Source organism: Panthera leo, chromosome B1 (assembly GCF_018350215.1).
Source record: "Panthera leo isolate Ple1 chromosome B1, P.leo_Ple1_pat1.1, whole genome shotgun sequence".
Classification (NCBI taxonomy): domain Eukaryota; kingdom Metazoa; phylum Chordata; class Mammalia; order Carnivora; family Felidae; genus Panthera; species Panthera leo.
The window spans coordinates 136645425-136786250 of record NC_056682.1 but is presented as its reverse complement, the minus strand read 5'-3'; the positions used below and the strand labels follow the sequence as shown (position 1 = coordinate 136786250).

The following is a 140826-nucleotide window of genomic DNA, read 5'->3' as shown; positions in this document are numbered from 1 at the left end:
CCTGGAGGGGGAGCGCCCGCGGACCGGCGCTGGGCATCCCGAACCCCGGAGCGCAAGGTCGTGGCCTGCGTGCCCCACTTCCAGGCGTCATCGGGGTGGCGCCGGGTCTTCTGACCCTCAGCTAAAACCTCCCGTTGAGCCTTGGCCATTCCCCCTCGCATCTGGCTCAGCAACACTTGCTTGTCACTTGATTAACCGTGTGTCCTCTGACCAGAGAGCTGTTTCCCAGGCGTGTTACTTTTACGTGAAAAAATCTGACCTGGGCGTCGGTTCACCTACAGCTAGAAAGAGATCAACCCTGAAAAATTCCTTACCAATTTAACCATGGAAACAGTACTGGGCAGAGCCTTAACGTGTCAGGTGCTCCAGCACCTGAAACTCAGGCCGTGAAGCCTCCAGACAAGTCCGGGGTAGTGACTGTCTCTTGAATTTGGAGCCAATGCCAAATTCCCCCTCTGTACATTTATCTTTAGCTGTTGGGCAAACTCTTTCAGTTTTCCCCTGATGCCTTACACTGATAAATAAGGGTGACTAGCACCTCGCACTTAGGGCTTACTCTAGGCCAGATGCCCTAAGAAGTGCTTTACTTGTATTCTCTTCATTCCCACAACTCTGCCAAGTGCACTTTATGCCCCGTTTACACATGAGGGCCCGGACTCTGTCCAAGTGTCAAATTGGGATGTGAAGAAAGTTACACAAACCCCTAGCAAATGGCATCCTGTCTCAGCTGAAACATAACTTCCTCAAAGAAGCTATGCCTGAACCTCCAGGCAGCTGAAAGTCCCCATGACATACTCTCACCGCACCCCGAATTGGCTAGAACTTACCACATTTGCTTGTATTGTGACTATTGCTCCCATATTGGGCTCATCTGCTACATTACAGACTCCATGAAAGCAGAGATGGGGTTTGTCTTGTCCATTGCACTCACTAAACCTCATGACTTTGTGCTTGGCACTTAGCGGGCTTCCAATAAATATTTGTTGAGTTAACAAGTGACACCAAAACCCTTAGAATTTTCTAATGAGATTGCACCACCTATAAAGCAATAAATAAAAATGGATTGGGGGCACCTGCTTGGCTCATTCGGTAGAGCATGCAACTGTTTCTTGATCTCAAGATTACGAGTTCAAACCCCATGCTGGGTGAAAAGCTTACTTTAAAAAATAGGTAAATAAAAACGGATTCTTTTAAAACGTGTATCTAATTTGCATAGATGTGTATATTAGGGAACTTAAATTTAACCTATATAGTTAGTTGAGGAAGGTGACGGTTTCAGAATTGTGTGTATCAGTTACTACTTTACAACTTGAATGAAATTTATATCCTGCAACTATACATAAGAAAAAAATTCATACATAAACCAAGTTACCAGGACATTACATGCAAGTGGAAAAGCAGATACCTTGGCTCTTTCTCTGCCTTGCCACGACATTGACCCTACATGCCATCCCAAAGGGCAAAAGTCACAACAGTTTCTTTGGAATATTTGGGTGATTTGAAAAGTGGATCATTGCCAGTTTTCTAAACAGTGAGTCCTCGTGACATCCTGAGATGTGGACCAATGCAGTTGACATACAAGTTACTAATATAGAAACTGAGAAAACATAAATGAGGAAGCAAAGGAGAGCAACTTGCACGCGTGATGGTCTGTGTTGTAGATGACATGAGTTTCTGGCTCCTGGATCTAAGTTAGTTTGATCCATTATGCCAGAGGAAGGGACTACATAGGTGCATAGCAGGGAGGGAATATGCAGTGAAATTAATAGAAATTATCATTTCAGAGACACTTTGTAATTGGATACCTTTCATTTTTATGGCAAGTTCCAGCTTATATACATCCTAGCTAGAGCCCTTCTACATGCATCCTAGACCTGCAGCTTGAAAGGCTGGGTCACTTTTTCAACCTCCCAGAGCCTCAATTTCCTCATCGGTAAAGTGGGAATAATAATGCATATTTCACAATGCTTTTTTTTGAGAATTTACTTAATATATGTAACACTTCTAGCTCTGTATACAATATGAAGTAGGTGTTGGACAGATATGTTTTTATTATTACTTCATGTAATCTTTTTTTTAATGTTGATTTATTTTTGAGAGAGAGAGCACAAGCAGGGGAGGGGCAGAGAGAGGGAGACAGAATCTGAAGGAGGATTCAGGCTCTGAGCTGTCAGCACGTGGGGCTCAAACTCACGAACCACGAAATCATGACCGGAGCTGAAGTCGGATGCTTAACCGACTGAGCCACCCAGGTGCCCCACTTCATTTGATCTTGACAATAAACTTGTGAAGTAGATTTAGACCCAGGTTTCTGATTCCAAGTCCAGAGTTTTTCCACTAAGTCGCACAGATTTGGTGACTCACAAATTATGTGATGATAATGATTTAGAAATAAAAATCTCAGGGGCGGCTGGGTGGCTCAAGTGTCTTCAAGGACACTTGAAGTCAGTCAAGTGTCTGACTTCAGCTCAGGTCATGATCTCATGGTTCGTGGGTTCAAGCCCTGTGTCGGGTTCTGTGCTGACAGCTCAGAGCCTAGAGCCTGCTTCGGATTCCGTGTCTCCCTCTTTGTCTGCCCCTCATCTGCTCATGCTCTATCTCTCTCTCAAAAATAAATAAATATTAAAAAAAAGAAATAAAAATCTTCAAATGAACTAGGACAGTTCATATGGATTATTTAATAATTATAAAGTGGTATCATTTCCATGTGGTCTTTGGACTGACTTTCTCTAGTGGCATTGGGTTTTTAGGGACTCACACAAGGTTTACATGGTCAATAACTATAAACACTCATAAGACAATAGACTGATTTCAGGGCATCTTCAGAAAAGAATAATCTCTTCACTTGTCTATCTAGAAAACTAAGATTTTTCTAACGTAGAAATCCCTGAGTAGGGGCAATTTCTGAAGCATATTTTGTTCTCTCTAGGCTGTGTAAATTGTTCACATAAGCTATATTGTTTTGAGTTATTGGGTTAGACTTACTAAATTTAAGTTTTTGTTTAAATTTTCTGGTTATTGAACTGTACTCTGAAACAAGGAGAAACTCCAAGCAAATGTGTGGTAGGGTCTGGAAAGAAGGACATTAACATGTATTCGGTGCACGCTGTTTGTTCTTCAAGGTGCTTTCACGTATTTGTCTATTCACCTAATCAAATATCTGTTGGGTGCCTACCATGTGCCAAGCACTCAGCTAAGTAGCAGTAAGCTTACATTCTCTTCTATTAAGTTAATGTCCATATGTATACCCTATAGATATATATTTCTCTGTAGGAAAGTGGCTACTTGGAGCCAGTAAGTAAGCCAGAGTGTGCCAGAGAAAGCAGGAATGTCCCTAGAATAAGGACTCCTAAGTTCCAGGGGTCACACACACACACAATAGCCAGGTGGGTTATTATGGTGTAGGCTGAAAGATTATTCAAAAGTCCCCAGAGAAGAGCTGACTGCCCAATTCTGGTCACCTGTCTCTGGGATGATGAAGGCCCTGGAGACCCTATTAATTAGACTCATGCCAAAAAGGCACAATAACGTGAATTAAGCGGGATGTTATTTGTTGTTACTCCCAGGCTTGGTAAATGGTGTAAAAAATATAAACATGCGGAAGAGAAGGGAGAGTTCCAGGAAATGCATTGGAAATAGGGAAGTGGTTGGGGTGGGGACATAGGGAGGAGATGTCCTATCCTAGTATATGTAGGCAAGACTCTCTATTCTGTTCTTCACTTTTGACCAGGCAGCTAGGTAGTTTTGGGCTCCCTCAAGAAATGACTGCTATGCTACTGGGTATTTACCCAAAGACTACACAAACACTAGTGCAAAAGGATATATGCACCCTTATGTTTATTGCAACATCATTTAAAATAGCCAAATTATAAAAGTAGCCCAAGTGTCCATTGATAACTGAATGGATAAAGAAGACGTGGTACATATATACAATGGAATATTATTCAGCCATAAAAAAGAATGAAATCTTGTCATTTGCAACAACACAAATGGAGTTAGTATAATGCTAAGCAAAATAAGTCAGTCACAGAAAGACAAATACCATATGATTTCATTCATATGTGAAATTTAAGAAACAGAACAAACAAACAACAGCAACAACAACGAAAAAGAGCGAGAGAGACACAAACCAAGAAACAGACACTTAACTATTGAGAATAAACTGATGGTTACCAGAGGGGAAGGTGGGTGGGCAGATGGGTGAAATAGATGATGGGGATTAAGAGTACACTTATCATGATGAACCCTGAGTAATGATGTACAGAATTGTTGAATCACTATATTGTACACCTGAAACTAATATAATACCGTATGTTAACTATACTAGAATTAAAATGTTAAAAATTTAAAAAACAAAAAGAAAGGAGTGCTATGAAGAGAGCTGAAAGTATTTCCTGCTTTGTTGGCTCCAGTTAATCAGGAAGATGAGGCGTATAGGAAATAGTCCTTGCAGTGGAAGCAATTTAGCGGGAGTGACTGAAGCCTTATAAGAGCTACTGTTTACATCCAGCAGAAGTGCATGTTGATTGGTCAATGAGTTGGGCAGACAATTGCTTCTACAACTTTTATTGAACAGTTGGTTCAGGCATGATTCTGCAATTACTTGAATATTGCACAAGGCTTTGTCCTTAGTTAATAAAATGAAAAGAAAATGGAAAATACTATGCATGAGAAACATGGTCTCATTCACTTCCTTCTTTGAAACAGGTGGGAAATCATTAGGTGTGCTGATGGAGACAAATCTCTATCCTTGATCTGATGTTCTTCAGATGTAAGCTGACCAAACGTGCATTTACTTCTGAAGGAAAAACTCATATTAAAGTACTTACTCAAAAATGCTAGAGGGGCACCTGGGTGGCTCAGTTGGTTAAGCCTCTGACTTCGGCTCAGGTCATGATCTCATGGTTTGTGAGTTCAAGCCCCACATCGGGCTCTGTGCTGACAGCTCAGAGCCCGGAGCCTGCTTTGGATTCTGTGTGTCCCTTTCTCTCTGCTCCTTCCCTGCTCACACCGTCTCTCTCTTTCTTTCAAAAATGAATAAACATCTAAAAAATTTTTTTAATGCTAGAAATCACCTTATTATAATTTCAACTTAGACAAATAAACTTTATTTAAAAATTTATGAGGCAATTGGGGAAACATGGACTGGATAGTTAATGACATCAAACAAGTTATTGTTAATTTTCTTAAGGTGGGATAATGGCATTGTGGCTATTTTTCAAGATTCCTTATCTTTTAGAGATGTAGGCTGAAGTGTTTGTGGGTACACTGATGTGGTGTTTGGGATTTGCTTCAACATTAGCTCAGCAGGAGAAGGGAAGTGGGTACAGGTTTGGGTGAAAGAAGACTGACTGTGGGCAAACAATTATTGCAGCAGGGCAATAGGTATGTAATGCTTGCGGCATCTCGGATACCTGTGCGTTAGGAGGAAGTATGTGTTGTCTTTTCCCCAAATGGAAATGGCTTTGTTTTGGTTTCTGTTTATGAAGTGAATCTGTGTTCTTTTTTAAAAATTAGTATACCTAGAAGCAACTCAAATGTCCACCAATGGGTGAATATGATATAAACAAATGTCGTATATACTTACAATGGAACATTACTGAGTCTTAAAGAGGAAGGAAATCCTGTCATGTGTTACAACATAGATGAGCCTTGCAAGATAAGTGAAATAAGTTGTATGATTCCACTTATATGAGGTTCCTACATTAGTCGAATTCATAGAGACGGGAAGTAAAATGGCGGTTGCCAGGGGCTGGGGTGAGTGGAGAATTGGGAGTTGTTTAATGGGTACAGAGTTTCAGACTTGCAAGATGAAAAAGTTCTGGAAATCTGGTTCACGGCAACATGGATATCCATATCACTACTGGACTGTACACTTGAAGACGGTTGAAATGGTGAATTTTATGTGATTTTTTTTTACCACAATAAAAAAAAATTTAGCTAGTACTTTTAGAAAAGGAATAAAGAAGAAATTAAGTATCTCCCTAATCTTGCAGCCTAGAAATAATTAGCATTAATGGGTATGTATCCTTCCATACATTTTTCCTGTGGATACACACACACATACATATACACACACAAACACTATTTTAATTAAATATGGGATCATACCCACTTAACAATAAAGAAGATACCTTTTCATTCTGTAAATAGGTTTCCATGCTCTATTTCAATGGTTGCAGAGTTTTCCACCAAATTAGATGTATGGCAGAATAAAACTTTGGCAGTTGTTTCCAAAATTTTTGTTCTCAGGACTCCTTTATGCTATTAAAAATTATTGAGATCCCAAAGAATTTTTTGTAGGTTATATCTGTGATATTTAATGTACTATATATTAAAACTGATCAAGTAAAAAGACTTATTAATTAATTTAAAAATAACTATAATAAATACATTTCATATTAATATAACTAACATTTTTAGGATAAATAGCTATCTTTTCTAAAACAAGAACATTAGTGTGAAGGGTGGCATTGTTTTACATTTCTACAAATCTCTTACCTAGCTTAGTAGAAGACAGCTAGATTCTCATATCAACATCCGTAGTCAGTTATGACATTACATATGCAGCTTCTAGAAAATTGCACTGTACTCTTATGAGAGAATGAAAATGAAAAGATCAAATAACATCTTGATATTATTATGGAAAGAGTTTTGACCTTGCAAGAGTGTCTGGGACCTTTCATGGACTGTGGATCACATTTTAAGAACCATTGTTTTTTAGATACTACTCTATGTCCTTAATTTTTTTTTTAATTTCAGCTTTATTAAAGTATAGTGACAAATAAAACTGTAAGATATTTATGGTGTACTATGTGGTTTTTTGATATATGTACACATTGTGAAAAAATCCCCCCATCTAGTTAATTAACATATCCATCACTGTACACATTTACCTTTGTGTTGGTGGGGGGGCATTTAAGGTCTACTTTCTAAGCAAATTTCAATTATACAATATAGCATTATTGACTATAGTCACCATGTTTCACATCAGATCCTCAGACCTTATTCATCTTATAGCTGAAAATTTGCATCCTTTCACCAACCTTTCCATGTCCTTTTTTTCTTTCTAGCCTTCTCTTTTGAACAAGTAGCCAGCCAGGCTCATTGTGGGGGCTGCGGGTTGGGGGTGAAAAGGCAGGAGAGAGGAAAGAAAGCTTTCATTTCCAAAAGTCTAAACCTAAACCCATGAAGGAGATCGTATGAGGGGCATCAGAGGTGACATTTCACTATAGTGCAGTCTTCCGACCTTGTACGCATCTTGACATACATAGACAATTACAGCATTTGCAGGGCATTCTGGGGAAAGTGAATGCCCTGGAGGAAATCTATATATACACTTGGTGAAAAATGCATTCTATTTTGGATGTTATATAATTACGGTAAGAAAAATAAGTACAGAGCATATGTTTGCTAAATATCTGATTTATATACAACTTGCAAATACTGTCTCTTCCATTTTTTTAACAAAAGACTGGAGTTTGATTTCATGGACAAAACTTTTGAATATGCACGTTTGTGTTTCAAATAGCTTCTCCCCATCTTGATCAAAAATTTTAAATGATAATCTCTTCAAGTTATTTAAAAATTTTTTTTTAATGTTTATTTATTTTTGAGAGAGAGAGAGAGAGACAGAGTGTGAGCTGGGGAGGGGCAATGAGAGAGACACAGAATCCAAAGCAGGTTCCAGGCTCTGAGCTGTGAGCACAGAGCCCAATGTGGGACTTGTACTCATGAAGCGTGAGATCATGACCTGAGCTGAAGTCAGTCGCTTAACGGACTGAACCACCCAGGCGTCCCAATTCAAATTCTATTTTTATTGAAATATAGTTGACACACAATGTTACATTAGTTTCAGGTGCACAATGCAGTGATCTGACAAGTCTATATGTTATGTTGTGCTCACCGCAACTGTGACTACCACCTGTCACCATACAACGCTATTAGAGCACCACTGACTATGCTCCCCAGGCTGAACCTTTTATCCCTGTGACTTATTCATTCCATAATTGAAAGCCCGTACCTCCCACTCCCCTTCACCCGTTTTGCCCATCCCTCTACCTCCAAATTCTTGATAAAAATTTTTGCTAACACAAGTAGATAAGAAGCAATTTTCATTTTTTTTTTAATTTTTAATGTTTATTTATTTTTGAGACAGAGAGAGACAGAGAATGAGCAGGGAAGGGGCAGAGAGAGAGGGAGACACAGAATCTGAAGCAGGCTCCAGGCTCTGAGCTGTCAGCACAGAGCCCAACGCGGGGCTCGAACTCACGAACTGCGAGATCATGACCTGAGCCGAAGTCGGATGCTTAACCTACTGAGCCACCCAGGTGCCCCGCAATTTTCATTTTAAAAACAGTTGTAATTATATTTAAAGAATCTCACAGCAATTCCTTCTCTTTCATGGCAAAGATAATGTTGGAATTTTCCGATAAAGAGAGTGGACTTTTAGATACAAAGAACTTTTTCACAGGAAGCATTTCAAAATCTGATAAAGAGAGTGGACTTTTAGATACAAAGAACTTTTTCACAGGAAGCATTTCAAAATAATGATGAAGCTGCAATTGGCAGAAAGAGCTTGCGGATGACCAGGCAGCGATGGCCCAATAGATGTTCCAGCTGACATCAGGGTGGGCGGATGCCTGGAGGACACGTCTTGCCCATCCCCTGTCTGCTCCCTACATGCACCGCACCTTGGCATTGCCTACAAACACCCAGCACTCAGATATTACCCACAGAAGAGGGAAAAGTCTTAATTGACAAGGATTGCATTTACCCACCTCCTATGCAATGGGTTCAAAATAAAAGTTGTTACAGAAAATGTTCTGAAGTTTTATATTTAGTGCACACCTCAGTTTGTGCTCTGAGACTCATTTCTGCCACAGTGTTTATTTAGCTGGTTTCCGAACATCTTGTTATGATAAACAACACTTTGGGAAACTTCTTTCCACATACTTTTTTTTCAGCTACATTATGATTATTTCCTTAGATTCAGTTGCTGAAGCAGATTTGCTGGATCAAAGTTTTGTGGCCTCTATCTATCATCTATCTATCTGTCACCTATCATCTCTTTACATTTTGCTTTTTTTTTTTAAAGGTCTTTGTTACATGTTGGTCGAATAATCTTAAAAGTCAACTACTGGGTCACCTGGGTGGCTCAGTCAGTTGGGCATTTGACTCTTGATTTTGGCTCAGATTATGATCCCAGGGTCGTGGATTAGAGCCCTGAATTGGGCTCCTTACTGAGCATGGAGCCTACTTAAGATTCTCTCTCTCTTTCCCCCTGCCCTTCTCCCCCATGTGTGCTCTCTCTCTCCTAAAAAAAAAAAAAAGTTGTTAACTGCTTAAAAAAATAAAAATAAAAATTTAAGGAGCGCCTAGAGGGCTCAGGTGGTTGAGCACCCAACTCTTGATTTTGGCTCAGGTCATGATTCCAGGGTTGTGGGATTGAGCCCTGAAATGGGCTCCTTGCTGAGCAGAAAGGCTGCTTAAGATTCTCCCTCTCTCCCTTTCTCTATCTCTATCTCCCTCTGCCCCTCTCCCCAACTTGTGCTCTCTCTCTCTCTAAAGTAATAAGAAAAAAATGTTTTAAGTTGTTAACTACTCATATTTTTTTCTATCATTTTATTGAAAATTTGCAGATACATAGAAAATTTGAAAGACTTATATAGTAAACATACATGTAACCACCACCTCAGTTCTGCAATTAACATTTTGCTTTTTGTTCTATCATGTCTATCTGCCTAACCATCCTTCCAACAGTCCATCTTATTTTTCAATTGGGATACAATTCTCATATCATAAATTCACCCTTCTAAAATGCACAATTCAGAGGTTTTTCATATAGTCACATAATTGTGTGGCCATCACCACTAATTGCAGAATATTCTCATTACCCCATTAAGCAGTTGCTCTAAATCTCCATCTGCTTTCTGTCTCTCTGGATTTACCTATTTTGGAGATTTCATACAAAATAAATCATACAATATGTGACCCTTTGTGTCTGGCTTTTTTCACTTAGCACAGTGTTTTCAAGGTTCATCGGTGTTGTAGCATGAATCAGTACTTTACTCCTTTTCACGACTGAACAATATTCCATTGTATGGATATACCACTGGTACTTGTCCTTTTATCAGTTGACAGACATTTGCATTGTTTCAACTTTTTGGCCATTATGTATGATGTTCCTATGAACACTTATGCAAATTTTTGTGTACTTATATGTTTTCAATTCCCCTGTGTATATACCTTGGGAGTAGAATAGATGAGTCGTACAATAACTCTATGTTTAACGTTTTGAAGAATTGCCAAACGGTTTTCCACAGTGACTATATTACATTCGCATTAGCAGTAAATGAAGGTTCCAATGTTTCCACATCCTTTCAAACACTTGTTATTTTCTGTCTTTTTGATTATAGTCTTATGGAAGTGAAGTGATATTTTCTCGTGGTTTTGATTTGTATTTCCCTAATGACAAATGATGCTGAACATCTTTTCATGTTCTTATTGGCCATTTGTATATTTTCTTCGGAGAAATATCTATTTAAGTTCTTTGCCCATAATCTTGTTCTTTTTTTTTTTTTGATATTACAATGTAAATTGCAGAATCCAACATGCATTATAATCATTACCTAGAGTTCAGTATTTGTTTATGGTTCTTTTTCTTTTTAGGTAGAATTTACAAACAGCATGTTAAAAACAAGACAATAGGCCTCAAATGGAGTCACTTATACTAAATCCCATATCACCAAATCCAGACTTAATTGCAGTTTCAGCTTCCCCAGAGACGGAATCTTAAACCAATTAATCAGGAATCACATGATTGGCACTAGTTAGGTAACCTGCCTGAGAGACCCCTAGTATCCCCTAAAGAAGAATGACCTTGGGGCGCCTGGGTGGCTCAGTCGGTTAAGCATCTATCTGACTTCGACTCAGGTCATGATCTCACAGTCTGTGAGTTTGAGCCCCACGTCAGGCTCTGTGCTGACAGTTCAGAGCATGGAGCCTGTTTCAGATTCTGTGTCTCCCTCTGTCTTACCCTCCCCCATTCATGCTCTCTCTCTGTCTCAAAAATAAATAAACGTTAAAAAAAAAAAAAAAGAAGAGTGACCTTGCAATAACTAATGCACTTTTTTTTTTTTTAACCTGGTGTATGTTCCTTGTTCCCACTCTTTCTGCCTATAAAAGTCTTTCATTTTGGGGACACCTGGATGGTTCAGTTGGTTAAGCATCCAACTCTTGATTTTGGCTCAGGTCATGATCTTGCAGTTCTGGGTTTGAGCCCTGCCTGGGCTCCATGCTGAACAATGAACTCTGCTTGGGATTCTCTCACTCCCTCTCTCTCTCTGCCCCTCCCTTGCTTGCACTTTCTCTCTTTCTCAAAATAAATAAATAAACTTAAAAAAACAAAAAAAGGTCTTTAGGGTTGCCTGGGTGGCTCAGTTGGTTAAGTGTCCAGCTTCGGCTCAGGTCAAGATCTCACGGTTTGTGGGTTCGAGCCCCACATCCGGCTATGTGCTAAACTCAGAGCCTGGCACTTGCTTCAGCTTCTGTGTCTCCCTCTCTCTCTCTGCCCCTCCCCTGCTCGTTCTCTGTCTCTCTCTGTCTCTCAAAAATAAATAAACGTTAAAAAAAAAAGTCTTTCATTTTGTACTGCACCTCGGGATCCTTTCTATCTGCTAGATTGGATGTTACCCAATTCATGAATCATCGAATACAGACATTAAGATCTTTAAAATGGACTCAACTGAATTTTTTTTCCACAAATGCACAAACCCTAAGTGTAACATTGGATGAGTTTTGACAAATCTGTGAACCCAAACCTCTATCACTTCAGAAATTTCTTCAAAGCCTTTCTGGACAAACCCCTGCTCCCATCCCCAGAGGTAATCACTCTTCTGCTTTTATTCATCTTATATTAGTTTGGCCTGCTCTATAAGCACATATTACATAGTCCTGTGTAATGCTCCTCTCGCTCAGAATACTATCTTTGAAATTAGGCTGTCACATGTATCAGAGTTCAGTCTCTCTCTCTCTCTCTCTTTTTTTTTTCCTAAGCAACCTCCATTATATGAATCTATCCCAGATTGTTTATCCATTTTCCAATGGATGGGCATTTGAGGTTGTTGCCCATTTGGGGCTATTATGAATAAAGCTGCTAAGAACATCCTTATCCCAGTCTTGTTGTGGACATATATTTTCATTTCTCTAGGGAAAATAGTTGGGAGTGAAATTGGGTCATAGAGTCTTGAGGGAAACTGCCAAAAGTTCTTCCCAGTGATTGTACCATTTCACACTCCCACAAACAATGTATCAGGATTCTGGTTCATTCTATGTCCCCACCAACACTGAGCATTGTCAGTTTTAAACACTGTAGCCTTTATATGCCTGGACAAGACAGAAGTATAGTCCTATCTCATTGTGGTTTTAATTTTCATTTCTGTGATGACTAATGTTTTTATGTGCTTGTTTGCTATTTGAATAGCTTCCTTTGTGAAATGACTGTCCAAACTTTAGTTAATTGCATAGCATTTTAACATATGTTGGGTTGTATGCCCTTCCAGATAGTAAAAATTAAAAAAAGAATACATGGTGCTATGAATTCACATTTTTAAATGTCTGAAGAGCCAAAGAAATGCAAAATGTATTGGCAAGATGGGCCCGCCTAGGTGGCATGTCAGAGTTCTGTAAATTAATGTTAAGAATTAGGGCCTGATAGAACTCACACCCAAGGATGTGGACTGTGACTAGAGTTACATTAGGACTTTCAGAGAATCTGGGGCACTTTTGCCTTTGTGAGAAAAAACATTAGAAATTGTATTCTACTATTGTATTGGTGTAAAGATGACTACAATCCAAGCTTGATTTGGTATTACATATTCACTATTATTACATAAATATTTTTCTTCTTATTTTAAAAGAAATTCCAATTAAAGTATATTTGTGGGCACTCAAAAGTATTGTAGGCCTTAGACCCCGTGCCACTCTCAAAAATGAATGTCATTCTTGTTATTGACCACCTCTTTCTCAAATAATGGCAGAGAAAACTATGGTAATTATAAAAGGGAACTCACCTTAGGTCTGGGTTGTCAATATATATATATATATATGTATATATATATATATATATACATATATATATATATATGCGTATACATATATACACACACACACACATATTGGCCTAGAGGTCTGTAGTTCAGGCTCACTGTCCAGGCTGAATCTTCTGGTTGTTCTGCAACCTTTCAAGCATCTAAGAAGGTAATTGCCTAAAGGGTGGGACAATGTAATCTTTTCCTCGGTGGGGAAGCATCAGTATCAGAAAGCATCACGTACAGGAATGTTTAGGAAAATCACACCTATACATGAATATTTTGGAGTGAGAAAACTGTACATATTTGTTACTTAAGGGTTTAAGTGATTTTGGCCTGTTGGAGTAATACTTTCAGCTTTGTAATTCCCAGTTAAATGTATCATCCAGCAACTGATTTAACTCATGATTTTAGTTTCAGATGTTGTACGGTTAATCTATTAGATTTTAACTTGCCTAAGAACATAAGTTTGTTGGTTTAAGTAGTACTTGAAAGAAAAATCAACTACATCAAATGTATAAATATAGTTGGAGATACTTAAGGGGATCTACTCACTCTAAAAGTCCTTCTTTAAGGTGAGGGTTAAAATTGTCTAGATTTATCAAGAGAATTATACATTTTTTAAAACTGTGACCTCTTAAAAGCTTAAGAAATCGATTTTGAATAATTTGGATACTAACTTTTAAAATGAGAATAACTCTCTGTGCACAAAAACCACCCATGAGGACATTTAAAAAATGGCGCTGACCATGTGCATTGTGACAATGAAGGAAACTTGCTATAGATAAGTGGTGAGGACAGGCTGAGTAAAGCAGGGATACCAGGAACCAAATGCAAATAAGAGCCTGTTCCTCCTCTTACCCAGGCCTCATATGTGCCATTTTTGAACCTTAGTCCCAAGCTCAAACACATGTATCTATGAAGTCATATGGCATATGCCCTAGATACTCATACCCCAATGTCAAAGCCCTGTGTCAATTTGCTATGGTCACCTTCCTACAAAATATATTTAAATCTTTCCATCAGTACCTGGTCTCTCAAATATGGCTTCCTTCTTGGCCCAGACTCTCTGCTTTTGTATTATTTATCTGGCTATTTATTCCACCCAAATTCTTCTTTTTACTCCCTGGGTGCAAATTAGAGCTTTTTGAAGCAACCTCAAATTTTTGAGTCACTAGAGTCCTATTTACCCTCATTTAACAGAATAATGATTCCTTAAATGATGCCCTAGTGGCCTGAATAAATAGATGCCCCCTTCGAATTGCCTAATTTGCATCCTGAGCATGAGTTAGCCACCCAGCAACATCTAGAATTCTATTTTTATTTATCACATTAGTTAACTTTCTAGTTACTTCGAGAACTATTCTCAGAGTAGCCATATCATGTTGCTTGGATAAGGGAAATACTAAAGCCCCTGAGCCAATGTAGGTTAGTTTAAGTTGCTATATGCGGTAAATGTATATGTATAATACATACATATTCATATGCAAAAAGTATCATTTTTTAAATGTGCTGGTCATGATATTCCAATATGCAGGTACGTTAAGATATATTAATTTCACATTAAAGTTACCAAGTTTTTGTTCCCTGGGATATTGTCATGTGCACATAGTCTTCATGCCTCTGAGAACTCCTCCTCCCACCTGTCCACAGAGTTGATTCTGTGCAGAAAATTTGCACCACGTGATGGCCACTGTTTCTTGCCATAGTTGATTAACCAAGGATAAGAATGCAATCTCAACTTGGTCATTCCTTCTTGGGAAGTTTAGAGACACAGGAGAATGTTCTCTGGTATGCACGTGGAAGACCCCATGAACCGAGTTTGGAAGCTGCAACTGGAGGACAGCCAGCCTGTACCCCATCCATAGAGCCCAAGGAGCCCATTTACAGAGAGTGGGGAGAGAGAGAGAGAGAGAGAGAGAGAGAGAGAGAAAAGCAGATGTGTGGAGCAAAGTAAAGGTAGATAAGGTCAAGGCAGCAAGGGAAAGAGAGCAGCTAATTGCTGATGGTTTCATGGTTCACAATCCCTTGTGAACCTGAGTGCACATCCTGTCCTTGGAATCTATGAAATGACCCTGCATTTTATAATAAATTCTCCTGTTCATCCTAGGTTACTTTGTTTGGGTTTCTTTTACTTATAACCCAAATAATCTTGACACAGAAATAAAGGCCACTTACTACATAGTAGGTACAAAATCTGAATCATTTTTTAAAGTTTTTTATTTTGAGACAGAGAGAGAGAGAGAGTGCACGCATGCATGCAAGTGGGGGAAGGGCAGAAAGAGAGGGAGAGAGAGAGAGAGAGAAAGAGAGAGAGAGAGTCCCAAGCAAGCTCTACGCTCATCGCCGAGCCCAACATAGGGCTCTATCCCACAACCCTAGGATCATGATCTGAGCTGAAATCAGGAGTCGGATGCTTTAACCCACGGAGCCACCCAGGTGCTCCAGAATCTGAATCTTTTTAAAAAAAAATTAACTTATTTAGGAGAAGACTAATGCAATCTCTTTCTGGTGTTCTGTAGGCTTTTGGTTTGTTTGCTTTGTTTTGTTTTTATTACATTTTTAATTTTAATTCCAGTACAGTTAGCATGCAGTGTTACATTAGTTTCAGGTGTACAATACAGTGATTCAACACTTCCATACAACACCCAGTGCTCACCACAAGTGCCCTCCTTAATCCCCATCACCTATTTCACCCATCCCCCACACCCTCCCCTCTGGTAACCATCAGTTTGTTCTCTATACTTAAGAGTCTGTTTATGAGCAGTGCAATTTGAAATGAAAGAAAGATCATGATCTAAATGGTTTTATTAGGTTCAACTGTTGTTAGGATTTCCCTTCCTATCTTAAAGTAAATAAACTGCACAGTAAGTTCAACCTAAAATACTAGCGTGAACATTGCATAAATATAAGCACATTGTCATTTTCCCTCGGTTTCCTCAGAAGCTTTTCCTTTTCAGTGGAGATTTATGAATTCTGTAATATACCCTGTTCAACAGCAAAGTTCAGATCTTTTAGCAGACGCTTAATAAGCAGATAAGAGATTGTGCTGATATTGGGGATACAAGATGAATAAGACTGGTTCTTGCCTCTATAGGAGCACCCAACACATGAAGAAAGAACACCAATGCTTGTAAGGTCCCTTTCTCCCCTTTCTCTGCTGTTGGGGCTCTATGGAAGATGGGGTGTGGCCACCAATGTCAGCTAGCTGGTCTAAACAAGCCACCTTCCTTGGAGTCTGATCTAGCAGAAAAGCACTGAATTAAAAACCTGCTTAAAAAGCTGGGCTTTGCCAATACTAACACAGCTCTGTGAATCCTTTTCCTAAGCCAGTTTCCCTGTTTATTTTCACAACTCTAACTGGGGCAAAGGGAAATTGAGAAAGGGGCTCACAGGGTTCGGTTGTAGGAAACAAATGACTCCATGTATATTTTGCAGAAAGGGATTTTTAAAACGGCAAGTAAGCACTTACAGAATTGCTGCTGGGGCCGTAAGAGAGGGCTCTTGGCTGGACCTCTGGGATGATTCTCAAGGACATCTTGCAGAACTGGCTCACCAGGGAATCAGAGGCTGAAGCGGGACTTGTTGATTTCATGGACACACTTTTCTAGCCTGGGTCCAGGACTAAGTGCCTCTGGACACCCATGAAGCCAATGATGGACATAAAAATGCCGCTACGGAAAACCCCAGGACAGTACTTGCCAAAGGAAGAAGCTAGAGAGCAGGAAGATGGCCTGTACCTCACTTCCACCTTAAGAATAACGATTATAATAAAGCTAACACTTACTGATAACTATGCACCAGGCTAAGCAATTTGTAGGATTTAACTCAGTCCTCTTAACAACGCTATGAGGTAAATGCTTTCATTATCCACATTTTACAGACAAGGAACCTGAGGTAAAGAGTGAGTAAACATATTCGGGTCACACAGGTAGTAAGTAACAGTAGAGGTGTGCATGCATCCCATTGGTGCAATTGATTTCATGTCTGGATCCTAGCTGCAAGGAAGTCTGGGAAGCAGAGAATGACTTTTGTTTTTCCCACCCCTGCAGCTTTCGAGGGAGTCCGGAAGGCAGCAACAGGGTTCTTCACCACATCTATCCCCACAAGGCAGCTGCAGACCCAGGGCAAAAATGCCACAGCAACAGTGATTCAGCACAAGTAGATTCAATGTGTTGAATCTGTCATCTGTTACCCAAAGATTAGCTCCCCACAAAACCCTATCAAAGTGATACCAGCAGCTTCTAGATTGTTACCTGATGCAACTCCTGTTTGAACAAGGCTTCCTGTAGTTTGCTGTGTTTATTTCATTCATACAAAGTTACGAACTAAAATTTAGTGTTTCAAATTTACTCATTCTTGGCAAAATATGAAGCGTTTTTCTTTAAAAACAAGCAAGCCAACTCTGAAAAACGATCACAAACTCATTGGATGTCAACGACTCCCCTTCATTTCTCAGAACCAAACTCAAAAGTTGTCTCTTTTGTGACGATTTCCTTCTAGCGTTGAGTACTTTTGTGCATTAATTATATTATCTTCTATGAAAATATAATGTCGGCATGAGTTTTCTAGGGCTGCCATAAAGTATTACCACAGACAGAATGGCTTAAAAACAGAAATTTGTTTTCTCACTGTTCTAGAGGCTGAAGTCTGAGATCAAGGTGTTGACTGTGTTGGTTTCTATTGAGGCCTCTCTTTGTGGCTCATAGACAGTTGTGGCTTATAGACAGTTGTGTCTTCAGGCAGCCTTCGCTCTGCGTTTCTCTGTCCTAATCTCCTCTTCTAGAACCAGCCATATTGGATTAGGGCTCACCCTAATGACCCCATTTTAACTTAATTACCTCTTGAAATTCCCTCTCTCCAAATATAGTCATATTCTGAGGTACTGGGAGTTAGGGCTTTAGCATATGAATTTAGGGGGCACAACAGCCCATAACATGCAGCCCATAACAACGTCCTTTGCCGGGGCACCTGGCTGGTTCAGTTGGAGAAGCATGCGATTCTTGATCTCAGGGTTGTGAGTTCGAGCCCCACGTTGGGTGTAGAGATTACTTAAAAATAAAATCTTTAAAAAACAAACAAGAACAACAACAAAAAAAACCAGTGTCCTTTGCCAATTAAACTATTGTACTCTCAGCATTTTTCATTCCAAATGCATTTTTTCCAAATCTAATTTTATTTTTACATACAGGAGTTAAAATGTTTTATGTAGACAAACATGCCCATCTTTCCTTCAATTATAGTTTCTTGATTTTTTATTCTATCTATTTATATAACTAAAGTCTCTCGAGCTTGTTTTGGTATTATTCAAGTGAGAGCCTAGATGGTTTTTATTTCTCTAAAATTTTAACTAATTATTCCAACATCACCTTTTGAACATGCCTTCCTTTTTTCATTTGGTAGGTGATGATGTCTTCTTTATAATGTCATAAAGTTATTCGTATGTAACTCTGTTGCTTGGCATCCAAGACCTACATATAGGTTTAGACTCGCACCAGAAAAGGGAGAGAGTTCTTCCATGTTTTCAGTTGGGGCACCCCTCAGCCTGTGAGGGGACAGCTGAGGAGGGTCACTGCAAATCTACTTCCCTCCTTGCTCTGGTCTCCTCTATTGTCCCCCAGGGTCCAGACTCCATTTTGCTACACTCTCAGTGGTTGAGGCTTGTGAAATCATTTGCCATTTGCATCAGAGGCAGGCAAAATAAATTTTTCTCTCCATCCCGAAGGGCGATGGGTCTTTACATCCTTCAGAGATCTGATGGGGGTGGAGGTTCGAAATAGCCATTCTGGCAAGTAAAAGAAGGGACTAGTTGGTCAGAGAAATATAATGTGATTCCCGGGCAGGACTGAACCCCATTTAAATTTGGTGGCCATCGGGACGCCTGGGGGGTACTCAGTCAGTGAAGCGTCTGACTCTAGATTTCAGCTGAGGTCATGATCCCACGGTTTATGAGTTTGACTCCCACATTGAGCCCCTCATCAGGCTCTGTGCTGGCAGTGTGGAGCCTGCTTGGGATTCTCTCTCTCTCTCTCTCTCTCTGCCTCTCCTCACCTCGCTCTCTCTCAAAGAAAACAAATAAACTTAAAACAGAAATAAAATAAATTTGGTGACCATCAATTATGGTGGAAGCCAGCAGCTCCATTATGTGCATGAGTCACTTTGGCAGGGACTAGGGAGATTTGAATTCCTTTGCCTGGGGATTGAAAACAAGAAGAGTGGAGAGGCTGAGATCAGAGAGATGGAGAAAATGGGACATTATCTAGTTCAAAAAGATAGGAATTAGGCATTTCAAAGAAGTCAACAGAGTGAGGACTGAGAACAGGCCATTGGATGCAGTTGCAGAGAAGCCGCTAGTGCTCAGAACTCCACGGTATTCTCTCCAATCTGCTCACCAGACTTACCTGTGTCATCAAATTGACAAATATTTTATTTTATTAAAAATTTTTTTAAATATTTATTTATTTTTGGGAGACAGAGAGACAGAGTGCAAACAGGGGAGGGGCAGAGAGAGAGGGAGACACAGAATCCGAAGCAGGCTCCAGGCTCCGAGCTGTCAGCACAGAGCCTGACGTAGGGCTCGAACCCACGGAGCATGGGATCATGACCTGGGCCAAGGTCAGATGCTTAACTGACTGAGCCACCCAGGCGCCCCAACAAATATTTTAAAGCATTTGTTTCATTCACAAAAGTAAATATAACTAAATAGAATAACATCAATGACATTTTCATTAGATATACTGTATTATGTTTTCCACTAATTATCACTAATCCTCTAAATGGCAATATTCCAGAAAATGTAAGAACATAATAATAATAATTTCTAAAGTCACCCCATAAAGATGAAGGCATTTTAAAATTTTTAGTACATTTTTTGTTGATCACTAGAAAAAAATGAATAGCTTTTCTCATGTTTGTAAGTGCGCAATTAAAAGCTAAAAAAAAAAAAAAATCCAGCAACACAAGTAATATAAAGATATTACCCTAATATATAGAAATAGGAAGTGTGTGGGGTGCCTGGCTGGCTCAGTTGGTGGAGTGTGCAACTCTTGATCTTGGGTTTGTGGGCTTGAACCCCACATTGGGTATAAAGATTACTTAAAAATAGAATCTTAAAAAATGTAGGAAGTGTGTAATACCAGTAAGCAGTTTGGAGTGTGTGTGTGTGTGTGTGTGTGTGTGTGTGTGTGAGGTTGAGTATAGATGAGCTCTTTGCCTGACAGGTTCACTCAGCTCTAAAGTCTAAGTTAAGGCTGAGCGCATATGCAAAACTGACTTTGGAAGTCAATTATCACAGACAGCAGAAGGGAAAAGCCCTTACCGGTGCTTTACCCACTGTCCTCTGTATCTTCTGGGGATAATAATGACAAGGCATTGTCTTTATGACAATAGAAAAGATATTATTATTAGAATGTCATTGTATTTTCTTCTGCTAATTTCTTGGAAATCATTTTAAAATAAAATTTCAGTTTATATTTTAATATAAATATAATTTTAAAATATTTTCATGAAAATGTATAACAACCCTGTTTGCATCGCAAAAATTCATAAGGATGAAAGAGAGACACTGGCTACTTTGATGACCTTAAGGAAGACTCCAGGAATGTCCTCAACAGCATGACCTTTGAGACCCAATCCAACAACCAGAAGTTCGTCATCTTAGTAAAGTTTGAGCAGCCATAACTGCTTGAACAATGTATGGCAGAACCTGGCTGTGTGGCTTCGATTCCCCCTTTCCCCAGCACCCCCAAAGCAGTTGGCCTTTGGGGCTGTGCCCAGATGGGTTTTCTCCTACTGTTTATCATGCCACACTGGTCCCATGGGTGGTTCAGAGCTTCCTGGCAGTGGGAAGACTGAACATTGGCCCATCCGGTCCACATCGTAGGCTCCAGCAAAAGAGCCAGGCAGCACAGACTCTTCTTTTGCTAATTTTTTTGGTTGAGCATAATGAACACTCAACAAGCATGGAGAAAAAGAAGAAAAGCAAAGGAAGGTTTTTTGTCCAAATGTGATCTTAGTGGCTGTGCCAGTTATCAATTTATTGTTACTTGCCTCAAAATCTACCCTTTATCGTCTGCTCTGTGATAGTGGGCTAGACTGTTTAAGCGCTTCTTGTTTGCAGTGAGCATTTGGTTAGATTTCATCAATAGAAGGTGCTGGAAGGACACTGCAGGAGATAGGAGCTTCTCCTTCCTGTCTGTTTCTTCCATTTTATTTCCCCCAGATTAGACACATATGCCCATCCAGGCAAAAGCAGCACTGGGCCACAGCAGGCTCCCTGAGGTAGGTGGTTGGTGTTGGGGGGCCCAGATCCCCCCTGCCAGCAGGCGTGCCCACCCCCCACTGTTGCTGTGTAGCATCCACAGTTGCTGCCTTGGCTAAAGTGACAGACTGATGAAGGGCACTTAACTCCACGCTGCAATTTGTGCTCCAGAGCATCTCCAGGGGATGAGACTGAGCTAGGCTTCCGTGGAGACCACATGCTTGCCTCACCGGATTCCCCTATTCTGCTCTGCTTCCCCCATTCTGCTTCTCCTGAGACACTGTTTCCCCATAAAGCACTTGTACGCGAATTCGCATCTCAGCTCTGTTTCTGGGAGCTCAGCCAAAGACCCACCACATAGACCCTGCCACATAGAATTCACTCACCAGATGCTTGTTGAATAAAAGCAGAATGATTCTAGGCTCTCTGATACAAATTGGCTCAGATTATAGGGTCTGTTGCTTCGCTCTTCTGAGCCTCTAGTTTGCTATCTGTAAAATGGAATCAATCAAACCTAACCCGTGGAACTGTTGTGGATAAAGCACCCGGCCCCGTCCTATGGTTCAGAGAGTGTTAGCTTCCAACCCCTCCTTTTGTTGCGTTTCCCTCTTTGAAGATGTGGTGACTCACTTGGTGCGTCCAGGGTTGGCATGAAGATGATTTTAAGCTGAAGATAGTTGAGATTCAACTGATGTAGAAAAAAGCCTTCTTGGAGCTTCCCTTACATGACTAAAAGCAGAAACTTCTAAGAAAGGAGCCTGCCATAAATTCTCTTTGGGGTGGCTTCTACTCCTAGGAGCAGGACCAGTAATAAACTTACCATAATTACCCTCTCCAGGGGTGTTTCAAGGCCACGAAGAAGACAGAAAGACCACTGCATCCGTATAAACACATATTATCACAGTTTTTCTTATCTCCCATTTGTTCTCCTAGAAATCCATTTGTCTTTGCTAAAGGAATCTATTTGTTCTTCCCATAGAAGCTGTTAAATATATAAACCTTTAACTTGAACCATTCAACTAGCCAGCTGCTTCTTTGACTGGCTCCTGCGTATACGCTGAAAAACCTTTTTCTCCTGTTAATGTGTCTTTTGCCCATTGAATTCACAAGCCATGGGCACTAAACCTAAGAGACTAGAGGAAAACGTCTTTCCTCTCCTACAAAGGCTTTGGAAAAGAGCTATTTTTTTCATTTGTTGCTGTGTGGCTCGACTACGTACAAATACAAACATCCTGGAACATTATCTTAACAAGGATGGATGATTCTGCCAAAACAAAACAAAAAAGCAAAACCAGTGTGATCATTATTGTACTCATCAGCTTTTAGCAACTGCTGAACCATGTCGGAACCACAGATGTCCACAGTGACCCCTCTCTCCCTTACACAGAAGGAATAGGCAGCACGTTTAATTACATTGTTAAAATTTGCAAGGGAAGTTAAAGTTTGCAAGGGAAGAAGGAAAGAATACAAACCAAAGTGTCAGCATGAGTTATTTCTGGATGAGGACATTTTAAAATTTCCTTTTTTTTTTGTTAGTTTTTCTTTATTTTCTAAATTTTCAGCAGCGAATGTTAGTTTTATGATAAAAATCCTCTTTCCTTCTTAATAAATAGTATGAAAAAAAAACAAAAACAGGGGCACCTGGGTGGCTCAGTGGGTTAAGCGTCTGACTCTTCATTTCAGCTCAGGTCATGATCTTGCAGTTCATGGAATCGAACCCCATGTCGGGCTCTGCGTTGACAGCGTGGAGCCTGCTTGGGATCCTCTCTCTCCCTCTCTCTCTCTCTGCCCCTCTCCTGCTCAAAAAATAAAAAACAAAAGTAATTAGAAATACAAGGTAGGCAACATTTCCTAGATCACTCTTATTTGCTGGGTTTTTGTTGTTGTTTGTTTTGTTTTGTTTTGACCTTCAATCCAGATTTGACATGGCTTTTTAAACATATGCTGCATATTTAGCATTCCTTGCTTGCTGGTTACACAGGCAGCAGGAGGTAAAGTCATTTCCTCTGCGATTTTGTAGTCGATGCAAAGGTTAAAAAAAGAGACAACAGGCCCCAAATGGAGTTGTAGCAAATGGAGTTTGCTCCAAATGCAGTTGTCTCTCTCTCACACAGAGTCGTGACACCAAGACTTTTCTTTCCAGGAAGCAACTTTATTCATGCTGGCTGGGCTCAGTTGGGAGTGTACCTGAAGAACTGAGCCCCAAACGCCACATGGCCTAGTTTTTTTTTTTTTTTTTATATTTTCTATTTCTTCATCTCCCATATATGGTAACACACAAACATGCGGTCTGATTAAACGGTCTCATGTTCCAAGGTCGCGAGGGACGTTGTCACGTATGCATATAGTCAGGATGCCTTGAGGTCTTTTTTTTTTTCTTCACATTCCTTAGGGAGGGGACCCTACCACAGAGTCACTTGTGCTAAGTCCACATCACCAACCCAAGACCTAATACCTAACTTAATGTACCCATAATTGTAACCAGATTAAAGTGAGTCTGCTCCTTGGTGAGTTTCAGGTAGAGAAGACTCCAGGTAGAGGGGTCACATGAAGGAAGAAAGTTTATGTGCATGCAGCAAGTAACGAGATCACAGGGAATAAGTTCCAAACCCGTAACTCCCAGAGCAGGGGCAGTGGGTTTCTTTTATTTAGAGTCAGGATAAATATTCGGAAAGGGGAGTTTTGTCATCTTATGTCGAGGTAGCATGAGGTTGCGCATGCGTCTTAAGGAAACACGACTGTAAGTACGTTGTAGGTTGTGTTAGGGAGGCTTGTGCTCTCCTTGGGTGGAGATTTTAACATTACAATAAGGCGGAGGTAACTCTGACGACAGGATGTGGCTGCGGGCCTGCTCCAAGAGCAGGTATAAACTAGATGGGGTCTTGGGCTCCAGATCGCAGGTAAGGCAAGCAGGGCCTTGCTCACCTTTGAATCTGCACTTGGAGTTTAACCACTGGTTTATTGTCTCTGATCAGGTGTGGCTATTTCCAAGCCTGGTAGAGACTTAGTTTTTGCATTCCCTTTGTTCCCTTGAAATCCTTTACTGCTGAGGTTTCTGCATTTCTTTGTAATTCAGCACCTCCTGGGAAGTTCTGCCAGCCGTGTGCTTGGGCAAGCTGGGCACAGACCTGGGAGAATAGCTGCGGGCCTAAAATGACTTCTCTTGTTTCACAAAAGCTTTGTCTCTTCTTTTTCTGGTTCACAGCCCTCTCGGGAGCTTTCCTGGTGCAATCTGAAACCTGCCGCAGCAATCAGAGGGCAGGGAGAGACTGAAGAAAGAGGCAGGCCGCCCTGGGTTGGTAGGTGGCAATTTAAATAATAGCAAAGGGAACTTACCTAGGAGGCTTGTCTTGGGCCGCAGCAAGATGAATAGATCCCCACACCGTCGCCCTCCAAATCTTAAGAGTTTTATAAAGAGGCCCTAACTGGGCCAGTCAAGTATACCGTGCAGGTGTTTTCAACAGCACATCACCATCTCAACACTGTGTCCTTGGAGCAGCCTCTGGGAGCTGGAAAGGCAAGTGGAACCCGCATTCCAAGGACAGGGGAGGGGGGAGGAGTCTCCGGGAGCCCCAGTTCAGCTCACACGTCTGTTGGTGGTCACATCTTTTTGATGATGTTACCTAACATCTGGGGACCCCTAACTTTTTCTGCTTACATAATGTCTTAACCTCTCCCTGGAATGGAATCTTAGACCAGTCAATATGGAATTACGTAATTAGCACTAGAGAGGTAATCTGCCTGACAGACCCTTGTTGTTCCCAAAAGGAGGGTGACCTTGCCACCAAAATTCTGCTCTTTGCTAGTAACTTCCTTGTCCTGCCCCCCTTCTGCCTATAAAAGTCTTTCTTTCATTTTGCACAGCTCTTTGGACCTCCTTTCTATCTGCTAGATGGGATTCTGATTCATGAATCAAATAAAGCCAACAAGGTCTTTAAAACGTACTCAGTTGAATTTTGTTTTTTTAACACAAGGGTTCAGCATTCGCCTCCCAAACCTGAAACCAGAGCTCATTTTGTTTTGTCTGCCAGAAATACTGCAGCTGGTCACTACTTCTCACTAGAGCTCAGCTCTGGGAGCTGTTTTTATCAAGCAGAGCTCCTATCAACAAAGGAAAGGAGAAATTTAAACAAGAAAGGAATAGAATGATTCCTTGGGAAGGGCTATGAAATACTGACATGTCCTTTTGAAGCAAAGGTGGTTTTAAGATCACATACAAGTTGTTTGAAAACAATACTAATGTTGATTACAATTCGATTAAGGACAAGTTCTAAGACACTTATACAACAGAGAACTTAATCTTGAACTGAATGAAGATGAAAAGAAAAGAAGAATAAATTGGGGTCAAATAGCCTTATTGGGAAATGAGGAATGCGTGTCCACATCTCTGACAGACTTTGCTTTTTAACGATCCTAATAAACTAGCATGTGTTGTGGAAATGTAATTAAAAGTGAAATGTCTTCTCAACTCAGAAAACCTCTCTACAGGGGCGCCTGGGTGGCTCTGTCGGTTAAGCGTCCGACTTCGGCTCAGGTCACCATCTCGCGGTCCGTGAGTTCGAGCCCTGCGTCGGGCTCTGTGCTGACAGCTCAGAGCCTGGAGCCTGTTTCCGATTCTGTGTCTCCCTCTCTCTCTGACCCTCCCCCGTTCATGCTCTCTCTCTCTGTCTCAAAAAATTAATAAACGTTAAAAAAAAAAGTTTTAAAAAAGAAAACCTCTCTACAAAGAAGAGAAAGAAAATAATTTTTTTATTGAATCGGCATTAAACCAGAATGTGATATGCATCTCTGGCCATCTGCTAAAGAGATGGCAGACAGCGAGGAAATCTTGCGCCCTTACAGCTGAGCGGATGCACCGGTGACGTTCGGCAGGTTTTGCAACGTGAACTCAGATGATAGCTGAAGTTAAGTTTGTCTTCTCCTAGGAAACTGCGAGGCAGGGCACCATCTTCCTTGAGGAGTACATTTCATAGAGATGGCTCTTGGTCCTCGGGGACACATTTCTGAGCTGTGAGACTGGCAAGAGGCTGATGCGGCCATTAAAAAAAAAAGAAGAAAAAAAAAAAAGATTTACATACGTAAATCTCTGAAAAGCAGAGAAAGAAATTGTGAAAGAAAAGGGAAAGGAAGGTCTCTTTCCTTGTTTCCAAAAGGTAGAATTAAGCCCCTTATCTTTAAGCCCTTTACACATACGGTGGGGTAACTTCTCAATTCACCTAACGAGGTAGATAATGAGGCGGGGAAAAGTAATTCAGTGAATGTCAGGTATGCAGTTCTTCCTCTTTGGCAAAACAGCAGAAACATACTCTTTTTCCGATTGCCTAGACCAGGGTTTCTTAACCACGGCACTATGAGCATTTTGGGGGGGCAGATGATTCTGCGTGGTTTGGGACGGGCCTGTGCATTGCAGGATGTTTAGCAGCATCCTGACTTCTCCACCCACTAGATGCCCGTAGGACAACCCCCTCCCCCAACTTATGGCGACTAAAAATGTCTTTGTCATAATGAAATATCCTAAGCGGAGTGGGGGTGGGAATCGCCCTCGGTTGAAAAGCACCGGTGTAGACAAATGATAAAAACACATGAACCAAAGAGGTAGGTGAGCCTGGGCTGGGATGCCAACAAGCCTTCTGCCCTCACTACCTGAGCCACACCCGTCCGAGGCATGCTGGAGCTGTGGCCTGAGCACGGATATCCCGAGGAACTGAGGGTCAGTTGGCTTAGTGGAAGACATCTCTGTTTGTATCACCCAGCCACCGGTCTCCTTCCCACCCCCTCCCCCCTTCCCCCCCCCCCCCCCCAACACCTCTGGTCATTCTTTCTCAGTCCTTGTGATGCTGGGAGGAGGGTTAAGACCCGAATCATTGTAGCTCCAGGGCTTGTCTTGTGTCCAAGGCCTTGTCAATCACCGCACTCTATCTTTCCGGCTATCGTGAAAAAGAGGAACGAGGAATGCTTTTTTGGATGGTTTTGCCTGGCTGTGAGAGTATGATCCTGCAGGCAGCCGCCTGGCCACCGTCATGGGGGAGGCTGACTGAGAATGGAAGCAATTCAGTGGGAAGCAGAATTAAGATAAAAGGCGAAAATATCCTGGACACAAAATTGGAGCCCTGGATCTAGCCATGTCTGAAACCATTGCTTCTTAATTGTCTGTTAATGTGAGTCATCAAAGCCGGGGCTGGGAATCTAGCGGCCAACCTGCACACAGCACTCACAGACCCTTCGAGCTTTCCGTTCTCCCCAAATGGATGGGGACGTGAGGTGGGTCTTAATCCTCTTTTTTTTTTTTTTTTTTTTGAGTTGCAAAGATTTTACCTCAAAATATTTACAGTTAATTTTTGTGGTGGTTTTGACACAGTTCCACAAATACCTTGATACTTTGCCTTCAAGCAACGGGAGCTACATCTGTCTCCCCTAAGTTATGAACTAAGTAGGCAGGGTGACTCACTTGTAGTCAGTAGAGAATGGAAATGTCCCAGTAGTAACTACAATGTCAAGATCTTTAGACGTCACCTGAAGTAAGTAGTCAAACTAAACATCTCTAACAATAATGAAGGATGGTATCATGTCCCCTCTTCCCGATAGATGCAATGAGAAGGGTATTATAGCACATGATATTTCTTCCAAAAATGTACTACCCCAGTCTAATCATGGGAAAATATGAAACAACCTACCATGTGAGCGCCTTTCACAAAATAACTGAGGTCTTCAGGTCAAGGTCATAAAAACAAGAAAACACCAATAAATTGTCAGAAACCAAAGTTAATTACGCAGGCCTGATGACTAAATGCAATATGGAATTTCGTTTGGTTCCTGGAACAGAAAAAATATTATTGGAAATACATTATTGGGGCCATCGGTGAAATTTTAAAAAGTTTTTAGTTTCATTAATAATTTTGTACCAGTATGAATTTATTAATTTTCATAAATGTACCCTGATTATTAACATTCTCTTCTAAACAGAGCCCATACTAGATAATCCAGTTGAGGGAGTATGATGTAGGCAACTGCTTAAAAAAGTGTTGAAAGACTTGGAAAGTCAAAGAAAGGATGGGGGAGAAGGGAAGGAGGAGCAAGACACATATTTGCAACAGCAGAGAGCTGCTACTACCCATAGGACTAGAGAGATCAAGGGAGAAGGTGGTACCAGGAGGCCAGGAACCAGAGCCACCACCATCGGTGGGAACAGTAGGGGCCAAGGGCAGGCCACCCCAAGATGGGTCACTTTGGCATAAAGATTATTTTGAGTAAAAAAAAAAAAAAAAAAAAAAAAAAGATTATTTTGAGTTAAAAGCAATCAAGACCCAGCAGATTCGGAAAAGCTCTTTACCTACCCGCCCCCCCCCAACTGCCTAAAAAGAATGTATTTATTTATATTTATTTATTTCCCTATTTATTTAATTATTTTCAATCAAAAGGTCTCACGTGTTTATTACTGAACCAACCTACAGGTGCAGAAGCATAATAACAGAGGAAAGTCTTTTCCGTGATACAACAGATCAGGTAGTACGATCCCGTACAGACCCGGCCTCGTTCTTCTCCAATGCCGCCTCTTGGAGTTGTACCTGGTGTTATTACCAGTTTTCATCCGAATCCCCTGAGGAATGGGACGATTCTGCTTTTTTGTTTCTTGGCCAGGAATCGCTTGATCCTGAAAGTCTTGTGAGAAGACATGGCAAGAAACAGTCAGCAACACACGCCATGATGGCGGAGAGGAGGAGAGACCTAAAAGGAATTCGGATTGAGGACTTGCTCCAGGTGGAGAGCTGTAACCCTAGATAACTACATTATACTGTGAACTAGGCGTGGTAGACAGGGAGGAGCCAAGCAAGGCCTGTTTGATGGAAGCCCTCCATGGTCCATTGTTTCTCGGTGGCCCAGCAAACATTTGTTTACCACACATTTACCTTTTTTCAGTCTTCCTAAAGACCCCATTCCTTCCCTTTGGAGACCCAGACCTTTGAAGACCCCGTTCTGCTTGGTTCAGAATGACATATATACTTCCTGCTGCCTGACTGTGTTTGGAATTTCCATGTCTATGTGGATGCTCCCCAGGTCTGTAACTAAACATGATTTTTCTCCTGTTAATCTGTTTCATGTCAGTTTGATTCTTTGTCTGGCTAGCAGGACCATGAAGGGGACAGGAATTCTTGCTTCCTGACAGAACTGGCCACACTGCCAGAGGAGCTGAGACTGAAGAGGGGGTGCCTGACAGAAGCTGGAGCCTCGGGGGAGCCATGGTCAGAGAGGCCGCCCAATCGCCTCCCAGTGACTTTCATCGGAGAAATTGGAGAAGAAAATCTTTTCCTCTACCCTCTCAGGTTCAGTAACTGGGGGGCTGAGAATTTAACGACGAAAGGCAGATTAACAAGAAAAAAAGGCAGCGTTAGTTTGAGTGTGCAATCTGATTATATGCCAGAATGCTGTGAGGAGTAACTCAAAGAGGAGGTTAGAATTTGGGAGTTTATTTACCTAAGTTAGTAGGGGAAAGGAAGGCTGGAAAAAAAAGCTTCTATTGGAAGAATAGATAGGTTTCTTTTTTTTTTTTTTTTAATGTTTATTTTTGAGAGAGAGAGAGGCAGAGTATGAGCAGGGGAGGGGCAGAGAGAGAGGGAGACACAGAATCTGAAGCAGGCTCCAGGCTCTGAGCTGTCAGCGCAGAGTCTGATGTGGGGCTCAAACTCATGAACTCGAGATCATGACCTGAGCCGAAGTCAGACACTTAACTGACTGAGCCACCCAGGTGCCCCAAATAGAGTTCTTTAAGAAAGGCAAATGGAGGGGTGCCTGGGTTGCTCAGTCGGTTAAGCATCTGACTCTTGAGCTCAGCTCAGGTCTTGATCTCAGGGTCATGAGTTCAAGCCCTGTGTTGGGCTCCACACAGAGCATGACGCCTTCTTTAAAAAAAAAAAAAAAAAAGACACATGGGTTTTTAGGAGAACAAATAGATAAGAAAATGTGTCGTGATGTTTGTTTATATAGGTGCAGGTGGTCTTTCCGCCATGGAATTCCCCCAGAGAGGGGAAATATGGTAGGTTTACTCTTGGTCTCTCTCCTGGGAGCAGATCTGCCCCTAGCAGGAATTCATGGAAGTTAAATTTCTCAGAAGTTTCTCCTTTTAGTCAGGTAAGGGAAGTTCTGAGGGAGCTTCTTGCTGTATCTGTTGAATCAAATATCTTCAAGTTAAGTTAACTCTGGGGTTTATACCAACTCTGGGGTTCCAAGCAGGTCCTGAGGGGGTGCAGGACATGTTCCTGCCAAATATGACACCGTAGCATATTGAATATTTTAAGCTGGAAGGGTTTGAGAAAACAGAAGCAGTAAGGTCACTGTGAATTTCCTTCTTCCCTTCTCCCAAAACAGGTAATAAAATCCCCATGTGAGAGTTGCCCTCCCTGTACCCCAGGAGAAGACATCCTTATCACCAAAGACAAAGGCACATGGAGAAGCATCTGAACAAATAGGCCTTACTAAATTTCCCCTGCTGTACTTACCCCATAGTCTTTTACCTGCCGTATTTCTACACGACTGCCTACTCTTTGTTAAACCTAGCATAAAAATACTCAGGCTTAACTGTTTCTTTGGGCATCACATAAAACCTATATTAAATAAATGTGTGTGCTTTTCTCCTGTTCATCTGTCCCTGTTGGTTTAATTTTCAGCCCCAACCAGGAACCCTAGGAGGATCGAGGAAAACTTTTTCTTTCCCTATGGTCCCCACAGGCTTAACCTAACTGAGGGCCGGTGGGCAAGAGAGCCCGGGAAAAGGAAGTATCCAGACGCTGGGCCCTGAAATTCAGAGAAACAAGAAGCAGGGAATTGTTTTAAGAGCAAACGCACAAACGACTGGCCCATCTCTTTTTCTGTGGTCACCTGTGATCTTACCTTACCGTTTGCCCATCTCAAGTCCTCCATTATGAAGGAAACAATGCCCACCCCTTAAACAGCAAGCCCAGTGGTTCATTTCTGGGTCTACTTAAATTGCTAACTTGGTGGTACTGCCTAAATAGCGAGCAGAGCTTTGTATTTAGACACCTCCACCATGTCCCCAACAATATATACATGAGAACTACCAACTTACGTTGGTTTATAAGCAACACCAAACTGAGCGGTCTTCATGAAACACCCGAATAACACTTGGAAGCTTCTTAATTCACAGTGTAGATGTGACAAGTGTTCCCAGAGATACGGAATGAAACCATCGTACCTATGGGACAATTGCCCTGCAATTCTAGCAGAGACCAGCCAGGGTACCTGTTTCAAGGTGGGATTCCACCTTCTCTTTCCCCAGAGATCACTGAAGTTCACAAGGGAGGAGCAGAAATCTGGAACGGGATTCTTCAGTCTTAGCCTGCTTAGTGGCTTGTATCTGACATAGGAATCCAACCAGCCACTGGGAATGAAACCACCAGCCATTATGAATCAGAAATATCCCAGTTATGCATTGGAATAAATAATGGGAAAGGCTCTCTGCCGAAAGAAAGAAGTTTTGGCAGCATCTGCTAGAACCTGCTCATTCTGCAGGAAGAGATAACAAAGCATGCCCTGCCCTCACTAACGCAAGAGCAGAGGCTGCCACTGCCCAGCTCGCTCTTCTCCTTCTGCTTCCGTCCTTACCTTTCCTGTGTGTGGATGTGGGCTTGTGTCCTTCGTGCTTCTCTCAAGGACTTTCAGCTTCTCCTGCAGGAACACATGTTCCTCCAGCCCAACATCTTGGCAAAGATGAGTCTTTTTGCAGCAGGGCCATTAATGATAGTAGGAGCTGGTGTAAATCTAGGAACCAGGGCACAGGGGAAGGCGGTGACCCAATTACTGACAGCTGTTAGAGCCTCGTTTCTCTGCATTTTAGTTTCCCCAGCAGAGTGGCACAGACACCACCATCATTAACATTTAATTTTGATTTAGTATGTCTGCACTGGCTGGAACAACTAAAGTGCAGCCTGTTGCCTATAAAAGTTCAAGCCCCTTTGAGGTCAGTCTGATCCGCACCTGCTCAGGCCCAAGCGAGGGGGAGAGGACACCGTTCAAGGTCATTCCAATTTCTAAAGGCTTCTTCCTGCTGCAGGTGTCTTGAAAGATAACTAAAAAGCTATGCGAAGAGCTGGGATTACTTACGCAAAACCCTCTTCCTCCTCCCCTGTGGTCATGCTGAGAAAAAGAAGAACTAAGGTTGTGTAATATAGATAGAAGGAACCCAAATACCAACCTTAGTGACGGCAGTTTTTTTAGGTGGGCTAAGTGGTGCAATTTGAACATAACTAAAGAGTGATAAAGATCCTCTCCTTGACCATGCTTTAGACAGGCTCCTCTGAGCCCTCTTTTTGACCAGGCCTGCACTTTGACCTCTAGAACCTGCAGGCTCCCAGCACAAATGATTCCATCCATTTCCCAGCCCCCCAGAAGCCCCTGCCAACAGACTTGAATATACACATAGTTTCTAATTGCTGGAAGCTGCGTGCTTAGGATGACCCCACCCCCTTTTAAAGTATCTGCCTGAGGAATTCCTGTTTCAGCCCAAACCTGGTAACAAAGAGGCCCCAGGAACACCCCCACTCAAAACAGTTACTTTAGAAAGCTTGCAGTTGTAAATCCTTTCTTTCCAGCTTTGAGATGCAGACCTTCCACCACCCAGAACTGCAGACTCAGGAACCCAGAGCTGTCGAAAAGCAAACCGTCAGGTAAACAACTCAGGCTCTCCCTCCCAGGCACTGGGCGGCTTGCTCTAACTTGCATCACTACCTCCTGTCACAAAGATACTAGGAGTTTGCTTCTCCTCCAGATAAACACCCAAGAGTGAGTTATCTCAGTCTGCTGGGACCCCAGCTTGGTCCCCTGCCTACTCCTTCATTCTGGCTTTAATACGTCTGTCACCTCTGCATGGATAGAAGTTGAGCTCAGTTCACACGGGCCCTCTTCCCCACTGCAGTGGTTATTAATGAATAAAGTCTATCCTTGCCACTTTAACTAGTGGCCAGCTTATCTTTGACAAAGGTCAGGTGGTAGGGTCCCCTCCCTGAGGGGAGAAAAAAAAACTTCAAGGCAACCTGGCTATATGCATATATGTATGACAACATCCCTCACGACCTTGTAACATGATACCACCTAATCAGGCCGCATGTTTGTGTGTTACCATATATGAGAGACAAAGAAATAGAAAATGTATAAAATACTACGCCATGTGGCATTCAGGGCTCAGTTCTTCAGTGGACCCAACTGAGCCCTACCAGCACAAAAAGAGTTGCTTCCTGGGAAAAAAAAAAAAAAAAAAAAAAGCCTTGGTGTCATGATTCTCTGTGCGAGAATCCTGCTACAGTCAAATCCACATGTTCTTGCCCTAGGGAGCAAGGGTTGTTAGATAGCAGTGCTAACAAGGCTAAGGTTATGAACTTGATCTCTGTATGGCTCTGTCCATATCATGGCCGCGTGCGCACACCTCTATCAGGTATTTCTTTTTTTTAATTTTTTTTTTTAATGTTTATTTATTTTTGAGACAGAGAGAGACAGAGCATGAACGGGGGAGGGTCAGAGAGAGAGGGAGACACAGAATCTGAAGCAGGTTCCAGGCTCCTGGCTGTCAGCCCAGAGCCCGACGCGGGGCTTGAACTCACGACCATGAAATCACGACCTGAGCCAAAGTCGGACGCTCAACCAACTGAGCCACCCAGGCGCCCCCCTATCAGATGTTTCAAGAGTGCCTCTCGTGGATCAGGAGAGACACCAGATTAGAAAGTAGAGATGGCCCAGCACAAACCATTTACTGCTGGCTTTGTTTTTTTGTTTTTTGGTATCTCATTACTGCTTTAAAAGCTCAGATATCCAGATGGTGTGGCTTGCAGCTTTCACTCAGCTAGAAGACCACCTTCATGTCTGCCTTCAGCCAAACGCCCTTGTCCCTCTGTGTTAGACATTCCCAATTGCCTTGCCCTTTTAGCATCTAGCTCATGGTCTGCCTCTTTCACCAGGTCTTTCTCAAAAACTCCACCTCCCACTTCTCTGCCTCTAGTGCCTATAAGCATTTATCTTTGGTACACTGTCTCATTCTGTTACCGTCAGTGGCTCACGGTTCATGGAACTGTGTAAGAAACAAGGACCGAACATTCCACCTTTTGTTTTCCATCCATGTCAAGCATCAGGCTAAGTATATTGAAACTGATCAGTTAAATGCACTTAGATATTTTCATTGAGCTTTTGAACAGCTTTGACAAATCTCAACAAAATGAGGTTGAATTCCTTCATAGCTTCTAGGATGGGCAGAGGGCTGTTATTATAATGCTCAAAGTGCTTACAAAGTTACACAGAATCAAATGCCTGTTACTGCACTCTATATGGAGTAGACTGTCTATTGCCTGTGGAGTTTTTCCAATTTTGTGTGTGATCAGGCAATATTATAAAAAGACAATCATTTAGCATGTAGCATTGTAACAGCTAGGCTTTTACATTTACATTGTTGGTAGCCTACATTTTCATAGCTGTACACAGATCTCTTAATTATGATAACACACTTTATGCCCATTTAAGAGAGAAAAAAAGGGGCGCCTGGGTGGCTCAGTCGGCTGGGCATCCACCTTCGGCTCAGGTCATGATCTCATGGCTCATGGGTTCAAGCCCCGTGTCAGGCTCTGTGCTGACAGCTCAGAGCCTGGAGCCTGCTTCGGATTCTGTGTCTTTCCTCTTTAACTCTCCCCTACTCACACTCCATCTCTCTCTCTCTCTCACTCTGAAATAAATAATAAACATTAAAAAAAAAAAAGAAAAAAAAGTTTGGGAAGATGCCATAGACTAGATGGCTTGTAAGACTCCTCAGAGTTAGGGCTTCAAACTTCCAGTGTCTGTGGGAAAGTTTTCTCTGTGTCCGTTTACTCATCTGTAAAATGGAAATAATAGTATGAGTCATACAGTGTTGTTGTTGGGATTAAATTAGTCACATGAAAGACTTACAACGTACTTGGCACATAGAAATTACTAGGTAAATGACTGTTAAAATAGTCGAAGATGTTAAGGCACGAAGAACTTAGAATGTGGGTCTTTTTGCAAAGTTTCCAATGGATGCCTCAGGTGAATAAAACTTTAAACTGGTCCGGTACTCCAAATCATTGCTAGGGGCGCCTGGGTGGCTCAGTCGGTTAAGCCTCCAACCTCGACTCAGGTCATGATCTCACGGTTCGTGGGTTCGAGCCCCGCATCGGGCTCTGTGCTGACAGCTTGGAGCCTGGAGCCCGCTCCAGATTCTGTGTCTCCCTCTCTCTCTGCCCCTCCCCTGCTCATGCTCTGTCTTTCTCTCTCTCAAAAATAAACAGTAAAAAAAAAAAAAAAAAGCTAGAAGGAAAAAAAATCATTGCTACTTATTACCTTTTTTCCTACAGATAACCAGCTAAGTACATTCAAGCTATAAATCTAACAAGGGATGGGAGACAGGTGATATTTAAGTTGTATTTATTTATTTATTTATTTATTTATTTATTTATTTCAATATATGAAGTTTATTGTCAAATTGGTTTCCATACAACACCCAGTGCTCATCCCAAAAGATTCCCTCAATACCCATCACCCACCCTCCCCTCCCTCCCATCCCCCATCAACCCTCAGTTTGTTCTCAGTTTTTAAGAGTCTCTTATTCTTTGGCTCTCTCCCACTCTAACCTCTTTTTTTTTTTCTTCCTCTCCCCCATGGGTTTCTGTTAAGTTTCTCAGGATCCACGTAAGAGTGAAACCATATGGTATCTGTCTTTCTCTGTATGGCTTATTTCACTTAGCATCACACTCTCCAGTTCCATCCACGTTGCTACAAAAGGCCATATTTCATTCTTTCTCATTGCCACGTAGTATTCCATTGTGTATATAAACCACAATTTCTTTATCCATTCATCAGTTGATGGACATTTAGGCTCTTTCCATAATTTGGCTATTGTTGAGAGTGCTGCTATAAACATTGGGGTACAAGTGCCCCTATGCATCAGTACTCCTGTATCCCTTGGGTAAATTCCTAGCAGTGCTATTGCTGGGTCATAGGGTGGGTCTATTTTTAATTTTTCGAGGAACCTCCACACTGTTTTCCAGAGAGGCTGCACCAGTTTGCATTCCCACCAACAGTGCAAGAGGGTTCCCGTTTCTCCACATGCTCTCCAGCATCTATAGTCTCCTGATTGGTTCATTTTGGCCACTCTGACTGGCATGAGGTGATATCTGAGTGTGGTTTTGATTTGTATTTCCCTGATGAGGAGCGACTTAAGTTGTGTTTAAAGAGAATCTTTGAATTGTTAATTCGGGTAGTACTCATTCTTTGCACAGGTTCCTACTTGGTGTGTGACACTGGGCTTAAGTGCCGGGTGGCATCCAAAGAGGATAAAAAAGGTCTTGGTCCTCCAGGAGGTTTCAAACTAGCAGTATGAAAAAGGACATGCGCATAATGAAGGGCTCAGAATACTTACAGGAGGGAAAGAAGCATGTATGGGGTGGGGATCAGGACGTACTTGGACAATTTCAGCCAGGAGGCAGTATTTGCACATCTTTAGTTGACAGCTGGGGCATACCGTACATATTAAAGATGCACTGGGTATAGCATTAAAGCAATTAGGAAAGGAAGAGTTTGGAAATCGTGGGAAAATTTTGGGATTTAGTTTAGTTTGATGAAAGGAGGTATTAAGAGAGTAATAAAAGGTCTAGCAGCAAAGGCAGGCTGGAGATACGCTGAGGCAATTGGATCTCATTTTGTGGAGGACACTAGATTTCTGAGCAGAGAAATAACGTGCAGGTATCGAAGAAGATGGATTATTAGTGGGAAGAGTGAGAGGTATATTCAAACATCATCCACAGTTCTTAATGTATAATTAAAATGTATTTTTTCATTTTTAAATTATAGAGAGTCTTTAAGAAAAATATGTCTAATAAGTCAGTCATCTTAGAAAATGCTTGTCAGATGGCTTCATGCCTTCTCGGTGGAAGAGGTAATTCCGGGGAAATCAGAAGGCAATCTCAGCAACTCTTCCACTTCTTCTTGCAAAGCCTCTGCTTTTTCGTGCAATAGCATCTGCAATAAAAAATCAAGGCATGAGACCAAAATATGCATTGCCAGAGAATTGTGAACATTTTTACCACCGTCTATTAGATACTTGAATCTTAATACATCAGCGATGTAGACATTAAAACTAATAATGAGACTGAAAAATAGCCACTTAAGAACAAGTGATTATAGTAAATGAAGCTGAGGCATTGAGTTAAAGCCATTTTAGCTGAGCACTGCATTTGGTACACCAAAAATAAAGGAGGTTTAAGACCCTCAAAGATTTGTTTTATTGAAGACCCAGCCACTTAAAAATTAACTTTTAATCTATAAAATGTAAGACAATTTTGCAAAAATTCAATTAGCTCTTGAAAATGTTATCCTTTATATATGCTTTTTATTATTCCTCAAAGTTTAGTATGCGATCTTTTAAAAACCTATCAGTGTTTCAAAGAAAAATTTTATTCAAGCTCCTAAAATTAACATGGCTAATTTCAAAAGAAACATAAAGAGCCAAGAAAGTAGTTCTAAACGTGGCGCATAGTAAACGTCAATGAATATTTGCTGAGTAATGATTTTCCCTCTTTCTTTTAAAAACCACAAGTAGGGGCGCCTGGCTGGCTCAGCCAGTAGAACGTGCAACTCTTGATCCTGGGGTTGTAAGTGGGTATAGAGATTGTTTAAAAAAAACAACCCAAAACCAAAACCCAAACAACAACTTTAAGAACAAAAGCCCAGAAATCGAGTGTTGGTATTTGTGCAGCTGGGTTTTGTGTATACTGGGGTGTAGTATTTGCATCACTTCTGTTACAAAAGTTTTATAATAAAAAGTTCCGCAAAATCACGTGGAGGAAAAAATCATACGACAAACCCACTCCAAGCGTGGCATTACATAGCATTATATACAGAAGAGATTAAAATGCAATCAGGTAAGCTTTCCAGTAGGTGAGGTAATGGTGACCACGTAAAACTAATCTCCCAATAGATCCTCTAAAAACGATACAGATCAACAAGACCAAGTAAACTGCCCAAAACTCACGGGTCATCATTACTAGAATACAGAGAACACCATCAGCTTCAAATTACTTGTAGTTAAAAATACCTGCCAATTTCCAGCAGAACCATTTTTTTTTACAATTTTTTTTTTTAGCTTATTTATTTTGAGAGAGAGAGAGAGCACGAGCAAGGGAGGGGCAGAGAGAGAGGGAGAGAGAGAGAATCTCAAGCAGGCTCCACAGTGTCAGTGTAGAGCCTGACGCAGGGTTTGAATTCACGAACTGTGAGATCATGACCTGAGCCAAAGTCAAGAGCCAGACGCTTAACTGACTAAGCCACCCAGGTGCCCCAGGAATCTGTCGGTGAAACTGTGCTCAAGGAACATCACCTGCACCTAGACTTGATTTAGAATATTAGACCTTGAGACTGAGTCTGATGCCATAAAGGAATAAATCTTGTAGGGATGAGTATATTTTGCATGTGAAAGAAACGTAAATTATCTGTGACCAGAGAGCAGACACTACAGATGACTGCAGATTATCTGGCACTCCCCTCATGTACAGGTGGGGTCTAATTCCTCTTCCTTTCAACCTGGACTGATCTTAATGGCCTTCTAGTAACAAACAATATACAGCAAAAGTGACACTCCACAACTTCTGAGGTTAGTTCAGAAGACGTCCTGCCTTTTCTGCCTTGATCTCTTGAAATGTTCACTCTCTGGACATTTCCTCTTGAAACTGAGCTGCCATGCTATAACAAAACGAAGCCTCATGGAAAGGCCATATGTAGCTGTTCCAGTTGAAAGCCCCAGATAACAGCCACTTTTCAACTGCCAGCCAAGTGAATGCGCCATCTTGGATTTCCAATTCAGTCAAGCCTTCAGATGACTACAGCCCCAGTCAAAATCTGACTGTAATTGCATGAGACTCCACATGCGAATCATGCTGTTAAACCTTTCCAGAATTAGGATTCTGGAAACATAAGCAAAATAAAATAGCTGTTTTAAGCCACTAAGTTTTTGAGAGAGAGACAGACACAGAGAGAGAGAGAGAGAGAACCAGTGGGGAAGGGACAGAGAGGGAGGGAGAGAGAGAATCCCAAGCAGACTCTGCACTGTCAGTGCAGAGCCTGATGTGGGGCTTGAACTCATGACCCTGAGATCATGGTTACTCAAGCTAGTTTCCAAGCAAGTTCAACAGCACACCCTTGGGAGTTTCCGGACAGTTTTGTCAGCATCCCAGCGGGCAGTTTCCTGCTTGCCAGCCTTGGCTGCAACACAACGAAGGAACTTATCTGCTGTCCAGTGAGCCACAGCCACACCCTCTCCAATGAAGTCTGAATCCCATCCCCAGGGGGTAGTGAGGGTGGACACGCTCCTCATGATTCCTTCCCATATTTGTTAAAGTTCTGTTTACCCCTAAGAAACCAACTAGTAATCTTTGTTACTAGTTACTAATTCTTTCTTTTAAACGTTCCTCTTCAAATTACTGTGTGGTTTCCGTTCCTAATAATTAGAGCCTGACAGATATACCCCCCAAAATAAGAAAGTCCAATAACGATGGGGACAGGTCAAAAAGACAAATTGGCCTACATCTAGAAAAGGGTAAGTAGGATAGTAAATCGCCTAAAACAAGATTATTTAATATGGATGAAAGAAACGGAAAAGAGAAACCTTTGGAGGCAAAGAGAGCTGTTTTCAAATATGTGAAAAACCACCATATGAACAAAGATAACAGAACAGTTCTAGAGGGTAGTACTTACAATGTAATGGTAGACATTGTAAGCAGGCAACATTTAGCCTCATTATCTTGAGATGCTTTTTGTAACACTACAAGTGTCCAAAAATAGAACTGCCTAATTTTTGAGGTTGTAAGCTCCATGCCAATGTAGGTGCTCAAAGTGGGAAGGCCAGATGTCGGGGATGCTGAGGAAAGGATTTCTGTGAAAAAAGATGAGGAGGCAGAACTCCGTGAGATCCAGCCTTCCTTGTACTTCAGTGAACTCTTGAGATTGTCTAATTTTCAGGAGGTCTTTTTCTCTTTTTAGGAAGCCTTGTATCATAACAGATGCAGTTTTTATCCACATATTGTGAGTATATGCCTTTGTGTCTTGTAGTTAGATGTTTTTGTTTTTATGTCCAAAGTATAAGGCGATAACACTACAAAATATCATGAAGGTTAAAAAAATGGTTTGTTTGCTTACCTTTGCTGATGAAACAATTTGCTTGGCCTGGCGTCTTGATAAATGATCGATTGTTCTTATTAGCACTTCAGGATTTGCATTAGCTAAGTGCGTTAGACTTTTATAACCTGCATTGTACAACTGTTTTGCTCGACCCTAAAAGGTATTACAAAAATCAGTAGGATCAGAATTTGGGATTAGGAAAAACAATTAAGTGTCTTGCTGAAGGGAAAAATTTCACATGCAAGAGACAGAAACAGATGAAGGTAATAAAGTAAATATGAAGAGATAACACAACAGAACCCTGAGAAATTTTAAAAGATGAATTTGGGTGGTTCCAAACTGCAAGATAGCTTTCTGTGTGGCTTAAGTCAACTGATGTGTGTTGCAACCAGGAATGAGAAACCCATTAAGGCACTCAGGTGAGGGGCACTGGTTCAGACTCCCCATCAACATGTTCTAGTCCAATAGCCTTAAAATGTGTTCACCATCTACTCAGGGGACCACTGGGGTGTGTGTGTGTGCGCACGCGCGTGTGTGTTCCCGAGCAGAAGAATGCTTCTGATTGAATAACAGAATAAGCTGAAACCAAGAGTTGGTTAAAAACACAGAGCTGAGAAACCAGCTGAGGATGCTTTCTTCTCACCCTCTTAGGAAATGGAAATCAGCCTTGTTGCCACCAAATCACCCCTTCCTGAAACAAGCATCTAGTCTAACCTGACAGAAGGTAATTCGTCATTAGAGTGGAGGAAGGGAGAGATGGCTAAGGACGAATGGAAGCACACATATACTTGGGGAGTATCAGTTTTAGCCCTACTGTTACTCTATTTTCACAAATGTGATTTTTCATCAGGGCTGCTGCCAGATTAACAGTGGATTTCTGGGAGGCCATGGCAGCAATTTATTTAAAAAGAAAAACAATCAACTCTCATGGCAAATGAGGAATAAGTCCGTTATTATGACTTACCTCATGATAACACTTCACAAAAGAGTAAAATCTGATTTTCCTGTTAGTTGAAATCATCCCAGTTGGGAAACTGGGATGGGAAGCTACTAACCTCTAAAACTCCAGTCACTTCCATGAGGGGAATGAGCTCTGCCTTTACACAGTAAGTCAACTTCTTGGTAAGTTCTACCAAAAGGGCTTTATAAACCCAAAACTCCTCAAGTTCCTGCAGAACACAAAGAAACATACAGAATTAATTTAAATCTGGCAAGTTATTTCGAAGTTTGGTTGGTGTGGTAATGGGCTCAGAGAGGATGTTTCCTTATGTAAGTTCTGAAACTTGGGGTAAGCCGGAGATGAACAATAATTCCAGGCAAAATTATTCTAAAGAAACACTGCAGAGACAGAGGAATCTGATGAAGTGATTTTGGGATGAGGAAGAAGATTAAAAACTGAAAAATAGGTCAGTAAGAAGAGTTCTGTTCACTTTTATCAAAACACCAGCGAGTGAATGGATAGTTTTTCTTTCCCAAATGACTAAAAACAATTCCCACCTCTGGGAATTTATCCTGTAGACAGAATATTACATGTGGAAGAATTCTGATGCAAGATGCAGCAATATTTAAAGCAGCAAAAATATCAGAAGCAATATTTAAGACAATAAAAATAATGGAAACCCTGGGTCAATAACTGTTAAAGCTGGGTGGGTATTTATTACATTGTCTAATTTTATGTTTGAGATTTTCTAGAATAGTTTTTTTTTAAAGGTCACTTTCTAACCTTGGAGGGTCATTGTGAGCACATGTGATACGTGGAACAGCATTAGCTGGCTATTTTGTGGTCCCTAGAAAAGCAGTCCATGCACTAAAGATGACACAGTGAAGAGAAGAAAACCTTGGACAGAACTAGGATCCAGAAACCCTGGCACCGCCTTTGCTCTAGCTTTCCTGTTACATTTGATAATCTTTTTTCCTCACTAAACTTTATTGGGCTTTCCCATTACTTGTAGCTAAAGGTGCCTTAGCTAATACTATTGATTTTATACTACTTACGTAACTTTTTAAAAAGAAAAAAAAAAAAAACACTTTAAAATACTGAAAATACACTCATGAGAGCACAAGTTGTCGGGTAGATTGTTTCCAGGATCAAACATCCAATTATAGTTGTTTTTCAAGTTCAATGTATAGATTCTTTTACTCGAACACTTCTATGCAGCTGAAGTCCTTATAGTCCTAAGTAAACTAAGGATGGAATATTAGGGGAAGTGCCTTTATATACGAAGAACAACAAACATAGAAAACTCAAGAAAACATATTTTAAAGGCTAGCCTCTCCTTATTACCCATAGTTTTTGTCTATAGCTTAGCTAGCATGTGATTAGAGAATGTGAGCTAATATCTAAAACTCAGCATAAGTAGGAGATATTTAGAAATGTGAATTTGCTAAAATAATTATCATTCACCCCAAAGTCAAGTATTTTGGATTATTTACTCATTAGTACGTATTATAGAGTTAATTGCCATTATACATACACAGAATATGGGGATTTAAGATGGGGAAAGTGAAGATTTTAAATTTAAAAATAAAATTCATGGGGCAGCTGATTGGCTTAATCGGTTAAGTGTCTGACACTTGATTTGGCTCAGATCACAATCTCATGGTTCATGAATTCAGTCCCTGCATCGGGCTGTGTGCTCATGGTGTGGAGCCTGCTTGGGATTCTCTCTCCCTCCCTCTCTGTCCCTCCCCCAATCACTCTCATGCTCTCTCTTTCTCTCTCAAAATAATAAACGTAAAAAAAAACCCATAACATATATACTTTAAAAAATAAATAAAATTCATGGGAGGAAAATGTTTTTAAAAAATTGAGTATAGGAACAAATATGGAAAGGATTATTACACTGCTCAATTAGAAGAAATTTAAATGAGCAAAAAAAGGCTTATATTATAAATTCATCAAAAAAATTATCCAAGAAGAAAAATCTGATAAGCTTTGTTGTGTTATTTAAGGACACTCTGAAAGCTTCTTTTAGGAAAGTCACCCAAATGCATATGGCCAAAATAGCTTTCTTCTTGAATTATCTTATAAACTAAACACTTGACATAGAAACCTAAAGCAGCTGCCAAATGCTGGAATCAAAAATGACAAAATACTATGGAAATCAAGAGAGCATGGTCCCACAGAGTCACAAAGTAGCTGCCGGATGTTGGTAACACACTAATGAAATACTTTACATGGTTATCACTCATGAGAAGGATTCTCCCACAGATTCTACATCAATGGAGAAATGTTGTTTTAAAAGTTGATTTCAAATACTTGTAACTATTAAAAAAATTTTTTTTAATGTTTATTTTTATTTTTTGAGAGAGAGAGAGAGAGACAGAGAGTGAGTGTGAGTGGGGGAGAAGCAGAGATAGAGGGAGCCACAGAATCCAAAGCAGGCTCCAGGCTGTAAGTTGTGAGCACAGTGTGAGGCAGGGCTCAAACTCACAGACTGTGAGATCATGACCTGAGCCGAAGCAGACGCTTAACCAACTGAGTCACCGAGCACCCCTTTAACTTTTTTTAAGTTTATTTATTTATTTTGACAGACAGAGAGACAGAGCAATTGGGGGAGGGGCAGAGAGAGAGGAAGAGAGAGAAAATCCCAGGCAGGCTCTGCGTTGTTAGAGCAGAGCCCTACATGGGGCTCGAACCCACAAACTGTAAGATCATGACCTGAGCCGAAACCAAGAGTCAGATGCTCAACCCAATGAGCCACCCAAGCGCCCCCAAATACTTGTAACTATTAACAGCGGTTCTAAGAGTAGGGATAACTAGGTGCTTTCTACTTGTTCACTATATATTTTAGTTGATTTTGTCATTTTTGTATCTTTACTATAAGCTAGTATATATAGTACTTTTTAAGCAGATAAAAACAAGTATAGGTCAACAATGAGAAAATAATGACTAAATGGTTTATGAGTTTGGTAGCAGTTAAAACAAAAAGATGCACAAAGCATGTGTCATCTGTTTAATGGAATTACCTCACAGAAATGTAGCACACAAGAGGAGAACGTGGCAGCTCCAGTAAGAAGACTCTGTATATATCCTCGAGGCATGTTAAATTTTTCAGACACACTCCAAATGTTGGTCTCTTTGAGCAGGGCATAAAGAACAAAAGACAGGTATAGTCTGTTGACAATGTCCTTGTCCACCTTCTAGAAAGACACAATCAAATACATTTATGTACTGGACCTGCTAAAAATGTACATTATATTGAAATTGGACAAAGGTAATGGGAATGAAGTTACACTACAGGAAAGTAAGAATAGAATGATTCCACAGAAATAAAACTAAGTTCTAACATATGTACTTTATAGTAATTCAAATTACCATTTTTCCATGTATAAAAAAAAGAAATGTGCCAAATTATTTCCAATTTAAACTTCCTTCTACAGGGAAGCTGGAGTGGGCTGGATTGTGTTTGTTCCCCCCCCCCCTCCAAAGATATGTTTAAGTCCTAACCTGTGGTACCTGTGAATGTGATGTTATTCGGAAATAGGATGTTTGCAGATGTAATTAGTTAAAGATCTTGAGATGAAATCATCCTGGATTTACGGTAGACTACCTTTGGGGCTTTGTATTCAATGACTGGTGTCTTTATAAAGAGGAGTGGACACAGAGTGACACAGACAAGAAGGCAATGTGAAGATGGCACTGTCCAACGGAGACACTGGGTGGGGGGATGCGTTTACAAGCCAAGGGATGCCACAGATTGCCAGCAACCACCAAAAGCTAGGAGACAGGAAAGATGTTTTCTTCCTCAGTGCCTCCAGAAGGAGCCATCTTGATTTCAGATGTCTGGCTTCCTGAACTGTGAGAGAATAAATTTCTCTTGTTTTAACACACTGAGTTTGTGCTAATTGTTACAGTAGCCCTAGGAAAAAAAGTACAGGAAGGGAAGGAGTTGGGAAGGCTTTTACATTTACTGTGCTATTTGTAGGTTGTATGTAAGTGTGAATGTGATTAGACAAATGCATTTATTTAGAAAGGTATGTTAGGGGCGCCTGGGTGGCTCGGTCGGTTGAGCGTCCGACTTCGGCTCAGGTCACGATCTCACGGTCCGTGAGTTCGAGCCCCGCGTCGGGCTCTGGGCTGACGGCTCAGAGCCTGGAGCCTGCTTCCGATTCTGTGTCTTCCTCTCTCTCTGCCCCTCCCCTGTTCATGCTCTGTCTCTCTCTGTCTCAAAAATAAATAAACGTTAAAAAAAAAAAAAAAAAAGGTATGTTAATAAGTTGCCCACATTGTAAACTAAGAGTAAATGTTGGATTCTATGATTTCCACATGGTTATGATAATTAATGTTTCCAAAGTTAAAACACTGGCAGAGAAAAACGCCTCCTATAGTTGACAATTTGTGTACCTGCTTTTGCCTATGGTGTCTAGGGACCAGTTCATGTGTAAAGTATTTCATAGTCAATATCAAGCTACCTTAGAAACTGAGTAGCTCATGCTTAAAATCAGAGTAAAGAAAGGATGAACTTGAGAGAGAAAAAGTCAGTATAAAATATAAAATGATATCCTCTATGATAAAAGAATGTTTGGGATGAGAATTTAGGGTGGCATATCGAAGGCTGCATGAATTACAGATTCTGCATGTTGATACTGGATCACCTTTTAAAAAGCATTAAGCTGAAAAATCATGATAGCTGAATTGCCAGTAGGGAGAGATTGCTTTTTAATTTCCAATTTTAGTGCACCTTCATTATTAACTATAATTTGAGTCAAAGTAGATTTTGCTTAGAATGGATTTTCTAAGCCAAGAAAAGTGATATAATTATATTACACGGTAAGATAAGATGTTTTATGCCAATTTCAAGATCTTTTACAAGAAATGTGTAAAGAAAAGTGGAGATGTCATTTTCAATGTGGAGAAATAAAGTCGATTTTAAGTAAATATGTTCTCTAGAATTTAAATCAACTGAACATTTATTGACTATGTTTCATTAAAATGCAACAAAAATAAATTCTGATTTAAGTTTTAAAAGATGTATTATTCTAATAGGATTTTGTAAATGTTTATTATTTGGTAATGAGTTCTAAATTAATATGATTTTGTTTTCATTTTATATTTTAAAGTTGGATATAAAAGGTTTGTTTTAAGAAATATTTTTATTTAACATTTTAAACATTTAAAACAATGCAGCTATTTCTGAGGTAAAAGACCCAATCAAAATACTGGGATAACATGAACACTGAAACATATATTTATTTGGGATTTTTCTTGTTTCTTGAATAGGCCTGGATTGCAATGTATTTTCCTCTCAGGACTGCCTTCGCTGCATCCCAAAGTGTTTGGATTGTTGTATTTTCATTTTCGTTTGTTTCCATATATTTTTTAATTTCTTCTCTAATTGCCTGGTTGACCCACTCATTCTTTGGTAGGGTGTTCTTTAACCTCCATGCTTTTGGAGGTTTTCCAGACTTTTTCCTGTGGTTGATTTCAAGCTTCATAGCATTGTGGTCTGAAAGTATGCATGGTATGATTTTAATTCTTGTATACTTATGAAGGGCTGTTTTGTGACCCAGTATATGATCTATCTTGGAGAATGTTCCATGTGCACTCGAGAAGAAAGTATATTCTGTTGCTTTGGGATGCAGAGTTCTAAATATATCTGTCACGTCCATCTGATCCAATGTGTCATTCAGGGCCCTTGTTTCTTTATTGACCATGTGTCTAGATGATATATCCATCTCTGTAAGTGGAGTGTTAAAGTCCCCTGCAATTACCACATTCTTATCAATAAGGTTGCTTATGTTTATGAGTTATTGTTTTATATATTTGGGGGCTCCGGTATTCGGCGCATAGACATTTATAATTGTTAGCTCTTCCTGGTGGATAGACCCTGTAATTATTATATAATGCCCTTCTTCATCTCTTGTTACAGCCTTTAATTTAAAGTCTAGTTTGTCTGATATAAGTATGGCTACTCCAGCTTTCTTTTGGCTTCCAGTAGCATGATAAATAGTTCTCCATCCCCTGAAACATATATTTATAATTTTATGATATAGCAGTACCTGAGACAGGGCATCAGTTAATTCAAATGTAAGTGAACACCACTTTCACTTTGCAAAATATAATTAGTAATATTTATGTAAATTCAAAGATATAGGGGGAAATGGTAGGTAAGATAATTAGATTTCAATAAAGATTGGATTACGAGAAAAAATGAAAAATGAAAAAAAGTATATTATACGGTGGAAAATGATATTAACTTAAGGAATTTGAAGGTATATTTGCCAGAGAATCATTTCCATTCCTCTTAAAGTTAGTGTATTAGACACTTGCTTCATATGTGTTGACTAAACTTCAAAACCCCAAAATATAAGATATTGCACAAAAAGTATTAACTTATCCACTTCAACCTTCTACAGAAGATACTTCAAGTACTAGACTGGGAGTTCTTCAAGGACAACAAACAACAATAACAAAAACCTCAAACCCATCCTGTCTTAGAAGCCCTGACACCAAGCAGAAGGCCTAATAAAAAGTTTCTAGGGGTGTATAAAAAAAAAAAAAGTTTCTAGAGGGGCACGTGGCTGGCTCAGTCAGTAGAGTGTTTGATTCTTGATCTCGGGGTTGTTGAGTTTGAGCCCCATGCTAGGCGTAGAGATTATTTAAAAAAAAAAAAAAAGCTTCTAGAAAATACCTTTTTCTCCCTTGAACTGAACTTATTTCAGGATTATATACTATGATAAAAACATTTTATAAGTATTTTACAATTTTTATAATGTAAGGCATCAGTAGCTTAAGAAAAATAAGGCTTACTTTCTCCTATGACAAGAAGCTTATATGTGCATGACAGTGTTTCAGAAATACAAAGGTACACCCACAAAAAAAGAACATCACATCATCCAAAAATAAATACTATTTTTAAAAAATGCCCAAATTTCTGGTCCTGAGAATGTTTTAAAAAATAAACTGGGAATTATATTAACTTAAAGAAAAAAAACATGAAACAAAAAGATCAAATCAACAAAAGAGATGATATAACAGCATTAATTTTGTTAAATCAACTTATTTAGGAAGAGAAAAAAAAACTATGGTACCTTCCTTATAGCTTGACCTGATGCTTTCTTCCCAATAAAGTTTTCAGAGACTCCAAGAAGAGCAGCTACATTTTGTTCTGCTGGACTGAGCTGGCTAAACTACATTAAAAAAGAGTAAACATAGAGAAAAATCAAACTGTAACTTTTAAAAATCCACCATTTGAACCAAATCCAGTACTTCCTGTGATATTACATTGTCATGGTTTTAAAGGATAGGAAGAAACGACACAAATTTTATTAACACATATTTCAAGCTCAAAAAACGTTATTAAAATATAACATATATTAGTAGAACATTTGAAGACAGAGTCACAAGCACTATGACCATGGACTACGGTTTCCATGGACTATGTGGTTATGTTTAATACTGAGATGTTTGGGGGAGAGAGAGAAGAGAGTTAAGCTTTTGAAAGTAAATGCATTGTATAGTACCACTTAAAAAAACTTAGTTACAGGATGCATGGGTGGTTCAGTGGCTTAAGTGCCAGACTCTTGATTTTGGCTCAGGTCAGGATCTCATGGTTTGGGAGATTGAGCCCCACGTCCGGCTCTGTGCTGACAGCGAGAGGCCTGCTTGTGAGTCTCTTTCTCCCTGTCTCTCTGCCCCTCCCCTGCTCATGAGCGTGTGCCCTCACTCTCTCAAAATAAGTAAACATCAAAAAAAACCAAACAAACAAACAAACAAAAAACCACAACTTAGTTACAATTTAAAAATATGACATTAAAAAGAAAGTTAATTTCCTGCAATTAAAAGCCACATACTGCCTCTGCCTCATACATGTTCATGTCTCTGCCCTGTTATAGTAGAATCGTAACAAACCATACTCGACCACCTGGTTTTGTGACAAGCAGGATCAGTTCCACCTTGCTATTGGTGATAAAACTGACATTCCTTCTCAGGTGTTAACATCACTGGACCCATCATGCTTGGCTCTGATAGAGCTGTCATATAGTTAAACTCTCAAAAAACAACTTTCACAATTTTCTTCACATTCTAGGCATTATAAAATGGAGTGGTCACCAAATCATAACGATAACTATCTTTGGGGAATGGGACCAGGGATGATCTTCTTTTCTTTTTTGGACGTTTCTTTATTTTTTCTATAATGAACATGTTCATATTTAACAGAAAAGTACTATTTAAGTTAAATAAACCAAAAATGCTATGGCCATATTACTATTTTAAAAACTGAAACATGAAAGGCCCAATTTCATATATATTTTAGCAGAGAAAAAAAAGTGAATAATCACTTAACAAAAATTACATCGTCATTAATAAATAAAATAGTCTATATTGAAGAACCTTGTATTCTCACCTGCCTGAAGTATATCATCCAGTCTGGGTCACACTGAGAAGCCATATCATAGGGAGTTGTTAGGTAAATTAGGTGAAGAAGGCTTTCCAGTACAAGTCCTTCGAGACCTTTCTTCAAGTCTCTGTAGAGAACGTCACAATAAGCCAAATCTATAGTTCCTAAAAGAAAGATACACACATTTATATCTCATTGCCAAAGAGGAAAAAGGTAAATTTTAAAAAGGTCTTATTTAGAAGTTACCTAAATGTAGCAAAACGTCTTTAAAATCTCTTTAAAAAATGTTTTTTGAGTCCAGTATAGTAACTGTGTTATATTAGTTTCAGGGGTACAATGTAGTGATTCAACAATTCTATATATTACTCGGTGTTCATCATGATGAGTGTACTCTTAATCCCCTTCACCTGTTTCACCCATCTGCCCCACCAAAACCGCTTCTTAACTAATTCAGCACATTTGGAGGTCATTTTGATTGTATATACCAACATTTAACAAGTACATACCAACTACTCTGTTTTTGGAAATCTAACCCAGAGAAACATTTCCACACATACCAAAAATACATACATGGAAATGCACACTGCAGCTTTGTTTATAATTGAGAAAAATAAAAAACAGTGCAAATGTCCGTCAACAGGAGAATGGCTAATTAAATTACAGAATTCACAGTATGAATGATTACAGTAGAAAAAGAAAAATGAGGTATATTTAAAGGGACTGACATGTTAAGATTCTCCTAATATTTTAAGTGAGAAAAGCAATTGCCAAAAAATGCTTCCAGCTATGATTTCATTCTTAAAAATAAAATATAAAATAATATGTAAATTATATGCATAAACAGATGCATAAAATAATCTATACACATGTACACACACACACACACACACACACATATATACACATACACATATTAATCTATATATAAGATAATACATGGAAGGATACACATCAAATTATTAACAGTGGTTGCCCCTGGGAGAGTGGAAATGGGTCAGGAGAATGGGATTTTCCTTTACATAATTCTAAGTTCTAAGGATTTTTTTAAACAATAGAAATGTATTATTTTTCATTAAGTAAATTATGATGTAGCCATTAAGAAAAAACTATTCACTGTCATACCATGGAATAATTTCCAAGATATTATATTAAGCAAAAAAAGCAAATTCTGGAATACAAATGATTGTTTATTTAAAAGCAAAAGCTTAAGAAAATCTTAAATTTGTATATATGTATATATTATGTTTTGAAATGAAATGTACAGAAAATGTCTGAAAAGACATACACCAAATTGCTATTCTTGGTAGGATATTCAGATTTGTATGATTGCTAGGGGAGAGGGGTATGAAAGGGGGATGACCATCTTTTCCCTCAAATACTTCTGCAGTACCCTAAATTACTTGTAATTCAACTTTTTATTTACTAAAAAAACTTTTTTTAAAAGTCAGCTCTACCTGCAAGAACTCATGACCCCAAGATCAAGAGTCGCATGTTCTACCAACTGAGCCAGACAGGCTCCCATATTTTTCAACTTTTAAAAGCTAAAGTAGTTTGACAGTTTATAAACTTAATGTTATTAATATGAACTTACAATTCCAATTTAAAGAAACAGAATGATGTAATTTCTATTTTTTTTCCCAGCACATTTCGTCAGAAAGTTAGGGAAACTCTTACCCTTAAAAGAAGCTCGTCCCAGTTTTGTAATATGAAAACTATGTTGGAACTCTTCTTCAGACTTATCCGTAGTGTCTTTTTGTAGGAGTCCTTTTTCTGTCAGGTATCTAAGTGATTCCACAGTTATTTCCCACAGGCTTTTTCCTTTCAACAAAATTTTTTGCTGAACACCAAAAAATGTACCATTCATAAAGTGATAGATGTCATCAAGATTTGTTGCAATCTGAAACAATTCAGGACATCATTGGGACATTGTCCTTAATTCAAGGCATCATTTTGAATGCATGTTAATCTCCATACCTCAAAATTATTGAAATAAATTATATAAAGTCAACATACTTACATATATAAAGATAATTTTATAGTGGGATTTTTAAATTAACATGAAACAAGTTAAAGAAGTATCATATTCATACTTTTTATGAAAATCTACAGTTTTCATTAAAAAACTGCTCAGATTTTTGAATAATTTTTCACAGTAATCTCCAAAGCTGTGCTCTCTGTTTACTCTCCAGCCAATTATCCCAAATTCCCACTCAACCTCCTTCAGAAATCCCTTCACCTCTTCCTTTCAAGCCACCTGTGAAAGCATTCTTTAGCAATAAAAATTGTATTAAAACACACACACACACACACACACACACACACACACACACACACACACGTAAAACACAACTGAAAGTCTCCTCTGAAACAGGATCAGGCAATACTTCCAACATATCACCTAAAAATAAACAGTTTTCTCTTTTTGTCTCTCTTACCCCTGCTCTTTTGCTGCCTGTCTCTCCTCCCCCTTGTAGTCACTATTTAAAATCTATAATGGCAATTATAAGTAATACTTAACCCTCCATTTGGTATTCAGATGTAGAGCTGATGCTAAATTAGAATAATATTATATTAGCCAATTTCAATGAAATCAGCATATTATACTAAAATATAGTCAATCAATAAGCATATTTTTCTCACAATTCTGGTGATAGTTTCAATTGGAAAACTTTAGTTATTTCATAGTAAACCAATATGAGGGTTAACAAAAAAATATGAGGCACAGACATTTCCTATTGCTTTTCTTCCTTTTAATAAAACTCATTCTTTTTTTTTTAAACATTTATTTATTTGGGAGGGGGCAGAAAGAGAGGGAGAAAGATAATCCCAAGCAGGCTCTGTACTGTCAGTGCAGAGCCCAATGGGGGGCTTGAACCCACAGACCATGAGATCATGACCTGAGCCAAAATGAAGAGTCTGACGCCCAACCGACTGAGGCACCCAACCACCCCTTAATAAAATTCATTCTTAATATAGTATTCAATTAAGCCAAAACTGCAGTTTTAAGATATTCAAAACTGATACTCAGTTTGTAGATTATTACTTAATTCAAAGGTATGCAGGAATCAGAGATAAAACATACTGTGATATGGCTGTGATAAATAAATGATACCTAGAGGCTCCCTGAATGCGATGGCCCAACCACTGTTATGTCGTCTCATTAATTCCTGGAGTTTCCTTCTCTTCCACTAAAGCATGGATCTAGTCTCTCCAGGGCTGCTCATCTGTACCTTCCTGTACCTGCTGCCCAAGTCACAGACCTTGCCCTTCTTGCCTCTCACCCCTCTTCTACCTGGTTGTTCCTGTCCAGAGGACTTGATTTCTGCTTCAATTCCAACTCTAAAGGTTTTCCTGTTCTCTGCCTTCTTTCACAACTGGAGCCCTGTTGTGAACCCCTTCCCCAAGGTGTAAGAGGACCCCTGATGACCTGTCCCTCTCACGACTGGGTCCAGTTTCTTGAGTTCTGCCTCTTATGGGCAGGCGTGGAACAACAGCTGCCTACCTGCTAGTCTCCTGAACCAACTGCTGCCTGGACTTCTTGCTGCTGTACTCCAGCTGTTAAAACAGAATTTAAACGCAACTGTTGTTCCTGGTAGATCTTGCATTGCCAGGCCCATAAAACCACACCCTTGTGGCCAAGTCAGGTCTCCCAGTCTCCCTGTTACCTGAGTGTGCTTGTCTTAAGTGAAGTCCCAACTCCCTCCCAATTTCACTGCTTTTTGCTGAGTCCTAACTCATATACGTATTTGTCAGGGTATGTATTATGAATATTTCCTCCATGCTTTTCATTTTTTAGCAGTGTCTTTTGAAGATAATTTAAAAAATTATGATGAAGTCTATTTCATTCATTTTTTTCTCTTCATGGTTTATGTTTTTTGTTTCCTCATAAGAAATCTTAACCCAAGGTAACAAACAAACAATTTACTCCTATATGTTCTTCTAGGAGTTATATTTTAGCTTTTATTTAGGTCTATGATCCACTTTGAGTTCATTATTTTGGACAAAATTAGAGTGAGGTAAGAGTAAAGGTTATTTTGTTGTTGTTGTTCTATGCAGATATCTTGTCAGTACAGCACCATTTGTTGAAAAAAAAACTATCCTTTGTCCATTTAAATATCTTGGCACCTTTTGTTAAAAACTGATCATATATGAGGAATGCCTGGCTGGCTCCGTTGGTAGAGCATCGACTCTTGATCTTGAGGTCCTGAGTTCAAGTCCCAGTTGGGTATAGAGATTACTTAAAAAAAAAATTTGATCATATATGTGTGGGCCTAATTCTGGACTTACTAGTCTATTGTTCTATATGATCCTTGCACCAATATCACACTGTCTTGATTACTGAAGCTTTATAGTAAATCTTGAAGTAGTATGAACACTTGTTTTTTCACAAAATTAAATTTTGGCTATTCCACTCCTTGCATTCCCAAATAAATTCTATCAGCCTTCAATTTCCACAAACAAGCTTGTTGAGATTTTGACTGGGATTGCACTAAATTTATAGACTTTGGGATGTAACATCTGATCAAAACTGAAAATTCCAATTCTTGAATATGGTACCTCTCTCTATTTATTTAGGTCTTGTTTAATTTCTCTCAGCAGTTTTACAGTTTTGAGTATATAGGTCTCACACACAGTAGTTAAATTTATCCCTAAGTGTTGCATGTTTTGGATGCTGTTGTAAATGGAGTTGTTTTTCCAATTATTTGTAGTGAGTATACAGATACGATTGAGTTTTGTACACTGACTTTGTATCCTATGACACTGCTGACTACACTCTAGCTTTTTTTGTACATTCCTTTGGGTTTTTCTTGAACCTACTATCAGCAAATAAGACAGTTTTACTTCTTGCTTTCTAATCTATGTACCCTTGTGTTTCTTCCTGTCTTGTACTGGCTATGATTTCTGATATATCCTGAAAAGCAGTGTGAAAGTAGACCTTTTTTTTTTTCTTTTCTGATCTTAGAGGGAAAAATATGTAGTCTTTCACCATTAAGTGTGACGTTACCAGCAGTGGTTTTTTTTTGTTGTTGTTGTTTTGTTTTGTTTTTAAATAAACACCCTTTATTGAGTTGATGATGTTCTCTTCTAATTTGCTGAGTTTTTATCATGAGTGGGTGTTGAATTCTGTCAAAAAAGTAATAACATTGAATTTTGAATGTTAAACAACTTTGCAATACTGGAATAAACTCTGATTGTGTTGCTGTATTACTAATACCTTGATAAGGATTTTTATTATCTATTTTTACTATAGATATGTAGTTTTCTCTTCTTGTAATATCTTTGTCTGGTTTTGGTATCAGGGTAATGCTGATCTCAAAAGATGAGATGAGCAGTGTTCCCTCTTCCTCTACTTTCTGGAAGAATATATGTATGATTGGTATTATTTCTTCCTTAAATGTTTGATAGAGTTTACCAGTGAAGTCAGTTGAGCCTGGAATTTTCTTTGTGGTAAGTTTTAAGTTGTAAATTCAATTTCTTTAATAGATATAGGACTATTTAGACTTTCTGCTGCTACTTCAGTCAATTTCAAAAATTGTGTCTTCCAAGAATTTTCCCATTTCATTTAAATAATTGAACTCATTTTTCAGCATTCAAGGATACAATTATTTCAGGATTATTCATTACTATTCTTTTAATATCTCTAGGATCTTTAGTGATGACCCTCCTTTCATTACTGATATTGGTAATTTATGTGTTCTCTCTTTTCCCTCTGTTATCAAATCAGTCAATAATCTTACTGATCGTTTCAGAGAGCTAGCTTGTGTTTTCATTATTTTTATTCTCTAGTTTGTCTATTTTTTATTTCATTTTTGCTTTTACTAATTATTTCCTTCTTTCTACTTGGGCTTTTTTCCCCCCACGTTCCTAAAGTAAAACTTAGAACCTGAATTTAGATTTTTCTTATATTCTAATAAGCATCTAAAGTTATAAATGTCCTTTTCAGCACTTCTTTGGCTTCATGCCACTAATTTTGGTATATCTGTTTCCATTTTCATTCCATCGTAAATATTTTCTAATTTCCCTTGGAATTTCTACTTTGACCACTGGTCAAGTGTGCTATTTAATCTCCAAATATTTAGGAAATTCCCTGTTATCCTTCTATTATTGCTGGTATACTATAATTGCTTTCATTAGACACAATACTATATTGGATTTCAATCCTTTTAAATGTATTGAGACTTGTCTATGATCTCAGAATATGGTCTACATTGGTGAAATATTTCCCATGCACTTGAGAAATATTTCACACACACACACACACACACACACAATGGTACACTGGAAAGAGTACAGGCCAGCATGGCAGGAAACTAAATTATAGTCCCATCTAAACCATAATTCACTGAATGATCTTAGACTACTCACCAGTTTTCTGAGTCTGTTACCTTATCTAATATATAAATGGAATAAGACTTGATGATCTTTATGATCTCTTCCTCCTTTACTAATTCCTTAGCAACCTCCCTATTGTAAGGATTTATTACATTATACATGGATTACTACAATTACTTTTAAACAAGTCTTGCAATACTTCTGCATGCTATTATCCCCATTTTACAGATAAGGCAACTGAGCGAGGTTTACGAGAGAGCTGATACCTTACCCAGGGTAATAAGAGACAGAGTTGGGACTGGGACACAGGTATGTGTGATATCAGAGTTCTTGCTCTCAACCACCACACTTTACTAATGCTCCACTGATATGTGACAGTGTCACAACTCTTTAGGCTACTATTTAAGCATGCTCTCATATCCTCCCCAATTTATAGCACACAATCTGGCCCAACTTTTCCCACCCAACCTTCACCTCTTCAGGATCTGTAGGCCTTCTCTAGAGCTACAGAATCTAGTCTGTTGACTGATACCCCACATCATCTTTAGCTTTCTCATCATTCATTCTATGTCAAGTACCTGGAATGGCTTATTCTTTCCCTCTGCTTGTCTACAACTTCTACAACTTCTTCTTTTTTTTTGAGAGAGAGAGAGCATGCGAGCAGGGGAGGAGCAGAGAGAGGGAGAGGAGAGAGGGAGAAAGTCTTAAGCAGGCTCCATGGTCAATGTGGAGCTTGATGTGGGGTTTGTGGGGCTTGTGGGGCTCAATCTCAGGACTGTGAGATCATGAGCTGAGCTAAAATTAAGAGTTGGATGCTTAGCCAACTGAGCCACCTAGGTGCCCTGACAACTTCTATCTCCTTCACTACCTAGCACTGATTTCTTTTCTTCCTTATAACCTTTCACTATTCTGAACTGCTAAGGGATATTATAATATTCCACTATTCATCTATAAGGTAATCAAAACTTATGGTTTTTTTTTTTATTAATTATCTTTTGTATGTTCACCCAAACTGTTTGGGCTAATAAAGATATACTGCATGATAGGTTAAGACCACTGGTTTTGTAGTTGAACAAAGCTGAATTCAAACCCTGGCTTTGCCTCTTTATGGCCATGTGCCCTTAGACACAAAGTTAAAATTTACTTACAAATAACCCTAAAAAAGAATTTTAACTCAAGAGTAACCCTAAAAGAGAGCTAATCTCTAAGAAAAGAAGTGTTTTCCTAGTGTGCCTTTTCTTTTTAAATTTGTTGTCTGATAAAGGCTATACTGATCTCACAAATGTTTATAATATCCTAGAATGATCACAGGACAACAGGTGAACCTTATTCCTCACAAAGGCAGAGATGATGGATTACCCCACATCAGGACCCATGTCTTTATGGCTTCTTATAATCCCCAGAGTCTCCAAAAAGTCTCTCACTTGTAATGATGCCCAGTTATGATTTGTTGATTTTTCATATTTCATACAACTCAAAGCATTAAAAATGCACATATAAATCTAGATTCAGATTTAGCATGTCAGGCTGTTCTTTTCCACATTAGATTAGAGGTTAGCATTTTTTTCTACTTTACAGTTCTCATAACTTTTAAATCTCTATTATCTCACATAACAGTAATAAGATTTAAAAATATTGAAAAATACCTTCAAACCAATTAAAGAGAGAAACAAAGTTTGGATTCCCTTAGTGAATTCTTGAACAAGATGGCTATAACAGTTTTCCAATGGTCTGCTTATTAACTCCAATACCTACAAAAGTTAAAGCAATATTATGTTTTGTGTTATTATAAAAAAATAAAGTGTTCTACATAAAATTTTCTATTTTGCATAGATCTGGTAGAAGTAGGGGGAATTTAAAGACATAAAAACAAACAAATAAGAATTTAGCAGGTGTTTTCATGAAAATGGAAGAAAGATAAATAGGAAAAATACTTTTTATTGCTTGTCTGAAATACAAAAGTATTCAAACTACTTGTTCTAGTTCTTAATCATAGAGGAGAAAGAAACACTATTTAAATAAATATTAATAAATTTTAATATTTTATAATATATTAATATTTGATATAATATTTAATATTATAAATATTAATAAAATTAATACATTTTAAAGGATGATATATATCATAAAAGAGCTACAACCAAAGACCAAAATGAGACAAAATGATTAACCACCAACTGGATTGATTATTACCTGTTGCTTGTCTTTTTCTTGCAGTATAAGGATACTCTCCCCAATAGAATCTATCCCAGCACGGCCAGCTCGGCCAATCATCTGTTTATATTGGTTCCTCTTTAAAAACTCCTTGGCAACATAGGGAGCTCTTAAAATAACTCTATGGAATTGATAATATTAATTAAAAGTGATACTCCATCTATGATAATAGCATCTATCTTTTAAATTCTGTATTATTTATCTGGTATTAAATTTAATGACATGTTAACTCAAACTAATAAGTGACTACTATTTACCAAGAACCTGTGATGCCTTAGATTCTTTATGTACATTATCAGTTAATTCTTACAAAATTATTGGTAATAATATTCTTTATTATTTTATTTTATCTTATTTTTTTACAAAGGGGCTAACTGAAACACAGACAAGCTAAGTGGATTACCTCAACCCACAAAACTAGTAATTACCAGAACTATGGTCTGAACATGTTGGCCTAGCTACAAAGCTTATGATCGTCACTAGAACAACAGTCTCCAAAGATTTTTGATTCTATACTTCATAAATGAAAAATCTGACCATGCACTATGAACATATGCCTGCTTATGTATGTATGTTTGTATGTATGTATGTATGTATGTATATATTTATATTACTGTCAACTATATAAAATTACAAGTTTCAACCATTTTTGATGTACAAACATGGTACTTTCAATCCTGCTCATGTATATAAAAGTCTGTAGCTAGTTTTCCTGCTCAAAAGTGAGAGGAAATCTGTCATTTATCTACTAACCAACCTACTCTTTTATTTATAAATCTCTATGGACAGCCAAGATTATAAACACTTGAAGAAAACTAAGGACATTAAAAAAAAAAAACAACACAAGAATATGCAGAAACAGGGAACAGAAAGAATTTTTAAAAATTCTAATCAGTATTCACAGAAAATTCTAGAGGGTATTATATTCACAATATGAGAACAGACTATTACAAATGAAGAGCAATAAGAGAAGATAGTTCTTGGAAATTAAGAAAAAATTTTAAATTCATTAAAAAATTCAAAGACGGACTTAATAATGAATGAACACAGTTAATGGGATACAATAAAAAACTGATCTTGTCACATAGAAGTAAAGTTGAAGAAATCACATAGCTCATATAGACTGAAAACTGTGTAAGAAAACTTGAGAGATTTGAAAGCCCAATCTACCAGGCTTCAACCCTGTCCAAGGGAAGTTACAAAAACAGAGAACAGAGATAATGGGAAAAAAGAAAAAGCCAAACAAAAAGTAAGATGAAGGCATAAAACTTTTTGGGGGGGGAAGGGGGGAGAGGGTGCAAGTGAGGCAGGGGCAGAGAGAGAGAGAATCCCACGAGGGGCAGAGAGAAAGAGAGAGAGAGAGAAGCGGGGCTCACCCGGGGCTCCTGTTTCTGTTTTTTTTTTTTTTAATTTGAATGGGGCTCTTGCTCACCTGATACAGCACGCATGCTCACCCAAAGCAGGGCATGAGCTCACCCGATGTGGGACTCGAACTCACCAACTGTGAGATCATGACCTGAGTCAAAGTCAGATGCTTAACGACTGAGCCACCAGGTGCCAGAGGCATAAAAGGCATAAAACTTTAGATTGAAAGCATTTTCCCAAGTGTAAGACGTATGAATAAAAAGTAGCTAAACTTGGATAGTTGGGATTAAGAATTAAATTTCCAGGGTTTCAAACCTTGGTTTTTGAAACTCATTTGTTGGTATGAAGTTGGGTACATTATTTAATTGTTCAGTGTCTCAGCTTTCTGTTCTATAAAATGTGGACAATAAAATATAACCTTCTTCACAGAGTTGTCATGAAGCTCTATTAAGTCAATGCATGTAAAGCTGTTATGACACAGGGGAGGGAGTGTAATAGCTGCAATTATAATTATACACTGTGATGAAATTTTAAGGTAACAGAGAAAAATCTAAGTTTCTGGAGAGGAAAAAACAAACCTATGCAAAAACAAAAATGGGCAACAGTGGCTCCTAAAAGACATGGAACAATACTACAAAGTCCCCAAAGGGAAAAAATTGAAACTAGAATTCTTTTCCTAGCAAGATGTTCAAGTGTGAAGCTAAAATAAAAATACCTTCAGCTATAAAAAGACTCAAAAATTTCTACCCCCCAATCTAGCATTTAAAAAATAATTGCTCAGCAGTCAGAGAAAGACAAATATCATATGACTTCACTCATATGAGGACTTTAAGACACAGGACAGATGAACATAAGGGAAGGGAAGCAAAAATAATATAAAAACATAGAGGGGGACAAAACATAAGAGACTATTAAGTATGGAGAACAAACAGAGGGTTACTGGAGGGGTTGTGGGACAGGCGATGGGCTACATGGGTGAGGGGCATTAGGGAATCTACTCCTGAAATCATTGTTGCACTATATGCTAACTAATTTGGATGTAAATTTAAAAAATAAAATTGAAAAACGAAGAAGATGAGAAGTCTGCCTGTAAGGAAAAATAAAAGAATGAAAGTAAAAGACAAGAAAGAAAGAAAGAAAGAAAGAAAGAAAGAAAGAAAGAAAGAAAGAAAGAAAGAAAGAAAAGAGAAAGAAAGAAAAAGAAAGAAAAAGAAAGAAAAATTACTCAGGAGGTGCCTGGGTGACTCAGTCAGTTAAGCATCCGACTTCGGCTCAGGTCACAATCTCATGGTTCATGAGTTTGAGCCCCTGCATCAGGCAGTGTGCTGACAGCTCAGAGTTTGGAGCCTGCTTTGGATTCTGTGTTTCCCTATCTCTCTGCTCCTCCCTAACTCACGTGTGTGCATGTGGATGTGCTCTCTCTTTCTCTCTCTCTCTCCCAAAAATAAATAAACATTAAAAAAAATATTACTCAGGGCACCTAGGTGGCTCAGTAGGTTAAGCATCAGGCTCTTGATTTCAGCTCAGGTCATAAAATCATGGTAGTGAGATTGAGCCCCACTTTGGGCCCAGCACTGACAGCGTGGAGCCTGCTTGGGATTCTCTATCTCTCTCTCTCTCTGCCCCTCCCCTGAACTCTCTCTCTCACTCAAAATAAATAAACTTAAAAAAAAATAACTACTCAATGATGGCAAAATTAAAAGTAAACCACAGAAGGAATATGTGAGTATGAGGTAGTGGTAAACAAAACACAAGTATAATTAATAGGATAGTTTAAATAATGATGGACTATAAGATGAAAGAAAATTAAAAATCTGAAACTAAAACTTTAGGAAGCTGCAACATACATGAGGCAGTATAGGAGAATATACAAATGCTAAGACTTGTTATGTTCAGGAGAGGACAAAGTTATTGATTAAATCTAAAATGGCAGAAAAGCATGTTTGATTATAACTTAAAATTTTAAGAGTAACAACTGGAATAAGAGAAATAGGATATATAATTTCCTTTTTAATTCTCCAATTATCTGAAAAAAGGAAAATTTAATCAGTGACAGAGGTTGAAAATAAAAGAATGGAAAAAGATAAACTCGGCAAAGAAAATGTAGTCCTAGTGTTCAAAGTAAAATCACTCAATGAGAAAAACAAGGACCTATTAATTGATAAAATGTATGATTCAACAATAAGATATTTGAAGTAAATCTTTGTATACTTCAAAAGTTTTGAAATACAAAGTAAAAACTTCTAGCAATGCAAAAAGGAGAAATTGACAACTCTGTAATAACAGTGGGAGACTAACACAGCTCTCTGAAATTGACCGATCAAAGAATCACAAATAGAAAACAGAGGAGCTGGTAACAAGATTAACTGTGGTCTCATGGAGATGTCCAAAACTGCGTACCCAACAGAAAATACATGTATTTGAAAAAATGTCACAAAGTTTAAAGTCACAAATTATAAAGATCATAAATCAATTATACAGGCCTATAGTTTTGGTAGTAACTGAAAAGATAATCAAAGACTTACTCTAAAAAGATACTAGACTCAGAAGTCTTTATGGATGAGTTCTCTAAGCTTTCAACGAAATCCCTATGTTAAATACACTCTTTCAGATCATAAAAATGGTAGAAAGCTTGCCAATTGTTTACAACTAAAAAAATAAACCTTAATGTCAAAACCAGATAGGGAGAGCACCAAAAAAAGGAATTCTAATACCAGGAAATCTACTAAAGTTATTCTTCATCAAAATAAAGGAAATAAACCACACAATTAACTCAGCAAATGAGGAAAAACATTTGATAAATTCTCACCCACTACCGAGAAAGAACAAAACAACAGAACTCCTGGCAAGCTAAGAATTAAAAAGTTTCAAGCCTGGCCAATAGTTTACGTGTGTCTTACCTTCGAGCTGGTAGATTAACGCCTGCTGCGAGGGTGGATGTGCAGGTAAAAAGGCACAGAACTCCCGTGGAATAGGCCTCTTCCAAGAGTTTCCTTTCATCACTTGTTAAACCACTGTGGTGATAAGCAACCCCAAAAGGGATGGTGCGCTTTAAAACAGGACACAAGTTGCCACTGCTGACATTCTTCAAGTTTTTAATCACCTCATGTTTTTCTTCCTCCCTGTGTTTCAGATACTCCCTAGGAAAAACGATCTGTTAGAAATATGAACCCTTGATCTTACGGGAACAAAGTGCCTACTGCTTTAACTTTAGTAGATGCGTGTAAAAGTTCTTTATTAAAAATGATATTGCTTTCCTTAATAGAAGTACATAAGATGTTCTTAGAATTCTGATTCTGAGTTCATCAATTATGAGCCACTCTCAATCTTTTTGTATATCACAGAGTCCTATGAAAATATGATTAAGACTAAGGAAAAAAAACATAAAATAAACATCAAACATAACACTTTGCTTATAAGTTCGTGGACTTGCTGAAGTTCATTCCTGTATTGCCTATGAAGGCAGGTTAAGACACTTGCTGTAGATGTTACAATTAGTTTTTTCATTAGAACATACATTTTTATTGGCTTTTTAAAGAAATTTTAAGTCATTTGCTTCTGTGAAGATGGAAACATATTTGTTATCAAATCATATGTACTTATGTAAAACACCAATGGTCTAAACACTAGCATTTTAGAAGCTTCAATAATATCCCACAATGTCTCTGCATCTAAGAGTACCTATTATTTTAAACAGACATAGAGCCAGATTCTACTGCCCAGGGGATTTCATTACACCAGTTTCCCGTGACATTTATGATAAGGAGGCACATAATTAAGATACAAGTGGATATCACAGGACTCTCAAGAAATCACATGTAAAAAGGTTTTTTTTTTCAATGTTTATTTATGTTTGAGAGAGGGAGGTTGCAAGCTGGGGAGGAGCAGAGAGAGAGAGAGGCAGAGGTCAGTCAGCACAGAGCCCGATGCAGGGCTCGAACTCACGAACTGTAAGATCATAACCTGAGCTGAAGTCACACGCTTAATGGACTGAGCCATCCAGACACCCCTCAAGAAATCATGTTTTAAAGATACTCATTTAGAACCCATTTAGCTCTAGATTTACTTTATCTACATATAAATTACAGAATAAAGAAAGTATGCTCAAAACATGATTCACCATTTCTTAATCAAGAGCCACAAAAAGGGGTACTGAACTATACTCAGAACATTCAGCTTATGAAAGCAGCAAGTAATATGCAAAATATATTTTAGAGGAAATTTTCTTTCAGACGATGTTAAGTCCTATCTCTTTTAGAAAGTATGAAGTATCTACTATAATTCATTATTAACTAAGGATTCTAGAAAACCAAATTTTTAAGTGCTTCAGTGTTAAACACCAACATTTATGTCCCCCAAAACCTATTATCACCAAAAGCAAAATAAATCAAGGGTAAAATTAGTAAGTCTCATGTCTCCCAGGAAATGTCAGTCTCTAATAAATTTCCATATCGCTTAGCCGGTGCTATATTCCCTTATTCTATGAAAACAAATGATTTACTGAGACTACCTCAATGATAATTTAATTTCTTTAGATTTTTATAATCAACATCATCATTGTAAAGGCAGACTATTAGTTACCAAAATGGGAAACTCCTTGACTTTATCCTAAACATCTACATCATTGTGGTCAGTAAATTAACTATATTAGACCAATCCATGACAGTAGGACTGGATGGGGAGGTGAGGGTGAATTAGAATCCATAACTGTCTATGAATGGTGATACAGCACCGGCTAAGGGGCCAAAAAGAAGTCTGAAAAATACGATAAAACTACACATGGGACAAAGATACAGAAAAAAACTGAACTGTTCATACTTAAGGTCACTTTATACCCATTGCTATGAGTATAAAAGAGCGAATATTAAAATACTATAAAGTTACAAGTTAATAAATTTCTTAATTACTTACAAAATTCAATTCAAATTCAAATTTATTTACTTTAGTGTAAAGTTTACTAAGAAAACGAAGGCAACAGTATTTAATTAAAGAGAAGGTTAAGTTGAAGATATGATTCATATCCACAGTGATTAGTGCCTGGGCCTGTGACTACCATAGCCAGTGGGTGAACTTGCTGCAGGTTGAACCTGCCTGGAAAGTTTTACAAAATCCTGATACCTGGGCCCCACCTGCAGGGATTCTGATTTTCTGGGATGTAACCTGGGCACTGAGATTTTTAAAAGCCCTTGAGAGGATGCATTTGCAGTCAAGGTTGAGAATCATTGATCTAAAACCATGATATCAGTCAGCATTCTCTTCCATGTAACCTTAGAGTTTTTCTTTGCCTATTTCACATATATGAATCTCACAGTTAAACTTTCTTCAAGGTTAGGACCTTTAAAATCGACTGTAGTTATGATGTTCTACAAGAAATAATCAGTGCTTGTTGAATAAACAGAATATATAGCATGTAAATCATGATAAAACAGAATATTTTTTAAAGATTAACATACTTGCTTAAAAATTTGCATATCATTTCTGCTACGTTTTCACAGTTCTTCTTAGTGGGACAAAAAACTAAGCAGGAATAATTGGGAATAACTTCTGTCACCAATGCTACCAAATGATCAGGATCCATCTTTTTCAGAGTATCAGAATACTGTACAACAAGATGCAGGAACAAGGTAGTTAGCAACAATGAAAACCTGTCATTTTACCAGTGTGCTTTGAAAGGTAAGTAAACCATACTTAATTTTGAAGTTCTCATTTAATAAATCTCATCCTTTAAAAGAAAAGAAGAGACCCAGATTAAATTTTAAAACATTAAGTCCCACTTTTAGGTTATTAGGGCTTTGTTAGGCATATTTAGTTTTAAATTACAAAAATGAAAATAGTAAATGTTTTAATAACCCCACTGCATGTTCAGCTCCACTGGAGCAAAACAAAAAGTCCACAGAGAGAAACACAGATTGAGCCTAATAATGATCAAAGGACCATATAGATAAGACATGCCTTTCACTAACAGTTTTCAAAAACACAGATTCAATCACATTACAGGATATATTTTCAGAAATAAAAAATGTATTCATCAAGTAGACATAAGGAATTCAACATAGAGAAAAATATAAAATTATTTAAAAATCTCACTTCCTTCAACTTTATTAAAAACTAAAATACAGATTTAAAATATATTTTTATGGAATTCTAAACTATTGTAAAATCCCTTTCTTCTCTTTTTAATATACTTTACATAAGTCACAAAACATTAACGTAGTAGACATTAACATTTTATATACAATATCTGAACTACATAGCCCACAAAAGTTTATTCTTGTTTTGTGCTTGTTACTGAATGAATAAACATTTAAGGGAGAGGTCTCCAGATTTTCTTTGTTCATGGAGCCCCAGGGCCAAAAGAAATACCTAACAGTTTTGTTTATTAGGTATTTAGGTGCAAACAACTGAAGTACGTATTTCCTCACAATTTCGTAGCCATTTGAATAAATAATACACATCAGTTGAATGAAAAAGATACTGTTATTTCATTTTTAACCATAATAGCTAACGAACAGGATGTGCGCACAACTGAGCACTCCACAGTCTTCCAAATCTTAGAATCAGATTGGACCTGGCTACTCTTTTTTCTGTCCCACGTTGATTGTCACACAGTATTTGTTTACAGTAACTACAAAAAACAAACAAACAAGACTTCACTAAGATATAATATCATAGAAAGGAATACAGTGTGATCTAATGTTAAAACTGGAAACTACCTCAAAGTTGTAGTTTGTATGGTATCCAACAGATGTCAAGCATCCACTGTTTCTCTCAAAAATCTAAACTATCCTACGGCACCCATGTGAATCTTATGTGGTGTCCCAGGGCACCTAGGCACAATGTTTGGGAACCTCATATTCAAGGGATATGAAAATGTTACCTTATAATTCAGTAGACGTGAAAAAGTCATGCCATTCTCAGCTTTGCTGTCAACCTCATATATCGCATCATTTATTTTCAAATATTCTTTTAATTCAACCTTGCATTAAAAAGACATTTGCAATTAATACCACATATAAATTCCTCTTTCCAAGTTTAAAATTTTGTGAAGTATGTTGTAAAAAAGGACAGCTATAGAAAAACTGTCGCTTTTCTAAGGTATGCAAAACATGCTTCAATTTAAAAGTTTTTTCTTTACCATTTCTTTGAGTCTCTTTTCCTTTTCAATCAAAATAGGGATTAATACCCTTAAAGAAATACTTCTGAATTGAATAGCCACTAAAAGGAAACCAGACACTTCTGTTATTCGTCACAAGAAGTATAAATAAGCCAATGTTCACACTCTTTTATTAAGGAGTTATTTGTGTTATTCCTCAAGATCTAAAATTTTCTGTCTCATCAGTCATCAGTTTTAATTCTACATACCACCATATTCTCTTTAATTTAAGTATTTGTAGACAAAAGATGTTTATGAATACAGTTCATTGCATTTTTAAAAGAAGAGTGTCTAATTTGACTATTAAGGTCAGCCAAGTGTCTCGAAAATTCTCCTCTTTGATGCAAATGTAAAAACATCAAATTTTAAAATTAAACTTGGCGATTCTCAATAACTATTTTCTGAAAAGCTACTTAGACACTGAATATGCACATGAGTACTGCAGACAGAGCAGATGTTCACTATAAGCTACTTTCAGATAATTAAGAAATATATTTACTTTTTTAAGTCTTTTGGGAATACCTTTATTAGGGAGTTTAAATTTAAATCCACATGAAGTCTTAGCTTATTAAAAAAGCATTGTAACTACCAATGCATAAATATATGAAAATATTTTAACTTTTAAGTTAAATGCTTTTATATGCCAATGACTCAAAATATGAATGACTAAATTCTGAGCAAATGAAAAAATTTTTAAGAAGAAGTAGAAAAATAGAATGTATCTGAAAAATTTAATTCAATAAATATTCATTGAAGGCCCATAAGCCAAGTATTGTTGAGGTGCTACAGACACGCAGGTGACCCAAGCTAAGATCCTGACCCCATGGAGTTTATGTTCTTTATACACAAACTCTTATTAGCATGTAGCTATGGTGACTGGAATTATACCCCTTCTATGGTATACCTACTCTATGGTATTTTTTATATGGTATGTTAGCTACTTTTCTTTTTTTTAATGATTTGTTTGTTTATTTATTTATTTATTTCTGTGAGAGAGAAGGAGAGGGCACACACACACATGCATGAGTGAGGGAGGGGCAGAGAGAGAGAGAGAATCTCATGAGGTGCAAACAGAGGAGAGATGGAGAGAGAGAGAGGGAGAGAGAGAGAGGGAGAGAGAGTGTGGATCCAGCTCACCCAAAGTGGGGTCGAACTCACAAATTGTGAGATCATGTGAGCCAAAGTCATATGCTTAACCGACTGAGCCACCCAGGCGCCCCAGCTACTTTTCTTTCTGAGTAAGATGATATAAAACAAATCCATACAGCGCAAACCTTAGGTACATACTGGTCTAAACTGACTGGTGTAATATTCTGCTTGAAGGAATTCTTGAAGGTCTTCAACATTGTTCAGTGTTGCACTCATGCCAATAATCTGAGTTGTTTCTAAAAAAAAATCCAAAGGATTGAGGAAAATGTGTTATTTAGTGTATCAAAATAGTAATTTCAGCAACCTTTTAAAATTTTTATTTTATTTTTAAAGTTTATTTTTATTTACTTTGAGAGAGAGAGAGAGAGAGAGAGAGAGAGAGAGAGTGCGCTGGGGAGGGGCCAGAGAGAGAGGGAGACAGAATCCCAAAAAGGTTCTGCACTGTCACGGCAGAGCCCGATGTGAAGCTTGAACTCATGAACCAAGAGATCATGACCTGAGCCAAAGTCAAGAATCAGATGCTTAACTGACTGAGCCACCCACGTGCCCTTAGCAACCTCTTTGAGTTCTGTATTCTTCCTGAGTGATCTGGGAAAGGAGGGAGGGAAGGAAGTAAGAAAAATACAAAGATATTACCAGAGTATTATTCTGGCAGTCAAAGACTGAAAACTTTCAGGTATCTTGACAGCTACTATTTGGAATTTTACAGAATCTCACACTTGTCAAAAAGTCAGATCTTTATCAAGAACTTCTAAACAACAATAATGAGTATAAATATGCTTGTTGCTGACAATCTGGACCATTGTTAGGAAGAGTTATGACATGGTCCACAGGTATGGCTACAGGCAGATGAATAACGTAGGATGTGGGGCTGAGTAGGTCCTGAACTCTTGTCATATAAAGCCCTTTATGGGATCTTGCTATCAGGTTGACAATTTTTTTTTTTTTTTTTTTTTTTTTTTAAATAAAGGTGGAGTGAAACTCATGTGGCTGCATGTCCTGGGCAGTATAAAATGGCTACTTGCCATAGGAAAGCAACTCCGTCAGGCAGGTTTTATGACTATCATCCATTTTTAAAAATTTTTTTATCATTGAAATATAGCTGACATACAGTGTTATATTAGTCTCAGGTGTATAACACAGTGATCGACAATTCAGTACATTATACAATGTTCACCACGGTAAGTGTAGCTACCATCTGTTATTATCATGGACTATCTTCCCTATGCTGTACTTTTCAACCTCATGACTTGTTTATAACTGTAAAGTTTGTACCTTCACTTATTTCACCCATCCCATTATCAACTATTTTTGGTGCAGAAGGAAACAGAGGCACAGTTAATATAACTTGCTCAAGGCCACATGTGTCGTTAAAAGTTGAGTCAGGATTTTATTCCAGCTCCAGAGTCTGTCCTCAGCCGTGTGGTAACACATGATCCCCTATACAGACAGACAGTAGGGAAATCAAGAGAGAATGTTTCAGCACCTAAAAGAAAAAGGAATGATAAACAACCAAATGCTGAAGAAAAATAAGACAAGGACAGTCAGTATGCACTGGATTTGACAAGCAGGTGACGATTTGTCTCTCTTCCTCTGCTTTATATTTTTCCATGGAATTTGTCACCATCTGATACACCATATGTTTTCTTCTTTATCCCTTTACTGTCTGCTCACTTTCACTAAAACAGGTTCAGTGAAGGCTGGGACTCTGTGTTATTCACTGCTAGAGCCTTAGCACTTAAAATAGTGTCTGGCACAAAGTAGGAACTCAGTAATTGTTTTTAACGAATGATTATAAAGTGCTGCAACCTGCCTAAATAATATTGCTATCAAAAATTGTAAAATAATTCTTAATATTTGACCTTTATAATTAATCACTTTTCCATATATTAGCTCTTGCAATATATAATTTAATAAGTCATTGCAACAGCACATCTATGAATAGGAAAGAAGACATTTAGAATAAATATTTCATATACATTGAAAGACTATTTGATGTTGCAAATAGCTCCTTAAAGTGACTACTTATATTCACTGGTCTGGTGATGAGGATACTGATGGTGGTGGCAACAACAAACGTTTATCGAGTGCTATGTGCTAGGTAATTGTTGAATGCTTTACATGGTTAACTCATATAATCTTCACAACGATCCTATCAGGGTGGAACCATCATCCCCATTTTACAGATGAAGAAGTAGGTTGAGTCACACGACTAAGTACACACAACTAGTAAGTGGAACAAGATGTCCTCAAACGTTAATTTCCTTCATATTCACAGCTCTACTCATATACCGTTTCCTCCAACAAAAGTTTATAAGTTTACTTTAGAAGTAAAAAAATCTAAGGGGTGCCTGGGTGGCTTAGTTGGTTGAGCATCTGACTCTTGATTTCGACTCAGGTCATGATATCACGGTTCGTGGGTTCAGGCCTGCGTTGGGCCTGCTGACAGAGCGAAGCCTGCTTGGGATTCTCTCTCCCTGTCTCTCTGCCCCTCCCCCACTCATTCTTATTCTCTCTCTCTCTCTCTTTCTCTCAAAATAAGTAGATTTAGAAAAAAGAAAGAAGTAAAACTAATGCAGAATGATAAACTTAAAAAAAAAGGAAAGAAGTAAAAAGCTAATGCAGAATGCTTGAGTATCTTATTCTGTTACATAATCTAACTAATGACACAAGTCTTTCACAGGCTTCCTGAGTATAAATCAATTCTACTTGAAAAAATACTTACTGCTAGTGTAGAGGACTTTTGCTAGGGTCATTTCCAGTATAGCCCCACGGCTTCCTTCACCAATCATGTGTAACTTTGAGATTTAAAAAAAAATGGGAGAACAGTAAATTTGCATATGCCTACATAGAACACGCATGTATTTATATGAAATCAAGTAATCTTTGCTTTAGAATTCTTAAGCATTTTGGATATAGCAATTAGAGTACACATGCATTGTACCACTGATATTTTATGTTAATGAGTCTTGGGGGCAACATCCTGACACACCTGGAAATTGATAAGCACCATTATAAAATTGAATATACACATACACATATATTCACTCTTCAAAAAACACAACATAAAACCGAATTTAAGATTACTAAGCATGAAATGTATTCATCTGTATTGTCTACATATTAAAATAAATTACTTATCCTCATAGAGGTATTAGTGGACCTACATAATAATACATGTTGATATTAATTAATTAGTAATAAAATATAATTATTAAACTATTAATAAAATGATAAACTATAAAAGTACTTACTAACCTCATCTACAACAACCAGACCCAGACTGCCAATCCTTCCAGTTTCAATCAAGGAGTTCACCAGACTATGTCCTTTTTCAATAGTGGCAATATAGAGAGATTTTTTTTCCCTTCTTTTAATTGGGGGAAACTTTCCTTTGCTTCCAGCATATTCTTCAACAAAGAAACCCAGTTCTATACCAAAACTTGACAAACCTGAAATCTAGAATATCAGTTAAAATAAGCAAAAAATTAGATAATTAACTCGATTATTAAGAGCTCATGTCTATTTTTTAAAAATCTAAAATAGTACATAATACCAATGAATGAGAACAAAGTCACAGATAAGACACATATATCTAAGAAATGTCATAATTCACGTGTGGCTCTTTGCAAAATGAATGCAACTTTTACATTACATAATCAATGTGAAAATAAATTTCAAATGTTTCCTCTTAATGTAAAAAAAATCAGCATAACTCACTTATTTTGATAAAATAATCGATTACTTTCTGCTTGAAGAGGCAGGCTAAATATCAACAGAAAGTAAAAAACATTTTTTTAAATATTTATTTATTTTTGAGAGACAGAGACAGAGACAGAGCACAAGATGGGGAGGGGCAGAGAGAGAGGGAGACACAGAATCCAAAGCAGGCTCCAGGTTCTGAGCTGTCAGTACTGAGCCCGATGTGGGGCTCGAACCCACAAACTGTGAGATCATGACCTGAGCTGAAGTCATTCGCTTAACCGACTGAGCCACCCAGGAGCCCCTCAACGGAATTTTTAAAATGGAATTTAACCCACCAGTTTAGAAACAAAATAAAATTCTTCTTTTAAGAGGCAATTAATATTAGAAAAGACTTTTGGTAGTTTCTACATACTGCTTTGCACATCCCCAAAATATTAATTCTCCATCATTAATAGAAGTACCTCTTCTTAGTCAACAAAAAGTTGTTACAGGAATGCCTGGGTGGCTCAGTTGGTTAAGTGTCCAACTTCAGCTCAGGCCATGATCTCATGGTTTGTGAGTTCAAGCCCCACATTGGGCTCTGTGCTGACAGCTTGAAGCCTGGAGCCTGCTTAGGATTCTGTGTCTCCCTCTTTCTCTCTCTCTCTGCCCCTCACCTGTCTGTTCTCCCTCTCCCTCTCCCTCTCCCTCAAAGATAAATAAATAAACTTAAAAAAAATAGTTGTTACATTTATGGTACCTTTTCTATCTTAGTATGAAATTCAGTTAACAAATACTGCTTGTTAAAAAAAAAAATCACACCTTTTCTTGGACAATTGCCACATACGGTAGGATCATTAGAACATCTCTCCGCCGGCAAAGCAGTTCTTGCAGCATTAAAATCTCAGCCACAAGGGTTTTTCCACCACTCGTTGGCAAGGAATATATTAAGTTTTTTCTTTCTTGCACAGAATTCAGTGTTAAGCAAGTATGTTGCCATTCTATAGAATTAAAAAAAAAAGAAAGCATTCCTTTCCCCTTCTACAATTCAGTCTTAAGAAAGTTTTCTAAGAAGGAAAAACCAAATTCCATTCTGTGTATCAATCTCCTCATAATAATAAGTATAATTATACATGCTTGTTAAATGTCAAACATCCCCAGTCCTTGATGGGCAAGCCAGCGAGAGTCTAATTCTAATTCAGGCCTGGGCAAAGAAGTGGGTGACTAGGCCACCTATTCGCCAGCTGCACACTTAGGTGTAAGATTCTAACAGAGCAGGTAGTGACCTCGGGTATCACCTGAGCCATCAGAGGAGCTAAAGGACAGTACAAAGACCTGTGTGAATTCTAATGCTTTGCTCTTATGCTCTGCAAGGAGATTGTGTAAGCTTCCCTTTCTCATCTACCCACACAACATCCTAGAGAGAAACGGGACGGAGGGGGAAAAAAAACCCATGAGGTTTTATACATGGTTAGAAAGACTATTCAACCGGCTATTATGGGGAGCTGAACTCTGGCCTGAATACCATTTTGAGCTGTAAGAATATTTAAACCACAGGACTAGGATTCTTAACCAGCACATCTAGGAATTCCACAACGTAGCAAGGTGGAATTCACTAAAAGGACCAAATCAGATCCAAAACAAAACTAGAGTTTTGAAAACTAGAGTAACTACTCTCAAGGATAATCTGACAATGTGGACCATCAAAAGTCTTCAAAATGTGCATCAGTACTTTTATCACTAGGAAAATGGGCAAAGGATATGATAAGACATTTCACAGCAGGAAGAAATATGAATGGCTAATATATACGTGAAAAGACGCTCAACTGTTACCTACTCGGTTGGCGAAATAAAATACAAGTAACTACTAAAAACAAATAGCCCCACATATAGAAATTCTGGAGCTGACTGGGGACAAGGAGACATTCTTATGTGTGGCTGATGAGAGCATAAAATACTATAATCTTTTTAGGGGTGCCTGGGGGGCTCAGTCAAGTGTCCAACTCTTGATTTTGGCTCAGGTCATGATCTCACGGTTCGTAGGATCAAGCCCTGCATCAGGCTCTGTGCTGATAGTGTAGAGCCTGCTTGGGATACTCTCTCTCCCTCTCTCTGTCCCTCCCCTCTCCAAAATAAATAAATTAATTTAAAAAACAACAACAACAACAACAACCCTACACACTGTCTTTGGTCTAGTAGTATTGCTTCTAGGTCTCTACACCTATAGAAATAAAAACAAGATTATGTGCAAGATGTTCATCATAGCATTATTTATATAAAACAAAGAGCCATCAAAGGGTAAAGGTGGGATAAATTATTGTAATCATATGATATTCTTTGCAGCCTGAAAGCAGGTGGTAGACTGATTTATACATGCTCAATATATAATGAAAGATTATAAATGTGTGTTAGACTGTAACTAACCAATTATGTACAGATTATTAGAAACTAATATATACATAGAAAAGTTGTACCTGAATGTATTACATTTTCCAAAAAAAGTTAAATAAAAAAAGGTGACTACTAATATGATATATTGCAAAGCTTTAAAAAGTTACATCTGAATAACAGCCAAATGACTAATTTCTTACATTTTGGTGATTCCCAAATATTTGCAAATGACTTCTTTTCACTTTACAAATATTTCAAAGGGGGGACCTGGGTGGCTCAGTCAGTTAAGTGTCTGACTCTTGATTTTGGGTCAGGTCATGATCTCATGGTTCATGAGTTCAAGCCCCATGTCTGTGCCAACAGCATGGAGCCTACGTGGGATTCTGTCTCCCTTTTCCTCTCTATCCCTCCCTTCTCCCTTTCCTCCCTCCCTTCTCCCCCTCAAAAAGAAATAAACATTTAAGAATAAAAATGTCTCAAAAATACTTAAATACTTATGTTTAATATTTAATACTTACATATTAAAAATATTTCAGGCTGGTATTACCCATTATATATGAAACTGCAGGTATCTGTGCAAAAATACACCTTGACCACATCCGCATTTCATCCAACTCAGATTTTTTTAAAGTATAAAATGACCAAAATAACAAATACTTAGCAATATCACTTATCTTCACCCACTAAAAAATGATTAACTTAGTTCTCGACATTTATGGAAAACCCATTAAGCATGCAATTCTATGATAAAAAGGCAAAAAAATAATAACAGCGTAAGGTTGAGGTTCTCAAGCTCAGTGGTTCTCAAACTTTTGGCACACCAGGATCCACTGGAGGGCTTGTTAAAGCCAACTGCCAGGTCACACCCCCAGAGGTTGATTCAGTAGGTCTAGAGTGGAGCTTGAGAATACTTACTTCAACGAGTTTCCAGGTGCTGCTGCTGCTGCTGTCCAACAATTACTTTCAAAACCACTACTTTAGCCCAATGAAAAGTGACACACATATTTATGCTTTAGATTGGTCATGTCATCGAACCAGATTGATAAGCAAAAAGAGATTTAAAAACTTGTTATTTACTCAAGTTCTTACTTAGAAGCTACCAACATAACCATTGACAGTCATTACCCAAGTCTCATTTCGCATGTCCTTGATGCAGAACATAGCTTGCAAAACAACCACGATTGTTACTTACTTTTAATAGACCAGGAACTAAGGCTCAGAGTACAAAACTTGTGTTTAAGTAACAGGATCAGAATTCACAACTAGGCTGACAAGCCCCAGCAGTTGAGAACCAACTGGAGCCTACCAGGCACAGTGGTAGTTAATTAAGAAAAAGAGGAGTCAGAGATAGCCCTGTCCTCAGAGAACTCGCTCTGGCAGAAGATGCGGATTAAACAAAGAACAAGGAGCTAGAAGAAAAGCAGAGGGAAGAAAGCGAACGCCTGCTTCAAGGGCAATACACACCTTTAGCTCTTTAACTGCAAACCTCACAATTTAGAATTTATTAGACCCTTTTAGTCTTACATTAGACTTTGTGTCCTTTCTCCACCTGGTTGTCTTCTCCCTGAGATGAGAACCGTGTTTTCATATGGTTCGTAAGGTACTAAGACAGGAGTTTCAGAAACACTTAAGAAGTGATTGGTTGATAGGCTCATCTTTTGAGGATGGCAGCAACCGTCCCTTCTTTGCCTAAAGTGGCACATATCTGAAATATATGCAAAGACCCAGGATTTTTGAAAAACATTACAACATTTATTGTTATTAATACTATCTCTTTGCACTTAACTCTTAACTTCAGCTGTCTTCAGAGATGTTTAGTTTTAATCAGTGGTATTACTAATATTGATGCTGTCACTCAAGACATGAATAGTAAAAGGAATTTCGAGTTTTGGTAGAGAAGACAGAGCCAGCCAAGGAAACACCAGCTAAGAAAACTGAGAAGCAACTAGACGATCAGAGATAAAAACGAGTGGAATGTCAAGAAGTCAAGAAGTCCGTGTTTCAAGGGTCTGGTTAATTGTGTCTGGTAAGCTACTAAGAAGTTAGAAAGAACTAAAAGTATTGGATTTAGACACCCTAGTCATATCTCAAGTGAGAGCACAGAACCCAGAGTTGGAGTGGGCTGAGAATTGTGAGGTGAGGAAAGGAAGACAGCAAAGATAACAGATTTGAGAAGTGTGACCATGAAGGGAAGAGGTTCAGTAGCAGCAGGATAGGAATGGAAGGCTTGAGAGAACTGATATTTTGATTCATCTTAAGATGAGATATGTGACCATGGGAGCATCTGCTTTCTATTGATTTGCACAAGTATTATGGTAATTATGGTAAATGTTTTTTCATTTCAGCAAAAAGCATTACCATATAATTTTCCAATTCCCTTGAACTGAACATAAAGGTCTCTCACTTTGCTGGGTAATGAATAAAAAGGACCAAGGTCATCTGATGATGACTCAATTGTTTTCTTGGCAACATTAATCTCCTCAGATAGGAGAGTCTCTTTGAGTTGTTTAGTCTTAGAAAATATTGGTGTTTGGGCCTTGGCATTTCCAGTCATGGCACTTTTTAGATGTTCTTTAAGACTTTTTCTTCTATTCTCCTCTGAGCTAGTTCTGACTTTAGAAGAGGAATCATCAGTTTGCTGGTGTTGTTCTATGCTATTCTGGGGTAATTCCTCATTCACAGTCTTGTGGGAGGAGGAGTTGCAATCCCTCTCTTTGGTAGACTGATCGCCCAAATCATTTGAAGAATTATGCAAATTTTCAAAATATAAAACCTGGGAGGAAGGTATATCATACAAAAGATCAGGTTCAGGTTCAATACAGACATCTTCCTGCCTACTCTCGTTCTTTGTGTGCTCATCCATTTTTAATTCAGTAAAGTTGTCTATGGTAGTAACGCTGAGTTTGTTGTGTCTGTCGCTTTCTGAACAAAGATCGTCAGTGGCAAGGTCTGAGGCATGTTTCCTATGTTCAGGAAGCTGCATATATTGTTCCAGGTCATCAACGTGAGCTAAAAAAGAGTTTTCAGCAAATCTATCATAGTCACCAAACATGTCCTCTTCACTGTCATTATTCTGGAAAGAAAATGAAAAGATTTATGGTCAATTCTAGCTTCACTATAAATAAAAGTTTCAGTCTCAGGCTATACCAGGGTATAATTATATGGATTATAGACCTTAATGTAAATCACCCTATGAAATGGGTATTATCGTCTCCATTTTACAGATGAAGAAATGGAAGCCCAGAGTGTGTAAGTGATTTGCCTAAACTGCACTCCTAGTGTATGGTGATACAGGGATCCTGATTTAGTCAGTGCTAAATCCTTAAAGGTAATCCTAAAAAGGTAGCAAGACCAACCGACATCCCTTGAAATGTCATCTCACTAGAAGTTTCTGAGAACTGCACTATCTTTTCCCCTCCCATACTCCAATCTAAGACCAGCTTGTAACAGAACCATGCTTGTACCACTGGACATTCCAAGGAAATTCTGTTCCTAGGAATTTGGAATTGAAAGGGAGGGTCTGCATACTGACTTGGGATGATCTACTAAACAGAGGAGATGTAAATTTAGAGGTAGCAGTACAGTGAAGTGATTAAGAAAGCAAGATCTGAAGGGGCACCTGGGTGGCTCAGTCGGTTAAGCTACCGACTTTAGCTCAGGTCATGATCTCATCGTCAGTGAGTTCGAGCCCCGTGTGGAGCTCTGTGCTGACAGCCCAGAGCTGGAGCCTTCTTCAGATTCTGTGTATCTGTGTATCTCTCTCTCTCTCTGCCCCTCCCCCACTCACTCTGTCTTTCAAAAATGAATAAATGAATAAATGTTAAAAAAAAAAAAAAAAAAGCAAGACCTGAAGTCAGAAACCCAGTTTCTTGGGCGCCTGACTGGCTCAGTCAGTTAAGTGTCTGACTTCCGCTCAGCTCAGGGGTTTGTGGGTTTGATTCCCCAATCCCTCGCATCAGGCTCCCTGCTGTCAGCAAGGAACTCACTTCAGATCCTGTGTCCCACTCTCTCTCTGCCCCTCCCCTGCTCATGTTCTCTCAAAAAAATAAATAAATAAACATTAAGAAAAAATAAGTGTTTCTTAACTTCTCAGGGCCTGATTAATGTTGTAAAATCAAGATAATGCAAATAGCTTAAGCTTAAAATAGCAAATAGCTTAAGCAAAATACCCCGCACATAATGAGTGTGCAATAAATGGCAGATTCTATTAGTACAGTAGGAACAGCAGTAACCTGGAAATCTAGATTTGCATCTCAGTCATGTCACTTATTTGCTGCAAGTATGACTTTCATACCTACAAAAAAAATGAGGATAGCAAAGCAATAATACCTCACAAGTGAGGACTAACAGCGATAACAAAGACGAAGTAAGCAAATGAAGGCTAGTAGATAATTGGTCAACTGTTTGCATCTAAGAAGGGAACTGCCGAAGTTTTGAAGTTTCAAATTCCATCACTTCTACAGCTGGTCTCCCAGGGTTCTTTCAGTGGGCATGCACGCTAGGAGACCTGGGTTTACATCATCGCTCCAAAAGTGGACAATGAGACCAGGACCTTGGGGAATTTGAGAGCTGAGGCGGTTGTACCTCGACCGGCTGCACCTCCGCGGTTTTCTTCCGCCGACTTCCAGCCATTATCTCCTCCTCGTCCTCCTCCACCTCATCGCCTGGCTGGAGATCGGCGGCGGTGGGGGAGGCAAAGATGCTCTCTAAGCTAGGCCGGTTCCTTTTGCGGACAGCAACCCGCCGGCGGATGCGGGAACCACCTTCATTCATGGCAGGGGCCGAGGACCCTGCCCGAACTTCGTCCCGCGTGACCCAGCCGCCAAACCCCCGTGGAAGAGGGAGTGGAGCACTGGGCGAGGGTAGCAACTGACGGGAAACCGCGCTCGCCTGTCCATCCACCTTAGGGTAATATCGCAAATCAATTGCCGGGAGGCTGGGGGGGGGGGGGGGGGGGGGCGGCACTCAAACCGGAAGCGGAGGCCCGCGCAGAGGGGCCCGCCTTCTCCTTGTCCAATCATAGGTGTCCCAGGCTTGTGCCTGTGAAGGGTTGAACGAAAAGGTGCTGCGCAGGCGCATTGAAAACCTTACCGACTTCGGTTCGCCAGCGGAACCTTTGAATCGAGTTTTCGGGCCACCAAGGGAGGAACCCCGGAGGCGACTCGTCAGGAATATTTGGAAAGAGGATAAGGAAGAGGAGGAGCGAGGATCCATGGCGGCGCTGGTTGCTGTTTGCAGTGATCTAGGGAGGAAAAAGTTGGCGTACTTCATAAAGCCAGCTCTCTGCCTCAGAGATCCTAAGACTCACGCGGGTAAAGTTTCCATAACCTATGCTCTTTTGTGGCATTGCAGCCGTTGCATTGGCCCTAATTAGGTTGGTGGAGTGGTCACTGTTAGCCAAACGACGCCGGTTTCTAGGCGATTAAGAGCTTCTCCAGGATACGTGGGAATCTGTAATGGCCCGTGACTAGTGTTTTAAGGCAGAAGGGTGCGTGATTGTCGTCGAGTACACTTTTTTAACCACACGAAGAGAGTGATCTCCTGATTCTCAGAGTACTTGCTTGAGAGCTCTGGGTAGAGTTGGTAAGGAAAGTACATTTCCAGAGTCACCCAGCAGCAGATTATAGGGGATGTCTAACGTTCCAGATCAGGGCGAAATGGTGACATGGGCTCTCGAATCTATCATTTCTGCACGTTATCTTTTCTGTCAATACTTTCTTTAGGGGGTCTGTTACTACATTTTCCCTATGGTATAACAATGCCTTTCTGTTGCTTTCCCGGTATTTCCATCAAAATCTGCCTCTAACCGTTGAGTGAAGGGAAAATAAACTTCAGGAAGAGAGCAGGTGAGAGGTTGTAGGGATAGGGAAATAATATGCCTTTTCCCCAAAGCCTTGGAAAGCACATTCATCATAAATCTTACTCTGCCTCACTTCTAGAGGTTTTTATCTTGTTGTTTGTAAATATAAAACCTCCTTAAAAAAAAAAATCTTGTTTAATGTTTATTCATTTTTGAGAGACAGAGACAGAGCATGAGTGGGGAAAGGGCAGAGAGAGGGAGACAGAATCTGAACCAGGCTCCAGGCTGTCAACACAGAACCCCACACGGGGGCTCCTCACGAACTGCGAGATCCTGACCTGAGCGGAAGTCCGACTGCGAGATCCTGGCCGGAGCCGAAGTCCGACGCTCAACAGCCACCCAGGCGCCCCAAAATCTCTTTGTTCAATAAAAATTTTAAATGTTTATTTTAGAAAGAGAGAAAGAGAAAGAGTGTGAGTGGGGGAGGGGCAGAGAGAGAGGGAGATACAGAATCAGAAATCTGCTCCAGGCTCTGAGCTGTCAGCACAGAGCCCAGCCTGGGGCTCAAACCCATGAACCGGGAGATCATGACCTGAGCTGAAATCGGATTAACTGACTGAGCCATCCAGGTGCCCCCAAACCTTTCTTTTATATTGTATCCCTTGGTTCACCTTGCTTCCATAAAAACAAAAATATTTCTTTAGTTACAGAGCTAACAAAAAGAATTGGTTTGTTTCTGTTTGTTTAATTGCAGTGCTGTGGAGAAGCTGTTCACAATATACGCAGGTAGCCAGCAATGAGGACCTGGTAAGGCTTTTTTTCTTCCCTTTAACGCATTTGCAAATATGAGCAAATTCTTACATTTTAGCTATTTGAATAAAGTTCAGCTGGATGACAAAACAATTAAGAAAATAATCAAAGTTTGAAAATTAGAATTCATTGGTGAATCAGCACTTAAGAGAGCTTGGAAGTAAGAGAATTTCTAAAGATCTACCAAGAAGCATCAATTGTGTAAGACCATACTTTTCTTCCTAGATCTTAAATTTAAAGATATATGTGCTTTAGAAATTAAAGAAGGTAGTTTTGGTGTGTGCAGTAATTGCAGAATATCCAACAGAGGAATTGGACAAAGTCTCTTCTCCATTTCAGATTCAGTTCTTTGTGCCATTCATTACTGGGGGAGCTTGGGGGGGGGGAGTGTGTTTGGTGTTTTAGTAAGTGAGTGTTCAAAATTAAAGTTTTACAACCAGGATGTTCAATACAGTTTCTTTTAGCCTGTAGATGTATTTTTATGGGTTTCAAGTGCTAGCTTTGGGCTTGGCCAGTATAGCTTTTCCTGCTATATGCAAAGATGATTTGACACTAATCAAACCATACAAAACATTTTAACACAGTGTAGAGAAGGAATGTAATCATTACATGTGAGCTGCATATAAATTGGATTAAGAGTCTGAAGCGTTGGAAAACAGAATTCTAGTCCCTTGAGCATCCTTCTTGGTCATTTAATGCACACCACAGTTCAAGAGAGTAAAGGACATTACTAGAGCTGTTTTATAGGTCATAAATTCCCCTGAGATGCTAATAAAATATGGGCTCTCAGAAAAAAGCTCACAATTTCATTCACTTGAAATTTTGCATACAACTACAGGGGGTTAAGGTCTTCAAAGCCATTTCTAGATAAGAATATCTTGATTGGAGACATGCCTGTACTGATTATAGACGGGAGGCATTGTGACAGAAGCATTGGAGTTAGTAGTGAGGACAGAAAAACCAAAAAGGTTGAGATATAAAGCAGTTTGGGGCCATGAAAGGTATCCTGCCATAAACAGAGATTGTATTCTATCCCAGAATCCTCCTCCATGATTTAATTCCTCCTCAGCCAAACCAAAGTATGCATACAAAACGTTTATAAACACACTGAAATCCTTAAAATGGTGACTCTTTTTTAGAAACCTTGATTTTTCTTCTACAAGCCAAGCTGTCATATTTATTCTTTTTCATATTAAGAAAGGTACAACTAATCCTTTGGATAGATTCAAATGTGGTAACCTTAAGATTTAATTCTATTTTAATATTAACACATTAAACTATTAGATTTTTTTCTTTCCTTTATCTTAGCCCATTCCAATGGAAAATCCTTATAAGGAGCCTCTTAAAAAATGTATTTTGTGTGGAAAACGTGTAGATTATAAGAATGTACAGGTGAGATATGGTTTTACTTCACTATGATACTTGATTTTAGGATTTTTGCTCCCTTGTTAGTCATAACTAAAGAGAATCAAGTCAGTTTTATAACAGGCTTTGTGTAGAGGCACCTGTTGTAGTAACTTCATAATTTCAAATCTGGTTTTCTATGTACAAGGCATCCCTTTTATTAAAATGAGAGCCCTTTGGTTCTCCCTCATCTATTATTTCAGCTCAGTGTTTTCTTCCTTTTTTCCCCCCCTCTGCCTTAAAGGTCTTACCAGTAGCTTACTATGCAGGGATTCTTAGTTGGTAGAGTTAACAATTTGGAAAAAGCCCCTCTGCTGAAGTTGATCTCTGTACTGATACACTACCAATATCATTGCTTCAAAGGTATTTTTATTTGTTGTCCAGGGCTCAGCAAATTAAAAGTGGCAAATCACGGGCAAGAATGGTTCTGGAGTTAAGTATCCTGACAGTAGCATAAAGTGATAGCTGCCTTAGAAGCAAAACCATTAAATTTAAAGCACGTCAGGAGGATTATGCATAGTGCCAGCACAGTGCCTGCGACCTGAAAAGTACTAAAGAAGAATTTAAATTAATAAAACACAAAATTATGGCAAGCGGCTTGATGTACCTGTTGAAGACCTCACTGTAGTCTGATAGAATAATGTGATAGCCTGTCATGATAGATGAAATGTTTAATGCTAAGCATAGTATTTTAGGAAAGTATCTGTGGAGGTCAAGGAAACAGCTTTAGCACTGAAAACAAGTGCTCATTAAGCTGTTGTATAGACTTTTTTGACACACTGGATAAGAGATGTTAATTTTGGTAATTAGCTTTTTCATTTAAAAAGATGATCTATTAATAGAATGGACATAGTATTTTTATTTAATGAATTTTGCCTGAAATTAAGCCTTTACATAACTTGACAGTGATATATACATTTTTTAATTTACACAATCAAGGTTGAACAAATGTATTGATATAAATTTTTCTTCTCCAAATAAAACTCAAAACAGCTTTTGTCCCAGTTTGTATCTCCATTTACTGGATGCATTTATGGAAGGCACATAACAGGTATTTTGTTTTCTATTATAGCAACTTATAAAAATTAGGTAAATCTACTTGTTATTTAAGAAAAATGGCAGATATTCAGATTGTGCTATAAATCACTATTAGTCCAGATATGACAGTACTTTGAGAAAGCCTCTTTGTAGGCCAAAAGGGCTATTATTTTACATGTCTTCTTATGCTCAGAGCTAACTACAGGCGGACATGTAAAAAAAAATTAGGGCTTAAGAAAATTGCATTGATGTTTTGGAGTATACTATAATCATTCCTATTTATTTAAACCTGGGGCCAATTGCCTCTAGGCCAAGTTGGATCTACCACTTGTTTTTGTAAATAGCTTACTTTACGTAGCGTCTATAGCCACTTTGTGACTACATCAGACTAAATTAGGACACTGTATGGCCCACAGAGCCTAAAATATTTACTACCTTGCTGTTTACAGGTTTTCTAGCCTCTCCTTAAGATAGTTGTTGTGCATTTTGAGTGCTGACATTTTTTTATGAATATGAAAGCATTTCTTTCATAGGTCTTTGTGGGAAGAAACAGAAAGAAATCACAAAAGCAATTAAGAGAGCTCAAATAATGGGTAAGAGCATCTGAAAAACTGAATTGGGCTAATCGAAAGTTTTTGCTCGTTATCTTTTGTGAAGAATTTTCATTCTTTTTTACAGGGTTTATGCCAGTTACATACAAGGATCCTGCATATCTCAAAGACCCTAAAGTTTGTAACATCAAGTATCGGGAGTAAATTACATGTCTTATCATCAGTAAATGTATTTTACAATAAATGGTTGTATGGTTTTAATATTGACTCAAATTAGAAGATTTAGTAATCTTTGAGTAGAAAATAGGCTAAATCTTGCCAAACGCTTGTAAGTTTTAAATTCTTAATAATTGAGATCTTAAAAGGAAAAAGTGCTTCCACTGCTCATTAAAGAAACATTATTTAAAATGTTAATACTCATCACATTTTACATACATACAAACTTTAAAAATTGGTACTGTAGGATTGTCATTTTATCTGGTCCCCACTTAGCTCATACCATATACAACTCATAGTGGGATTTTAAGTATGGAATAGAGGACTTGGAATTTTACTTTAGTCCCAGATTTTGTCTTGTAAATGGGATTTTAGGCATATGGTTGCATCAAGGTGGAATGCTTTTATTAATGCCCAAATTCCATGTGACAAAGTGTAGACTTGAAATTGCTTAGATTTTTCTAACTACCAATATTTAAGTATGCCTGGCCAGGACAGTGGGTGTTCCCTTTATAGAGACATTAGTTACGTGGGTATGGTTAGTGGTGCAGTCATAGGCCCTAACATTTATTCCTGGGCTAGTCTATCTTGAAACTGGTAGTGTACTTTGATTTTTTTTTTTTTTTAAACATTTACTTACTTTTGAGAGATAAGAGACAGAGCATGGATGGGGGAGGGGCAGAGAGAGAGAGGAAGACACTGAATCCAAAGCAGGCTCCAGGCTCAGGGTTGTTAGCACAGAGCCCGACACAAGACCCAAACTCATGGATGGTGAGATCATGACCTGGGCCAAAGTCGGACACTTAACCAACTGAGCCACCTAGGTGTCCCGGTAGCGTAATTTAAAATGATCCATAAACAAATGGCCTAGTAACTAATTGCCAAAAGATGAGAGTAACTGGGGGAAAATGATATAGAAGGACCCTTTTCCTTCTTTTCACTTAATACCAAAAGGTGGGTCATCAAACTTAATTATGGGAATTCAGCTGGTACTGACCTTAGCATGCTTCTCTATGACTGGATGTTTAGCATTTCTTTCTTCAAGATGGATCATTGTGCCAAAGTATGAACTAAATACATTACCTCTCTATAGTGCTTTAGGAAACTGAACTTTGTATGAAGGCCTGTTTCTTTTAAGGAGTCTGAAAAATCTTTAGTTACTGTCTTAAGACATTTGCATATGTTGGTTGCTTATTGCTTCTGCTGGTCCTAGTCTAGCTTGTTTTATCTGTTGATTAGTAGACTGGTACATGGAGGGCAGGAAAACACTAAAGAGTCAGATGACTCCAGACTGGTAAGTAGCAGCGTAGTAAATAAGCAAGAGAACTTACTTAACAAAGCTGGTCTTGGGTGACCACAAGACAGATCTCAGAAAAACAGATCTCTGCACCTGCCTGTCAAGAGTCTTAAAAGTTTATATTGAGGTCTTAACTGGGTTTAGTCACACACAATCCATATGGTCTTAACAGCTTTCTCAAGTCCATGTCCTTGGAACACTCCCAATGTGGTAACAGTAGGCAAAGTGTACATTCCAAGGATGGGAGGGGGTGAGAAACCTTTGTCTCAGTCCAGCATGCAGGTAAAGTAGGTGATGTGTGCTCAGTGACCTCCAGCAAATCATTTGTTGGCTGCATTTAGTCATTATGTTCTATGTGATGCTCTATATGCTCTAGTGATGTTTGTGGTTATTTTAATTTTAGTGTGTGTGAGTGGGGTGGGGAGGGGCAGAGGGAAAGCGAATCTTAAGCAGTCTCCATGCTCAGTGCAGAGCCCAACACGGGGCTCGGTCCCACAAACCTGGGATCGTGACCTGAGCCAAAATCAAGAGTCAAAAACTCAACCGACTGAGCCACCCAGCTGCCCACCTGCCCCATTTGTGGTTATTTTTAAGTCAGGTTTCAGACTGCCAACCTATTTCCCCTCCCTCTGCCCTGTGTTGTTACACCACAGTGCTTCTTAGGTAACCAGTTAAACAGCCCCAACAGAAACTCTTTATACAAAACATCTCAGTTGTTATGTGGGCTTCATTAGCACCCTGTGGGTAACTAATACATGTTAACATAGATAAAAGATAATTTTGATAGTAGCTAGGAATTTGTTCTGCCACTAGGAAGTAGCAGATGGAAAAGCTATGCTCAAAGTTTGTGTTCAGCATTTCATCCAGTGAGTGAAACATGAAGGCTTCATATAATGTGTAGGCCTTGTGGAAATTTCTCACAATTATGTAAAAGAAATAAAACACACAGTAAAAGCTCTCTTAGGCAACTTCCATTTAACCAGCTCACTGGATTAAACTGGAGCTTTACATCCTCAAATATCAAACTGAAGCCCATAATTCTTCAAACCTGTTGAGTTCTACATTGCCAAGAGTCAGCTATTTTGTTCCCCAAGTCTGTGTCAGTTTCGTCACTGTATTGATGAAGTAGGAGCATTAAAAAGTTACTGCAATGAAAACTAAGTAAATGCTTTCCAAAGACTTATAAAGATAACTAGCTTTAAGAAAATAGTTGTCAGGGTGCCTGGGTGGTGCAGTCAGTTAAGTGTCCCACTTCGGCTCAGGTCATGATCTCGTAGTTCATGAATTCAAGACCCACATCAGGCTCTGTGCTGACAACTCAGAGCCTGGAGCCTGCTTCAGAGATTCTGTGTTTCCTCTCTCTGCCCCTCCTGCGCTCATGTGCGCGCACTCTCTCTCTCAAAAATAAAACATTAAAAAAAAAAAAGTTGTCAAGTTAGGTGTGGTTAGGACAACTAAAGAAGGGTGGAAGTAGGAGGATGCTGTGAAATGGAAAAAAAAAGTAGTAGCATTTTGTACTTACGTTGCTTTGCAAGCTTCTTTAAATTCTTTATAAAGAAACTAAAGCTGGGAATTATAAAAGTAATGGATGTGACTTATATAGGAACACCAGTATACTCACAGAAAAGTTCCTACCTTTTGTCCAACAAAAGGTTGACAAAATGAATGTACAACTCCACTTTATGTTAAAATGAAATCTGCGATAGACATGTATATACAAATATATATACACATATGCACCATTTTTGGTTCCCACTTTAACTGGTGTTTTTAGCTACTTGACCAGCTACTGACCTCAGACACACCATTACCAGACTTGTCCTGTACTCAAATACTGGATTCACTCAATTTTGTGTAGAGGACTCTAGACTAGGAAGAGATTATTTGTGCTGTATTTTAGTTGTGCCATAATCAGAACTGCCAGATTTAGCAAATAAAAATATAGGACATGCAATTAAATTTGAATTTCAGATAACCAATGAATAATTTTTTAATGAATGTCCCTAATATTGCATGTTTCCAGCATTTTATCTGGCAACCCTAGCCACTTATAACTTAAGGAGTAGAAACTGTAATGACTTAAATAAAAATGAAATACCTCTTCATATTTTTAGACATCTTCTTCTATTGTGTTCTAATGCTAGTCTTTCTTTTCCAATTCTAAAGTATGCTATATAAGTTTAAAAGAACCATCTACTTAAATTAAGCCTTTCCCTCAACAGTTTTGTAAAAGGGGCACCTGGCTGGCTTGGTCAGTGGAGTGTGTGACTCCTGATCTTGGGGTTGTGAGTTCAAGCTCCTTGCTGGGTGTAGGAGATTAGTTAAAAATAAAATCTTTCAAAAGGTAGGGGGCAGAAAAACGTTATGGTTTTAAAATAAAGTGCTTTAAAAAATAAATGCACTAGAACTTATGTATTACTGCAAATTGTTGAACATAGTAAAGACAATATAAATGTCTGGCTTTACCCTTCAGCCAATCAAAGCTCTCCTTTTGGCCTAAAAAGATCAAAATGTAGGAGACTGTGGATATTCACCAGAACCCTTCATTTTTTCAATCTCTTCATCTATTTCAGGGCTGCTCAAGGTATATGCTTTTTCTTGATTACTACTATCAGTATCTGTTTTAGATGGTTTGTTTTGTGTCTCTAACAGCCGTGACTTCTTGAATTGCCATCCATCATCAGTATCTAAAGCTTTATGTTTAATCATCTGCGGTGTACTGCTAGCTGGACTAGCTTCAGGAATGTCGGTGTATTCTACCATTAAGGTCAGGTTGTCTATCACATCAAGATGGTGGTTGGCAGTACAGCTACTTTTAGAAATATGCCTATTTTTCAAAGAGATAACACATGAATGAAGAAATTCGCAATCTGGAAAAAAGGTCCGTAAAGCTTCGCAAAGAAAAATGTTCTCCTGAGGGTCTTTTTCGACGGTCTCCCCTAAACAAAATAAAATTAACAGTTCAACATGCGGTATTTGTTTTACAAAGCTTTTGTAGTGATCTATTTGTTAAGTCAAAAAGAGCTTAACTGAATATTTCCATCCTCCAAACTCAGAAAAATAGTGTGCATAATCCCAAATTCTAATTTATAGGCCACTATATTCTAAACGAGAATTTAAGTTGTATTTTTTAATATCAACAATATAGTATAGCTATAATAATACTGAGTTCTTTGTTAAGTAGGATTTAAGAGTATTAATAAAACAATTATTTTTAATCCTAAGGTACATAAGTTCATCAGTTAGTTTAGTGGGCTCATCCATAGTTCAGTCAGGATTTTTTTTTTAAAAGCACAGAAGGCAGTGATGTGTGAACCTTTTACTTACGTGCTACTTGAATTTGTGCCTGTTTTCTTTTTTTAATTTCCCATTTCAATCTGTGTACATCCTTTAGTAGTTTCTCTACTGCTCGCTCACTGTGTTCTACTTTTTTGCATATACTCTGCAAAATAAAATAAGGGCGTAGGTAAAATTCTAAGTGGTGTACTACAGCCTAGGTTCATAAACAACAGAAAGCCCTTTGTGGATTTTATATTATTATTAGCCTTTATAAATTTTTTTTATTTTGCTATTTTCTGAAGGAATGCAACAAGCACTTGTATGGTGCTTTATAGGTTATAAAATGCTTTCCAGATGTATTAACTTCCCATTTATACACACACAGCTTTATCACACCTGTTATCTGCATGGTAATACACAGAAATAAAAAACAAAAATATTTAAGTCATTTACTTTGAAACAAAAAATACTGTAGTATTTTGAGATGCATATTTACTCCAAACACAACATTAAGAAACTGACAATAGGGGTGCCTAGCTGGCTCAGTTGGTAGAGTGTGTGACTCTTGTCTGGGGTTGTGGGTTTGAACCCCATGCTGGGCATAGAGATTGCTTAAAAATAAAATCTTAAAAAAAGAAAAAGAAACTGACAATAGCAAGTAACTATGTTTTACTGGTACTATGAAAGAAACCAATGTGCAGACACAAAGGGAAGAAAGTTCTGATAGCATTTTGGCTCCTGGTTCCAATTCCTTCCCGAAGTTCAGCTGCTTTCTGCCTACAGCTCCTGTAACATACCTCTATATCCCCTATTTTAGCCCAAGTTAGTACTTTTGACATAAGAGTTCTAATATATTGCTATATGAAATATTCTGCCATTAAAAAGAACTAGACTATGTAGCAACATGAAAAATGCTTAGTGACATCAAATAAAAATCATGACAGTCCCCAACATCATCAACTACATAAAAGCATGTGTATATATATTAGGGAAAAACCAGAAAATATGGTAAAGTGAAAATAGTTATGTTACAAGTTGGGATTCTGGACATGTCTGTTTTCTAAAATTCTGTATTATCATTCACATTAAAAACCAGTGTGCATTAGTACTATAAAATGTATTAACCCTATTTCTTTTAGCATGGTGTGTGTGTGTGTGTTTGTGTATATATGTTTTTTTAATGTTTATTTTTGAGAGAGAGAGTGAGAGCACATGGGGAGTAGCAGAGGAAGAGGGAGACAGAGGATCTGAAACAGGCTCCACACTATCAGCACAGAGCCCGATGCAGGACTCAAACTCATGAACCATGAGATCATGACCTGAGCTGAAGTTGGATGCTTAACCAACTGTGCCACCAGGTGCTCTCCCTTAGTGTGCTATATTGAGGAGTACGGTGGCCATGGAATATACTACTCAGATCTCCACTGGAGGAAGCATAGTTGACTGACAGCCCTAGCTACCAAACTTTCAGGTCAGCTACTGAAGCCACACTTTCCCTCAGCCACTCTTAACCAATGACTAAACACAGTGGGTATTAGTACAAATCCATTCCTGTAGGACAACTTTGCTTAGCCACCTCTCTAGCCCTGTGGTCTTTTTTTTTTTTTTTTAATGTTTATTTTTGAGACAGAGACACAGAGTGTGAGTGGGGGAGGGGCAGAGTGAGAGGGAGACACAGAATCGGAAACAGGCTCCAGGCTCTGAGCTGTCAGCACAGAGCCCAATGTGGGGCTCGAACCCATGAACCGTGAGATCATGACCTGAGCCAAAGTCAGACGCTTAACCGACTAAGCCACCCAGGCGCCCCTCTAGCCCTGTAGTCTAAAGCTCTCTCTACCCAGTTGTCCTCCCATCCTGTCTCTTCTCTCAGGTGTCAGACTCAGCATTGTAAGTCCCCCTGCCTGTTCTTGTTCCTCTCCCTTTTATCCTTCTCAGGACTAATCTCTTACATGTCTAATCCCATCCTGAAGTCTACTTCTCAACTGATACAATGAAACAGAACTTAGTCCTGTGGTAGATTATTCTGTTCTCAAATACATGCTTCCCTTTTTATCCTGTAAAAGGATTATATATCCCTGCCTACTTCCATGAAATAGGGATATATAATCTGGCCCATGAAATGTGAGTGGACGTGTCATGTAAGCTCTGAACAGAAGGGTTTTTTTTGGTTTTTTAATTAAAAAAAATTTTTTTTAATGTTTACTTATACTTGAGACACACACACACCATGAGCAGGAGAGGGGCAAAGAAAGACAGAGACAAAAGACAGAATCCGAAGCAGGCTCCAGGCTCTGAGCTGTCAGCACACAGCCTGATGCGGGACTCGAACTCAGGAGCTGTGAGATCATGACCTGAGCCGAAGTTGAACGCTTAACTGAATGAGCTACTCAGGTGCCCCTGAACAGAAGTTTTAAAGCTGTTGTGAATTTCCACCAGCTCTTGCTCTTTTCCCTTTGTCATGAGACGAGCATGTCCCATATAAGGACTGCTCCTTCAGTGTGGATCCTAGAATAAAGATGACATTTAGAACAGGAGCAGAGCTGCAGCCAAGATATAATGTGAGTGAGACTAAACCTTTGTTTTTGTAGGCCACTGAGACTGAGGTCTTTGTTACTGAAACTAAACCATTAGAAAAATACGAATCTAATCAAATGTCAAGTTATCCCTAAAAGATTTGTTATCAATTTGATATGAACTCTAGAAGTAGTCTTTAAAAGTGTTTGATATGTGAACTTACCTTTAATTCCTCTTGTAAAGAAGCATACATTTCATTTATTTTATGTACCTCCTTTAAAGATCCATCTTCTTTAAAAAATTCAGAGCTGTAAAAATTACCATTTTGTCAAGCAAATGTATAGAAGTCATTTTAATACTATGACGAAAACTTATTTGTAGTTGAGGAGCAACAGAAGATTCTTTTTACTGGTTTTGCAGGGACATTTTGTCAACCTACTTGTTCACAGCAAAACCAATCAGAAAACTTAGTTCATGTATCTTCACATTAGCGGACTTCAAAGCCTCTTACGTACTACTGCCAAGACTCAAAAGATGTTAAGAAAAATAAAGACTGAAGGAGAGAGGGGGAGAAAGGTTTTCAATTTTTAAAATATTTTACTGAATTTAAGTCATCGTTGATTAAAAGAGGCAACATTATTTTATATACCAAAAAGACAAAAACAAACAAAAAACCCGGTAAGGCATAGTTTGTAAATTATCCCAATTAGAGATAAATGTAAAACTGTGCATCTCAGAATTAATGTATTCAGTTTCTTTAAAACTGTTAATTCTTGTGGAACACAAAAATAAATAAAATCTAGTCTTTTATTCTCCAGTAAGTACCCTGTAGTACCAGTGTTGTTATTTCTGACATTATTCCCTTAACGAACACACAACAGTTCTAGCTATATAGCTGTAGCCTATAGTATGAGTGAGTCTTGGCTAAAGCCTCATATTTTTGTTGTTACTTAATATCCAATCTAATTTTATGCCTTTATGATCTAAATTGCTGCCTTAGAAAATTATTTTCAGGCCAGCTACTTACTCTTAGAATATATATGTTGACATACACAGGATATACAACAACCCTTCTCTTTTCTGTGTATTATAAATGGACAAGTGCTAGAAAGAAATACGGAAACAGTAAAAAACAGTCTAGTTTATTTGAAATATGTGGTTATTACTTTTCCTTTAATTTTTATTTTGTTGTGTAATAAAAATTAATTTCAAAAAATGAATAGAAATTTAGTGGGAAAGCAGCTGAAGAATCTCACCTGTGTGTTTTTATTGCTCGGCTAAAACCAGTGGACTCACAGGAACCTGATACAGTTTTATAACCCAGTTGTTCAGACATGCCCAGATTGGCCACCACTAATGGTATCCTGTGAAAAACTCTGAAATAATAAAATTTTAAAATATAAAGTTAGAATAAAGTAAAATATTAACCTCTCCTTATTATACCTATATATACTTATACATATTATATATAGAATACCTTTCCCCTCCAAGATTAAAAAATAAACAAAAACCCCATTCCATACTACTTACCTGAAATGAAATTTATTGACTTGAAGCAAATGGTATTTAAAAGTGATGAAATGTGCATCGTGCAAGGTAATTTTGTGAAAACAATACCTTTCTAAAAAAATTTTTTATTTTAGAGAGCATGAACTGGGGAGAGGAGCAGAGAGAGAGACAGAGACAGAGACAGAGAGAGAGAGAGAATCCCAAGCAGGCTCTATGCTTAGCATGTAGCCCGACATAGGGATCAATCCAACAACCCCGGGATCATGACCTGAGCCAAAACCAAGAGTTAGACACTCAGTCGACAGAGCCACCCAGGCGCCCCTAAAAGAAGACTGTAATGTCTACTTTAACATGTAAAAATAGGCAGTATTGTTGAGATTCATCCTGTCTTCCATGAATAATAAAATTAATCTTGGCACCAGGGTGGCTCAGTTCGTTAAACATCCAACTTCAGCTCAGCTCATAATCTCACGGTTCGTGAGTTTGAGCCTTACATCAGGCTCTCTGCTGTCAGTGCAAAGCCTGCTTCAGATCCTCTGTTTCTCTCTCTGCCCCTCCTATACTCTTTCTCTCCCCCCAAAATAAGTAAACATTAAAAGAAATTAATCTTAGGGGCACCTGAGTGGCTCAGTTGGTTAAGTCTCTGACTCTTGATCTCAGCTCAGGTCTTGATCTCAGGGTGGTGAGTTCAAATCCATGCACTGGGGGTGGGTGTCAAGCTCACTTAAAAAAAATAATAAAATTAATCTTAGTTGGTACTCTTTTCACTTAATCCTCATATCCCATGAGAATGTTGTTTACATAACCTGTTGGGAGTCTCTGTTAACTCATTTTGGTGGACCACCAAGAACAACCTTGCTTCTTTCTTTGCAGAGGTTATAGAAAAGCTGCTCAAGTACCTAGGATTAGTTCTATATTACGTCCTTTAGGAACCATATCCAAAGTACACATATTTTTTCCACCTTATAACAAATCCTCTGTGGCAAAAACACAAGTCATCATTCCATACTGGGCTTCTAATTTCCTTATGTAACCTTCATCTTCCCCATCTATAAGAAAATATGGTACACTAACTTCAGACAGTTATTGTAACAAATGCAACAGTATTTGAAATATTTGTTAGGCTGCAAAAAGTACAATGAAAACATTGAGTATATTTTTCTATTAACTGAAAACAGCCAATGGCTGGCCAACATTACCCCTTCTGAGGTTTATATAAGGCATGCTCCAGCCGATGAGTAGAGCAGCTTTCTGTTATTATACTTGGTGTTAACAGCAGAAAAACCAGTTCCCGGCTTGAAAGATGCTTCTGTAAGTTTTTATGAAGCAGTCTCTCTCTAAATGTCATGATCTGGTCTGAATGACGTCGGAATTTGTACCAACCAACCACAGCCTGAGGGAAAATACAGAAAGATATCAGGTGTAGACCTTAGTGGTTACAATTATTATCTGTCTTACTGTCATAATTAAGCAATAAAATTGACAACCTTTAAAATGGCACTCTTAAATTTAGCAAGATTTTGGCATATATAAACAAAGTACATACTTAAGTATATACTTTACATTTATCAAGTATGTAAACTGACTCGTGTAGTCAAATTATCTTCCATTCAGTTATGGAGCTACTATTTTACTCATATAGAGAAAAAAAATTCCTAACTTCTTTTAGTTTCTTGATATCATTTGCTATTTTAAAATCTTAGTCTTTAGTCAAAATTTAAATGAAGAAAATGTCAATGAAAACAAATTTACTTCCTATATGGATATTTGGTTTGCTAAATAAATTGAACCCAATAGCTTTTAACTGAAATGTATATGGGAATGATACCACCTTTAGAAAGTGGGTTTCAAAATTGAGTAGGATCATATGAAATGGTTTTACAAACTGTAACATTTGCTGAACAAATTTGTTAGTATTACTAAACTTTTTTTTAAAAACTGGAAAATAAAACCTCATTTAGTAATTATAGTTTAGTAATTATAACAAAGAGCAACTACTTTGCTTAAAGGTCTGTGTATGACAATGTCAGCAACTAAGTTTTGTATCTGCACATTTAAACTAAGGAAATTAAAAGTTTTCTTCTTTTTAAAACTAAAAAATTTTTGTAAGTACATTTTTAAATACCCAAATATAATCAGGGGGCAAGCCCAAAGCATTTTCAACAAAGGAAGTTTTTTATAAGAAACTTACTGAATCTACTTTTATTCTCAACTCAGAGACCAAAAAGTTTTAAGAAGTACCCCCCCCCCCCCCGCCAATTTTGTATCTGGGGGGAAAAAGACCTGTTTTGATCATTCAACAAGTCTTACCTAAACACCAAGTATACTAGTAAAGGTTAGATGCTATATAGCAAAGCGCTTTAACTGCAGCTATGTAAAAGAACAGTAATGAGTTAAGTCCTGGAATAAACGGTATGGGAAGGGGTATGGTAGGAATGTGGAAGAGGAAGAGATCAATGCTAATTAGAATAGTCAAGAAAGTGGGGTGCCTGGGTGGCTCAGGCGGTTAAGCATCCCACTTCAGCTCGGGTCATGAGCTCAATGGTCTGTGGGTTCAAGCCCCGCAGGGGCTCTGCGCTGACAGCTCAGAGCCTGGAGCCTGCTTTGGATGCTGTGTCTCCCTCTTTCTCTGCCCCTCCCCCGCTCATGCTCTGTTTCTCTCAAAAATAAATAAAAGTTAAAACAATTTTTTTTAATTAAAAAAAAAAAAAGAATAGCCAAAGATGAGAACAAGATTAATATTTTTAATGACTGGTTTTGCTCTCAGAGCAATCCCTTTGAACTTCTGGAAGGAAAAAGCCTTTCTTTCTTCACTTGCTTTAGAGAACACTGTGAAGACAAATGTTGCCAAAAACTTCCGTTAAAGTATTACACAGTTTTAGGATATAATACCAAAAAACCCCCAACAAGTCAGGGAATACCTTTTTGACACTTGATAATATTTTCTTCAGTGCTTGCTCATTTAGTTCACCAGAAGAATTATAAAAGCTGTAAAAGCCAAAATTAAAGGCATTTCAAATAGGCTAAAAAAATGGATTTTATTAGCATTTTTAACTTTAGTTACTCCTTACCCACCCAAAATCCATATACCTACTTGCTGGTCATATGAAGTTCTAAAAATAAGAATAAAGTTCTCAAATTAACAGACTTAAAGTGGTAGAAACAGGAGATCCATAAGCAATGAAAAAGGCAAAGGAAGTGGAGAATCCAGGGATCCTTCATTCAACAAATATTTCTGTATGTCCGTTGTACGTAGAACACTATACAAGCTCTAGCTTTTTCTGGCAGAGCAGTTTAAGACCACACAAAAGCCTTTATTTCTATCATCCCCTACCACAGATCTTTCTCACCTTTACCATATGCTCCACTGCAGTTCTTATACAACCTTAGCTATGTGTACACACAGTGTGACTGTAAGATAGTAATGTTGATTTTTCAAGTACAATTGATATAAATCATAAAGCCATTTCATTAAAACTACACCATGTTGTAGTTGTTTGCTTTATGAAAATGTATCTAACTTATGTGTGTATTTTTCTACATGTATGTTATACCTGAATGAAAAGTTTTAAGAAATATCATAGCCTATTAGGGCTACAGTGCTATTACTATCTGTAGGACTAAAAACACAAGTTTTCACCATAGAAAGGCAATAGGAAGCAGGCTGGATAAAGAACCTAACCAGGCACAAGATTACATTAGAATATGGTAAGTGAGGACACAAATGATCAAATAAACTGGAATGAAAGAGTAGAAAAAAGGGCTGCTGTTGATATATGAGAATGTGTCACTGAGTTTAGAATATGCAATGAGGTGACTGGGTGTGAGAAAAACCCTCTAGGTAAACTGGTACCTGGGAGAGGCAGTGGAGACCAGCGAAAGCAAGCATATAAATACAGAGAAAGAACTATTAGACAGGGTTGAAATGAACAAGTGAATTTTCTTTAAAAAGTCTTTTCATTTTTATCAGTACCACCATGTATAACTGACAATTAAGATATCTTGTTAGTTTTAAAATTTACTTCATTCACACAGAATAATTTTCACAATAGATCATTTACTTCCTCTTGCTACTTACCTAAAGAGCTGATAGCATGGAATATATTTCTGGATGTCTGGAAAAAAGGAATTTTTTGCTATGATTATATAAGTTATCATTTGAATAGCATACACCAAGCACTTCATATATGAACAGCATATACTGAGGGAGGAAGTACTTTACCATGATCTCATTTAATCCTCACCACAAAGCTATGAGACCAATCATTCCTTCCATTTTAAAGATGTGGTAACAGGTAGAGAGAGTGGAGGGCCAAAATTCAAAGCCCGTGCCTCGGTCTTAACTAGAACACTACACTCACTCTCAATAGGTTTAATAATGGCAACACAAGAGATAAATTTAAAGTTGCTATATTTTCATTGGGTTCTAAAAAGGTCATGCTCTAATTCTACCCAATTGACAACTACAGCTGTTAAAGGGATTATCTTTTGTTGTTCCAAGCAGCTGCTTCATAAAGGATTTGTCAATGTTAACTACAAAAAAAAAAAAAAAAGCTAGTATCCTTTAGGAAGTAACTTTTATTCTCTTTCCAGTAGAAATACATCAAAATACATCTGAATTCTGGTAGCTACAGATGCTGTGCAAAACAGAATAAATTCTATTGCATAAGACATTATTATAAGTCTTGTAAGAAATATCCAGATGAATATGGTGTCCCCTCTATTATTCCAAACTTCCAGATCTCTCAAAATTATTCAAGGAGCAGTATGAGTGAAACATCCACATCTGATAACAAAGAAACTTATCCAGTGCACACAAGTCCGGGGGCACCTGGCTGGCTCAGTTGGTAGAGCATGTGACTCTTGATCTCAGGACTGTGAATTCGAGCCCCACACTGGATGCAGAGAATACTTTAAAACAACTACAGAAAAAGAGAATACAAGTCCTTCTGGGCTTCCCACTTTTAATTGTAACTTGTGTCAAAAATCAAATTTTACCAGACAGCATTTACTGGATTACTGTAATAGCAATCACTTATTTCAGATAGTTCCTGTGACATGTTCTCTTTGCATATCTCTTAGCTGGGCAGATCCTAGCCAGAGTACTAGAATTTTTTTTAGTTACTTAAATCAAAGACATCAGTGTGATTACAGAGAATTTGTGAATCTTCAGCAAGGTGAGGAAACCCACTATCAAACTGCTGTTGAATCTCTTCAAGTAAACATCTGAAGGCTGTAGACATCTCTGCATCTTTGTACCTGCAAGTGCCATCTTTAAAGAGAAAACTACATGAAATCACCATTTCAATAACTTTATGTGTATATTAATAAAAGTCATTCGGTCTATTTAAAAAAGGAAAAGTGATCATCCTCTTGAGACATTTTTCTTCTAGAAAATGTATGTTACCCTCAGACAAATCCCTGTTTAAAAAACCACAACAACTGAACAGAAACAGTCTTTGTAACTGATAACTGGTCAAACATACTCTGGTGTAGATATGGGAAAATACAAAAATGAAGAAAATCTCACTAACCAAAGCAATGTAGTAATTTGTAGATCCTGGATTTTACTTGTTATCATCTAATAATCCAACATTTTAAAATAATTTGAGCAAATACTTAAGTGTTCCTATAGCATTTGCCTAATACCTTAATGCTTAGCATTGTTCCAGCACGATGGAGTTGCTCAGTAAGTGGTTGCTTAAACTCCTCAAAATACTTTTGCTTACTTTGGGTGGTATGCCAGTTACAATGTGGGGGGAGGGGGGAATGCCCCAAAGGTTTGTTTTTAAAGCTTCTGTCTGACAAGGAAAAAAACCACATTAACAAAGTAAAGCTACAAACTGTATAAACACCTGTAACACATAACAAACGGCCAATTTCCCTAAGTTGTAATTTGGTATTACAAATCAATTAAGAAAAAGCAAAACAGTGGAGTAGAAATATAGTCAAAGTATGCAACAGTGCTGTCCTTTTCAACAAACAAAAGCTAAGAAATACAAATTAATATAATTTCTTTTCATTTATCGAATTGGCAAAGATGAAAAGATTGGAAAATACCTAGTGGTGGCACCAGTATGGGGACCCAGGCACTTTTACATATTATGAAAGAGTCTTAAGAACATGACTTTTCCCAAGGCAATGGTCTACCTCTAGGAATTTGACTTTCCAACAGACTCGAAGTCATAGAGATACATGCACTACAAAGTGTTATTATATTGTTTTGTATTAAAAAAAACAAAGTCATTAGTAACTGGCTTAAGTAGATACAGTGGGAATTCGTAACTGGTAAGTAGATACAGTGGGAATATAAAGCCATTACAAAGAATGGCAAACTATACACATTGATACTATTCTACACTAACAGTAAAACTAACAGTATCAATGGAGATATTTATCTTGAAGATATTTACCCATTTATAGTATAATCCCTTTCGTGTAAATAAAAATACACATTTATATACATGTGTATTATTAATGAGCAAAAAAATACTCATAAAACAGTGGTGACCAGAGAAGACTCTATTGAGAGTGAATTTAAATTTACTTAATATATTTACACATATATACTACATTTATATACATATATAAATCTACATATATACTTCCATTTTTAACCTTTTAAAGTGGCAAACAAAAAATGACATACAGTAGGAATATAAACTGGTACAGTATTTCTGGAAAGCAATTTGCTAATACAGATCAAGAACCTTAAAAATGTTCATACCCTTTGACACTATAATACCACCCCCAAGAATCTATCCATAATAAATGTAGGAAAATATTTATGTACAAGGATGGTCACAGAATATAATTTATAATAATGAAAAACTGGAAACTACTGATTATAATTTAAAGGACTGCTGAAATCACATAGAGCCATTAAGAGTAAGAAACCTAACAGAATACACTGCAGTTATAAAAAATGATATTTAGAGGATTGTTTAACATACGGAAGTGGTCATGACACAGTATGATGTCATGATGCCACATTTTTTATACAGCATACTACCAATTTTGTTTTTAGAAATATACTTAGATAAAACTCTGTTAGGCAATCAGAGCCTCCCCCCCACCCCCCATATATTTTAAAGCTCCCTTTTCCCTTTCTTCCCTGAAAGAACAGCTGCCATCTGCTGCAGGTGTTTCACCACCCACTCGTCAAACCCTTCACAGTCTTGCCTTTTCCACATCACACTCCAGAAGTTACTTACAATGATCTAAAACGGAGTCGAAAAAACGGAGTTTTTCAGTTCTCATCTTCCAATTTTTCTGTAGCACTTAGTGTTTCTGTCCAAACTGTTTTATCTTTTTTAGTGGTCTTGCTTACTGGTTCCTTCTCCTTTTGTTAGGCCACCTTCCTACCACTTAAATACATGCAGGAGCTAGTTCAGCCGCGTTTCCCCACAGTAATCTTACGGCATCTTATGTTCCACACTCTTGCTTTAGGCCAGAGCCATGATTTTAATTGAGAAATGAATACAATGCATCTTTTAAAATCTGCATTAAAAGGTTTTATCTATTTTTTAAAACAATTTACAAACTAATTTATCTGATCCCATTTAGTATAAACCATCAACTATAGTAGACACAGAAATAAGTGATCACAGGGGCGCCTAGGTAGCTCACTCGGTTGAGCATCTGATTCTTGGTTTCTGCTCAGGGCATACTCTTGTGGTTTGTGAGACTGAGCCCCACATTGGGCTCCATGCTGACAGCGTGGAGTCTGCTTGGGATTCTCTCTTTCTGCCCCTCCCCTGCGCTCTCACTCTCTCTCAAAATATATAAAGAAAGTTAAGGGGCGCCTGGGTGGCTCAGTCAGTTAAGCGTCCGACTTCAGCTCAGGTCATGATCTCAGGGGTTGAGTTTGAGCCGCACATCGGGCTCTGTGCTGAGAGCTCAGAGCCTGGAGACTGCTTTGGATTCTGTGTCTTATTCTCTCTCTGCCCCTTCCCCACTTGTGCTCTGTCTCTGTCTCTCAAAAATAAATAAATGTAAAAATAAATTTTTTTTAAAGTGTATAAAGAAAGTTTAAGGAAAAAAAAGAAATTGAGTGACTCACCAATTGTATAAATAACTTCAACATCATCCATTTGGGAATCAGTAATACTATTCTTGGCTTCACCTTTCACTTCCCCAAGAAGAAAACCTTCCTATAAAGGTAAAAAGCAATTTATGGAATATCATGATAGAATTACTACTCAATCACTTAACCAATATATCCCAAGATCAGGTGAGGGTCCCTGGTGAGGGACCAGGTACACTTTCAGTTTAGTTGGGAAATATGAACAGTTCAATAAAAATGAATAGAAGAGATTGTAAATACTGCTGTGATTTTAGCACACCTAGAACATAAAAGGCTTAAAGCCAGAAATGAGTACATAATGTCTGAAGAAGGAAGAGCAGGGTAGTTTGTCTTGGAACAGAAGGCTCCCCTTTCTGAGTAATGAAATTATGGATAGATGGGAATAGCGCCAATAATGAAACATCCCAAATAACTAGCCAAGGACTCTGGATTAATGGCACATGCTTCTGGGAGCCAGTGGGTGCTTCTGAGCTATGAAATGACACAATGATCAGTGGCTTTAGACTAAAAGTTATACAAAAATATTAAAGATTTGGAATTCAGTATCAAAGTCTAATTTCTAAAAGGGGAACTAGGAGCCCTAATTGTTTTAAAATGCAGGCATTTTACCACAACAGCAGTGATGTCTTTGAATTTCAGAGAATTCAATATTTTCATTTGGCACATTTAAAGACCCAATATGCTTGATGGACAAAGATTTTATCTTCTTTATAATTAGGTAAGAATGCCCCCTCCCATTCCATTAAAAAAAAAAATGACAGGGGCGCCTGGGTGGCTCAGTCGGTTAAGCGGCTGACTTCAGCTCAGGTCATGATCTCGCGGTCCGTGAGTTCGAGCCCCACGTCGGGCTCTGTGCTGACAGCTCCGATTCTGTGTCTCCCTCTCTCTCTGACCCTCCCCCGTTCATGCTCTGTCTCTCTCTGTCTCAAAAATAAATAAACGTTAAAAAAAAATTAAAAAAAAAAAATGACAAAAAAAAAAATGTTTCAATAATGTGAATCTTTACTGGAATCTAGGGGGAACAATCCAGAACTCTATAGTCCAGTTTTTTAGACAAACCCTGGGAAAGGAAGCAGTGTCAATGCAAGAATAGCTATCCAGAAAATCACCTTTTAAAGATGTTAGGAAAAAGATGTAAGAGTAATGGCCTCTCTAACACGATGCTATTTCCCAAGGGCTAATCCTTTAAACTACAGAGACTTAAGGACCCATTTTGTTTATATTCACACAAAGACTTTCCAAAATAATTTCCACAGCCACACACATTATAAATTGTCATATATTTGCTCTTAGCTAGGTATTAATCTACAAAGTTATTTAAAATTGTAGGGGTGCCTGGGTGGCACAGTCAGTTAAGTGTCCAACTCAATCTCACTGTTCCTGAGTTCCAGAGCTGATGGCACCCAGCCTGCTTGGGATTTGGTCTTTCTCTCTCCCCCTCCCCTGCTTGTGCTCTCTCTCTCAAAATAAAGAAAGAACACCCCCCCCCCAACTTTAAAACTGTATACATGAAAGGTATCAACTCCAACCTTATTAGGATTGTGACAAAAAACAATTTTGGAAACAACATGAAATGAAATACACAATATTTAGCAGAAATCAGTAGGCTGTGTTCAGTATGGTATTCTCTAAACTGTACTAGCATACTAAGCTCTTAAATCTAAGCCAGTATTTCTTGGGCTCAAAGTTTTATAGTATTTTTCTGATTTCGTAAGTTGTTCAAAACGTGTACTGTATTTAAAAAACTACCTCACTACTTCATCCGGAGATTTTTGAACCTGGCAGAAGTATGAAATAATAATATCTAAATTTGAGGATAAATTTAAATGTTTCTATTGTAACTGAAAGCATCAAAAAGGAACTAGCTGAGGCCTTACAATTTCATAAACTTGACACCAATGCAAACAAAAATCAGGTATCACATACTCCAAATTAGGCTTTCCCATCCACTAAGCTTTGCCCCAGAACAGCCACCGGATGCATCTTCTATTCCTTCACTGGCCTACAATTTCAACAAACGCGCACAGCAGCTGCTCTGCACGAAAAAATTCAGCGGCCTTTGAAAACCACTATCGGTAGTTAGGAGGAACGTAAAGTTAACCCGCAACACCTTTCCTACCGTAGTGGGAGAACGCTATGTGAACTCTCCATCCTTTCACAACTAAGTTTAATCAGAAAAAAAGGGGGACTGCTGGAAAAGAAACGCGTGTGTGTGGGACACTCCGGTCCGGGCGAAGAAATAAACACTGGTTAGAAAAGGAATGGCTACTCCCGGAGAAGACTTGCCGGACGGGAGACACACCAACGACCGCCCGGGAGAGGGACAAGGCAAAGCCCCAGGGCAGAGAACCAGCGCGGCGCCGTCGGGAAGCTCATGGGCGGGGGCCGGGGTAACGGCGGCGAAGGGTGCCCGCGCTCGGGGCCTCTCCCGAGGCGACGCTGGAGCCCGCCTCGCCCCTCGGGCTCACCGTGTCCGAGTCGGTGTTGAGGTGCTGGAAAGCGAGCGCGCCGAGCACAAAGCCGGAGAGCACCGCCGACGTACTCTCCCCCTCCATGCTTCCGCAGGCTCAACGCGCAGGGGGGATCGGGAGAAGCGGCCCGGCCCGGCTCCTGGAGCGTCGCGGCGGTGAGGCGGGGCCGAGCGAGGAGGTGGTGCCTGCGCCGGCGCACTGGACTCTGCGCGCTCCGCCGAGGGGGCGGGCCCGGGGAGGCGAGGGAGCTCCCGGTGGAGGAGGGCGCGGCCAGGCGGCTGTGGAGGGCGGGGCCCGGGGCGCTGTGGGTTTTTCACCTGGGGCGCGGTCCCGGTCGCATCGTGGCTTCCGCTGACGGCTTCGCAGTAAAGGCGGCTGGTTGTTGGCCACCACGAAGTGCGTTTGGGTGGTCAGCTGCTGCCAAGGGCCCTGTGGCGTATATGCAAACTATAATAAACGAACAATGCTGACAGAATAGAAACAGTGCTTATGTCGCTGTAATAGCACAATGGAAATACCCTGGGTATGGATTTCAAAGTGCGTGATACTGCCATTTACCCATTGAGACCTCTAGCATACTGGCACCCTTTTCATAGTCTCTTCTAGAACTCTTCGGTGATGTTACATCGTGCGTGCGTGTGTGTGTGTGTGCGCGCGTGTCTGTGTGGTGGGGTGGCCGCTTCGGTTTCTTTGAGGATTTGCTATCTTTTAGAAAACTAAAGAATCAGGTTAAAGAATATGCTGATTATAAATATTGTTTAATGATATGTATAACCGTGTTATGTTGAGTCATTTGATATAAATGGTAAGGGGAGTTGGGAAGACCAGGGCTTGGCGATATTCCACACACAATATGTAAAGCTATGTTTCTTAAATTATTAAGTCAGCAAAATATCAGACTACTGAATTGAGTTACTGTTGCATATTTCTGGGTTTTGTTGTGTGGCGGCTGTGTTTGGCTGAGTAACACGTTGAAGACAGATGTGTAGAATTATATGTTTATTACCTAAAATTAAGTTTCTTGCCTTCAGTTTAGCAAAATCAGTTAATACGAAAAGATTTGTCACATAATTTCTGTTTTGTGAATGGTAATCTAAAGGATTAAAAAATAAAATGCAGCACTATTCCAAGAGATCAGAAATAAACCCTCAATATAAAGTCGAGTAATTTTCAGTAAGTTTGCCAAGATTGTTCATTAGGGAAAGGACAGTCTTTTCAACAAATGCAAAAGAATTAAGTTAGGCCCTTTCCCTATACCACAGACAATAATTAGCTCAAAACGGATCAAAGATGTCACAGTTGTAAGGGTTAAATTGTAGTGTAGGGCTAATGCTTAGCTTGAAAAATAACAGCTTTGTGTTGACATTAAAGGTTAAGAGATAACAGCCTTGCTTTACTCTTATAAATTACGCCTCATACTCTTGTAAATTAGGCTTCACCAATTAAGGAAGCAAAAGTTCAAAGAAAAGAGCATCAGAGGCAGGGTCAAGGAGATCCACTGGTTGCAACTTAGAGGCAGAAAGTCTAAAGTAAACACCTCATTAGACAACTGTTTCTAACTCATCTGGAAATTGTTTCTTTGTTCTGTTCCCAGGTGATGATAAAACGATGTGATCGGTTATAAAAACTCTGTACCCCGGCTGTTCGGGGCCGCACTCTTATCAAGAGTGTTGGTCCCGATCGGTCGGCCTTGCCTCTCATTGTAATAAACTTTGTTGTGACTGTCACTGGTGCCTGTAGCATTCTGTTTCAGGAGTCGTGTGGATGCAACACAGTAACACCTGAAACTATGAAACTCTTAGAAGAAAACATAGGGGGAAAGCTTCATGATGTCGTATTCAACAATGATGCTGTGGATGATACCCAAGGCACAGACACTAAAGGAAAAAATATAGAAATTGCATTTCATCAAATTAAAAACATTTGTCCATCAAAGAACGCTATCAAGGGGTGCTGGGGGGCTCAGTCGTTTAAGCATCCTACTTTGGCTTGGGTCATGATCTCATGGTTTGTGAATTCGAGTCCTGCATCAGGCTCTGCGCTGATATAGCTCAGAGCCTGGAGCCTGCTTCTGATTCTGTGTCTCCCTCTCTTTCTCCACCCCTCACCTGCTCACGCTCTCTGTCTTTCAAAACTGAATAAATGTTAAAAAAAAAAAAAAAAAAAAAAGAACACTATTAAGAGAGTGAAAAGGCAACCCACAGAATGGGAGAAATATTTGGAAACCATATATGTAATAAGAGATTAGTATCCTGAATATATATAAGGAAGAACTCAACAACAGTAAAATAACCCAATTAAAAAATGAGCAAAGAACTTGAATAAACATTTCTCCAAATAAGATATACAGATGACCAATAGGCACACAAAAAGATGCTTACCACCACTAGTCATTAGAGAAATGAAAATCAAAACCACAAAGAGGTATTACTTCACATGCATCAGGATGGCAACGGTATAATAAAAAATATGTTTGGTCTTTGTCCCTGCATCCAGGAACAATGCTCCTATAACTCTTGGAGTCTCCAAAGTGATAAAAGTATCTTTTTGCTAATGTGCTCTAGGGTTCGGGGAGCTGGATAGCACAAGGATGGGAACTAGTTGCCAGAAAGACCAACCCTTAATTAGATTGGAATTTTTAGCTCCACTCCAGACCTCTTAGGTGATAGGAACTAGAGATTAACTAGAGATTAACTGTGAACGGCCAATGATTTGATCAATCTTGCCTAAGTAATGAAACCTCCACTAAAACTCCTGAAGAATGGGATTTCCCTGGGCAAAAGCAAGCAAATGTCTGAGAAGTCTTACCAAATTTGTTTCCTGGGCTTCCTCTCATGGGTCTTCCAGAGACTAATTAAAAAAAAAAAAAATTAAATTAGCTGACAAGGAAATGGGGAAGGGAACAGAGAAGAGTCAAAGAACTCTCCCAGTAAGGTGGAAATCTTTAGATGGTTATTAACAAATAAGATAAATAAAACGGACATTGATGGGGTTGAAAAGTGTACTTACTACAGCACTATTGAAGTTTGGGTGGACCAAATGAACCCCCTGCTGGTTCCCCAACATTAAAATGCCCCAAATGAGTTTGCTCTATTTACCCCAACTTGGAGGAATTTAAAAAGTTGGAAGGCAAAGAATACAATGAGAAACCTGGCCTATGATCACCCCGGGGCAATAGGCAGATTAAGCAAAATAAAGTTTGACAAAAGGGCAGGGTCCCTTGGCTGGGGACCCAAAGCCTAACACTCAGGAGTAGGTAGAATGGTCAGAGGATGAAGAAAAGAAGTTTCCAAGATTTCTGGACACAGGAGATGCATGCATGGTGGTATCAACAACTGTTGGTGAAGCCCTACCAGGGGCTACAATTAGATTGAGAGACTATAGAAATGTAAGAGTTGATAGGATTAAGGTGAAAGTTTGAGTGAAAATTGTAATGTTCAAACAGGCTTTATGTGAAGAGGTTTTGTCTCCTTTATCTGAATGCTTTAGAGGGATAGATACTGGTAAAAACAGGACAACAGGCCTAAAGTGGAGTCACTTCTGCAAAGTCCCATGCCACCAAACTGAGACTTAACTTAGAGTTTCTTCTCTCCCAGAGATGGAATCTTACATTAGTGCCTAATTAGCTCTAGTTAGGTAATCTGCCTGATAGAGCTCTGCCATCCTCCTAAAGGAAAGCAATCTGGCAATAATCAACCTTTTTTTTTTGTCTAGTATAACTTCCTTGTTTCTGCTCCCTTCTGCCTATAAAAGTCTTTCATTCTGTACAGCTCCTTGGAGCTCCTTTCTGTCTGCTAGATTGAATGCTGCCCGATTTATGCATCTTTGAATAAAGCCAATAAAATCTTTAAAATTTACTCTGTTGAGGGGCGCCTGGGTGGCTCAGTCGGTTGAGTGTCCGACTTCGGCTCAGGTCATGATCTCATGGTTCACGGGTTCGAGCCCCGCGTCGGGCTCTATGCTGACAGCTTGGAGCCTGCTTCTGATTCTGTGGTCCCTCTCTCTCTGACCCTCCCCCCATTCATGCTCTGTCTCTCTCTGTCTCAAAAATAAATAAACGTTAAAAAATTTTTAAAAAAATAAAATAAAATTTACTCTGTTGAATTTTGTTTTCTAACTATATTATAACTGACTGGGGGACACTTTTCCTACTTAGTGTGGGGCAATCCAGTCGGGTGGAGGCAGTCGTCCAGGAGATGAAAGAGTTCACCCAAGGCAGAACAAAGGAGATAGAAGTTTATTGAATACACTGCAAGGAAGCAGTGGGCAGGGCAGCAAAGAGACTGTCTGCCAGGAGGCAGTGGTGCGGGGCTATAGTTAACAGGGGAAGGATGGGAGGTATGGGAACGAATAGAATTTTCCTTTTTTGGTCAGCTAGGGTTTATGGACATTTTGAGGTGGGTTGCCTAATGGCTTGTTTGTATTCAGCCTGGGGGTCACTGTGGGCACTTTTACTTTACTCAGGTTTTCATTGCTCAGGTTGGTTGCCTAAAAGAGGTCTCTAAACTTAGTACTGTAAAACCAAAAATCTGCTAAGGTTTTTACTTTACACCATCAAATTGTCCTAGAGTAAAACTGTTGTAATTGATAATTCCATGAGAAATGACTACCTTGAAAAAATAAATTGTCACTAACTGGAATCTTTGCCAAGGTTATATGTCAAAAATTTTCTCTTAGGTAGTTTCAGTTGTTATGATAGGTAGTTTGCTTGCTCATGAAGTTGAGACATTATTTGGCCATTTTTACTTGTTCTCTCATGAATTACATCAATGTATATTTGCTCTTTATCTATTGTTGCTTACATCTTATTGATTTAAAAGAGCATTTATAGGGGCTCCTGGGTGGCTCAGTCGGTTGAACGTCCGACTTTGGCTCAGGTCATGATCTCGCAGTTTGTGTTTTTGAGCCCAGCATCGGTCTCTGTGCTGACAGCTCAGAGCCTGGAGCCTGCTTCAGATTCTGTGTCTCCCTCTCTCTCTGCTCCTTCCCTGCTCATTCTCTGTCTCTCTCTGTCTCTCAAAAATGAATAAACATTAAAAAAATTTTTTTAAAGAGTGTTTATACATTAAAGATATTAAGTTTTGTCTGTCAAATATTGAAAGTGTTTTCTTCTCAGATGGTTTTTAATTTTTAATTTTAATACAGAAAATTGAAAGCTTTGTATTTAAAACTTCCATTCATTTCTTTAATCTTTTTAAGGTATCATGTTTAGGAACACCTCCCTATGTTATGATAAAAAAACATTATTTGGAATTAGAGGCAATTATTAGTTATGACTAATCACTAATGGCATTGGCTGCATGGAACCATAATAGAGATCATTTACCAAAAGTTTAAACACTAGATTCACACAGACAATAGTTTTGTTTTTAAAAGACTTTAAAAAATGATAATTGTTGCCTTTCTTCACTAATTTTTTTTGGGGGGGGTGCCAGATAGTAAAGATGGGCTCAAAGAATGATGTAAACATGTCACCTTGGCCTAAGAGTCAGGTGGAAAAGGGTGATACTAACCAAATCTGAGGCAATTTGAGTATTAAAATAACAATAATAATGGATTATGTCCCACTAAATAAAGTAAGAATATTTGAGTTCATATTGATGTAAATGAATGAATGAATAAATAATTAGGGTAAGAGGAAGCTCTTACTTTCAGTAAAATATCAACTAATAAATGTAGAAGAAATTATGAAATTAGAAAATCTCTTTTGGGAACTCTCCTCCTCCTCCTCATCATCATCAATACAGGCAGCAGGGGGGCCTGACTGGCTCAGTTGCTTAAGCCTCGGTCTCTTGATTTCTGCTCATGCCATGATCTCAGGGTAGTGAGATGAGGCTCCCTGTTGGGTTCTGCTCTGGGTGTGGAGCCTGTTTAAGATTCTCTCTCTCCCTCTCCCTTTGCCCCTCCCCTGCTCACATGCTCTCTCTTTCTCTCTCAAAAAAAAAAAAAAAAAAAAAAGCAATTACTGGCAACTGATACCACCACTGGGCAATGTTTGAGTAATAGGCTATTAATGTAGTCTCCAAGTATCTTCCCCAAAGATTTTTATGAATGGCTGGAGGAAATATACCTTCACAAACATCACCTTAACCAAAAAATGAAAGTTAACATCATCAATAAAGAGACAAATCAAGATCAGATGCCTCTTGACATGATGCTCCGAGAAGAGAACATCCTGTCTGTGATATTCTTGCCAAAAGTGCATAATCTGAATTTTACCATGAGGAAACATCAGACAAACTCACACTGAAGAACATTTTATAAAATCACTGACCTGTACTCTTCATAAATGTCAAAGGCATGGAACACAAAGTTTGAGAAACTGTTCTAGATTAAAGAAAACTTAAAAAACAGGACAACTAAATGCTGTAAGAAATAACCCACAATGGCAGGGACAAATTGGTTCAAACAATATTGAACTGTTGTTGAAAAATACTTTTACCTGATTTTTCTTTGCTTTTTTCCATCATTAGCATATGATAACTCAGGAAAACCTGAAAAATAGAGCAACTTTGGAACCTCCACTTTTTTTTTTAAATTTTTTTTTTTAACATTTATTTATTTTAGACAGAGAGAGACAGAGCATGAACGGGGGAGGGTCAGAGAGAGAGAGAGAGAGACACAGAATCTGAAACGCTCCAGGCTCTGAGCAGTCAGCACAGAGCCCGACGCGGGGCTCGAACTCACAGACCGCGAGATCATGACCTGAGCCGAAGTCGGACGCTTAACCGACTGAGCCACCCAGGCACCCCTGGAATCTCCACTTTGAGAACTATTTTAAAAATATATAGAAAGACCTCCTCCAGTTACCCAAATTGCAAATCTTTGAGTATGTTTAAATAATAGTTTGTAAATTTTCTGGTCATATTGAAACTTTTCTGCATATATATATATATATATATATATATATATATACACATATATACATTTGTTTTTCCAACATAAGGAATTCTTTTAATATAGTTTATTAATAATAATTTTTAAACACCCTATTCTACAGGTGAAATACTTAAGGAACTGAGGAAGAGACTTTCAGAAATGTCACTGTGAATATCATTCCCCAAACTCTAAGAAAATAAAACGAGATGATCTATTATAAGAGAACAGTCTGAATTTTTCAAAAATCATAATCTTCCTTAATTTAAAGTTTTACTCCAGCATAATAATAATAATACAATCTTTACCTCAAAATACTCATAAACTGTCACCATATGAAAATTTTATAGGAAGTTCTCATGAAACTTGGCTTGACTCCTACCATGACAGATTCCTCCTGGTACATTTCTAATATTGTCAAGTATTTTCAAAACACCATTTTCACAGTATACGTCCAACATGTATGAGATACATTTCCAAAAGGAGCATTTCTAGACATACTCCTCCCTCATGTACCATCATAAGATATAAGAAGAGACACCAATAGAAGCCAGCCTTAGAACATACTAGAAAGGAAATTTCAACCTTAAATAGGTTTCCTAAGTTCCAATGCATACTCTTGTGGAAGTATGCTTTCCAGCTGTATTAGTTTTCTAGGACTACCATATCAAAACACCACAGACCTGGTGGCTTAAATAACAGAAATTTATTTCTCACAGTTCTGAAGGCTACAAGTTCAAGATCAAGGTACCAGCAAGATTTTTTTTTTTTTTTTTTTTTTGAGACCTCTCTCCTTGGCTTGCAGATGGCTTCCTTCTCACTGTGTATCTGTGTCTTCATGTGGTCTTTCCTCTGTGCATAAGTATCCCTGATATCTTCTTGTATATCAAAATTTCCTCTTCTTATGAAGACATCAGTGGCTTGGGTTAGGGCCCACCCTAATGACCTCATTTTAATTTAATTACCTCTTTAAAGACCCTACCTGCAAATATAGTCACAGTTTGAGGTTCTGTTGGTAAGGGCTTCAACATAAGCATTTTGGATGGACACAATTCAGTCCACACCACCAGCGTGATGTGTTTGGGATTCCAGATATCCAGTTCCACTGGAGATCTGATGCTGAGGTTCATTAAGTGGTCTCCCTAAGTAGAAGGCTTCCAAAAGTAGAAAGCTGTCTCCAAACGATCAATATATCAATAAGATACCATTGGGTATTGTCAAAGATAAACAAAGCTGGACATTTGATAAAGTGGTAAAAGCAGCTTTTATTTAGTAACTACTGTCATAGGGGAAAGAAGTGAGGTCCATTCCAATTTGTGCAGAGATGATAGGGCATATTAAAGGGAGTATGAGGGATGAGAGAGGGGGGAGCAAGTATAGGCTTAAGCAGAGTCAGGGAAGTGAAAAATTACATAAAAAGGGCAAGAGAGTTGGTCGACGTAAATGTGATTAGACCATTTGTTTCTGCTAACTAGCATCTATCAAAATTAGGCTTCTACCCTCCCCCAAAAGACTGGAGGCAAAGACCCTATCCTTTCTCATTATTACATTTCAAAGGTATGGTTTTTTGGTCCTTGGGAAAGACACTCTTGGTCATAGGAAATACAAATATATCTCAAAGGGGCAGAGGAAGGATTTATGATTGTAAGCCCTTTTTAGTAAGTGCTCTAAGAAAGGAAGGTCAGGGGCCTATCATCAGATATTGACTGAAACAAATAGCAAGTTCTTTTGGCAGTCTTGAGCTCTTCCCCTCAGAAATGCAAGGTAGGGGGAGGGGCAGTCATCCCAGGGACATGGCCTTAGTCTGCTCAGAACCATGCTAAAGTTTGGTCAAGGCTCTTAGTGTATGAGTTTGGATTGGAATCATTTGTGCTGAGAGTTTTTATAGTCCTTGGTATAAACATCTTTCTCCCATCATCTATGATCAAGATCCATGGTCTGGCAATGAGCTTTAAAATACCTAAATATCATTCTCAAATAATTGAATGACTGCAATTCTTTTCAACCACTGGACTTTCTAACCATTGGACTTTCCAACTATTGGATTAATTGACACTAGAACCCTCTAGAATATTATCAGTCCCAATACATCTACATGCCTTAATTACACCCTAGGCCTCCAATAATTAACTGCTATAACTGTTATCTTCCAGGGCCCTGAAGAAACCCAGAAGACATCAAGAATATAAAAGAGATGTGAGGCTGATAATGGAAGCTATTATCTTATTATTTTCTCACAAAGTCATATAGAACCCATTATGTGATTTGTTTAACTCCATTCAGGGCATGTGTCCTCAATAATCAGACCAACTAAATCAAAGCAGCAACTGATACCTTCAAGTTACCTTAAACTGCACATTTGTCTACTTAATGAGAATCCCTGGGACATTTCTCCCTGTGTTTACCTCATCAAAATGCAGGGTGTAATTTGGGCATGATTCTGGTGAACAGAAGTTACTCTCAGCTGCCAAGGTTTGCCTTAGCTCCAGAAGTCACCTCATGGTCAACATCTAACTGATCTTGCAGGGGTATAAAGGCCTGGCCATTTTGGCCCAAAGAAGGTTAAGTTTGATGAGTCCTATATGCCCCAGAGCTCCCTGTGGTTTGGCCAAGGATTTGCAAGGTCTGCATGACCATTTGTTTTCACCTTCTGCTTAATCCTACTCCTATCTACCTCCCAAGTGTTCATCCCTAATAAATGCCCTATAGGCAAAATTCCATCCCAGTGTTGGCTTTCAGCGAACCCAACACACATCAGTGATCAGTTAGATTCCAAATACTCAAAAACAAACCCACCAGTTTCTTTATTTTATTAGGATGATAAATTACCAGGAATGGTCTGAGACGCTGCATGTCACTGGTTTATACAAGGATTTTTTGTTTCACCTAACTGCAAGTTCTTGAACAAAAATCTGTGATACATAATTTAACCATGACCCAAATTGGATAGTTCTAGGCTGACTAAAGAATTGAATGTAAAAGTGGGTTCTAAATATTTCTTACGATATTCATGATTGCATTTATCTTTTTGTCTTTCCCCATTGTCTGATATGTAGGTGTTTAAGTGTTGCTATGCAGCCAAGGTTATCTCAAGGTTAAAGATATCTCAAGGTTAAAGCCAGCTAAGAATACTGTGTCAAAAAGCAGCCCTTATGTACACCTCTGTTCCTTTGAGAGCTGACAGTAACCAAAAGGGGGTAACTAGAATTTCTGATGAAGAAAATGATGCACTTTTGGTTTAACTAGATAGAGCTGTCAACAGGAGAGCAAAGGCAGACGTGGTACACTATAGCTAAGACTCTTCATGGCTTTCCAGAGCAATGGTTTCAAAGTGTGGTTCCCAGAGGAAGAGTATCTGGGAAGCTGTTAGACATGCAAATTCTCCAGCCTCACCTCAAACCTAAGGAATCAGTACAGCACTCAGTGTTTTAACAAGCTCTCCTAGAACCTGCTAACTTTGGAGAACCACTGTTCAAAAGAGTCTGCAAGCAACTGAAATTGTTTTCCCTGGGACCCAGTAGCATGCTCTAGAGCAGACTCCAGGATGGGCTCTCAAGGGTAACTTCCAGTCAATCAGAGACTTCAGTGAAAGAAAACAGAACCCCTATTCCTAGACTATCATTTTTCTTCCTGTTTTATCATCTTTTTTTAAAATCTTTTTTTTACCTTTGTTTGATTGTAAACAAAAGTAAATTCCTAATATGCTACTTATGTGAAAGATCTCTGAATTATTCTGTGACATGACCTAAGCAAAGCCAATTTGTAAATTAATTTTTCTGAAATTAATATTTTGAGGCTGGTAGACCTAATATTTGAGTCTGGGATTGCCAGGCTGAGGAAATAACCTACCCCAGAGTATAGCCTTCCAGTGGTGAGTCTAGTGTATTTGACACCTGGAACAAGCATATTGGTTTTTTTTTGACCTTCTTTCTTCTATACAACAAAGTTATTTTCAGTAATGATAACAAAATAAAATGAATAATGATAAAGTCCAGAAAAGAAATGCAAACACTGAAACTTTTCTTTTATTGAACTCTATGTATAATTATGTCAGGGAAAATGAGAAAACAAGTAAATAAATATAAAGTACAGAAAGGACAAAACTAACGGATTAATGTATGTTTTATTTAAAAATGTTTGTATTTATTTTTGAGACAGAGCGAGACAGAACTTTGAGCAGGGGAGGGGCAGAGAGAGAGGAAGACACAGAATCTGAAGCAGGCTCCAGGCTCTGAGCTGTCAGCACAGAGCCTGATGTGGGGCTCGAACTCTCAACCATGAGATCATGACCTGAACCAAAGTCAGACACTCATCCGACTGAGCCACCCAGGCGCCCCGATGTATATTTTAATAATAATATTATATTGATGTATATTTTTGAAATGTGGGAATTCATCTACACATTGGTCTATACAGTAATCAACAGCAACATTACAGTTTTTCTTCTAGGGAAATAAACCCGTAATGAGGTATAGTCTCATTCTATGTTTGGAATTCCTGTGAAAACTAGTAGGTATCTTACTTGAATAAGAGAAAAAGATTTATGCCCTCTGCACTGTAACAATTTCGTGAATAATATAGCATATTGACCTAGTAGTTCAATACCAGAATATAGAAGATAACAGTATAAGAAAAGCAGTTCAGCTGCTCTATTAGAATCATGTTAGTTAGAGACTTGATGCTTCAGAGGGATGTACTTGCTTACTAAAATTGGGATCCAATAATATTCATCTCTATTAAATAGTTGTAGGGCTCACTCCGGCAGCACATATACTAAAATTGGAATGATACAGAGAAGATTAGCATGCCCTCTGCGCAAGGATAACATGCAAATTCGAGAAGCGTTCCATATTTTTGAGATCTTTATGTAAAAGAAAAACCTATAACTTATTTTTGGAAAGCTAGATGAACAATCTTTTGGAATACTTGTGTTAATTCTTTTCCTGGATAAAACACGTGCCAAGCATTTATTGATCAACTCGTTAATTAGGTTTTCTATGATTTAATTTTTTTCAGCAATTAAAATCTTTTTTTCCACCTGCTGGAGAAGTGTGAAAGCTAATATTTGATCCTGGGCTTGGCGATGTGTGCAGTGAAAATTGTTGGAAAAATAATTTAGAACCCATGATAGCTGAATGGGTAAAGAGACTATTTCAGTCTTTTCTATGGAAAGGTATGAGTAGACTCACTCAGCTTCAGTCTTAAGTAGATTTTCCTGGAGAAATGGGAGTGTTAAATTCTCTTGTTTTTTTTCCTAGAGCATACTATTGAATTTATATTTTAAAACAATTTAATACCTGCTTGCTTTCCAGATAACCTGGTGGAAAGCAAAAGCCACAGCTGTTAAGATGTTTGATGGATTCTCCTAACAAGACATTCAAGGTATGACTCACTGATGCTAATTTGTTTCAGTACAATTTTTTTGTGCCCTCTGGCACTGGAGATTTCACGTTGTTACATCCTACCACCCTGGGTGATGAAATAGCATTTCTGTTTTGTTTTTCGCCAACCCCAGAAAAAGGAAAGCTTGCACAGGATTAAAAAAGCCTTAAAGTTGAAAAAGATGGGGGGGGGGGTGCGCCTGGGTGGCTCAGTCGGATAAGCATCTGATTCTACGTTTCGGCTCAGGTCACGGTCTCATGTTTCATGAGTTCAAGCCCCACGTTGGGCTCCACGCTGACAGTGCAGAGCCTGCTTGGGATCATCTCTCTCCCTCTCTCTCTGCCCCTCCCCTGCTCACTCTCTCTGTCCCTCTCAAAAATGAATAAATAAACTTAAAAAAAAAAGTTGAAAGAGATGGGAGATAAAATTAAAGCTTTGGTTTGATGATACTAGTCAAAAGTCTCCCCAGAAGTTCTTTTTTTTTTTTTAATCACTTAACTGAAGGCAGGCGATGGTTGTTATTTTACTCTGTCTCTTCCTCAGAGAACAAGTTAGGGAAACCCAGTTCCCCTGTTAGAAGACTTCATGTAATGGGGCGCCTGGGTGGCTCAGTCGGTTGAATGTCCTACTTGGGCTCAGCTCATGATCTCACGGTTCGTGAGTTTGAGCCCCACATCGGGCTCATGCCTCTCGGCACAGAGCCCGCTTCAGATCCTTTTTCCCTCTTCCGCTCTTGCTCTCTCTCTCTCTCTCTCAAAAATAAACATTTAAAAAAATTCTATATAAAAAAAAGAAGGCTTCATGTAGAAATGTGGGGATCCTAAGAATCCTGAGAAAGTGATTCCCGTGGTGGTCGAGGCATTCTACAGCATTTCACTCAAGAAGCAGAGACCTGGTGTGACCCGTGTGTGAGAGTGAGCTTCAGCAATTCTGTAAAAATACTTTATGCTGCCACAGACATCTGAAATTGTAAAATGGCAGCCCATGAAGCCTCCCATCGCCACGAGCAGGCAGCACAGAACGGCTTGCTGCCCCTCCAGAGCCCTGCTGCAGAGCCCCCTGATCAGAAACCATTGCTTCCAATCTCCATAACTCAGAAACCTCAAGTGGCACCAGAAACATGAAAGGATGCCATCAGGATTAAAAAAGAAACACCCCAAACTTCGTTCGTGTGCACTAACTGCAGTAAAGCTTTCAGGGACAGCTATCATCTGAGGCACCACGAGTCCTGCCACACAGGGATCAAGCTGGTGTCCCGGTCAAAGAAAACTCCCACTACGGTGGTTCCCCTCATCTCCACCATCGCCGGGGACAGCAGCAGAACTTCGTTGGTCTCTACCATTGCTGGCATCCTATCAACAGTCACTGCGTCTTCCTCGGGCACCAACCCCAGCGGCAGTGCCAGGAGCACAGCTATGGCCGTGGCCCCGGCCGTCAAGAAACCCAGTAAGCCTGTCAAGAACCATGCCTGCCAGATGTGTGGGAAGGCCTTCCGGGATGTGTACCACCTCAACCGGCACAGGCTCTCCCATTCGGACCAAAAGCCCTTCGAGTGTCCTGTTTGCAATCAGCGCTTCAAGAGAAAGGGCCGATGACTTCTCATGTGAGGTCTCACAAAGGAGGCAGCACCAAACCCCATACTGGCAGTGTCTGTGGGAAAGGCTTCTCGAGACGTGCCCTGTTGCCTTGGCCACCAAAGACAGACTGCGGACACGCACGGGGCGCCACGAAGGCAAGGTACGGTGTAACGTCTGTGGGAAGCTTCTGAGTGCAGCATACATCACCAGCCACTTAAAGACACACGGGCAGAGCCAAAGTATCAGCTGTAATACATGTGAAGAAGGCGTCAGTAGAACATGCATGCATGAGTGGAGACCGGCAGCCAGAAGCAGCAGCAGCGGCAACAACATGTGATAGATGACCGGGGAAGCAGGTGGGGACACTGAAACTGGGGGAAGAAGCTGTCAAAGCAAGCAAGCAAGAAGCTGCCAACCCGTGCCAGACCTCTGTGGCTGCTATGACACCTATGACTCTCACTGCTCCATTCAATGTAATGTCCTGCGTGTCACCTGGGGCGATGTCAAACCCAATCACAGCGGCAGCAGCAACGAGCATGAAGCATCCAGTAAATGTTTCAAGTGCAGTTACCATAACCAGCCCAACGAACAGAGGGCACCCTGTAACTATAACCAGCCCATTATCCATGACCTCTCCTTTAACATTCACTACCCCAGTCAACCTTCTCCTCTGTCACTGCTCCAGTGCATATAGCCCACCCTGTCACGATCATGTCTCCAGTGAACCTGCCAACACCTGTGACGTTAGCTGGCCCTCTCAATATAGCAGTGAGGCCCGTAGAGGGCATGCCTTTCTTACCCCAAGCCTTACCCACATCACCACCTTGATAGCATTATAAAATTTAAAAAAAGGGGTTAAAGTAAATATTTACCAGCAACTTACTTTTAATTTATTAAAGCAAAGAGTAAACTATGGGGACACCTGGGTGGCTCAGTCGGTTAAGCGGCTGACTTCAGCTCAGATCACGATCTCACGGTTCCTGAGTTCAAACTCTGCGTTGGGCTCTGTGCTGACAGCTCAGAGCCTGGAGCCTGCTTTGGATTCTGTGTCTCTCGCTCTCTGCCCCTCCCCTGCTTGTGCTCTGTCTCTCTCTCTCAAAAATAAATAAACATTAAAAAATTTTAAAAAAGTAAACCATGAAATGGGGATATTTCATTACATTAGTTAATAATAGTGTAGTAGCATTTTTCTCCAATTTGGCTGGGATTATTCAAAGCAGGGTGTATATGTAATTTATCACTGGACCACTTTAGTTTAATCAGAAATTCCTTTTAGCTGACAGCATTCCTTAAACAGGATAGTAGCTGGCAAGATGAAATGCCAGAATTAAAACCAATCATAAAAAAGCAAAACCCATTTCAAAATAAAAAAACAGCATTACTGTTTCTAATCCCAAGAAATCATTTTATTCTAAACACTAGCAGAACTCTTCTCCCCATACAAGGTGGATGGCTGGATGGCTGATTTTAACCTGAAGTCCTAAATCCACAAATTTAGAATTTGTGAGAGCTACTATAGAATTGTCTGTGCTTACTGTTTTTATGGGTAAATACATGCATTGTCATAATAAAATGCATTTCGGAGAATATGCATTTTACCTTTGAGAATATGTTAATTTCAGGCAGCATTCTTTATGGGAAAGGTGATAGCAGCTCTGATATGCAAAGCGTATAATAATTTATGATTCTACTTTCAACATATAATAGAGATCGTGACCTGATATTTGGAGATGTAAATATCACTCAGCATATTAATCCTGATAGAACATAGCATTGTAGTTGACTTAAAAAAAAACAACAACAACCAAAATATACAAATTTTGTTTTGGTAAGAAAAGGCCTCAACTGACAGTGGAAAAGTCAAGTGTGTGAACAGGCAGACCCCTAACAAACAGAGGCCATGGGACTCTTATTCAGGGGCCAAGAAGTACTTTAGAACAGCCAAAATATATTGCTTTAAATTGGAAGATGCTGGAGGCACTGGGATGTGATATGCCCCTCCCCTCTCTTTCCCAATCAGAACCTGTTGATGCTATGATAGGGAAAGATGTGTTAGTTGCTCACTGCAGTTTATGTCTTATATTAAATTGTATACAGCTTGTATTCTAACCACCAGCTAGGACTAGGTAGTATGCCCCTTCAGAACAAGCAGAGTGTATCTTTTTTTTTTTTTTAATTTCTCCTTCCATTTCTTAATCAAGTATTGTGCAGATTTGTTCAACTTTGTAAACATGGACATCACTTTTTTTTTTCTTTGAAAAAACACTTGTATCAGCTTGGTGGTGTTTTCAGGGAGGCATTTATCTGTACTCCCTGTAGGAACCCAGGAATGATTCTGCACGTTAAGACATGTGCTTTTTATTTCTTAGCAGGATGTTTTATCTCTGTATGTAAAGTAGAAACCAAAAGTTAGGGAAACAGATACTCTTTACACCATTAAGCCACACATTAATGTTTTTAAAGCATTGTGTTAAAAAAAAAGTTCCTAAAACCAAGATGCTGTGATTTTTTTAAGTTACAATATGTTTTTGGGGTTCCCCCCCACTTTTTAATCTTGCAGTTAAAGGAAATGAAATTTAGTTGTATTAATCTTGCAGAATGTTGGCAGGACTGACAATCAAATTAGATGACTTCAGTTTATACCCCACTGTGTCAGTTCAAGCATCAAACACCTTACATCTGAGGCAGACTTCCTACATCATGGACAGATATCTGTGTGTCATTATACAAAACAGTTTGAGGGGGTTGAACTACATAGTAAAACATAAAATAGTACTTAGTGTAAAGTAACTTTATAAATTATCTTTTGTACTTTAGGACATTAAGTTGTACAACCTCTGTACATATAAAAACTTAGGAACATTCTGTTTGGCAGGAAGGCAACACATTCCTACACTTTTAATGTGTATGTTTTGTTATAATGTCCATGTAAACATGCCCTCTGTTTGTGCCTTTTAATTAGTGGGTCTCAATAAACAAAATGTAGAGAAAAAATAGTTGCAACATTTTATTAAACCTGTAAGAACAGATACTACACTTGATCTAAGCCAAAAGGCCGAGAAGCAATAGTTGTGGCATTTAAAAGAGGTTGGTTAATGCAAACTCAAATCATTTCAAGGAAAACCATGCTTTTTTTTTTTTACCTCTTTATTCACATTTTTATATATCTATTTTTCCCATAAAAAGGATCATAACCAAAAAAAAGGATCATAAAAAGAATATAGAAAGCAATGATTGCAATTATGATGAGGGCCAAATTTTGAATAAATATGCCTGAAAATAAATGAGTATCATAAAGGAAGATATAAGTTTATCTTTTTAAAAAAAGTTTATTTTGAGAGACAGAGAGGGAGAGAGACAGAAAGAGAGAGAGAGAGGGAGAGAGAATGATCAGGGGAAGGGCAAGAGAGAAGGAGAGAGAGAGAATCCCAAGCAGGCTCACTCTGTCAACGTGGAGCCCGATGTGGGGCTCAAACTCACGAACTGTAAGATCATGACCTGAGCTAAAACCAAGAGTCAGATGCTTAACTGCTTAACAGGTACCCCAAGATAATATAAATTATCTTAACAGCCTATCACCAATTATAGTTTCTTCAAAGGAAATTGAGTATGTATGGCCATGGATATGCTCCACTCAGGTCTTCCAGGGAACCTACTGGGGGCCACAGTTGGCTGAAAACCTTCACCTGCAGCTTCTATGAGAGCTGTGGCCACTCTCCCCCACCCTGGCTGCTCCCAGACAGTCAGTGCACATGATGGAGGTAATAATGAAGGCCCATCCTTATGAGAAACCACATTCCTTTAGCAGGGGACTTGCTCAAAGAGTCTCCATCAGCCTGGCGGAGATTTTTTTAGCTTGCCTTGTAGTCTGAGACTCCTCTACAACTCTCCTTCCTTCCCTTTATCCTTTTCCAGGTGTCAGACATGCATGACATTGTGAAGCCTCTCCCTCCTTACTCACCTGTCTTTCCCCTATCATTCACAGATATTTTCCCCAATATGGCTCTTGAACATCTAACCTTGTCTTTGTGTCTACTTCTCAGGATCCAAATGGACAGAGTGCTTGCCTTCTCATGTCACCCACGAAGGTCTTCCTGAGCCATAAAGATCCCATTTTCAATTTGTGGCAGTGTTTTTTATTTTATTAAAAAAATGTTAATTTATTTATTTTGAGAGAGAGAGAAAGAGAGCATGCACGCACACACAAATGTGTGCAAGGGACAGGGGGCAGAAAGAGAGAGGAAAGAGAGAATCCCAAGCAGGCTCCAAGCTATCAATGCAGAGCCCAACGTGGGGCTCGATCCATGAACCACGAAATTATGACCTGAGCCAATCAAGAGTTGGACACTTAACCAACCGAGCCACCCAAGCACCCCAATCTTTTTTTTTAAATTTTTTATTTATTTATTTTGAGAGAGAGAGACAGCGGGAATGGAGGAGGGTCAGAGGGAGAGATAGAATCCGAACCAGGCTCTGCACTGTCAGCACAGAGCCTGATGTGGGGCTCGAACTCACGAACTGTGAGATCATGACCTGAGCTGAGATCAAGAGTTGGTCGTTTATCCAGTCGAGTCACTGGGGTGCCCCAGGCACCCCAATCTTTTTTATTTTAAAATTCCCATCAGTGATCCAATGTAAATATTCATGTTGACAATTACAGGTCAAAACAAAGTCATTCTTTTTGTCCCCAGCTTTACTGAAGTATAATCGAAAATATAATTGTATAAATTTAAGGTATATAATGTGATTTCATGTACATGTATATTGTAAAATGATTACCACAATAAAGTTAATTAACACATCCGTAACCTCACATATTTGACTTTTTGTATGTGTGTGTGGTGAGAACATTTAAGATCTTCTCTCTTAGCAAGTCTCAAGTATTCAATACAGTATTGTTAACTATAGTCATGATGTCATACATGAGATTCCTAGAATTTATTCATCTTATAACTGTGAAACCCTTTGACTGACATCACCCCATTTCCCCCACTGCCCAGGCCCAGCAACCACCATTCTATTTTCTGTTTCTATGAGCTCAACGTTTCTAGGTGCTCCAAAAAGTGAGATCAGACGGCATTTATCTTTCTCTGTCTGACTTGTTTCGCTTAGCATAATGCCCTCAAGATTAATCCATATTGCTGCAAATGGTGGAACTTCATTTGCTTTTTTATGGCTGAATAATATTCCATTCTGAATATACACTAAATTTTCTTTTCTTTGTTTAAAAATTTTTAATGTTTATTTATTTTTGAGAGGTGGGGAGGGGCAGAAGAGAGAGACCCAAAGCAGGCTCCAGGCTCCGAGCTGTCAGCGCAGAGCTCGACCCGGGGCTCAAACCCATGAACTGTGAGATCATGACCTGAGCTGAAGTCAGACGCTTAACGGGCTGAGCCACTCAGGCACCCCCTACACTAAATTTTCTTTAGATAAAGTCACTACATAGAATACAGTACAATATGGAAATGGAATTATAAAATATCTAAACAATGTATCAGAAAAAAGTTTTAATCACACGCAAGTATAGACTGTTATTAGCTTACAATATATTGTTGAATTTTATTGGTAGGCTCAAAGAATTTTGCCATAATTATGCTATTTTCTATGACTGTTTCCCAAATTTTCAAAATGGTCTGTGCTTACAGTGCTGGTTTGTTAGGGCCTGCCAGAAGAAAATACTAGACTTGGTGGCTTAAACACAGAAATATATTTCCTCACAATTCTGGAGGCTGGAAGTCTAAGATCAAGGTGTTGGTAAGATTGGTTTCATCTGAGGCCTCTCTCCTTGGTTTGCAGATGGCCACCCTCTCCCTGTGTCTTCACCTGGTCCTTCCTCTGTGTGTGTCTGCATTTAAATTTCCTTTTCATATTAGGTTAAGGTCTATCCTGATGACCCCATTTAACCTTAATTACCTCTTTAAATTCCCTATTTCAAAATATAGTCACATTTTGAGATACTGGGGCTTAGGACTTTAACACATGAATTTGGGGGACAAAATTCAACCCATAACACTCACATGGATAGGTAAAATACACTCATCCTGTGTGTTTCTCATTTACTCTCACTATTGATACGTAATGCTTTTGTTACCAGGTGTGTGGATTTTCCACATATCAGGCAATTCTCTGAAACCAGCCAGATGTCCTACAATTTAATTCAGTTCTGATAGCATCTACCTGGAGTAATCAGTCAATTTCGGCTCTTAGCACAGTGGCAGCTACCCTGTCCCATTCCCAGCCCCATAGTAGCCAGATAGACATATGTTCCTGGAGCAGCTTACACACAGCTTGCAGGAGCTAGGAGGGAAAAAAGATATTCGATGCAAATAGTTACCAAAAGAGAGCAGGGGTGGCTGTGTAAATACCAGACAAAATAGACTTTAAATCAAAAAAGTTTACAACAGTCAAGGAAGAATCCCATATATGAATTGAAATTCAACACAGCAGGAAGATATAACAATTATAAACGTTTACATACCCAATGACAGACCAGCAAAACACAAGAAGCAAAAACAGATAGAGTTGAATTTTTTAATTCAAGAAATTAACTGCTGAAAAATCGACAGTTCTACAATAATAGCTGGAGACTTCAACACCCTCTCACAATAATGGATGAAACAGCCAGACGAAAGATAAGTGAGGTAATAGAGGATTTAAACCACACAATAAACCAAGTAGATCCAGCAGACATGTACAGAACGCTTCACCCAGTAACTACAGTGTGCACATTCTGCTCAAGTGCACACGGGACATTTTCCAGGAAAGACCATGTGTTAGGCCACACTTAAAAATCAAGAGATTTAAAAAGGTAAATACCAACGTATCTTCTCCAACCACAGTGGGATGCAGTTAGAGACATTCATAACAGAAGGAAAAGTCGAAAATTCACAAAATTATGGAAATTAAAGAGCATGCTTTTATTTTTTTTTAACGTTTATTTATTTTTGAGACAGAGAGAGACAGAGCATGAACAGGGGAGGGGCAGAGAGAGAGGGAGACACAGAATCTGAAACAGGCTCCAGGCTCTTAGCAGTCAGCACAGAGCCTGACGCGGGGCTCGAACTCACGGACCGCGAGATCATGACCTGAGCGAAGTCGGCCGCGTAACCGACCAAGCCACCCAGGCGCCCCAAACAGCGTGCTTTTAAACAATCAATGAATCAGAGAAAGATATCACAAGGGAAATTAGAAAATACTTAGAGATGACAATGAAAACATGGGGCTGCCTGGATGGCTCTGTCAGTTAAGTGTCTGACTCTTGATTTTGGCTCAGGTCATGGTCTCACAGGTTCGTGGGATGAAGCCCTGTGTCAGGCTGTGTGCTGGCTGTGGGGATCCTGCTTGGGATTCTCTCTCCCTCTCTCTCTGCCCCTCCCCCCCACCAAATAAACATTAAAAAAAAAATGAGGGGCGACTGGGTGGTTCAGTCTGACTTCAGCTCAGATCATAATCTCGTGGTTTGAACCCCACGTCGGGCTCTGTGCTGACAGCTCAGAGTCTGGATCCTGCTTCAGATTCTGTGTCTCCCTCTCTCTCTGCCTCTCCCCTGCTCGTGCTCTGTCTCTCTCTGTCTCTCAAAAAATAAATCAGTGTTAAAAAAAAGAAAATGAAAACATAACATAACATCGCTATGGGTCACATTGAAAATAGTGCTAAGGGGGAAATTTATAGCTATAAATACTTACATTCAAAGACAAGAAGGATCTGAAATCAACAACCTAATTCACAACTTAAAGAAGTAGAGGAAGAAGAACACACTAAACCCAAAGCTAGTAGAAAGAATGAAATAATAAAAACTAGAGCAATAAATGAAATAGAAAATAGAAAAACAATGGAGAAAAATCAATGAAAAAAGTTCGTTCTCTTCCTGGTCAAGGAGGCCCTTTTTCCCATGAGAAATTTAAAAAAAAAAAAAAATTTTTTTTTTTTTTTAATTTTAGAGTGAGAGATAGCAAGAGCATGAGTGGGGGAGAGGGAGTGAGGGAGAGAGAGAGCAAATCTTAAGCAGTGTGGAGCCTGACATGGGCTCAATCCACTACCCTGGGATCATAACCCCAGGGTGAGAGTTGGACACTCCAATTAAGAGTTGAATGCTCAGGGGTGCCTGAGTGGCTCAGTAGGTTAAGTGTCTGACTTCAGCTCGGGTCATGATCACGGTTTGTGAGTTCAAGCCCTGTGTTGGGCTCCGTGCTGACAGCTTGGAGCCTGCTTCTGATTCTGTCTCTCCCTCTCTCTCTCTCTCTGCCCCTGCTGCACCTGTGCTCTCTCCATCTCTAATAAATAAATAAAACTTAAAAAAAAAAGAGTTGAATGCTCAAGTAAAAAAAAAAAAAAAAAGTTTGACGCTCAACCAACTGAGCCACCCAGGCGCCCCTCTCATGAGAAATTTTATGACCTATTTTTTGGTAGAAAGAGTAGGTTCGAGTGCTCTTTCTGCCTCTGCTGTTTTTCAGATGTCTTCAGCTCAAAATAATCAATATGCTAAAGCAGTATATTTTGGGTTGGCATGTTCTAAAGCACTTCACCTTATTTATTTCATGCAGATTTACTAAACATTCTCCTTGGTTGCAAGCATCAAATAATACAAGTATTTTTTTTTTTTTTTTTAATTTATTTTTGGGACAGAGAGAGACAGAGCATGAACGGGGTAGGGTCAGAGAGAGAGGGAGACACAGAATCGGAAACAGGCTCCAGGCTCCGAGCCATCAGCTCAGAGCCTGACGCGGGGCTCGAACTCACGGACCGTGAGATCGTGACCTGGCTGAAGTCGGACGCTTAACCGACTGCGCCACCCAGGCGCCCCTCAAATAATACAAGTATTAAAGGGAACTTCAGAGATTATTTAGTCCCTTCTCATTTTATTGATGCAGAAACTAAAAGCCCAGAGCAATTAATCAAATCATCCAAATTCATAAATAGTTATTTTCTACAAACTATTTTATATGGTTAATATTTATTTAGATTCATTCTCTTTTTAGCTTTATTGGAGTATAATTGACAGAAAGATATTGTATATATTTAAGGTATGTAACTTGACGTTTTGATATCTGTACACTTTGTGAAATGATCACCACAATCAGGCTGGTTAACATGTCCATCACCCCGCATAGTTACCTTTTTCGTGTGTGTGGTGAGAATAGTTAGGATTTACCTTCTTAGCAAATTTTGAAGTATACAATACAGCATTATTAACTATAGTCACTGTGCTGTATGTTAGATCCACAGACCTTACTCAGCTTGAATAACTATAAGTTTGTACTCTTTGATCAACATCTCCCCATCTTCTCCACTCCCTAACCCCTGTCTATCACCATTGTACTCTGTGTCTCTATGATTATGGTTATTTAGATCATGAAGTATTTGTCTTTCTATGTCTGGCTTATCTCACTTGCCATGGTGTTTTTCAGTTTCGTCCATGTTGTCACAAATGGCAGGATTTCCTCCTTTTTAAAAAGGTGAATAATATTCCTATACATTTCACATTTTCTTTATCCAATCACCCTTTGATGGATAATTAGGTTATTTCCATATCTTAACTATTAATTAATAATGCTGCAACGAACTATAAATACTAATCTGAAGCAGAGTCGGAACCGGAACTTTGGGGTCCCGATTCCCAGTGCTATCTATACCCTTCTTACTAGACCAAAAAGAATGAAGAGGTGATTGAGAGAGAAGAGGTACCCTCACATATAAGGCCATTAGACTTTGGAAAATCCTCCGAGAATGCTAGGAAGGCTGGTAGGGCCCAGCTATTGTCATTTCTGAAAAATGCAGTTATGATAGCTGTCAGGGTTGTAAACCACTACTTTACAGAAGATTGTAAATGCTTTTATTACCAACTTTTAGAGATAAGGACATTGCTTACATCATAGGGTGGGCCCCTACTCCAGTATGACTGGTATTCTTGTAACAAGACCACCATGTAAAGAGACAGAGGTGCATGCAGGGAGAACACCATGTGAACGTGAGGGCAGAGATGTTGTGATGTGTCTACAAGCCAAGGAATGCCAGACTGCAGGCAAACCATAAGAAGCTAGGAGAGAGGAAAGAAGCAGATTCTTCCTCCCAGCCCTCAGAAATCCATTCCTGCCCTCCCGAGCGTGGACTTCAGCCTCCAGGACTGTGAGACAATGACTTTCTGTGAAGTCACCCAGTTTGTGGTACTTTGTTAAGGCAGCTGAAGCAAATTAATGCATTTCCTAAAATAGCAGATTGCTTTGCTGCTAAATCACTGTCTGATCCACCTAATCTTCCACTGTCCTAAGCCTTTTCCCCCCTCCCCACTAAAATCATGCTTTCTCTACTGAATTTTACTTTCTTATAGCTCTGTCTTTGTCTCTTTGGGCTGCTCCAACAAAAATATCATGAACTAGGTGGTCTATTCACAGCAAACACTTATTGTTCACAGTTCTGGAGGCTAGAAAAGTCCAAGATCATGGTGCTGGCATATTTGGTGTTTGATGAGGGTTTCTCATAGTAGCCTCAATGGCAGTTGACTTTCTGGGGTCTCTTTTACAAGGGCGCTAAGTCCAATCTTGAGGGCTTTGCCCTCCTGACTTAATTAGCATCCAAAGGCCCCACCTCTTACAACCATCACCTGGGGCTTAGGATTTTAAAATATGAATGGGGAAGGGGGAGACACAAGCATTCAGACCTTTCATTCCTTCTTTCTTTTCTACAAATCTGCATCTCGCCTGGTAGAGTTCCACTTTCTCCTTAAATCCTTCACCATTGTACAAAGTTATTTTTACTACTATGGAATTTTTCTAACCAACATCAATTATTTTGTTAGAATGTGAGCTTCATATGAATAGAGATTTAGAGTCAAACCCACAAGTGGTGAGATCATGACCTGAGCCAAAATCAAGAGATGGCTGCTTAACCGACTGAGCCACCCAGGAGCCCCTGCTTCTTAATTTTTTTAACTTCTGGATATAGTAGGTGTTTCTTGGATTTTTCCCCCCTCAATATTATTCTAAATTCTTAGAAGACAGGAATCCTGGCCTTATACTTTCCTCATATTCATGAATTCACAACTCGTGAATATGTACTTTAAATCAGGCTAGTCAGTGCCTGCCTTAATGGAATTTATAATCTAATGTGAGACAAAAACATTAAAGACATAATCTCTTATGTGATGACATAATTACATAATGCTGATAAACACTTTGTAGGAAAGATAGAAAGCTAGAAGCAAGGATAATTAAGGTACCTAACCTCCCCCCCCCCCCCCCCCAGTGTTGGGATCAGGAAATGTCTGTTTAAGGACCTAAACACCGCCAGGGAGGAAGGGGTGGAAAGGAACACCAGGTGTGGAAGACAGGACTGAAACCTGAGGAAAGCGTTACCTCAGCTGAGAGAGAAAATTAGAATACATTATGCAATCTTATTTTGAGTCAACTGTAAATAGACTCTTTAATTATACAAACGTAAAGCAAGTGCTTACGCTTTGTTTTTAGGAGAAACCTGAAAGGAAAATAGGAATAGAGATGTTTTGGACATTAAGTCTTAATCAATGCCATGTTTGGATTGTAAATAGTTGTACATGCTTTGTTGACCTTAAAGTTAAAACCTTTATTTTACCAGCAAAAATGGGTTTATTTGGGAATAGCAGAGGATTGAAATTTGGGGCAAACAAGCTACAGCAAAAACCATAGGCAAGTCCAACAAACAAAAGAGAGAAATGTTATTTTGTGGAGAAGAAGGAGGATGTTGGGAGGGGTGGTTCTGAATGAAAGTCCATTGGAGAAAAGCAAGAGTTCAGGATGATGATGGTTTCTTATCTGGATGAGTGGCTGGGGTAAGTTGATTTCTTATGTCGGAGATGCAATGTACATCTTTTCCTGTTGGGGCCTATAACTGATGATTCTCTTCTGTTGACGGTTCCTCTGTTGGGGGTCTATAGCTAATTAATTGGCAATTCTTGAGTTAATTGATGTTGAGTGTCACAGCATGAGAGCTCCCCCTTCTGGCCTCCTGACTCTATTTTAGTGAGGTTTCCTTTTGTTAATTTTCACAGCTTGAATTATTACTACACTGGGACTCAGTTGCTTCTGTGGTGGGAAATGTTTCTTGGCTTTATTTATGCCTACGGTTCCTGCTACATACAGCAAAGGAGGCTTATCCTTGGGGAGGCAGATGTGGGATTATTTAAGAATTGCTTGTAGAGCTCCAGAGCTCTTGCATTAGTGCAAAGAACCCAGGGTCCTTACCTCTACTAGAAGAGAGTAATGAGGAATAGGACTGGGCTTGGAAAACCCAATCTATGCTGGATTGTTGATATCTTATACATGGCTGTAAGACCAAATAAGCTAAAACATGCTGATGCTTGCTTTCAAAATGACTGCTCAAATAGCATAGTGGAAAATGTATTAGAAGGGGTAAAAGTGGATTCATTCTAGATTATTCTGTATTTATGAACCCTCTTGCTTAATTTCTTCACATGCACTGGACAATTTTATTTTTCTTTAAACCTCTGAGATTATCACAATATCTGGTTTACAAATAGTATGTCCTCCATATTTACTTATTGAATGAATGGACTTTTTCATTAGGAGTTACTAAAAAAAGTCATTATATAGAGAATGGAGTAAGATATCCTTGGATCACCAGAATTTGGAAATAAGAACATCCATTGAGAATTAAAATAAGGTATACATTTATTATTTATACATTTATTGTTCATCACTTTTAATTTCTTTATTTCTTAAGGATTACTTATTTAAGAGGATGAATGCAACTATGCATAATGAGTCATTTGTAGCAAAAAAAAAAAATCAGAAAAAACTGGCAAATGTGTTGTGGAAGAGATGTGGGAAACACCCATGAAAGTGACTAGAGTACATTTCCCAGAAGAACCACCAGAATATGACTAACCCAAAAGGAACCATGACTTCACTGACAATCAAGAAACCCATTTAAAGAAGATGAGAGTCCGGGTAGAATTGGGCCATGGATGAAAGAACCCTCGACACTAACTACAACTCTCCTGCTCTCATTTCTTTTGCTTGTGAATTTTGCCTTTCATCCCTTTGACAGAGTGAAGGAGGAGGTACTATATTTTGAAGATGTTCTGGCTACTAGAAAAATATATACAGCACCATATATATGGTATTAAGCACCATGATTCATAACTCAGTCTCCTCTGAATTTGATTATTATGAATCGGCCACAAAAGCTTGACTAAACCAAGTTTTAGATCTTAAACCCAAGGGCTATTTTAGCTATCTCAAGTGGAGATGATTACACTAAGGTAGTTGTGAGTCCCCATTTTTGATATTCTGTTTCACCCTCTCTAATCCCAGAGGAATTTTACGGGAAGAACCTGCCTCCTCAGGGTAGTTCATTCCTAGGCAATCTTGCAAAATCTCTGCTGTGGAGTCATTTGCATTTGGCTTTAGGAGTGCTGGGGAGATTGAGTCATGGTATTTTCCAGGTAGGAGTCACCAAGAAAATGCCCCCAACATACTTTTGTAAAGGCAGGTCAATAGGAGAGTTTGAGGCTGAGACTTTAGTCAACAGTGAAGAAGCTGATGTTTTCCTTAATTCATTCAACACCAACGTGTGGATGAACCATCTGTTTTTTAAGGTCTTTAGAAACAGAGCCATAGGCTGGGATTTTCGTGGTTCCAAAGAAAGAACATTTCCTACAGATTTAAGTTCATCAGATTCAAAATCATATCACCATCTTCCTGGGATGCTCAAACCAGACTATTCTCAGATCTCTAATGTGTTTGTATGCTCTAAGTTAAGAAATACTGAATTGAAAGAGTAGATGGTCACTACTTACTCACAGAAGACTTATGGATCCCCCAGACTATGTCTGTGTCCCTGTGGCTCCAGGAACCCCATTTTGAGAGGAACTGGAGGGATGATTGTCTTCACCTGACTTATTCATGGACGATGTTGGGTTAACCAGTTTTCTTTGCATTGATGTTGAGGTCCTGCCCAAAACATTGTTAGTCATTTTCTAGTGAAAGCAATACCTGATAGCTTTAAAGTAAGTAAAACAAAAAAAGTTTTCATTTGTTAAAATAACAAAAAAGAATGGTGGAAATAATTGAAGCATAGAAATCACACTGGAATGTGCTTGGCATCATTACCTCATTTTAAGCTTTGCTCAACTAAACTCTGTTTTGATGACAAGAGTGGTTTTCCTCCAACTTCAGGGAGGAGACACCAGGAGGAGACAAATAAAGAGAAATGGGTGAAGTATTATAAATAACAGGAGTGTGTTATAACAGTCATCACGATAGTTGAAGAGATTTTATTTTTAAGAGGTCAGAGTGCATTTGAAGCTACTAATTAGTCAGCAAATTATTTTCTTTTTAATTGTTGTCAGCTAGTTGCTTTCTGCTCAAAATGCAGAAGTGAACTTTAGCACTATATATTATAGGGCGGCGACAACAAGCCATTAATTAAAGGCAACTCTCGTGATTTGAAAACGTTTTTAACTTATGAACTTGCAGAATGAAAGACTCTAGGACTAATCCTGGGATAAATTTGACTGTTCTTCTTAACTACTAATCTACTTATTTTTATTCCGCCCTAGAAAAGGGAAGGTATGCATCTAAATAATATTTAAAATACCAGTTTCTATTTATTACCACTTGTCCAAATATATAATTTAGAACTGCATTTGGTCTTTGAAAATTTTTATCTGTAAGTTCTTAATTTTCCCTGAAATGTGAATATTTTAAGGACAAAAGACAGAAAATCAATCTCCATGACAAGTTTTCCAGTCATGAATGAATTTCAGTCCCTGACTACGTCATCAGAGAACGGTAAATCATGAAATCATGCCTATACTCACCAAACCACCAAGACCTATGTACATGCAACTATGTATGTGCACGTGTGTGTGCAGATATGGTATAATACTTCACCGGAGAGATGAGGATTTTACTTACTCTCAGGTAAGTTCAGATGGCTAGATGTAGTATTAGCATCTCATCAAATTGTTGCTATTATCCAGAAATTTTGAATATAAAGTCAATTTTTAAAATCTGTTAAAGAAAAATAAACAAAATCTTTTAAAGGTTTTACTGGTTATTATAATAATGTCTTGATTCTTCCAAAATTGGGGAAATATTTTGGGAATATTGGTAAAAAAATTTTTTTTGAGAGAGAGACAGAGAGAGTGTGAGAAGGAGAGGGGCAGAGAGGGAAAGAGACAGAGAATCCCAAACAGGCTCCTCAAGGTCAGTGTGCAGAGCCCAGTGTGCAGCTCAAACTCATGAAACCGTGAGATCATGACCTGAGCTGAAATCAAGAGTCAGATGCTTAGCCGAATGAACCACCCAGGTGCCCCTGGAATATTGGTAAATTATGTAAATGTGGATATTACTGGGTATAAAGTGATTACAGCTGCCTGAGGAAGAAGATCTTCCCTAAGTGACCAGTTCCTTAATGGAAACTTTTGCCAAAATGTTTATTATTCCCCAATTTTATACTCCTTTGTCATCATCTCTCCCTAAATTTCTGGGGAAAGGAAGAGAGATGATGACAAAGGAGAATAAAATTGGAAGATAATAAAAATGTTGGCCAGATTCTAGAGTGGGGTCTTCTGTCTCTTGGGGACACAGGGCACTTGACCATCAAAGTCCTTCTCTAATCTTTTTCTTTTTTAATTAAAAAAATGTATTTTTAATGTTTATTTATTTTTGAGAGAGACACAGAGCACAAGTTGGGGAGGGGCAGAGAGAGAGGGAGACACAGAATCAAAAGCAGGCTCCAGGCTCTGAACAGTCAGTGCTGAGCCCGATGCGGGGCTTGAACCCACAAACAGCAAGATCATGACCTGAGCCGAAGTCAACACTTAACCAGCTGAGCCACCCAGGTGACCCCCTCCTTCTCTAATCTTGAACAAAGATCTCTAATCTTTGAACAACAACAACAGCAATAACAACAAAAATTTAAAAGAGGGAAGGAAATAACAAAAGAAGGAAAGAAAAAGAAAATAAAAAGAAAGTTATTTCTTCATGATATCCAGCTCTTAGGAGTACTGAAACTCTAAAGCTTTGCTAGCAATGGGGTAATAAAATTCCCTGTGGAAGAAATTCTGACTAACGGGGCTAACTGAGGTTTATCTACTTTCAAATTCAAATACCTACTGGAAGAGGCTGGGTAGGTAATGAAAATGAAGAAATAGGCTGAGGTTAAGAAAAATTTTGCTAACTCCCTAGGTACAAAGTACAAGTCATTGTTCTACTATAAGAAACACATCAATGGCATTCTATGACAAAAGATCATGAGAGGGATGAAGATGGAGAGGTTCTGCCTATAGGAAGCATGCTCAGTGTTGCCTGATTATAAGAGTCTAGAAATTTTAATTTTAGTGTGAATATTTTAATACGTGGATTATCAATTCAAATTTTCTAAAAAAGCATTGAATGGGTCTTATAAAGGCGCTGTAATTTCTGATGGCTAATTTACATAAAATCAATGAATAAATGGCTTGGGAAAAGGGGAGCTTGGACTTTTTAGGCAGAGACTTCCCTTCTCCCTATGTACATTCTCCTTGAAGCTACATTCTTGCCCTTTTGGGACATTCTGTTCAATTCAGCAAACGTGCATTAAGTATATCACTATATCATAACAGTTTTCCATGGCATGAAAAATTTTAACTGCTAGTTGTTGCTCCTACATTTGGAGACTAAACATAGTAGGTTCAGCTATCAGGTCCTATGATAGTGGTTCCCAATCAGATTGTAGATTATAATCTGTGGGGTCACATTCTAGATCCAAGAGTTAGTTTCTTAGCCCACCCACAAAAGAAAAAGTTGAGGGGCACCTGGGTGGCTCAGTCAGGTAAGTGTCCAGCTCTCGAGTTTGGCTCAGATCATGATCTCACAGTTCATGAGATGAAGCCCCAAGTCAGGCTCTGGGCTAACAGGGCAGATCCTGCTTAGGATTCTCTCTCTCCCTCTGTCCCTCTGCCCCTCTCTCTCATATGTGCTCTCCCTCTCTCTCAAAATAAATAAATAAACATTTAAAAAAGAAAAAAGAAAAGAAGTTGAGTATGTCAAAATCATCCTTGAAGAGTTCACTAGAAATTCTCCATCATGGAAACTGAGAGACTACCTCTTACCATGTCAGTTTTCCTTCCAATATTGGAATAGATTCATTGTTCCTTGGACTGAGCCCAGATGAAGAAATTGCTTGGCTTTTAGGGCTAAGCAGTTTGAAAAATGTGCATTCTAGTTTTTAACACTAGAATCATACCCAGCAAGGGAAATGTTCACACTTTGAGAGACCCTCATCCCCCATCCAGGAACTGACACCTTGAGAAGGAAAAGATTTATGCTCCCCATCTCAAAATGCTACCTGAGTGGACTGGCCATTATTTAATTTTTTTCTCTTTTCATTTTTTAGTCATATAATTTAATTCACATAAGTAAAAATGAGGCATGAGGTATTAGGCAACTCTGGCATAAATAATGTACCTCTATGCACTATTATTTTTTTGTTGGACAAATACTTGTGTATACTTCAGTAGTTTGCAAAGCATAGCCCAGGGACTCCTGGAGGTCCTTGAGAGGCTGTCAGGGGTACATGAAGTCACAACTATTTTTATGGTAATAGTAAGGCATTAGTTTTCCTTTTTCCCCTTATTTTCACATAAGTGTGATAGATGGTTTTTAAATTTTTTTTTTTTTTAATTTGAGTAGAGTTGACTCACAATGTTACATTAATTTCAGGTGTATAACATAGTGATTTGACAAGTCTATACATTATGCTGTGGCTTCCCACAAGTGTAACTATCATCTGTCACCACACAAGGCTATTACAATATCATTGACTATATTCCTATGCCATGCCTTTTATTCCCACGACTTACTCATTCAGAATCTTAAGGATGAGTTTCTGGAGTAGTTTTTCTAATCTGATTAGATTTAAATGCACCAATGCCTCTATTTTCAAGGATAAAGAGGACACTGGTGGTCCACCTCAAGATACGGTAGGAGACATGCAAAATATGGCCATGGGATATTCCTAATCAATATTAATAGAAGGCAAGATTTTGGGTGACCCTATATTGACTATTTTCGATCATTTTAGTTAAACTAAGGAATATTATGAGGTTGGTATTCGTTCCTAACTATACTTGAGTAGTAGGGAAAGAAAAGGGTGAGCTTAGGGTTTCAAATTCTTGGGTGGCACTCCAAATAGATGACCTGACAGCTTCTTCTGTATGTGCCCTGAAAGGAACCCTAACCTTCTGACCCATGGGCCAATATGTCTGAAAAGCAAACCTAGAGCCTCATTCTGTGAGTGACTGAATTGCAACATGAAAGCTATGGCATTGATTGGGAACAAACAGGATCCTGAAAACTGACAAGTGGATATATGGGCATATTTGACAAAGCCAGGAGACATTGAGCCCTTAAATTCTGCTGAGTCATCTTTGCCAGAGGAAGCAGTTTTCTACCTCTGCCTGAAGAACTCAGTCCTCCTTTGCCTGAAGGACCTGTAATGGCCTCCCCTGAGGTACTTGCCTTGAAAGACAATGATGACTCTCCATCACTCTTGGCTTCTAGACCTGTAACTACACTCAAGTCTTAGCAGCCCTGGAAGGTAAAGTACAAAGTATATGCCATGAGGAAATGTGCTATACTCCAAAAGAACTTCATGAGTTTTAAAACTTAGATGGGCAGAAATCTGTGGACTATGTGTGGGAATGGATATTAAGGGTGTAAGAATATGGCGGAAGGAATATAAACATAAGGAATTTATATTTATATAAGGAATATAAGGAAGGAATATAAGAGTATGGATCAGGTGAAATCTATTGAAATGAGCCCGCTAAGCAGAAATTACAGATTTGGTGTTTCAGCTCAAGGGGTCAGAAAGGACTCTAACAGTATGATTGGTGGCTTGAAACATGAATCCAAAGATGGTCTCCATGAAAGAAGTTGAAAAGGCAGAACTACCTTGGTGTAGTATGAGGAAAGTATCCAAAGGCTTAGGGAGATTGGAATGTTAGAGCAGATTTGTCATGTAAGGTCACTCATCTTAGGAAGATCCAAAGATGTACCCCTCACTTCAACTGGGAGAAATAAATTTGTGAAAGGGGTCCCCAGCATTCTCAAAGAGGTTGGTGGTTGCTTTTCTCTGTAGGTTAGAATTTACAGTGGGAACTGGGGTCCATAAGTATAATGGGGATCATGGGACACTAGGAACACAGGGGCCAAGTGGCTGCACTTAATTGCCACAGATGGTGAGTATGATGACTATAGTGGGAGCAAAATCAGAGTAGTTATCAGAATAGTTTGAATCTAGTAAACCTCTGGTGTTGACCAGTTGACCAAAAAAAAAAAAAAAAAAACAAAAATGAAAACAAAAAAAACCAGATGGGCTTTCTACTGGATTCTCACTTGTATTCTGTAGAAGTGGAAGATGTTCTAGGTTTAGTCAATAGAAGTCTACTTTGAATCACAGAGAGATAATCTTAGTCCCTCAATGAATTCCTCAACTTGAGCCAGATTACAGACACTGAATCACTTCAAAGAAGGGGAGACTGAGTCCCCTTAAAGACTGACAAGTGTTAAACTGTTCATCTGTCTTCCCCCAAAAGACCTATGGCCATTTATCATGGTGATTGTCCATTGAAAAAAGGGTAGTAATCAGACTCCCAGGGAATACTGGAGGCTGTTTCTGAATTGACACTAACTCCTGGAGACCTACAACATTACTTTGGTTTATCAGTGAAAGTAGGAGTTTATGGAGGTCAGGTGAATGATGGAGTTTTAGGGCAGGTCCATCAAACAGTGAGCCCAATAAGTCCTCAAATCCATCCTGTGGGTATTTCCCCAGTTTTGAAATGCATAATTGCAATAGAATACTCAGAAACTGGTGGGATCCCCATGTTGGATCCCTAACCTATGAAGTGAGGGATTTGGATGAGAGATCAGAAGAGGGGTGTGGGGTGGGAGTTGGACAGGGATATTGGTGGGGGGCACAGGGAGGGGGAACTGTGATGTGATCAAAGACCCAGAGAAGAAGCAACCCTGCAGAAACCAGAGGAAGATGAGAAAGTTTTGTTAGAACATAATGGGAGTTAAAGTTAGAGTGCTTCAAGAACTAGCCAAAGATATTTGAACTTTGTGACCATTAGGGTCACACTGCTGGCATTGACTAACAGTGTGCCATGAAATAAAATTCTGTGCAGGTGGAGGAGTGGATAACAGAGGGCAGGGAGTAATACAGAAGAAGGAAAAAATCCCTGACAGGAAACAGTTTACAGTGGGACAATAAAGCAAATACATGAATCAAGGCAGGAGATGATGAAGGCCCAAGAAAGGTGTGAAATCTGAGAAAAGAGAAGTCTCATACTGACTGGAGATGAGAAATACAAAACTTGTCTGTTTAATAAAATGCTTCAGCAATCTGCTTCATCCCCAGGTTTCTCTGTTCTATCCTACCTCTTATATTAAATCAATGTTCATCATTTGGCTTCAACTATGGCATCTTATTTGCTGTAGGCATCTATTCATGAGAGTATTGACAACTGGTCAAAGTTTTTTAGCATAAACTCCTCTGTTCACATTATCCATTTGCTGTCAAAGCAAGGGTATAAAGAAGATGCAAAATCACAAAAGGAGTTCTTAGATAAGGACCAGCTCTTCAGAATCAATTCTTTTTTTTCTTTAATGTATATGTATTTTTAAATTTTATTTGAGAGAGAGAGAGAGAGAGAGAGAGCGAGCTGACCCTGGGATCATGACCAGAACTGAAGTCAAGAGTTGGATGCTCAACCAACTGAGCCACACAGGTGCCCCCAGAATCAATTCTTTTTTGTGTTGGATCCCAAAGACTTACCTGAACCCTTGCAATCTTTTATTATCTGTCAAATGTGAAACTCATCCTTTGTCTATACTCTAAGGGCTTGCCACTCAAGTGTGGTCTGAGGCCAACAACATTACCATCACCTAGGAACACACTGAAATGCAGCATCTCAGGCCCCATCCCAACCCTACTGACTAAGAACCTACATTTTAACAAGAGCCCCAGGGATTTCTACCCACATTAACAGGTGAGAAAATCTGAATGAGATGGCAATCCCTTTTCTTCATCCACCAGCACAATTTCATTTGGCCTCCGTTGTTGACAAGGGGTCAAGCATGGACACGACAGTGATTTTTGTCAAAGAATCTAATATTTTAGAACTGGGAAGGCTCTTAGAAATTATGTAAAGGAAACCATGTGATTTACCATTCAAGCCAGGATATTTTTGAGAGTAAGAGGAAGCATTATTAAAATATGTGCCAGGACAAAAGGTGAAAAATAGGATTGTCCTGAAAAACCTCATTATTGAGCATTTTACTATTGGCTAAATTTTAAAAATACAATCTCAAATCCCAATACCAACCTCTCCAAATGGGTGTCATTATCCCCAGTTTACAGAGATGATAAGTGTCATGAATTGAAGTGTAGCCTCCCCAAAGACATACCCAAGTCCTAACCTGTGAATGTGACCTTGTTTAGAAAGAAGGTCTTTGCCGATTGAGTATAATTACATGAAGTATCTCGGAGATGAGATCACCCTGGATTAGGGTGGGGTCCTAAATCCAGGATGACAAGTGTCTTTATCACAGAGGAGAAGGCAAGAAGAGATTTAGGAAGAAGGCCATGTGTAGACAGAGGCTATGAGTGTAGTCGTGCTGCCACAAACCAGCAAACGCTGGGAGCCACCAGAAGCTAGAGGAAATGAGGAAAGATCATCCCCTAGAGCCAGTGGAAGGAGCTTGGCCCTTCAGACACCTTCGCTTCAGACTTCTGGCCTCCAAGACTGAGAAAATAAATTTTTATTGTTTTAAATCACTAAGTCTGTGATCATTTGTTAAGGCAGGCTCAGGAAACGAATGAAGTAAGTGAAGGAGTCCCAAATGCATGAAAGGGAGAAGGGTCCTACTTAGGTTTGATTGAAAGCGGCTCAAGGGCTGCAGGAGAGGGGAGAGGTGAGGTGAGTGCAAGGAAGGGAGTGAAAGGGAACGTTGGAACCATTCACCCATTCTTCCCTTCTCTCCTTCTCCTCATCACTTGCAAAGGCGAGCCTATCTTGGCTCTTGTGTGTTTTAGGCAAGAAAACAATGGAGAGCTTTTGCACTTGCACCAACTTGCCATCTGATCTCTGCACAGAGCTTTGTGGTTAAAAAAGTAGTTTCAGGCTCATAATCATGTTTGACCCTAAAAATGATCCATTTTACTGATGAGAAAGCGGAAACACAGAAGGACACTCAACCTAAAACTACAAATCCCATGTTATTATCATTCGACCATGCCGTTGGGGGACAGTAATTCCTCCACAATAGTGAAAAAAAAAAAAACAAAAACCCAAGAACAAAAAACCCAAACCAGTTCATGGAGTTTGGTCATGAGCAGCAGAAATTATTAGGGATTGAAGGCAGTCAGCACCTGTGTGTGGGTGGGTAGAAAAAGCCATCCTTACACTGAGTTGCCTGCACTGGGACTTTGTTGGGTAAACTTTGGTATAAACATTCAGCATTCCTTAGTCACCTTCCTTGGAGGAAATATAAGGAGAGTAAGGATTTTGCCTGGAGTGTTAAATGAGTTAATAGAATCTTTGTTAAATGAGTTAATAGAATATATTTTTGAGACACACACACACACACACACACACACACACACACACACACAGTATGAGTGGGGTAGAGGCAGAGAGAGAGAGAGAGAGAGACATACACACAGAATGGGAGGCAGGCTCCAGGTTCTGAGCTGTCAGCACAGAGCCCCCCCCTCCCCCCCCATTATGGGGCTTGAACTCACTAACCATGAGATCATGACCTGAGCCCAAGTCGGATGCTCAATCGACTGAGCCACCCAGGCACCTCAGAATAATCTTTGAGGTTTTATGCTAAATATATGTTTATTTTCAGCAAGGACTCTGGACAGATTTTGGCAATTGTGTCTTCCTTGTTTTTGAAAACTGGCAGAACATACAGAGAAGCCAAGCCCCTAAAACTTCTTTATTCATAACTTGGTTCGCATGACCAAATCATAATTTTTTTTTTCTTTCTTAGCTGGGGAGGAGGTTGTGATACACACCTGGCAGAAGGTGCAGAGGGCAAACATTTACATTCTTTGGTTTGGGGCTTCTCTGCATCTTTCTGCACCCCACTTCCTCCACACCCTAGGCAGGGGCAGCTCTCTTTACAGTATTTGCTATCAATACTGCTTCAATTCAGTTCGCTTGCCCTCCCAGTTTTTCCAGCTTGAAATAACACCTGAAAGAGACCCGTCTGTAGGAGACTTTGGTCTCATTCGGTAATGATCTGGAAGCCCTGGGCAGCCTGATTTTCTGTCTCCTACAGTCTGGACATCCCATCTCAGGTTCGTTCTTAAAAACAGAGTAGGTCCCCAAGAGACATGAGCTGCAGTGAAGCAAACAGCCACATAGGGTTTTGCCTTTCATTGTTCCAGTAAGGGCTAGCAAGGCGGCTGTGCGTGAGGGGAACTGAACGCCCAGGAGGCGCGCGTCAGCGTGGTGAAGATTTGAGCCGGCCTGGCATTTTTCTGCAGCTTCTGTGCGCTCAGGGTGTTGGGTGAACGGTTGGGCAAACTGGTTGGAATCTTCCCCCAGGAAGAGAGGGACCCCCCAGCCCAAGGATTCCTGTGCCAGGGAGATGGCGGCTGAGTGGAGTAGGAGACTCGTGGAGAGAGCTTTCCCCTCTCCCGGGGAGCAAGAGAGAGCCGCACAGCCGCTCAGGGGAGAGGGCAGAGAGGCGTGGGAGACCTGCAAAAGCGGCGCAAACCGCGGCTCAGCGGCGCTCTGTGCCTTTCCCTCTTCTTGAAAGCTCTTCTAAAGAGGTTGTTTTACAACCACACAAA

General features: G+C 39.0%; 4 protein-coding genes, 1 non-coding gene and 2 pseudogenes across 15 annotated transcripts; 4 read left to right on the top strand and 3 right to left on the bottom strand.

The window, feature by feature from the left end:
* Positions 1 to 24185: 24185 nt before the first annotated feature.
* LOC122218472 lies at positions 24186 to 29931 on the top strand. Its single transcript, XM_042936702.1, has 5 exons — positions 24186 to 24251; positions 24557 to 24650; positions 24756 to 24868; positions 28990 to 29109; positions 29479 to 29931. The coding sequence occupies exons 1-5, from the start codon at positions 24186 to 24188 to the stop codon at positions 29785 to 29787; spliced, it is 702 nt and encodes a 233-aa protein (XP_042792636.1). The 3' UTR covers positions 29788 to 29931.
* Positions 29932 to 37166: 7235 nt separating this feature from the next.
* On the bottom strand, positions 37167 to 79088 carry HELQ (helicase, POLQ like). 7 transcript variants are annotated; one of them, XR_006201850.1, is made up of 19 exons: positions 78748 to 79088; positions 76522 to 77236; positions 72595 to 72773; positions 71347 to 71547; positions 70814 to 70886; positions 68227 to 68324; positions 66664 to 66762; positions 65240 to 65385; positions 62687 to 62926; positions 58401 to 58542; positions 57854 to 57958; positions 51549 to 51771; positions 49881 to 50038; positions 48565 to 48663; positions 44500 to 44673; positions 41586 to 41699; positions 40549 to 40683; positions 40108 to 40285; positions 37300 to 37377 (listed from the first exon to the last, which is right to left on the bottom strand). XR_006201850.1 is itself a non-coding variant. In XM_042936016.1 (18 exons), exons 1-18 carry the CDS (start codon positions 78934 to 78936, stop codon positions 37273 to 37275), a joined length of 3195 nt encoding a protein of 1064 aa, XP_042791950.1. In that variant the 5' UTR covers positions 78937 to 79088; the 3' UTR covers positions 37167 to 37272. The 7 variants fall into 7 exon arrangements, 5 of the variants coding, with proteins under 5 accessions (XP_042791950.1, XP_042791952.1, XP_042791954.1 ...); XM_042936016.1 differs by lacking the exon at positions 40108 to 40285 and having other exon boundaries at positions 37167 to 37377; XM_042936018.1 differs by lacking the exon at positions 40108 to 40285 and having other exon boundaries at positions 37167 to 37377; positions 78493 to 78776.
* A 50-nt stretch (positions 79089 to 79138) lies between these two features.
* MRPS18C (mitochondrial ribosomal protein S18C) lies at positions 79139 to 84027 on the top strand. Of its 3 annotated transcripts, XM_042936022.1 has the most exons (6): positions 79179 to 79475; positions 80718 to 80770; positions 82082 to 82165; positions 83171 to 83228; positions 83749 to 83808; positions 83894 to 84027. In XM_042936022.1, the coding sequence occupies exons 1-6, from the start codon at positions 79376 to 79378 to the stop codon at positions 83968 to 83970; spliced, it is 432 nt and encodes a 143-aa protein (XP_042791956.1). In that variant the 5' UTR covers positions 79179 to 79375; the 3' UTR covers positions 83971 to 84027. The 3 variants fall into 3 exon arrangements, with proteins under 3 accessions (XP_042791958.1, XP_042791957.1, XP_042791956.1); XM_042936023.1 differs by lacking the exon at positions 82082 to 82165 and having other exon boundaries at positions 79174 to 79475; XM_042936024.1 differs by lacking the exons at positions 82082 to 82165; positions 83171 to 83228; positions 83894 to 84027 and having other exon boundaries at positions 79139 to 79475; positions 83749 to 83805.
* Positions 84028 to 86941: 2914 nt separating this feature from the next.
* Positions 86942 to 103320, bottom strand: ABRAXAS1 (abraxas 1, BRCA1 A complex subunit). Of its 3 annotated transcripts, none has more exons than XM_042936013.1 (9): positions 103136 to 103320; positions 100644 to 100734; positions 96660 to 96696; positions 95503 to 95569; positions 93781 to 93974; positions 92329 to 92448; positions 91296 to 91380; positions 88607 to 88721; positions 86942 to 88218 (listed from the first exon to the last, which is right to left on the bottom strand). In XM_042936013.1, the coding sequence occupies exons 1-9, from the start codon at positions 103220 to 103222 to the stop codon at positions 87785 to 87787; spliced, it is 1230 nt and encodes a 409-aa protein (XP_042791947.1). In that variant the 5' UTR covers positions 103223 to 103320; the 3' UTR covers positions 86942 to 87784. The 3 variants fall into 3 exon arrangements, with proteins under 3 accessions (XP_042791947.1, XP_042791949.1, XP_042791948.1); XM_042936015.1 differs by lacking the exon at positions 103136 to 103320 and adding an exon at positions 102970 to 103122; XM_042936014.1 differs by lacking the exon at positions 103136 to 103320 and adding an exon at positions 102787 to 102962.
* Positions 103321 to 114763: 11443 nt separating this feature from the next.
* Positions 114764 to 114870, top strand: LOC122218750. Its single transcript, XR_006202082.1, has one exon. It is a non-coding gene; the product is annotated as a U6 spliceosomal RNA (small nuclear RNA).
* A 1500-nt stretch (positions 114871 to 116370) lies between these two features.
* On the top strand, positions 116371 to 117801 carry LOC122217086 (annotated as a pseudogene).
* A 2132-nt stretch (positions 117802 to 119933) lies between these two features.
* Positions 119934 to 120040, bottom strand: LOC122218863 (annotated as a pseudogene).
* Between the last annotated feature and the right edge of the window lie 20786 nt (positions 120041 to 140826).

Bases quoted from the DNA above. Each gene is read 5' to 3' on its own strand.
- LOC122218472 (XM_042936702.1), top strand. From the start codon at position 24,186: ATGTGGCTGCGGGCCTGCTCCAAGAGCAGGTATAAACTAGATGGGGTC. The intron at 24,252-24,556 runs GTAAGGCAAGCA...TCTGGTTCACAG, and splicing joins TCTTGGGCTCCAGATCGCAG to CCCTCTCGGGAGCTTTCCTG. The intron at 24,651-24,755 runs GTAGGTGGCAAT...CCAAATCTTAAG, and splicing joins AGGCAGGCCGCCCTGGGTTG to AGTTTTATAAAGAGGCCCTA.
- MRPS18C (XM_042936022.1), top strand. From the start codon at position 79,376: ATGGCGGCGCTGGTTGCTGTTTGCAGTGATCTAGGGAGGAAAAAGTTG. The intron at 79,476-80,717 runs GTAAAGTTTCCA...GTTTAATTGCAG, and splicing joins AGATCCTAAGACTCACGCGG to TGCTGTGGAGAAGCTGTTCA. The intron at 82,166-83,170 runs GTGAGATATGGT...AACTCAAAACAG, and splicing joins TAGATTATAAGAATGTACAG to CTTTTGTCCCAGTTTGTATC.
- ABRAXAS1 (XM_042936013.1), bottom strand. From the start codon at position 103,222: ATGGAGGGGGAGAGTACGTCGGCGGTGCTCTCCGGCTTTGTGCTCGGC. The intron at 92,449-93,780 runs GTAATGTTGGCC...TTATTATTTCAG, and splicing joins TTATATAAACCTCAGAAGGG to AGTTTTTCACAGGATACCAT. The intron at 88,219-88,606 runs GTAAGTAAAAGG...TATTTTGTTTAG, and splicing joins GGCACAAATTCAAGTAGCAC to GGGAGACCGTCGAAAAAGAC.
- HELQ (XM_042936016.1), bottom strand. From the start codon at position 78,936: ATGAATGAAGGTGGTTCCCGCATCCGCCGGCGGGTTGCTGTCCGCAAA. The intron at 77,237-78,747 runs GTACAACCGCCT...TTTTCTTTCCAG, and splicing joins CGGAGGTGCAGCCGGTCGAG to AATAATGACAGTGAAGAGGA. The intron at 72,774-76,521 runs GTAATGCTTTTT...TTAATTCTATAG, and splicing joins GGGAATTGGAAAATTATATG to AATGGCAACATACTTGCTTA.